The sequence below is a fragment of the Phocoena phocoena genome, chromosome 13 (assembly GCF_963924675.1).
Source record: "Phocoena phocoena chromosome 13, mPhoPho1.1, whole genome shotgun sequence".
NCBI lineage: Eukaryota > Metazoa > Chordata > Mammalia > Artiodactyla > Phocoenidae > Phocoena > Phocoena phocoena.
In genome coordinates, this window is record NC_089231.1 from 83,548,848 (window position 1) to 83,677,142 (window position 128,295).

Below are 128,295 nucleotides of genomic sequence, written 5' to 3' on the forward strand. Positions count from 1 at the left end.
ACTCCCATAAGGTTAACAGCTGATTTCTCAGCAGAAACTCTACAAGCCAGAAGGGAGTGGCATGATATACTTAAAGTGATGAAAGGGAAGAACCTACAACCAAGATTACTCTACCCAGCAAGGATCTCATTCAGATTCGATGGAGAACTCAAAAGCTTTACAGACAAGCAAAAGCTAAGAGCACCACCAAACCAGCCCTACAACAAATGCTAAAGGGACTTCTCTAAGTGGGAAACACAAGAGAAGGAAAAGACCTACAATAAGAAACCCAAAACAATTAAGAAAATGGTCATAGGAACATACATATCGATAATTACCTTAAACATGAATGGATTAAATGTTCCAACCAAAAGACAGAGGCTTGCTGAATGGATACAAAAACAAGACCCATATATATGTTGTCTACAAGAGACCCACTTCAGACCTAGGGACACATACAGACTGAAAGTGAGGGGATGGAAAAAGATATTCCATGCAAATGGAAATCAAAAGAAAGCTGGAGTAGCAATACTCATATCAGACAAAATAGACTTTAAAATAAAGAATGTTACAAGAGACAAGGAAGGACACTATATAATGATCAAGGGATCAATCCAAGAAGAAGATATAACAATTATAAATATATATGCACACAACACAGGAGCACCTCAATACATAAGGCATTGCTAACAGCTATAAAAGAGGAAATTGACAGTAACACAATAATAGTGGGGGACTTTAACACCTCACTTACACCAATGGACAGATCATCCAAAATGAAAATAAATAAGGAAACAGAAGCTTTAAATGACACAATAGACCAAATAGATTTAATTGATATTTATAGGACATTCTATCCAAAAACAGCAGATTACACTTTCTTCTCAAGTGCGCACGGAACACTCTCCAGGATGGATCACACCTTGGGTCACAAATCAAGCCTCAGTAAATTTAAGAAAATTGAAATCATATCAAGCATCTTTTCTGACCACAATGCTATGAGATTAGAAATCAATTACAGGGAAAAAAACGTAAAAAACACAAACACATGGAGGCTAAACAATACGTTACTAAATAACCAAGAGATCAATGAAGAAATCAAAAAGGAAATCAAAAACTACCTAGAGACAAATGACAATGAAAACACGACCATCCGAAACCTATGGGATGCAGCAAAAGCAGCTCTAAGAGGCAAGTTTATAGCTATACAAGTCTACCTCAAGAAACAAGAAAAATCTCAAATAAACAATCTGACCTTACACCTAAAGGAACTAGAGAAAGAAGAACAAACAAAACCCAAAGTTAGCAGAAGGAAAGAAATCATAAAGATCAGAGCTGAAATAAATGAAATAGAAACAAAGAAAACAATAACAAAGATCAATAAAACTAAAAGCTGATTCTTTGAGAAGATAAATAAAATTGATAAACCATTAGCCAGACTCGTCAAGAAAACGAGGGAGAGTACTCAAATCAATAAAATTAGAAATGAAAAAGGAGAAGTTACAACAGACACTGCAGAAATACAAAGCATCCTAAGAGACTACTACAAGCAACTCTATGCCAATAAAATGGACAAATTCTTAGAAAGAGACAACCTTCCAAGACTGAACCAGGAAGAAACAGAAAATATGAACAGACCAATCACAAGTAATGAAATTGAAACTGTGATTAAATGTCTTCCAACAAACAAAAGTCCAGGACCAGATGGCTTCACAGGTGAATTCTATCAGACATTTAGAGAAGAGCTAACACCCATCCTTCTCAAACTCTTCCAAAAAATTGCAGAGGAAGGAACACTCCCAAACTCATTCTATGAGGCCACCATCACCCTGGTACCAAAACCAGACAAAGATACTACAAAAAAAGAAAATTACAGACCAATATCACTGATGAATATAGATGCAAAAATCCTCCACAGAATCCTAGCAAACAGAACCCAACAACACATTAAAAGGATCATACACCATGATCAAGTGGGATTTATCCCAGGGATGCAAGGATTCTTCAATATACGCAAATCAATCCATGTGATATACCATATTAACAAATTGAAGGAGAAAAACCATATGATTATCTCAATAGATGCAGAAAAAGCTTTTGACAAAATTCAACATCCATTTATGATAAAAACTCTCCAGAAAGTGGGCATAGAGGGAACCTACCTCAACATAATAAAGGCCAGATACGACAAACCCACAGCAAACATCATTCTCAGTGTTGAAAAACTGAAAGCATTTCCTCTAAGATCAGGAACAAGACAAGGATGTCCACTCTCACCACTATTATTCAACATAGTTTTGGAAGTCCTAGCCACGGCAGTCAGAGAAGAAAAAGAAATAAAAGGAATACAAATTGGAAAAGAAGAAGTAAAAGTGTCACTGTTTGCAGATGACATGATACTATACATAGAGAATTCTAAAAACGCCACCAGAAAACTACTAGAGCTAATCAATGAATTTGGTAAAGCTGCAGGATACAAAATTAATGCACATTAATCTCTTGCATTCCTATACACTAATGATGAAAAATCTGAAAGAGAAATTAAGGAAACATTCCCATTTACCATTTCAACAAAAAGAATAAAGTACCTAGGAATAAACCTACCTAGGGAGACAAAAGACCTGTATGCAGAAAACGATAAGACACTGATGAAAGAAATTAAAGATGATACCAACAAATGGAGAGATATACCATGTTCTTGGATTGGAAGAATCAATACTGTGAAAATGACTATACTACTCAAAGCAACCTACAGATTCAATGCAATCCCTATCAAATTACCAATGGCATTTTTTACGGAACTAGAACAAAAAGTCTTAAAATTTGTATGGAGACACAAAGGACCCTGAATAGCCAAAGCAGTCTTGAGGGAAAAAAACGGAGCTGGAGGAATCAGGCTCCCTGACTTCGGACTATACTAAAAAGCTACAATAATTAAGACAATATGATACTGGCACAAAAACAGAAACATAGATCAATGGAATAAGACAGAAAGCCCAGAGATAAACCCACACACTTATGGTCAACTAATCTATGACAAAGGAGGCAAGGATATACAATGGAGAAAAGACAGTCTCTTGCATAAGTGGTGCTGGGAAAACTGGACAGCTACGTGTAAAAGAATGAAATTAGAATACTCCCTAACACCATACACAAAAATAAACTCAAAATGGATTCGAGACCTAAATGTAAGACCGGACACTATAAAACTCTTAGAGGAAAACATAGGAAGAACACTCTTTAACATAAAAAACAGCAAGATCTTTTTTGATCCACCTCCTAGAGTAATGGAAATAAAAACAAAAATAAACAAATGGGACCTAATGAAACTTAAAAGCTTTTGCACAGCAAAGGAAACCATAGAGACAAAAAGACAACCCTCAGAATGGGAGAAAATATTTGCAAACAAATCAATGGACAAAGGATTAGGACAAAGGATTAATCTGCAAAATATATAAACAGCTCATGCAGCTCAATATTAAAAAAACAAACAACCCAATCCAAAAATGGGCAGAAGACCTAAATAGACATTTCTCCAAAGAAGACATACAGGTGGCCAAGAAGCACATGAAAAGCTGCTCAACATCACTAACTATTAGAGAAATGCAAATCAAAACTACAATGAGGTATCACCTCACACCAGTTAGAATGGGCATCATCAGAAAATCTACAAACAGCAAATGCTGGAGAGGGTGTGGAGAAAAGGGAACCCTCTTGCACTGTTGGTGAGAATGTAAATTGATACAGCCACTGTGGAGAACAGTATGGAGGTTCCTTAAAAAACTAAAAATAGAATTACCATATGATCCAGCAATCCCACTACTGGGCATATACCCAGAGAAAACCATAATTCAAAAAGACACGTGCACCCCAGTGTTCATTGCAGCACTATTTACAATAGCCAGGTCATGGAAGCAACCTAAATGCCCATTGACAGATGAATGGATAAAGAAGTTGTGGTACATATATACAATGGAATAATACTCAGCCATAAAAAGGAACGAAACTGGGTCGTTTGTTGAGACGTGGATGGATCTAGAGACTGTCATACAGGGTGAAGTAAATCAGAAAGAGAGAAACAAATATCGTATATTAACGCAAGTATATGGAACCTAGAAAAATGGTACAGATGATCCAGTTTGCGGGGCAGAAGTTGAGACACAGATGTAGAGAAGAAACGTATGGACACCAAGGGGGGAAAGCCGCAGGGTGGTGGGGATGGTGGTGTGCTGAATTGGGAGATTGGGATTGACATGTATACACTGATGTGTATAAAATTGATGACTAATAAGAAAAAAAATGCATCTTTGCTAAATCCACCTATTCTAGTAGATTTTCTGTAGCTTCTTAGGATTTTCTACATACACAGTCATGTCATTTGTGAATAAAGAATTTCTTTTTCTAATTTTTATGCCTTATTTCTTTTTCTTTACCTTATTGCTCTGGCTAAGACTTCCAGATCGATACTGAATGGAAATAGTGAGAGTGAACATCCTCGCCTTGTTCCATGAAATACTCTCTCTGGTGGCATTTCTTGCTTAGCTCTTCTTCACATTGGAATTTTGTTAGACTCAGAGTTCTATGGGGCAGTTTCTGTGCGACAGATGATCTGAAACTAGGACATTAACCATTTTAGAATCAACATGCTCACTGCCACTAGCTTCAACAGGTCATTGCAAAGATTACCTTAAAGAATAATGGGCTCCCTGAATCGTGATTTTTAAAAGTATTTGTGCCATGTGTGCCGTATAAGCTTTTCAGAGTAGAAACCATGATGGACTTTGTGGTGTTTTCTAGGAAGATTTTTTTCTTGACAAAATCTTTGAAGCATTAGTGAAGGAGTTTATTTACATTGGGGCAGAACATATTTTTAAGTATTGGTGATGGTTTTAAAATTTTTTAACAGCTTTGTTAAAGGATAACGTGCATACCATAAAGTTCTCCCATGTAAAAGTGTACAATTCAGTGGTTTTAGTATATTTACAAAGTTGTGCAACCATCACCATAGTCTGACTGTAGAACATTTTCATCAGAACCTTGTACCCACAGGCAGTTTCTCCCCACTCCGCCTCCCCCAGCCTTGGGCTGACACTCAGCCACTTCCCGTCTTTATGGATTTGTTGGGCAGAGATTTTTCATCAGAGTTTTTTGAATAGAATTCAGGGGATCCATAAACTTTGACGGGGGTAAAAATTACACTAAGGTTATTTTTATTAACCTCTAATTAAAATGTAGCACTTCCTTCAATTATGAATATAGGAAACAAGCCATCATAGTACATACTACCTGTGGCTCTGTCATTAGTAGAGATCACAGAGAGTTTCCTACCATATTACTGTTATTACGGATATCTTGACATATCATTTACACTTAGTACTACCTCAGCATTACAGACCATTAGGCCTGCTGCTAGATCTTATTATTTAATGCACTAATAAAAAGGATATGTAGTATTATATCACAGTCCTGTTTAGTGTTTTGATAACCACAGTTATATCTGCCGTAATGCGACATACGGGTTCCTAAATATCACCACACAATGCAAACCTGCAGAATAAAAACCACACAGTTTATGGGGAAAATGGGGTTTTGAGCATAACACTCAAAAGCTTTATCAGTGACCCATTTTTTAAAAGGACAGGAATGTAATTTAAATGGTAGTACAGTTTTTTTTTTTTTTTTTTTTTTGCCGTACGTGGGCCTCTCTCCGTTGTGGCCTCTCCCGTTGCGGAGCACAGGCTCCGGACGCGCAGGCTCAGCGGCCATGACTCACGGGCCCAGCCGCTCCGCGGCACGCGGGATCCTCCCGGACCGGGGCACGAACCCGCGTCCCCTGCATCGGCAGGCGGACCCTCAACCACTGCGCCACCAGGGAAGCCCTGGTAGTACAGTTTTATACATGTTAAGTAGTTAAGAAATACACAAATATTACCATAAATGTGGCACTTCACCTTGAAAAAGACCCGAGGTCTGCAGGTAGAACTGGGCGTCGGAGAGGAGGTTGCAGCTTGTGACTTACTGGAAAGTGGTAGAAGGAGGGTTAGTGGATGGAAAGTCGTAGCAGCAGATGTGGATGGATGTGGCTCGTGACACGCCGCGGGTGGTGGTGGAGGGGCGTGGGGGGTGTATTCCTACACGGTCCGGCCCAGTTCACCTAGTGTTTCTCGTGGACGAAGTCGCACATTAACAAACACAAACTTCACATCACGCTCAAGTTGTTCCCTAATATATCCGATGCGTTGGAACAAATGTGTGTTTTCAAAACAAGTGTCATAGCAGAACCAACTGTATTTCAGAATAACCTCTCCTTTAGGGTTGTATGTTAAATTCCTACCTAAGATGTAATCGGGAGCTCCCTCACTTTTGTCCTCGTAGCACAGCTGGGAGTGTGTTTGTGTAAGCATCTCCATCAGAGTGCGTGTCACAGTACATGACAGCTGATTACATCCATGGGTCTCTGCTCCTCCGTGCGTGCGTTAAGGAGCCCCTCTCACTCATCCTGGCTTCCCCAGTGTAGCACATGCCATACCTGCTACAGAGGGTGCTCCTTGAATGGAACTGATAGGAAGAGTTCAGGAGAAAGGCAGAACAGTGACCCTCAGGTATAGACTGAAAAAATGCTAAAGCTATTTGAGGTTGGTGAAAAGTTGGTTTAAGAGAATATTTGAGCTAGAAAGATCCTAAAGAGAGATCCAATCCCAACCATTCATTTTACAGGGGAGGGCAGGTGAGTAAATCTCTTGCTTGACGTCCCACATGATTCTAATCAGATAATCATTTAGTTGGAAAAAAATACTGTCTTCAGATGCCATATATTTTCCCATGGATTGTTAACTGATTCTAAAAGATGCTGGGAAACCAGAATTTTAACTAACAGAAGTCTACTTGGCAATGCACTTTGCAAACACCTCCCCTCTGGTCCTTTGAACAGAGTATAACTGGTTACAGAAAAAGTAAATACTGTTGTAAAAAATTCTTAATTTTTGCAGTAAGGAAGCAGGGTAAGTTCTGAGCAGCCTGTCTGCTTCACCAGGGTTTTGCCATCTGTCGCTAAAGACAAGGGTCTTAATTCAAAGCCTTTCTCTGAAATAGGCACTCACACATTGCTGTGGGAGCACAAAGCGATTCAGTCCTTCTGGCAAGGAATCTGTCAGTGTTTTCTAAAAACTGCAGAAGAGCTGACCCTTTGCAGTGGCAGTGTCACTTTGGGACTCTCTCGTTCAGGTACAGCCACATGTGTATAAAATAGTATATGTACAAGTTTTTCATGGCAGCATTGCTTTATAACAGCAAGAGTTAGGAAACGATCCAAGTGTCTGGCAAGAAGGAACTGAGTGAATAGCCGTGGCACATGGAATATTACCATGAGACAGAATAGGAAGGTCTTGGATGCAGAAATATTTCCAGGATATACTATTAAGTGAAAAGAAGCAGGACGCTGAAAGATTCATGTGGTATTCTACATATGGGATGGGAATAAGAATATATATATATATATTTTTTTAAAATATATATATATATATTTAAGAATATATATATTTTTGAAACCATGCTCAGGTATTAACTATTTAAAAACCCCCAATAAGTTAAAAATAGAGAAAAAAGGAAAGAGTAAAACAGCACAGCTGCCACATCTCATTCACCCATGGCAGGCTTCCTGTGGTGTTGGGGTCAGGGGGACAGAGCCTGAAACCGAATTTGGACTTTTGACCAGAACATGGGACATCCTCATCACTAGTTTGCAACTGTCGGGATGACCTGTCAGGGTTCTTAACCTTTTCTTTTTTCTTTTTTTATAAATTTATTTATTTTTGGCCATGTTGGGTCTTCATTGCTGTGCACGGGCTTTCTCTAGTTGCGGCGAGCAGGGGCTGCTCTTCGTTGTGGTGCACGGGCTTCTCATTGCAGTGGCTTCTCTTGTTGCGGAGCTTGGGCTCTAGGCGTGCGGGCTTCAGTAGTTGTGGCACATGGGCTCAGTAGTTGTGGCTTGTGGGCCGTAGGGCACAGGCTCAGTAGTTGTGGCACACGGGCTTAGTTGCTCCACGGCATGTGGGATCTTCCCGGACCAGGGCTCGAACCCATGTCCCCTACATTGACAGGCGGATTCTCAACCACTGAGCCACCAGGAAGTCCCTAGAATGATGTTTTTAAATAAATAAAATAAAATACATCAGGGTGTAAAATACCTAGGAAGCCTCTTCCAGTAGAGAGGAAGCAGCATGATTAAGAGCACAGAGGTCTGGAAGCACCGAGAATAATCCCAACATGGTTCAAACGTAGGCCCCGTGGGAGGAGGCAGAGGCTGAGCAAGGCCAGGTTCTCCACTGGAGTCTACCAGTGTCTTTCCAAGCTTCCTTCTCCTCTTCTTTCCTTCTTTTTCTTTTTTAATATTTCCCCCAGACCTAACAATGCTACACCCTCAGTAGGCACTGTAATGAATTAAAGTGTCGCTACGACTTGTTGATTCTTCTTGATGACCACTGTCTTCACTAAAGGCTCACCACAGAGTCTATATAAAGGCTGACAAAGAGCCAGTTATATTTGGGCATCAGCCAATTGCCATGGTTTAGCCATACACGTATGGTAAAGCAAACAGAACATTCCAGCTACGGTTTAGAGACAGGGACCCCACACATGAGCGGGAAATCAATACATCTTTTGGGTGGTTGACAGTGGTTTTATGGAATTACTTCATTGTATTTCATTAATTCCCTAAGGTCTTTTAAAGGCATTTCCGCTATATTTGTGTATTGTCCTCTTAAGTATTTTCTAGTTGTTCTATCCTGGGTATTAATTTGGAAGTTGTTTTGTAGAATGTGGAAGTCTCAGAAGAGTCAGCTGAAAAAAATACCCTTCTCAGTAATTGAAGAAAACAAATTCATGTATTCATGGTGATCATGGGTAAGTCACCTTTCCTTATCTCACCTTATATCTATATTTAATAAGTAACTTGGGAGCACTGATAATGTGGAGTCACAGCAGTGCGTTTGTGTGACCTGTAATCCTTTCTCTTTTGTTTGACCTATTTATACACACCTTCTAAATTTAATCAGAGTAAAATGTCAGTTACTTATAAGAGAAATGCAGATCAGAAAGTTCTTGTTCTCAGTACCCAGAACTTTAAACCAAAGAAGTGAATTCATATAGCTTTCAAAATCGGAATGTAAACTCACATGTCAGCATTTCATCTGAACGTCTGTCTGGAAAGAAATCTTTCTGTGGGGTTTCAAGTCTTATAAAAAGGCTTATTGACCCAGTAAGCACTTTCTGGATTTGTGTTTCCTTCTATCAAACCTTCATTTCATAGGCAAAGCTTCTTTAGAATCCGTTTTGGTCAGTTAAAAGGTAAAATCATTTCTGTTGTTTTCCACTTAAGCATAAGAGCATTTTTAAGACCCTGAAAGCAGTAAGTAAGTAGCCCTCTCCCTGTCTCCCTGTCTTCTTTCTCTTTGCTGAGAAGTTTTCATATTTATAATATTTTGCGTGACCTTATGTTGGTGAGAATCAAGACATACAGTTAACTTTTTAGAGACTGGGAGTTTACAGCACACCATCCAGTGCTCATTGATTTTTATTTAACTCCATTTCCTTCGCACAGAAGCCGATTTCTCATCCATGTGGAAGGCAGGAAGCAGACATCAATACCTAATACTTAACCTTGAAAACAAAAAGAGGATTGTAATCCTTCGTAAGCAACATTTAATACCAAAGGGGAGCAGAGACTGAAAGTTAATTTTTAAACATCTATATTTTGTTTGTCTTCAGGTTAACCATTTTCATGTGTAAGAAATATCTTTCATGTGTAAGAAATTAGACCTAATTGCATATTATATATAATATACAAACTTGGAATTATGCTAAGAGAGAAAAAGCCTTCTCTGTAAAGATGCACGCTACAGTTAAATACTCGAGAAGCTCTTTCAAAGTGTGAACATCAAATAGAGAATACATACATATAAAATGCTGTTTTAACTATCTGATTTTTTAAAAAACCTGCGCATACATTTAAATTATAACCAGTAGCTTATCAGAGTCAGCTCCAAATCTATGAGAAATATGTTCTCTTGTGGTTTTCAGCCCTGAACTTTGCTGTGTAAAGACATAAAATGATATGATATAAAATATTTTAAACCAGAAACTATCTCCTGGGTTACTGACAGTCGAGGTCCTTCTGTTCCAAAAGCTAAGCAGAGCCCCCTCTTGTCTGGGTCAGTTGTAGTCCTATCAACTTATACAGACAAAAGCTTGCTGGAAGATCAAGTTTTATATGCATTTTTTTTATCATTAAAGACTAAAACATTTCTGTTTTAACTTGTAATTTTTTAAAGAATATACTGATCAGCTCCAGTCAATAAAAAATATTTTTACTAATAAAAATAATTTTCTGGGATTTCTTTTTATGACACAGGGGTGAAATAAGGAAAGTTAGTCTCTTGAAACCAAACCTGGCAAGTTAATTTCCTCAGGAACGGGAATGTATTTTTTTTTAAGCATTGCAGATATCAAAGTTCTATTGTGCTGTATAAATGCCCCTTTGTTAAAAGGTTTCAGTGCTACTTCAGAGGTGATTTTCATGAGAGTGGAGGAGCCACCCCATTTAGCCTTTTTAATTAGGGTGCTGAAAAGAGAAATCGGGTGAGGTTTGGCTATGTTCTTTATAAATGCTTGCTTTCTGCCCAGGATAGGCTGGTTTGTACAGAGCAAGACTGAGAAAGGTAGTGTGTAGTCGATTCTGAACTATTGCCTCCAAGGTAGAAACCTGAAATGTCCCTGGAGAGGCTGACTTTCTGAGAAACAAAATATTAAATTTTCTCCTTCTCTTTATCATAGTTTTATGGCTGCATGTCAACTTGCCTAGTGAAAAGAGAGCACTGGTTAGGTGCTAAAAAGAACAATTTCAGGGAACTAAAGGATTTGAAAGAAGTGAAAAGTTATTTTGTAACTAAATGTATTTTAGCTCATAGGATTATAGTATCTACAACACCTATTCTTACCCTTCCACATTCTTGTGAATTACAGCACATGCAGTTCAAAAATGGAAACCTTAAATTATCAATTTATCTCTCTCAACCTAAGTTATTTAAATATGTGAGCAATTTCTGTTAAAGAGAGGCAGCCTCAGTATGTTGAAATAGTTGCAAGATGAAACTAGATTTTAGCCTTAATGTTTTGTCATCAACATTCTTTCATCTTAAGAGGAGGTGGGAATTCCCTGATGGTCCAGTGGTTAGGACTCTATACTTTCACTGCTGAGGGCACCGGTTCGATCCCTAGTCAGGGAACTAGGATCCCGCAGGCCCCAGGGCCAAAAATAGAAAAAAAAAAAAAAAAAAAAAAAGAGGAGGCAACTAAATTGTACTGTAATTTGCCTGGCAGAAATTATCTCAGCCATAAAAAGAGACTGATGTGAGTATATTTTTAGAGTTTGTGAACAGCTCTATTAAACAGAAATAGAAACACCCCCAAAGAAAGAAATCAAGATAATACATAAACACTTAACAACAGTTTTAACTAAAAAGTGCTAATAGGATGTAGGAGCTTGAGAGCCTTTAAGGGGTAAGGTTGGTTCATTTCAGGAACGTGGCTGAGTTTTGGAACCTTGTGTATACCATGGCTAATTGATCCTGCAGTTTTTCTTGGGGCCTTGACCTGAGACTTTCCTTCTCTGGTTAGATGCCTGTAGCTAGGTGACTGTTTCAAAGTCACGCACCTTTGTTTCTCTTGAGCCATGTGATGACAATTTTGTTGGGGTCCATTTCAGAAAGGTTCATGATTCTGCACCTTAAACAATCATCTTGGCAACCACTTCATACGTGATAGAGAATAGTGAATAAGATCAGATTAAGAAACCAGACACATTAATCAGAACGACAGCTGACACGGTAGGTTAAAAACTAGAATGGCCTTTGCGAGAACTTCATCAAACGAGGGCACATTAATCAGTCCTGTAAATGATGATTTCTGGGTTCTCAGCCAAATGCATGCTTAAGAGAGCTAACAAAAGAAGACAAAATAATTCGAGCGCACATCAAGTATTGCTTTGCTGGCCACTGGAGACAAAACAATGAGCGAAGCAGACTCAATCTTTGTTTACAGTCTAGTGGAAGAGACAGATCTTAATCAAATAATGACAAATAGGTCATGAAAAACTGGTAAGTGCTATGAAATAAAGCTTTGAGCTACTGTGTCAGCATATAACAGGGGCATAGGTCAAGGGTGGAGGGCTCAGGGAAGGCTTCCCTGAGGAAGTGACATCTGAACTAAGCTGAAATATGAGTAGATGCTAACTGGCAAACAGGAAGAGAAAGAGCATTCCAGACAATGGTAACAGCATGTGCAAAGGCCCTGAGGTGGAAAGGAGCGTGACACATTTTCGGACCTGATGGACTAGGATGGGGCAAGCTGGAAAGACGCTGGGACCAGGTCAGACACACGTGTCAATGAGGCAGGCAGTGTGGGGACTGTAGCACCATCATTTAGTAAGCCCAGTGATGTAAACTCTATTGTTTGTCTTGGATTTTCCTTGAAATCAGGTCTAATTTGTAACCTAAATGCTTTGCCTTTGTAATGGCCCAGGGGAAGCATTAAACAGCCCTGGAGATACATCACAACAAGGAGAATCTCAGCCAAACAGTGACAGAGTCAGTTCTAGAACCAGGTCTCCTGCCTGAAGGTGTTCCGAGAGGTGAACCTGACAAATTGAGAGTGGGGAAGCTTGTGTCCTTTTGTTCCCAGGAATGCTCTTTCATAAAACTAAGCCGTATGTTGAAGTGCCAAATTGTAGGGGGCTGTTCACTCACTTTTTCAACTCCTTCTTTTCACACACATTTTTTACTGGACATTGCTAATGCACCAGACACCCTGCTAGGCACTGAAGGTATAAAACTGAGTAAGACAGGGAATTCCCTGGTGGTCCAGTGGTTAGGACTCCGCAAGGGCCTGGGTTCAGTCCTTTGTTGGGGAACTAAAATCCCACAAGCTGTGCAGTGCGGGCAAAACAAACAAACAAAACTGAGTAAGACAGGGTGGTCCTTGCCCTCCAGCTGCTCAAAAACCTTTCTTACAAACAGATAAATTACATTCAATAGAGATGTTTTAGCAAGTACTCTGGGATCCCAACAGTATTGAGCCCAGCACCTGGCACAGTAATCAACTCTTTATTATTGAAAGAGTGGTAGTTGGTTGCTGATGAAGTCCCTGTGGCAGACATTCTAAACCCAGAGGGGTGTTGCCTGCTTTAAAAGAAGATGCTGTGTTAAGTGTGAAGATCACAGGAAAAGCGCTTTCGTTGGATGTGGAAAAATGAGTCCGAGAAACAGCTGGTCTGGAGCCTGCAAATCCCTTTACTGCAGGCCTTATTCCACCACAGCTATTGACTAGAGTGCTGAGAGTTAAAAATGAAATAATACAGGGCTTCCCTGGTGGCGCAGTGGTTGAGAGTCTGCCTGCCGATGCAGGGGACACGGGTTCGTGCCTGGGTCCGGGAAGATCCCACATGCCGTGGAGCGGCTGGGCCCGTGAGCCACGGCCGCTGAGCCTGCGCGTCCAGAGCCTGTGCTCCGCAGCGGGAGAGGCCACAACAGTGAGAGGCCCGCGTATCGCAAAAAAAAAAAAAAAATGAAATAATACAAGTAAAGGGTTTTGTCCAGTGCCTAGCAAGTAATAAACATTCAGTAAATATTAGCTATTGTTATTCTGGTAAAGAAGCTTTTCGGTGATTGGAATTAGATAAAGCGTGGTTATTTTCTATCTTTAGGGGAGTGAGAGGAAAGCCTTGTTAAATACATCTTTCAAGTTCCCAGTGTCAGCTCTGGGACAGGCAGTAAGGAACCAGTGAGGTTACAGAAAGGGTCAGGGAGACTATGTTCAGGGTTATGTAGGCATCACCTTCCCTCTTCAAAGGGGGTGTACCTTCCCTAGTACCTGTATTGGGTGATTTCACACCTATATTCTGAGAGGAAAGCTGAGGATAGCAGAAACAAAATAACCATTTGAGAGATTAAAAAAAAAAGAAAAACTTCAGTTCTGTGACCGGTAATTTTAAAAGCAAACGAGTAATAACAGTGTTTTTAAAAATCTCACACCACCTCCTGTGGCAACTGTTCCATGCACTTTGATGGCCCAGCTCTGCGTTTGGTCCAGAGCTGTCTGCAGGCTGTCCCAGCCCTGCCTCTCCTGGTCCCCTTACCGTTTCTCAACTCTTGCAAGGTGTCCTCGTGCAGAGCCCGCAGTCTCTGAAAAGTCATCGCACAGTCCCGCGTTGATAACAGCTGCAGTTGCATTAGAGATGCACACAGAGTGGACAGCTCAATGGTATGCCTTTGACACATAAAGTAATACAGGACTTTTATAAAGGAAAGAAAAAAATGTCCAGTTGTGATTCCATTGGTCAGATTTCATCGAGGCCAAGTTTTCTCCAATTAACCAGATCCTGGCCTGGTGTGGACAGGACTTGGTGAGTCCGGGCGGAGGGTGTGTGCGAGGACGGAGGAGGGACTGGTGTTTCCGCTCGCACACGAGAGGCGTCGAGGGCCTGGGGGCCCCGGACCGTGCCCCTACCCTGGCCAGGGGCGCGGCCGGGCGGGGCGGGGCGCATGGGCGGGGCGGCGGCGGCGGCGGCTCCTCCCCCGGCGGGCGGCGCCGTACGGCGGGCGGCCTCGCGGTGCCTAGGTGCGGGCGGCCGGCCTGGATCGCTCAGTCGCGTGGAGCCGGGCCCAGGAACGCAGGCGGCGGCAGGATGAACAGCATCAAGAACGTGCCGGCGCGGGTGCTGAGCCGAAGGCCTGGCCACAGCCTGGAGGCCGAGCGCGAGCAGTTCGACAAGACCCAGGCGAGCGGCGGGGCGGCGGGCGGGCGGCGCCGTCCCCCCTTCCCCTCACACGCGTCCCTCGGGGCCCGGCCTGCGCCCGCCTCCAGAGCGCCGGGAGCTCGGGCCGCTCCCCGGACCCCTTGCTCCCCGGCCACCTGGGGGCCCCCGGCCGCATCTCGGCCGCGGCCACCCAGCTCCCCGGCCTTCGCCGCCCGAGCCGACCCGCGCGCAGGTGAACCGGAAGCGCGAGCCGGCGCCCGGGCCCGAGGTGGCGGGGCACCGGGGTGGCAGGGGACTGGGATGAAGCCGGGGATTGAGATGCGACCGGGGGACCAGGTGTCCAGGGACTGAGAGGCGGCCGGGGACCGAGGTGGCTAGGAGCCGAGGGTTGGGAGGGGCCAGGTGGAGGGAGCCGAGACGCGGCTGGGGGCCAGGTGGGGTCAAGGTGCGTCCCGGGCCCGGGTGCGCCCGGCCGGGGCGGCCCGACTGGATTTCTCCGCCCAGGCCGCGCCGCCTCTCCCGGGTTCCGTCTACTTTTCCCACGGCTTAAAAGAATGCCCCCTCCTCGGAGATGCAATGCATTTCCTTAAAGGAAACTCCCTGCTTCCTTTTCTCCTGAGCTGTTTTTCAGGGCCGCACAATATCTTATTATCTGCTGGGCGAAAAGTTTCACGTCTGTAGCCAGACTTGTTTGCCCGAGCGCTGGCCCACGTATAAACAGGTTCACACCCCCTTATTAAATGACGGCGCCTGACAGACAGAAACTTCCTAGGGCTCCCTTCCTGCACTTCCCACGCGCCCGCATCTCTTCCAGAGGGTGGCCTATCCTGGGAGGGTTATTTTAAAAATGAAACAATGACGGGGGTGTGTATTTGTCCATGTGTTCCTGCTGAGACCACACTGATGAGGGCGTTGCTGTTTCTGGTTTTCTGTTCCTTTTTATTTGACAAACACTGAGGTATTCTTATGCCTGGGGGAGGGGGGGAGCATACTGGGTTTTTTGCCAAAGTAAGTCAACCAGGACTGAAACAGCAGAAAATTTTTACTTTAGAAATAAACCATGGACTTCCCTGGCGGTCCAGTGGTTAAGACCCCACGCCCCCAGTGCAGGGGGCACGGGTTCAATCCCTGGTCTGGGAACTAAGATCCCGCACGACGCGGCCAAAAAAACCCCCAGAAAACAAAACCCAAAAGCCAGAAGGAACCCACTCACTCCTGTCTAAAGTAGGATGATGACATTTGTGTCTGCCGTTAGCAAGGTCCTTCCCACCTCTCCCTGCCAGGAGCGGTGACTTGTGTGGTGTCTTTCAAATCAAGTTGGCACATGCAGCCTACAATAACTTTTGTTTTGAAGTAAGAAAAAAATGCAGGGGAAACATCTAACCTTTGTGCTTGAGATTAACAAGGAAAATGACAAAACCTTGGCTCCATAAAAGACTAGTGCTGAACCAGCTGAGCCGCAAATTACTAATTTAGCCTTTGTGGTCATCGTCATCATCTGGCCCCTGGTGTATTTTCAGCCCGGATAGCCCGTCATAAAAACACATGTGGCATTTAATTTAAAATCATTAATACATAATTAATTGTGCCAGAAACTTGCGGAAGGAAGGGGAGAAAATGTTAATTGGCAGGGAGAATCTGGATGTTGTCAGAAGATTTATTCATTCACTGATTTTTTTGTTTTTTTCTGTGGTTTTGAGGAGCTATAAAGAGGTCAGATTGCTACCTAGAGGAGATGGAATTTAAAGGGCCAAGTTCATTGATCTTACTCTTAAATTGTTATAAATCAAGGGCAAGCTTTCTGAAGGTCAAAGAGAAAGCATCTCTGATACAGGACAACTTATTCTGGTGGTTGGTTTGGTAAACAAGAGGGTGTTTTGTTTTTGCTGGTTGGGTTTTTCTCATGAATAATTCTTTCTAGTAGGTGAATCTCATAGGATTTACCCATTCCAGGGCTATTTTCTGGAAACATGGAATTCAGGTTCAGTGTCTAGATTTGATTATCTTCAGAGTGACTTATTGAGGGATGTAGGAATCAGGTTTTGTGCATGGTTAATATTTAATTAGATCGCTCCCAGAAATATCTAGTGAGCTGCCAGCCAGACCTCGTTGGTGGAAAGGACGAGGAGAGCTGAGGTTGCCGCTTACAGGTCTCCTTCTGGACAGAAAATAGTATATCCGACCCACTGACACACCTTCCCTTTGATCTGCACTGCCTGTGGCTTCACGTTGACCACAGCGTCCTGTGTAGCAGAGGCGCACTTTGGTTTCCTTAGAACTTAAGTCCCCTACCATCCCGCCAGCCTCGCTTTTCCTCCTGGGTTTCTGGGTCAAGAGGAGGAAAAATGCTTCCATATTTGCTTTCTTGACTGGCCACACCCTGTTTTGCAAAAAGGTTCCTTCCCCGCCGCAGTTGGGAGTGTGAAGGAAGGGGGCAGTCATGCGTCCTTCGCGTGGCAGGTACTTGTGTTTGCTGTATGATGTGGGCATGTGAGTGCGTGTGTGTAGTCCCAGGGGCACTGTCCAGAAAGCTGGTCTATTCTTCCCCAAGACTTTAGTCCCTTTGGTGATAAAACCCCTTTTCAAAATGGAAGTGACAAAATTGTATTGGCTTTTTGTTGTTGTAGTATCCTGAATGCAGAACAGTGTGGCATACAGTATACCTGTATGTTCTGAACCTGAAAATTGATTGTCTCGTTAAAAAGATGGTGTGGTATCATGGAGAGCGGTAACCAACACCCGAGTGCTAGCCTGTGCTTAACTCCTGTTTCCTGGTCTATAAAAATAGAGACAACTCCATCTACTTCCTAGGGCTGTTTTAAGGGATAGAAATGGTGGGGTGGGCTAAAGAGGGACCCCTCAAAGATGTCCACGTCCTAATTCCTGGAACCTGTAAATATGTTACAGCCCTGGGTAAGAAAATGCTCATCAGCTGACCTTCAAAATAGGGGGCGTAGCCTGGGTTATCCAGGTGGGCCCAGTGTAATCACGGGGCCTTTAAATGTGGAAGAGGGAGGCCAGGGAGGAGGTCAGGGTGGTGTGAGGTGAGGACAACGCCACCGGACATCGCTGGCTTTGAAGCTGGAGGAACGTGGGCGTCCTCTAGAAGCTGGAAGAGGCAAAGCAGTGGACTCTTCCACGGAGCCTCTAGGAAGAAACGCAGCCCTGCTGGCACCTTGATTTTAGCCCCGGAAGACCCGTTTTGGACTTCTGACCTCCAGAACTGTAAGATGATAAACTTGTGTCGTTTTAAACCACTGAGCCAACAGTGGCCATTTGTTGCAGCAGCAGTGGGCCATGAATACCTACAGGATGCAAAACACGTAGTACAGTGCTCTGCAAACGGTCAGCTAGCCATCTTTCTCCCTTCCCCACCCCCAAAAAGCTTTATGAGAGAACTGTTTCATACCTTCCATGAGGGAGGAGATCCGTCTTTGAGGTATAGCATGGGTGAGGACTCAGCAGATTGGAGTCCTGGAAATGCTAAACTCCAACCTTGCTTCTTCCTTGTCTAAGTGCACCTTTGCCATCTGGGCCTCGGTTTCCCCTGCAGGAAATGGAAACAGAGCCCAAAAGCTTCCTGTAAGGTTAGGATGAGAGAGGGGCCACGCTGCTCAGTACACCAGGCCCGGCGGGGAAGAAGGGCATTAGATACAGGCATTCGGGGGTAAAGCTCCGCAGGTGTTAGGGGTTTTCTGGTGGGGTGGGAGCTGTGGAGGGGGGAGCAGCAGGTGGAAAACTGTTCGTAGGTCCAATTTTCCAGGTCAGTGGCGTGTCCCTTCTGCAGCCTCTGTGGAACTGCAATCTTGTAAAAATTAACATTTATTGACACTCAGGGCTTCTCAGGCCAGCTCACGTTAGAAAAACGCTGTCCAGTAGAAACAGAATAGGAGCCACGTGTATCGTCTTTAGGTTACTTAACCACACTAAGACGCAAACAGAAACAGGTGAAATTCACTTTAATCATATATTTTATTTAGCCCAGTGTATCCAAAATATAGCCGCTCCAACACGTAATCACTATAAAAATTATGAATTATACATTCTTTTCCTCCTACCAAGTCTTCAAACTCTGTTTTGTGTTTGTTATAGCACATCTCAATTTGGGCTCCCATTTCAGGCCTTCATTAGCCACACGTGGCCAGCAGCTACTGGATTGGACGTCAGGGTGTTAGAATCACCTGGGGCGCTTTTAAACTCTTCTGTGTCTAAATGCTGGAGATTTGGAGTGATTTGGCTTGGATTGGAGTCCTGGGCGCATAGGTCTATTTTCTTTTTCTTTTTTTTTTTTTTTTTTGGCGGTACGCGGGCCTCTCACAGTTGTGGCCTTTCCCGTTGCGGAGCACAGGCTCCAGATGCACAGGCTCAGCGGCCATGGCTCACGGGCCCAGCTGCTCCATGGCATGTAGGGATCTTCCCAGACTGGGGCGTGAACCCATGTCCCCTGCATCGGCAGGCGGACGCTCAACCACTGCGCCACCAGGGAAGCCCGGTCTGTTTTCTTAAAGTTCCCTAGCCAGGAATTCTTTAGAATCTCATTACTGAAGGCAAGCCACAGGACACAGGTGTTTGGGAACTTGAGTTTCTGGTTTGAAGGCTGTTCCCAAATTGGCAATAGTCTTTTGGACTCCCATCCTTTGCACATTGTTTCCTCTGCCCTGACTTCCCTTCCCACAAATGCCAACACCCCCTCTGCCAGGCAGGCAGACTTATGCACACTGCCTTTTTTAAACAAAATTTTATTGAAGTATATTTGATTTACAATGTTGTGTTTAATCTCTGTCGTACAGCACAGTGACTCCGTTATATGTGTATATTCTTTTCTATTGTGGTTCATCACAGGATAGTGACTATAGTTCCCTGTGCTCTACGGTAGGACCCTGTTGTTTATCCATCCCATATGTAATGGTTTACATCTGCTGACCCCAAACTCCGTCCTTCCCTCCCTCACCCCCTCCCCCTTGGCAACCACAAGTCTGTTCTCTAGTCTGTAAGTCTGTTTTTGTTTTGTATTTGGGTTCATTTGTGTCGTATTTTAGATTCCACATGTAAGTGAAGTCGTATGGTATTTATCTTTCTCTTTCTGACTCGCTTCACTTAGTATGATAATCTCTAGGTTCATCCATTTTGCTACAAATGGCATTATTTCATTCTTTTTAATGGCTGAATAATATTCCATTGTGTGTGTGGATATATATATATATGTATATATATACATACCACATTTTTATCCATCCATCTGTCGATGGACATTTAGGCTGTTTCCGTGTCTTGGCTATTGTGAATAGTTACACACGCTCCCTTAATGTCTTCATGTGGCATTACCACACTGTTAGCTACCAACCCCTTTCTGGGCCTCATTTAAATGTTTATTTTAAAAAAGTTCCCCTACCCCCAAGCTTGGGAGGAAATCTAAACCACATGGTGAAAGCCAGAACCACCCCCCGAGCTCTGCCCACGTCGGTCAGCTCCCTGAGGGCAGGGGCAAGGGGCCTGGCACCCACTGCAGGCTGGTGGAATGGCCAGAGAACAGAGGTGAGCGAGGCTTTCTGAAAAGGAGGAGGGAAAGAACCAGGCTCACGCCTCCCAGGATGCTGCCTGCAGAGCCTCGAGTGAGCTGCCCCAGCGGCACTTGCCTTCCTCCCCGGCCCCCGGAGGTGGGCCAGCTGCGGCGGGCGGTGAGCCGTGCCCTTCCTTCCAGCTGCGCTGCTGTCGCGTGCCCCTCGGGCACCCTCCACCTGCTGCCGCCGCATCAGCCAGCTTGGTGATGCTCGGGGCAGCTGCTGACTTCCTGGTTCCTGGGGTTTCCTGCCGCAGGCCCCCTGGGCTCCCCGGGTATCCGGTGACCTGTTGGTTCAGGCTGGGGTGGGGTTGTGGCTGCTCGTCCTTCCCCTCCCCCTCCCCATCTCTGTACGTTTGTCCCACGACGCGTTCACGAGGGACCACTTACTGTGTACATGTGGGCTTGCTTCTGGTGCTCTGGGATGTGCTACGGGAAGATGAAGCTCATTCTCATCCCCTCCAAGGGTTTTCATCTTGACGAAGGAGGTGGGAGATGAACAGGTGTGCTGTGGCAGAGCTGTTAAGAGCGAGACTCTGTGCCTCAGTCTCCTCGTCTGAAACATGGATAGTAGTGCCCGAGTCATGGAGGATTTGCAGGATGACACAGCTCCTGGGGCGGAGTGAATGCTGCACTGAACGGCTGTTGGCTGTTACGTTGTGTATGGGAAGGTGGGCTGGACTGAAGGAATGGAAATGATGCCCCCTTGGTTCTGTCCCTGAGCCTCTAGTTGAGCGTCTGTGAATGGGGAGCTGGGGCTGTTGGGGAGGGCAGTAGATCCGCCACGGGGGTTGGGCGGACTTGGGAAGGTGGGGAGCAGCCCGTTCCTGGAAGAGCGATCCTGCGGTGCCCCGTTCTCCAGGACGGCAGGGCCTGCTTCCAGGTGACACCGTCCTCTGGAAGATACTCCAGTGGGGAGCCCCAGGGAGGAGCCCCGGGGAGGTGCCCCAGGGAGGAGCCCCAGGGAGGTTGGGGGAAGCCGGCCCTCCTGACCTTGCCCCCAGGCCAGCGTCCCATTTGTGAATAAAACCTGCCTGGGCACTGAGTCCAGCAGCGCGAAGTGGAAACTCTGGAGTCGAGTCTAGGCCTGCTTGGCGGGGGGACAGGGAAACGCAGCCGGCTAACCTGAGCTGGGGCCTCAAGAGCCTTTGCCAGCCGGCCGCGCTGTCAGTGATACCCTTCCCCCCAGCCCGCTCCCCCCAGCTCCACCTGACTCCAGGGTGGACTCAAATATCACCTTGTTTGCGAAGCCGTCAACCGCTTTCCTCCTGCCCGAGCCTTACTAGGCTGCCCTAGTTCTCACGATATTATTCCCACTATTCCCATCTCCCCAAACCCTGCAGCTGAACCGGCAGGAGTGGACGGCCGTGAGGTCGGGCGTGTGTTTAGATCCAGGGTCACGGAGAAGGGATTGCATTGCCTCCCCCTCCAAGCCCCTAAGCACTACCCTCTGAACCCCAAGATCCTCAGGCACGGACAATGTTGGCTCCTTGTGTGCTAGCACCCAGGACTGCCCGGCTCGGGGGACCCGCTCGGCGTGCGTGCGCTGAATAAATGGGTGCCACGGGGGCCCGTGGGTCTCCCTTTTTTGATGCTGCCACTCAGTGAGGCCTAAAAAGCCATGGCTCCCACTGCAGGGAAAGACTGAGTTCTTGGAGAAAAGTTTAGTAGAGGTGGAGTTGTTTTTCCTCTTGCTGAAATAAACACAACCTTCAAGTGCATTAGGTTCTCCCGCCAGGGAGTGGCTCAGCCCCCTGGCTTGTGGGACAGACAGGTCTATGGAGTGGTGTCACCAGGGCCCAGGCAAGGAGCTGCCCAGGCTGGCTCCCTGTCCCTCCTGGAGGCGGGACTCGGGCCACGTCCTCCTCTCCTATCTCTTCCTCCTCATGTGTCACCTGCAGAGCCCGGGGGAGAGGTGGCAGTGTCCCCCAGTGAGCCGCATGCTGGTGGATGGGAGGATCCTGCCGAGGGCTCCTGCAGAGGAGCCGTGGCCGCAGCGCCGGCCCTCCCTGCAGTTTCATAAATGGTCGAATGATTGAGAGGCCCGGACAGAGCAGGCACTGGGGGACGTGAATAAAGGGAAGAGACGGTTGAATCGCAGGGTGGTGTTGCCGCACTGACTTCCCTCTGCTGAAATGACTGAGCTGCAGACCTCTGGCCCAGAGCCCCCCACCGCTTTGCCTGAGACCGCATTCAGCCGCCTCCTCGGCTACAGAAATCCTGTGTTTGGTTTCATCAATGGCCTTTGAGGTGGCAAAGCATTTGAATGAGATCTTTCTGTCCTTCAAACAACTCTTTGGGAACACTAAAGCAGGATAACCCACCTCTCTGCCAGTCCCTGTGACCCGGCTCTTTGAAGGATGTTTTTCTGTCCCTGCCAAATGCCACCGTGAAGCGCGTCATGATAACAGAATGAGGAGGATTGAGTCTGATTCATTTCAGGGTTGATTTTAAAAATAGAAAATGTTTTATAGTTGCCTTTACTATATAACTCTAGTGGATAAATTATTAGCTAGAGAAAGAGACACACACACTGCCTTGAATTTAACCAGTACTTATATTTGAAAGAGCTTTCGTTCATTCAAGTGTTCACTCTTTCATTCATCCAGTAAAGATTTATTGACCTCCAGGCACGGGTTTCGGGACTGGAGGTACAGCAGGTAGCAAGACCAACAGGATTTGTTGTACCAAGTACGTCTGTTCAGGGGTCAGAGGTAGAAACAGAATACATGGTAAACAAGATAGTTTCAGGGGGGTTCCCTGGTGGCGCAGTGGTTGAGAGTCCGCCTGCCGATGCAGGGGACGCGGGTTCGTGCCCCGGTCCAGGAAGATCCCACATGCCGCGGAGCGGCTGGGCCCGTGAGCCGTGGCCGTTGAGCCTGCGCGTCCGGAGCCTGTGCTCCGCAATGGGAGAGGCCACAGCAGTGAGAGGCCAGCGTACCGCAAAAAAAAAAAAAAAAAGATAGTTTCAGGGAATAAATGTCCTGGGTGAAAGTAACCAGGAAGAAGCTATCTGTGTGGAGGGAGGGCTGCTTTAGCTAGGATGGTTGGGGGAGACCCCCCCAGGAGGGGCGTTTTAACTCAGAGCAGGGTGACCCCAGAAGCACAGCCGGGCTTGGGGGTGGGACCGGGCTTGTCCTGTTTGAGGAACAGAAGGAAGACGGTGTGGCTAGAACAAAGCTAGATGTTCCAGACATACTTTGTGTATGTTTGCATTCTCAAAGAGTTCAAGGGTTTTTTGCTCCTGCTTCCCAGACGGGGAAGGGGAAGCTTCTAAAGTGAAGGCGCCCCTGTGGGTCGGAGTGGACGGGACCGGGGCCTGTGCGCTGGGGTGCCATGGCTGGCAATGGTGGAACTGGGTGAGCAGACCTGTATTTGGCCCCGTTCACATGGGCTCCTGGGGAAGGGGTCTCCCCGAGTCCACATTCCTCTGCTGTGCAGAGCTCCCCACGGCCTGGAGGACGTCGGATCTCGCAGAGAACGTCCAGGGCTGCAGCCTCTGCGGTCACTTGGTTCTGACCCCCTGCAGGGGCTGTGGGTTTCTAGGATGGTGTGGCCAGCGTTGGGGCGCACCGGGCTGTGGCCTCATGCACCGCTCTCCTGCTCTATCCTCAGTGACCGTCCTCTCCCCGTGGCTCTTCCTGGGCCCCCTTTGTCTGGCATGCAGCCCCACAGGCGACGGGGCAGGGAAGGGCTTGCTGTGTGCAATTGCTGACCAGAGCGTCCCAGCTTGGTTGCCCGGCTTCGCTGACGGTGTCCACACCCCAAGGCTTCTGTCTCAAGTCCACAGCAGGTGCCAAGGCTCTTGGGAATATCACCTGCTGGGGCGCCTGCCCCGGCCCCGCTGCCTCAGCCGGGTCGCGCCTCTCCTGAACCAGCAGCTAGATGCTTTCTCGTGTGTCCCTGGGAGTCTCCTGTCCAGGAACAAGTGCCATTGGTGGCTCTGTCTGGCCTGGTCTGGGGATTGCCTCCTCAGGCTTGACTCCCAGGGCCTCTGCTGGCACCAGATGGGGTTTTTATGTGACGAACAAGAACGAGATTGTTCCTGGAAGCAGGGGCAGGTGTGTCCTGAGGCTCTGGCTCCCATGGACCCAGTGGGGCCCTTGTAAGAGGCCTTCCCAGACGTCCCCGCCCTGGCTGCAGGACAGAAGCCGCCCTGGGAGGGAGCCGAGCTGAAGGCCCAGAGGGGGCCCCAGGGTCCAAAGGCCTCGCCTACGGGAATGGGGGAGCCGTGGGGGAGCCCCCTGAGCTGCTCGGTGCCACACAGTTGCTGTTCTTACCTGCGGTTTGAACGAATCCTGGATCCAGAACCTGCATTTTGACTTGGAGTTGGGCCAGGTCCTCCCTGAGTGACACCAGGCCCTCGGGAGCTGGGTCCCTGCAGGGGGACAAAGGGGGGCACCAGAGGACGTGCGTGCTGGCGCACGACTCCCTTAGCCCGGCCCCTCCCCCAGTGAGAGAGGCGGCGGGGACCCGGTGGTGGCTGAGGGGACAGTCTACAGAGCCAGCAGCCTGCTCGACCCGGCTTAACGGGGGAGGGTTGTCTCTGTGGGGACAGTGCCTAGAATAGTGCCTGTGTTCGTCATTGTGACCTTGAGCTTTGATTCCCTCATCCACATGCTTCAAGGGTTACTTAGGAGATTAAACGAGATGATAATGTGAGGTGCTCGGCCCGGTGCCTGGCACATGGCTGAACTCGATAGAAATCATTTTATTATTCATTTACTGAGGCCAGTTTGTTGGCCTCTGGCATGAGATATGCCTCCTGCCAGCTTCCTGGTGCCAGCAATTCTGGCTGTGTCTCCAGAGGCTGCTAGAGCCTTTCCACCCCTCGGCCTTGTCCCCCGCCGCCCTCCGGAGGGTCAGGCCCCTCGCTGGGAGGTGGCTCCCTGGGCCTGGGCTCGGATTTTTCCAGCACTGAAGGAGCAGCGGTAGTCTGAATGGCCGTGACACTGTTTAGTCACCCACCCTCAGGGCTCTGAGAAGCGCTTCTGCCCGCCCTCCAGCTCCCTCCCCCAGAGCCCCCCTGGGCATATCTGGGGGTGTCAGACCCACCGTTACCGCTCTTGTCCTGCTTGGCTGCTCCCTGCCCCCGATCCATGGCCACTCAGAGGTCGAGTGGGAAGTCAGATAAACAGATCCCCAAGACGGTCGCCACCTGCCCCCCCGCCCCCCCCAGGACCCTCTCTCTCCGGCTCTGGCTCGTCCATCTCGGCACCCAGGCCCCCTAATCAATCCATTCCACTCGAAGCTTCTGTCTCCCAGAAGGCTCTCTCCATGGCAATTGATCCTGCCTGTCGTGAGGGGTTATACATGCTGTTGTCAGAACTGCCCCTGTACCAGGGCGGAAGGAAGCCTTCTGCAGGCTGGCAAGCTAGAGAGAGCCCACACGATGGTCCCCGGTGCCCCTCTGACCGCCCCTCCTCCTTCAGGCTTCCTACAGTCGCTCGTTGGGCTGGTGTGAGGATGCCATGCTTGTGTAGATGGAACCAGATGTTGCGGTCAGAGCTGCACCTGGACTGTAAACCCAGGAGCTAAGCCACGTCAGAGTCGCCCAGCACAGATTCCAGGGCTGAGGAGAGGAGCCCCAGTGCTCTCCCCGCCTCTGCAGCCCGCTCAGGACGGGCAGGGGAGGGACGGGCATCCCTGGGGCCTGCCGCCCCCTCCTGGGACGGGGCTTGGCTGCCCCGCCTGGCGGAAAAGCAGGCTTGTGCAGTGTCTACAGACCCGCCTCTGTGTGAGCACTGTGCCTCCTTGTGAGGCCTCCCGGTCCACACATCTGCCGCCTGCACACAGCAGGGCCGTGTTCCCGCCGGGAGGGACCCTGTTCCTACAGCCGGCGCGGGGAGCGGGCGGCACCGCTTGGGCGGAGGGGGCCAGACAGACTCCCGTGTGCCTGAGTCACCACTTCTCTCTGGGGCCCGGGAGCCTCCCTCACTGCCTCTGAAGACCTTCCATGTGCCAGGCACCGTTTAGGGGCTGGGGCCACAGCAGCCCCAGAGAGGCGGAACCACTCCCCTCCTCCCCTCCCCCCTTCCCCTCCCCCCCATGGCGTAGACGTGGGCTGGGAGTGGGAGGAGGACAAGAGACAAATAAGGAAGACACTGTTGGGTGCTGACCACACGGAGAAGCATAAATCGGCAGATTTAAGTAGAGTGGCGGCAGGGAGGGGACAGGCGAGCAGATTCCCCAGAGGGGAGGGGCAGGCACTCTTTCCGGGGGTCCAGGGCCCAGCCGTGAGGGCGCTCCGTATACATTTGGACCGACGGTGAAGTAAAAACCTGTGCCCAGCAGCCTCTGGGGAAGGCTGCGCGGTGGGAATGCTTACCCTGGGCCGCCGGCCCCACCAGCCCATCTCTTCAGGGCGTCTCTGCTTCTGCTCTCCAGCTGCAGGCCCTGGGGGGGAGGGGGGTCAGCACGCCCCTCGTGGGCATCTGCGGAGGACAGAGCACTTGCTGGGACTGCAGGTGTCATCTTTGCATCCCCGGCCTCCTGGGTAGCTTGCTCTGCCTGTGTGACTTTGGCTCTGCTCTGTTCTTGCCTGGGATCTTCTGAACAGGTGGCAGTCATCAGAGCCAGCTCAAGTGTCAGGGCAGCTGGGGGATGGGGTTACACACCCTCCCCGAGACAGGCACTCCCGGCTTATGGGCTTGTGTCTCTTCCCAGCTCTGTACCTGTACTGGAGGGAGGTGCCTGGGAGCTGGATAGCAGACGTTCAGGACACAGCCAGACCTGCCTTTGCCCTTATCAGCTGTACGGACGAGATACCCCAACTCCCTGAGCCTCAGTTTCCTCATCAGGAAAGTGGGGCCACGCCCACTCGCTAGGGTTGCTGCTGGGAGCGTGTTGCCTGTGCCTGGCGCAGGGGAGCAAGTGCCCGGGAATTGCTGGTTGTCGATTGTTGTCCTCATCGCTGCTGCTGTGGGCAGAGTTCTGCCTGGCAGGGCGTGATGTTCACGGGGCCGGGAACGGTACACTCGGGGTCCGGCCTCTCTCACGGTGATGCCTGTGGAGGGAAGGCAGGCGCTGGGGCCTCGGGGAGGCCGAGTTGGCAAACACAGAACAGATGGTGAGGGAGCCCTCGTGTCTGGCTCGCTGAGGCTTGGAGTGTAAGAGGTGCCAGAGCCTGTCTGCGTTCCTCTCAGGACCCCGGTACTGCGAGGCCAGAGCCACTCCCCCAGCCCAGCCTTGATGCTGGGAGAGTCGTCCGTGTCCCAGGGGCCTGGTGTGCTGCGTGCTGCAGACCCGCTCTCCCCGAGCCCCGGGGAATGGCCACAATGGGCGCTGTGTGTGAAAGGAGGTCAGCCAGCCTTGCTGGGGTGGGTGCGAGGGGCTAGCCCAGCCCCCAGCAGCTCCTAGGTCCGTGAGTCTGAGCAGAAAGCGCGGCCATGGCTCTCAGGGGGTTGCTTTTCTTACAGAGGGAATCTCACTGCTTTGCAAAGCAGGACCACAGTAGGGTCACAGCAGACTGTAGATGAGAGAAGTCGCCTCCTTGCCCAGCAGGGGCAGTTAATATTGTTCCCAAGCCAGAGGTGGAGAGCACAGTGGCCTCTGGTTTAAAAAGAAAGAAAGCTCTTGCTGCCCCTCGGGGCTGCCTCTCCGCCCTGTCCCGCTCCCGCCACTGCTGGGCCTGCTGTGGACAAGTCCACGCAGGGCCGGGCTGCAGGGTGAGCGCACAGCTTGCCCTGCTCAGCGAGCCCCCTGGATGGCCTGGGGCAGTGTGGGCCCTGGTGGAGGACCTGTGGGAGACGTGGGAGAATCGGCTGACCTAGAGAGGAGTCTGCACTGGTCAGGGACCTCATCCTGTCCCTCCCACCAATGGCACCGGCAGCTCTTCTCATTCGGTCCACAAGCACAGATGCCCCCAGCTCAGGGCTGGGTGGGTGGACAGAGGCTTACAAGACCTGCCGCCAGGTACAGAATTAAAACATATCCATAAGTAAACCCAGGGCCGGCGGCGGTTCCTGGGTGAGTGGGATGGGGGTGACAGTAAGTGCCCTGAGCCTGTGTGCGGGAGCAGTCACATCCAGGAAGACTTCTCGGAAGAGGTGGTATTGAACTAAGGGGGACGAGACAAGACTCCAGCAGCTGGAGGTGGGAGGGGACCTGCATCGAGGATGAGTTTGCCGCTTGCTCAGGGCCTGAGTGGTAGCAGCATGTGTGCTAAGCGGGTCCCCCTTCCTGCCACCCCTGGCAGGGCTGCGGCCGCTGTTTGTGTCGGTGGGGGTGGGAGCTGAGTCAGGATTCGTCCAGGATGCATGTGGACAGGCGATGGGACCTGGTTTATCCTGGTTTTCCACAAAGTAGCTGTGAGGCCTCATGTCTCCAGGCCGTGCCCCGTGGTAAAGTAGGGGTGACGTGCATGTTTTGGTGGAGTGCAAGAGGGCTCAGGCCACAGCAGCCTCTCCCAGAGGAGAGACCCGATGGAGGATGTCCTGCGGGGACTGGCGGCTCCCCTGGGGCCCAGGGGCTACGCCTTCTGGGGAAAAGGAATCACACGCAGCTTTCAGATCAGAGTTGCTCTCCTGCAGCACAAGCCGGCTTTCGTCCTTACCTCCCAGGCCTCTGGAAGCTCTGTGTGGTGGTGGCATCGGGTCGCTTTCGTCCTTACCTCCCAGGCCTCTGGAAGCTCTGTGTGGTGGTGGCATCGGGTCGCTTTCGTCCTTACCTCCCAGGCCTCTGGAAGCTCTGTGTGGTGGTGGCATCGGGTCGCTTTCGTCCTTACCTCCCAGGCCTCTGGAAGCTCTGTGTGGTGGTGGCATCGGGTCGCTTTCGTCCTTACCTCCCAGGCCTCTGGAAGCTCTGTGTGGTGGTGGCATCGGGTCGCTTTCGTCCTTACCTCCCAGGCCTCTGGAAGCTCTGTGTGGTGGCGGCATCGGGTCGCTTTCGTCCTTACCTCCCAGGCCTCTGGAAGCTCTGTGTGGTGGCGGCATCGGGTCGCTTTCGTCCTTACCTCCCAGGCCTCTGGAAGCTCTGTGTGGTGGCGGCATCGGGTCGCTTTCGTCCTTACCTCCCAGGCCTCTGGAAGCTCTGTGTGGTGGCGGCATCGGGTCGCTTTCGTCCTTACCTCCCAGGCCTCTGGAAGCTCTGTGTGGTGGTGGCATCGGGTCGCTTTCGTCCTTACCTCCCAGGCCTCTGGAAGCTCTGTGTGGTGGTGGCCTTGAGTGGTCTGGTTTGCTTAGGTTAGAGAATTTCTATTTTTCCCTTATCTCTACTCTCGCCTTTAACCGCCTGGAAGGATCGGTCCTGTCTGTGTGTCGCCCCTTCCCCCTTTGGGTGGTCTCTCCAGGAAGCCTGCCGGGTGGGTTTCTGACCTCTGCCTCCTCTGTTCCCTCCCAGGCCATCAGCATCAGCAAAGCCATCAACACCCAGGAGGCCCCCGTGAAGGAGAAGCATGCCCGGCGTATCCTCCCTGCTGCCAGCGGCCTCCGTCCCTCTGGGCCCCAGGGGAGGCGGGGAGGGTGAAGAGGATGTGGGGGAAGTGAATTAGGGGAGCAGTGGGCGCACCAGATGGCCTGATGAGGGGTGTCCCCCTGTGGCCTTGGGCCAGCCTCGCTCAGCTCCTTCCAGACTCTGAGTCCCATCTCAGGAAGGCCACCTATTGTCTTAGGCCACTGGGCCCAGCTAAATTCGTGGGCCATGACCTTGCCCTTTCTCTTGCTTGGCTGAGAGCCGTAGCTCTTGGTGAGCTGTGGCCGAGGCGGAGGCAGGGGTGTGGGGCGGGGAGGGCAGCCTTCCACCCGCCTCTCTGCGCCCAGTTCAGCTGTACCTGCTGAGCACCCGACCTCCCCCACGCTTGAGTCCCTGCTGCCTGCACTTGGCCTTGACCCTGGTAGGCATCATCCTGGGCACTCACCACGAGAAGGGGGCCTTCACCTTCTGGTCCTATGCCATCGGGCTGCCGCTTCCCAGCAGCTCCATCCTCAGCTGGAAGTTCTGCCACGTCCTCCACAAGGTCCTTCGAGATGGGCACCCCAACGTGAGTAGCCGCTGTTCCAGGGGCCCGGGCCCTCCGTCTGCCGCCTCTTGAACACCCCAGGGAGGCCCAGAGCTGCATCCTTTGAAATGAGGGCTGTCCCGGCGTCTGTGTCCCTCAGCTCCGGGCTGGCCCACCCTGCCTGCTGCCTGCACCCTGTACATGGGAGCAAGTGTCGGGACCGCCCCCCCCCCCGCCGACGAAGGCTCTGGCTCCTTCATCCTCCCTCCTCGTCTCCCCCTCTGGGCAGGTGCTGCATGACTGCCAGCGGTACCGGAGCAACATCCGGGAGATCGGAGACTTGTGGGTAGGTGCGGGGAGCAGGCATGGTGGCCTTAGCGCCTCGCCAGCAACACCACCCGGAAAGTCCACCGCCATCCTGCTTGGCACACAGGCCCGAGGGGGGAACAGAGCACCTGCAGTGGTGCCCCCCACCTCCTCCTCCCAGCACAGTTAGAGCCGTGTTCAGTGGGGCCATGGCGGCGGGCGATGAGCATCAGTAGATGAAATTGAGCCTTGCTTTTAAGGCCTGGCGCAGAAGTCCCAAACACATCCCTAACGGGCCCTCCGGCTCCAGAAATCAGCAGCCCTTCAGTCCCTGTGAGTTCACTACCCCACCCTGAGTCTGGGTAAGTGGTGCAGACTCTGAGCCCCCAAGACCGGCAGCTTTTGAATCTTGGAAGTCTGCATTTTCAGCAGGCTCTCCAGAAGTGTCTCGTCCACAGTGAAGTCTCAGAGCCCCAGGAGCTTGTATTCTAGATCCACTCCATGACCCTCAGGAATTAGGGGCGTCCCCTGAGTGGAGAGAGGGCTTCTGGCCTTATCTGCCCTCTGGGAGCACTGCTGGGGCCCCAGCAGCTGGGGCGGGGGCCAGGTGGCCTCTGGGAACTGACCGGCTTGCAGAGGGGACACCCCTTGAAGTAAGGAAGGTGGCGTCCCTGGTGCCATCTGCAGATGTGGGCCCAGCAGGCGTGGCCGCAGGGGACGTGGTGTCTGGAGGCGGCTGCAGGGAGGATGTGTTCACGCGCCCGTCGGAACGTACCTCCCCAGCCCCCACCAGCATTTCAATAGAGCGTCCCACCTCAGAATTGGCCTCTTGCCCTGGACGAGGAGCTCTCTTGTCCCGAGAGTCTCTCTGGCAAGAGTGAGAAGAAGGGAGCGATAGGCAGAGAGGGGGCTGGCAGAGGCCCTTGGGAAAGGTTGGCCACCTCTGGTGAGTTGAGCAATGGTTGTTGAATGAATAAGTGACAGTGTGGGAGGCTGAAGGATTGACACCCTGCTCATCATCTTGCATCTTCCAGCCTCGCCTTGTTTGCCATGCGGGGTTCCTGGGCAAGCTCATGGGCAGTGTGTCCTTACCCAGGGCCCTTTCTCCACAGGGCCATTTGCATGACCGATATGGGCAGCTGGTGAATATTTACACCAAACTCTTGCTGACCAAGATATCCTTCCACCTCAAGGTAGTTTCCTCGGGGGAATCGTGGGGCTGGTGGGACCCTGGGCTCTTCCCTCCAAGATGTCTCAGAGGGTGGGATCTGTCCTGTCCCCACCTGACCCAAGGGGGAGCTTGGGACAGACGGCAGGGAAGTCAGAAGGCCCGGAGGCGTTTCCCAGCGCGGGAGGTGGTCTTAGCCCTGCCCTCAGCTCCAGGTGGACGTCCCATCCTCTATGTCTTGGTCTCTGTAGTCACTGCCCGGGGCAGATGGTGGCTCCACAGGCTAGGGGGCTTTTCCAGCCCCTTTCCCTCCCTTAAAAGCTAGAAGTGGTGCTGGGCCAGAGCTGAGAGGGGTTGCGGTTGAGTGGGGGTGTCTTCTCCGCAGCACCCCGAGTTCCCTGCGGGCCTGGAGGTGACAGACGAGGTGTTGGAGAAGGCCGCTGGGACCGACGTCAACAACGTGTGAGTCCCCCGGTTTCCCGTCTGTTCCTGCGGCGTTCCTCACCCAGGTTCCCACCGGGGGCCGTGCTCTCTCTGGGGCTGGAGGTCGTCACGTGCCCAGGAGCTGTGGCTAAAGCTAAAGGGATGGGGCTTACTTGGAGCTGGGCATTTTGGCTGAAGGACTGCCGTCTGTGCATCCGTGCAAGGGCGTGTGCGTGGACTGTGCTCCCCCTCCCGCCTGGGGGTTCTCGCAGGGCCATGCCCCGCACCCCTCCCTCTCATCTCTCCCTCCTCCTTCCCCCGTAGCTTCCAGCTCACTGTGGAGATGTTCGATTACATGGACTGTGCGTTGAAGCTCTCTGAATCAGGTGAGCCAGCCGAGGGGCTGACCCGGGGCCTGCTGCCTCTGGGGGCCAGCCATTCTTGAACACACCTGCCCCCTGGGACCACACTCCCACCAGGAGCAGGTCATAGGGCCTCCAGGTGCCCCCAGAGCATGGGACGGAGAGGCCTTTACCGCCCCTGCAGGACACCAGGCAGGCGGTACGTCCAGGGAACAGTCCCGGCCGAAGGATACCCACTCTGGCACCAAGGTGCGGGGTGGGGGGTTGCCGGGGGGGTGCCAGGAGCCACCTCTTCAGGTTCCCGATCCACCTCCTAGCTGAGCCTGCCCCGAGGCAGTTGGTTTCGACCTTCTTGCCCGTTCTCTGCTGTCAAAGGCCTCTGAGTCAGGTCAGATTTCCCAGCCCAGGAACGCGGTAGCTGTTGAACAGGAAATCTCAGGGGGCTCACCCTCTTGGGGTTGCGGAGGTGATTGTTTTCAGTGGCAGCTTCAGAACAACTTGTGGGTGACTCGATGCTCTCTCGCTCTCCACGGGAGAGTGAGAGGCAAATGCCTTTTTAATGGAAAACCAGGAATGAGGAAGAGGTGCCTGGGCATCCTCCTGGCGCCGGGGGCTGGACCCTGAGGCTGGGTGAGTCTGGGGGCAGCTGTGCTGCAGAGATGGGCCTCTCTCCAGTCGCCACGATGGGAGGCGCAGAAAGCCCACAGCCAGTGCCCACACCCCCTGTGCCAGCGTCTCCCTGAGAGTGTGAGGGGAGTGGGCGTTCCCCGCCCCAGGTTTGTAACAGCCGCAAGTGGGAAATGTCCTGAATGCCCTTCAGCTGAGAAATGGCTGCATTGTGTTTTAAAATGCAAAATAGTATTCTGTATTTTAATTGTTTACAAGGAAAATGTACTTGACGTGACATGTAATTAAGTTTTAAGCGGGTGAGGGACAGCACTTGGCGCCTTCCTCCGCATCCCTTCCCTCCCAGGCGTCCTTGTGTCACTGCGGAGGTTTGCAGATCGCCCCACCCCAGGCAAGGTGAGAGTAGGCCCGGGTTGGGGGCCACCCATCTGGAACCGTGTCCCACGTGGGCCGCCCTGGGTGTCACGTGCTCATCTCTCTCCTTACTCCAGAGAGCAAGCCCGTTGGGGGTGGCAGTATGTCTGTCTCTTTCCCTCCTACTTGGTCCGTCGGATGAAAGGCTGATTCTCGAGGTCAGGGGAGATTGACCCCGAATGCAAGTGAGGTTTTGGGGTCCACTGGGGTTTGCAGAACCGTGTCCTGAGCCCGCTGCTGTGAGACTGACCAAGCCCGGGCCTGTGTCCACATCTGCAGAACGAGGCCTTGGGGCTGCACAGCCTTAGGCCTCCATCCTTCCCTAGGATTCAGAGTGAGCTGGAAGCCCATGGGTACAGGGCTGTTGAAGTCACCCTGTCTCTCCAGCTCTGCATCCTGGGCCCACTGCCTGGAAGCTCTCCAGAGACGCTGGCCGAGCTGAGCTGCATTTCATTTGCCCCCCCACCTTGCTGTCACCCCAGTTTGTGGGAGCGCTGGGCCTTGGTCCTTGGCAGCTTCAGTGCACAGGGTCCTTCCTTGCCTCGAGGAACATGTTGGTGTCCGAGGGCCTGGGGTAGGGTCCCACCGCCCGGCTGGGACTGGTAAAGCCAGTTACCCAGGCCATTGCCCCGTCTTCAAACCCAGCTGTCTAGGTTGCTGTGACAGTGCCGTGAGATGACGGTCAGGGCCAGCGCTCAGCCGCCGTCCTCACTATGGTCGTCACTATACCTGTAAGCAGAGTGGGGTCTGCCCCTGCGCCTCCCGCTCCCCCCTTTTTTATTTTTATTTTTTTACAGTTTTCCGGCAGCTCAACACGGCCATTGCCGTGTCCCAGATGTCCTCGGGCCAGTGCCGCCTGGCCCCCCTCATCCAGGTCATCCAGGACTGCAGCCCCCTCTACCACTACACGGTCAAGCTCATGTTCAAGCTGCACTCCTGTGAGTCCCGCTGCCCCCAGCCCTGCCGGCCTCGGCCCCGAGGGTCCGCCGAAGCCCCAGAGGGCTGTGCTGATAGACTGTATCAGGGATGGGAATCAAGCAGTCTTTAAGATATTAATTATTAATTAAACATAACAGGAATAAACTCATTACCCACTAACATAAATAACATACTTGTTATAAAAAAAAATCACTATTTTCCAAAACAAAGATTTAGTGGGAAGAGCCACGTAGTTTTACATGTTTGCAGTTCTCTTAACCGCCTGGCCTCGGAGGTGGTAGCGGGGTGCTCACTGGGCTGGCGGGGAGGACTGGGGGAGGCACGTGGTGGCTCCTTAGTGCTCAGAAAGGGTCTGGGCTGCTGGCTGGGGTCTGTGAGCTGCTCCAGTGTCAACCTTGGGCAAACTCGAGGGAGGGCGACCTGACGGACCAGCAGACAGGTGCGGTGCGCTGTGGTCAGGGTTCTGCCCGTCCCACTCACCGGTTCCTTCCCTCACTCAGTCAAGAGCTGAACTCCTCATAGGGGGTTCTTTGGGCCCTCCTGATGGTGGGTGGGACGCAGCCAGGTGGCAGGTAATCTGTCTAATCTGTGATGGTTTCTAGAATGTGGAGGAGCAGGGAGGGGGAAGGGAGGGAGCGGATCTGAAGTCTCCGGCACAGAGCAGTGAGCAAGGAGGGAGTCCCCTTACACCTCCCTGCCCCCAGGCCTCCCGGCAGACACCCTGCAAGGCCACCGGGACCGGTTCCATGAGCAGTTTCACAGGTACCAGCCCTGGGCGGGGTGGAGGGTGGCGGCGTGTGCTGGGGCTACCGGGCTGGGGCCTGGCTCCTCTGACCTCATGCCTCCCTCCCCGTCCCCGCAGCCTCAGAAACTTCTTCCGCAGAGCCTCTGACATGCTCTACTTCAAGCGGCTCATCCAGATCCCCCGGCTGCCCGAGGTACCTGCGCCCTCCAGAGGCCGCCGCCAGCCTGGGCACCATGTGGGGCCTCGTGTGGGCTGTGGGAACGGCAGAGGGAGGGCCTTCTGCTGGGGGGAGCGCTGGGTCGCTTTCACCTGCTGCCCCCTCAGGGACCCCCCAACTTCCTGCGGGCCTCGGCGCTGGCCGAGCACATCAAGCCGGTGGTGGTGATTCCTGAGGAGGCCCCTGAGGACGAGGAGCCCGAGAACCTCATCGAGATCGGCTCGGGGCCCCCTGCCGCGGAACCAGCGGTGAGCCGCCCCCTCCTCGCTGGGGGCACTGGGGGTGGCTGGGCCTCCCTCCTGGCCTGGGGGAGTGGGGGCGGGGGTCACCGTGCTTTGCCGTGGCAGGTGGTGGCTGACCTCTTTGAGCAGACATTTGGACCCCCGAATGGCTCCATGAAGGACGACAGGTGAGGGCCGGGGGAGCCCACCATCGTGGGAAACAGCCTTCTGGGAACTGTGATCCCGAAAGATCTTGGCTGGGGACACAGACCTGAGATGTTCAAATCCCGAGGGGGTGCTGATGAGAGGACCAGTGGCCGTGCCCGGGTCCCCTGATCGTCCCGGTTGAGTGAACTGGAACGCCGGGACCATGCAGGCTGGGGAAGACCACGTGGGCTGGGGAAGACCCCGCCTGACCTCTGTCCCCAGGGACCTCCAGATAGAGACCTTGAAGAGGGAGGTGGAGACGCTCCGCACGGAGCTGGACAAGATCCAGCTGGAGGTGAGGGGCATGGGCAGCAGCGCAGGGGCGGGCGGCTGCCCCACGTGGGGGACCTACACCCCACCCTTCTGCCGCCCAGGCGCAGCGGTACATGGCGCAGCTGAAGGGCCAGGTGAACGCTCTGGAGGCCGAGCTGGAGGAGCAGCGCAAGCAGAAGCAGAAGGCCCTGGTGGACAACGAGCAGCTGCGCCACGAGGTGGCCCGGCTGCGCGCCGCCCAGCTGGAGGGCGAGCGCCACCAGGGGCTGCGAGAGGAGGCGGAAAGTGCGTGGGTGGGGCGGGGTGAGGCGGGGGGTACGCCGCCGGGCTGGGGGTCACGGATGTAGCCTCCGCCTCCCCCGCAGAGAAGGCCAGCGCCACCGAGGTGCGCTACAACAAGCTGAAGGAAAAGCACAGCGAGCTCATCGCCACACACGCCGAGCTGCTCCGGAAGGTAGGCCCGGGGGGCGCGGACGGGGGCCGGTGGGAGGAGGGGGCCCTGAGGCAAGCCCAGCCGAGCCTGTCCCTGGTCCCCGCCGGTGCAGAACGCAGACACGGCCAAGCAGCTGACGGTGACACAGCAGAGCCAGGAGGAGGTGGCGCGGGTGAAGGAGCAGCTGGCCTTCCAGGTGGAGCAGGTGAAACGGGAGTCAGAGATGAAGGTACGTCCCACGATCACAGGCCCTGCCCCGTAGACTCCCGTGACCCCCAGCTCCATTGCCCCCGTGATGTTCTGTCCCCTCCCGTCGTAGCTGGAGGAGCAGAGTGACCAGCTAGAGAAGCTCAAGAGGGAGCTGGAGGCCAAGGCGGGAGAGCTGGTGCGGGTGCAGGCGGCCCTGAGCCACGCGGAGCAGGTGTGGGCCCTCCCAGGCTGGGCTGCCACAGAGCGGGGCGTGGTCCAGAGCGCCTTGCCCTGGTCTTGGGGTGTGGCTCTGACCCAGCCCCAGGGGGTACACAGGGCACAGGACCCGCTCCTGGGCCCTCAGCCAGTCTTCAGTCTCCTGGGGCCCCAGGGAGGGTCTGTAGATTTGGGTGGGGATGGGGGCAGGCGGGGCCTCTGGAAGCCCTGCCCACCGGCCCGATGTTCCCAGAGTGGGTTGGAGCTGAGCTCGAGGCTGGATGCGCTGAGTGCGGAGAAGGAGACACTGAGCAGCGTTGTGGGGCAGCGGCAGGCTGAGCTGGTGGCGGCCCAGAGCCTGGTGCGGGAGAAGGAGGCGGCGCTGGACCAGGAGCAGCAGCGCAGCTCCAGAGAGAGGGATGAGCTGCAGGGGCGGCTGGCAGACAAGGTGCGGGCCACCCTGCCCCCCCGCCGCGCACTTACCCTGCTAACAGCTGAATGGGGCAGAATTCCCTTTTATCGTGAGCTGCGTGCCCCGCTCCTGAGGGAGCAGCCCAGGCACGGGGTGCAGCAGGGCCTCTCGCTAAAGGCCCCTCCCCAGCAAGGGTCTCCGCTGGGGCCCGGCTGGCTCGCCGCCGCCTCACCTTCTCCCACCAGGAGTCTCAGGAGCAGGGGCTGCAGCGCAGGCTGCTGGATGAGCAGTTTGCCACGCTGCGGGGCACCGCTGCCGAGGCCGAGCGCATCCTGCAGGACGCTGTGGGCAAGCTAGACGACCCCCTGCACCTGCGCTGCACCAGCTCTCCAGGTAGGGCCACGGCGGCAGGCGCTCGGGCGTTACCCTTCCCTACTTCTCACCCACCCACCCACCCACCCACCCTGACGGAGGTGGGCAGGAGGGGGCCGGGGCCTCAGGCCAGGCTCTGCCCCTCACCGGTTCTCCCTGTGCTGGCAGACTACCTGGTGAGCAGGGCCCAGGCTGCCCTGGATGCCGTGAGCGCCCTGGAGAAGGGCCACGCCCAGTACCTGATCTCCAGGGCAGGTGAGTGCAGCTGGGGCCGGCCTGGGCAGGGCAGAGGCCGCCAGCGGTGGCGACCCGGGCCCACGGGCCATTGCCGCCTCCTGCTTTCGGGGCAGTTTCCCACCACAGGCGCCTCTCCAGGAAGCCCCAGCCCGGGTCCAGAGATCAGCCTTTCAGGCCAGGGGTCACAGAGACCTGGGGGTGGTTCCTGCGATGCCGCTTTCCAGCTGTGTGGCCTTGGCCTGGCCCCCTCCCACTGAGAGCTGGGGTACTGGAGCCCGTGTGGGCTTGCCAGGCAGGAGAGGCACCACCGGGGCCTGTTGCAGAGCAGCAGCGTTAAGGGTTGTCATTCTTCCCGCACAGACGCCTCTGCCCTTGTGGCAGCCCTGACCCGGTTCTCCCACCTGGCCGCGGACACCATCGTCCACGGCAGTGCCACCTCCCACCTGGCGCCCACTGACCCTGCTGACCGTAAGTGCGCCCTGGGCTTGTCACACGAGCTCCTTACTGTGGACCCGGGAAAGGGGGTCCTGGCGTCAGACCCGGCTAGGGTCTCCCGGGGTTCTCGGCGCCGGCTCCCCTCAGCCCTCTCCCCCCAGGCCTGATCGACACCTGCAGGGAGTGTGGAGTGCAGGCTCTGGAGCTCGTGAGGCAGCTGCAGGATCAGCAGGCTCTGCTGCAGGCCCGGCCCAGCCTGGTGCAGACCCCCCTGCAGGGCATCCTTCAGCTGGGCCAGGTGAGGTTTGCAGCCGGGATGCCCAGTGTGGGGCAGGGTCTGGAGGGGGGCGGTGGTGCTGGGCTGGGGTCCCTAGCTTCTCTGCATCTCCTTCCAGTTTGGGCTGAATAGGTGCTCACATGTAGAACCTGTAGCTGTGGGACACGGGGTGGGTGGGTACAGAGCACTACCCTCTAGGGCCCCACGGCCCCAGTCTTGCTCCTAGGCTCTGTGGGGTGGTGGGAGGTGGAATCCACCTCCTCTGACTCCTGGATTCCCTCATCCCCCAGGAGCTGAAGCCCAAGATCCTGGACGTGCGTCAGGAGGAACTCGGGGCTGTGGTGGACAAGGAGATGGCGGCCACGTCTGCGGCCATCGAAGATGCGGTGCGGAGGATCGAGGTGAGGACCAGGGTGCAGGAGCCCGGGGGGCGCTGGGCTGAGTGCGGGCTGCACCCCCCTCTGCACTCAGCCTCCGTGCGACGGCCAGACGGCCTCTGCAGGTCAGAGGTGGGAGGGTGGGCGGGGGCCCTGGTGTTCGGGCCCTGGGCCTCACCTCCCTGGCTCTGTGGCTGATCCCGGGGCTGGTCCAGTGCGGGTGTCCCCTTTCCTCGCACACTGCCCTCCTCCCCACCCACTCAAAGCTCTGCCATCGGGTGTAGGACGTGATGAACCAGGCCCGCCATGCCAGCTCTGGGGTGAAGCTAGAGGTAAATGAGAGGTGAGACCTACTTCTGCCCACCAGTCGCCCCAGGGCGGGTTCCCCAGTTTTTCCAGATGGGGGGGAGGGGCTCCTGCTCTCCAGAAAGAAGGCCTGGGAACCGCAGAGCACGCCCGACCCTGCGGGCCCACCTGCCAAGCACCCGGACGCCCCCGTGGCTTCTGGGGCCACACTGCAGCTCCTTTTCTCTCTTTTCCTCACCCTTCTGCTCCTCAGGATCCTCAACTCCTGCACAGACCTGATGAAGGTGAGGGGCTGGCTGGGACCCAGGGCGGGCCCTGTGCCTGGCCGGGCCCCCAAGAATGACACACGTCTTGGTCTTGGCAGGCCATCCGGCTCCTGGTGACAACGTCCACGAGCCTGCAGAAGGAGATCGTGGAGAGCGGCAGGGTGAGCTGGGCCGCTGGTCTCATGGGGCCAGGTGGGACCCCCTCCCTAGCGGGCAGGCCGCACAGCTAGGCCATGGAGGGACAGGTTCCTGACTCCAGAGCCCTCTCCGTCGCGGATCACCCGGCCTGTGGCTTGAGCCCACCTCGGGACTACTCTTGGGCATGAGACGCCTGAGTGTGCAGAGTGCTGACGGGCCCTCCCAGTGCATGCAGCGTACTGGGAATCCCAGACCAATCCTCCACGGCCCAGGGATGCGCCCTAGTGGCCAGGGTGAGGGGAGGGGGGCCCACCGGCGGGGATCTGTTGCCACCCGGGATGTCCTTGACTGGTCCGCCCCGCCCTCCTGTCGCCACTAGGGGGCAGCCACGCAGCAGGAATTTTACGCCAAGAATTCTAGGTGGACGGAAGGCCTCATCTCCGCCTCCAAGGCCGTGGGCTGGGGAGCCACGCAGCTGGTGTATGTCGCCTCAGGTCGGGGGGCAGCAGGGTGTGTGGTGCTCAGGATCTGGGGAGGGGTGTTGAGGTGGCCTGCCGTCCAGGGGGTCGGAGACCCAGGCCCTGCCCGGCTCTGCCCCCAGGGAGTCAGCAGACAGGGTGGTGCTTCACACGGGCAAGTACGAGGAGCTCATCGTCTGCTCCCACGAGATCGCGGCCAGCACAGCCCAGCTGGTGGCGGCCTCCAAGGTGAGCCTCCCCTCGGGCTCCTGGGCTCCTGACCACGGCGGCGGCACCACGTGTGGTGGGGAGACCGTGGGTGTGAGGGTGGTGCAGCCAGCAGGCCGTCCTGCCCCCCCCCCCCCAGGTGAAGGCCGACAAGCACAGCCCACACCTGAGTCGCCTGCAGGAATGCTCACGCGCCGTCAATGAGATGGCCGCCAGCGTGGTGGCCTCCACCAGGTCGGGCCAGGAGCAGATAGAGGACAGAGGTGAGTGCTGGGGCCCCGGTGCAGCGGCCGGGCTGGGGGCGGGTGCCCAGACGCTTACCCACTCCCCTCTGGCCGCAGACACCATGGACTTCTCCGGCCTCTCCCTCATCAAGCTGAAGAAGCAGGAGATGGAGACCCAGGTGGGCGCCCTCGGCTGTCCCTCTCCAGTCCCCCCTCCTACCCCCGTCCCTCGCCCACGGCTGAGCTCCGGGAAGGCGGGAGGGCCCCTGGGGCGAGGCCGTGGGCCTGCTGAGCGGCTGCACACCGGGCTGCAGGTGCGGGTCCTGGAGCTGGAGAAGACGCTGGAGGTGGAGCGCGTGCGGCTGGGCGAGCTGCGGAAGCAGCACTACATGCTGGCTGGGGCCGTGGGGACGCCCGGTGTGGATGAGCCCGGCCGGCCCAGCGCTGCCCCCCGCGGCGGGACCTCCAAGAAGCCGCCCCTGGCCCAGAAGCCCAGTGTGGCCCCCAGGCAGGACCAGCAGGTATGGGGAGTCAGTGCGGGTGGGGGGGTGGTGACAGCAGAGGGGCCCCAGGAGTGCTGTCCCAGCCTCTGCTCACTGGCCTGTGGGGCAGCGGGCCTTGGGGACAGTCAGAAGCCACTGACCAGTTGGGGCAGACACGCGGCCCCAGCAACGCAGGGAGCACAGCAGGTGCCAAGGCCTCGTGCCAGGGAAGGGGCAAGGGCCAAGGAGCGGCGGGGTGCCTGGGGCCCGGCACAAGGTATGTCAGGCACTCCTGGCCGTGGCCACCGAGCCCCTCACCTTTGACTTCCTGCAGCTTGACAAAAAGGATGGCAGCTACGCGGCTCCACTCGTCAACTACTAGCCACCACCCCCCCGCCCGAGGGGTCCAGCGGGGAGGCTGACGGCCAGGCCTGGGCCTCGTGGCTGAGGAGCCTCTGAGAAGGCCCAGCCCTCGCTGAGCGCCCAAGGGCTCAAGGCTGACCGGGGTTGACCGGAGCAGTTCTTCCCGGACGAGAGCCTAGTTACCTGTAACAGGAACTTCTCAGAGCAGCCAGGACCCAGCAGGCCTGAGCCACAGCTCTTCAGGAAACACACGGAGCATTTCTAATATTCTGAGTTAGATCTTTTGTGAGTTTGTGTGCAACACACCAGAAAGCAGGGCCATTGGAGGGGGTGTGCGGTCTGAGGTTAGAGGTGACTAGAACACAGTCTGTGCTGGCTGTTGGGGACACGGGGAAGACATCACCTGTTCGTGGCCTTCTTGGGACCTGGTGTGGCCTCAGGCAAAGCAGGATGCTCTTAGATGGGCTGGGGGTAGCACCCCTTTCTCCTTGGGCCTCGCTCTAGGGCGTCAGTGACGGTGAGCGCTGAGGACGAGACCCTTGCCTGGGAAGGGGGGCAGGCCGGGTGCTGCCATCCTCCTGGAGTCTGTTCCTGCTGGAACCTGCGGTGACCCTCCTGCTTTTCTTTCCCCTGGTCTGGCTGCCCCTCCCCATGCCCAGCCACCTCATTCCTCCCTTTGCCTCCCCACCCCTGGGAGGTTTCCAGCCCTCCCGCAGGCCCCTCCAGCTCCGTCAGAAAAAGCCCAGAAACTAGGAGCCGCCTGCGCCCTCTTCGGATCAGATCAAAGGCACCTGGTGCTCCTGGGGCAGGGGGCTGCCCTCCGGGAGGGCTGGACGCGCTCTCCTCGAGCCCCCCGCCTCCTCCCGGGAAGAGGGAGGCCTGGCTGGAAGGAAGAAAGGCGGCAGCTCGGTTCGCTTTGCGTGTCGTGTTTCCTCGTGTTGAAGTGTCAGATCGGCAATAAACCGCACTTCGACTGTTGTCACCCCACAGTGAGGGGCTGCGCCTGCTGCTTCATTTCTCCAGGGCCAGTACGCTGGGGAGGGGAGGGACCCCCTTAGTTTCTGCAGGAAACAGTGGAACATGGGAGCCACAGAAAACCTTGCCGCTTCCAGTTCTGCCAAGAAGTGTCCGGCTCGTTTCCCTGGGAGGTTTGTGACTCTGGGACGCTTCTTTGGGGAGTCTAAGGGCTTTTCTCTGAGAGGCCTCTGTTCCCGGCCAGAGGCCCCCTCGGGTCTTGATCCCCCTCCCCCAGCGCTGTTGGAAGCTCCGCCTCTTTCAGGAAGGGAGGGGTGAGGCCAATTCCTCAGTTACAAATCTTACCTGAAGGATTTCACCTGAATTTCACGTCTGAGCTTGGTGGTGACCCTGACCCCGGGCTGGACTTGACTGCAGTGGCCAAACCAGCCTTTACACTGGAGAACTTACCAGGCGTCTAGGTTCCTGAGAGCGCAGCTGGCTGTGCCCACACCCACGTTCCCTGGAAGCACCCCATGGCCGGCTGCCCTCAGCAACCGCACCCCTCCCCCAAGGTCACCAGCATTTGTGGATCCAAAGGATGGCGCAGGTCAGGGGAGGAAAAGGGCACCTCGTGTGGCTCCTGCCGTGTGGCAAGCACGCCACTCCCCCGCCTCGGTTTCCCGGAGGATGAAGTGGGGCTGTGAGGGGGCGGGTGTGGTCAGGTGAGAAAGGGCTTTGAAAACCAGCCTCCGTGAACTGGAAGGGCAGTGAGAGGGAGCAGTGTCTGGTCCTTATTTGCAAGGAAAACAGCTTCGGCAGACTAAAGCAGATGGTTCTCTCACCAAATCCAAACCAGTGCAGGCTGGTGTGAGCTGACTGCACCTCGGTCCTCAGTGCGCGGCACCTACCAGTCCGGCTGAGGTCAGGCACTGGTCCTCCCTGGATGTCCCGCGAGCAAAGCAGCCCCGACGAGGGAGGAGAGAATCACACGTGGCTCTGTCCAGCCCAGCGCCCCCGGGGGGGTGGACTGCAGATTTGGCTGTAAGCTTCCCAGCAGCCACTGGGAAAAGACAAAACTGTCAGTCACATTCTCATGAACAAAAGCAAGACGATTTCTCAGGAAACGCTTCCCTCTTACAGGAAAGCCATAGCCGTGTCTCCTAGACACCCTCCCGGCACTGTGACACGAAGGCAATGGCATCTGTTTAGAGCACACAGCGATAGGGAAGCCTTCACGGGGCTGCTTCGTGCTCGTGTTCCACAAAGGCCCCAGCGGGCAGTGAGGTCCCTCCTCCCAGCCGCCAGCAGCGCGTGACTCGGCCACGGGTCCCCTTTAAACACCTGTGGGCGAGTCTCAGAGCAGAACGCCAGCCACAGAATTGTATCATTTACTTGAAATCAGCAGAGAATGTTCTAAGTAGAGTTTCCATCAGCTGTGCAGCTGGCCTGTGGACAGAAGCTGGGGGGGGGGGCGGAACTGAGCCCAGGGGGCACCCTGAGTCCCCTGCTGAGGCCCTGGCAGGGCGGCTAAGACCCCAAAGACACCCCGACACAGGAGGAACGCGCTTCCTTCTGCCTCTTTTGGTGCACATTTGAGATTCTCGGATCAAGAACCACCACCTCAGTGGCCTTTAGTTTTTGTAACTTCAGAGCCACACCAGTCAGCCTCGCTGTTGGAACGCTGACTGCTGATACTCTAGAACCAAACACGTCATGAGGGTCCCCAGGCAAATAAAGGACAGGGCCGTTATTAACAATTCTCTATTTATTAAAAGGGGTCTTAACAGCTTTACAAGCACAGTTCAGATGTGGCCCTGGAGACGGCAAGGCCAGCCTGGAGGCCCCTCCCCCACACCAACACCGAGCTCACACGTTTGGCTGTGCCCCTTGCAGGCGGCAGAGGTACGGGCTGGGTGGCACCACTCTCGAGATACACAGACATTAACAGGCCCACCTGATTGGCAGGGCAGTAAATTGTCCTATACAGCTGTTCTCTTTAAAAACAATTACAATACAGCAGGAGTTCAAGTCCAGGAGTAGAAATGTACAGTAACTGAGGACAAAGGTTGGTGGCCTCGCCCAGGGCCTGCCGGGACAGACCCCATTTGAGCTCTGCCTGGATTCTGTCACCTGGGCAGCAGCCAGTTGGGGAGTCACAGGCCAGAGTCAGGAGTTCCACAACTGAGCACACGGGCCTTTTTTTGGTCAACAGGTGGGCGGCAACGCTACCCCCAGCCCCGCCTGGGGCCCTGGGAATCCGGCACACGTGGCACGTGCGGATGAGAACCCAGGGGGCAGGCACAGCCCGGGGTGTTGCCAGAGCATCGGAGATTGTTGGTACCTCCCTAACACTGAGGGGCAGGCTTTCTCCAGACTGAGCTGAGATGCTGCTGGCATCCCTCTGTCACACCCCTGCCCCAAGGCCCAGCCAGAGGCAGAGAATATCGGCTAAGGGCATTCTGGTTCAAGGTGGGTGGGCTTTTCTTCCACCTGCAACACAACAAGGAACGCAGAGCCGCCGGGGCAGCAGCGGCCGGCCGGTGACGCGGCCCCAGCGCCTGGCCGGCCACTCCTGGCACCAGGTAAGCTAAGGCACAGCACGGGCCCCGCGGGGGCAGCCGTGCACTGCTTGCGAGAAAGGAAGCTGCGTTCACTTCATCTGCACCCTCAGCCTGCTCAGAACGGTACGTGCATCTTTCATAAGTTTCCCTGAATGGTCTTATGAGTGTCAAAAAAGTTTTCCTTCCCAATATAAAACAGGAAAATCACACACATAGTAAAAATACGGGAGGAGTACTTCATAGAGAGCCTCGGGCTGGCTCGAGGCGGAGGCAGAGGAGGGGCTGGGGCCGCCATCTGCTGTGCCAAGTCCAGCTCCTGGCCACCTCCTCACCCGCCGCAGCTCGCCCGGCCCCTGGACGTGGCAGGGGGCCAAGTGCAAACTCCGAGGGTGGCTTTGAAGCATCCAGGCTCGGGGGAGGGAGGGACTCTGAGGACTGCCCGCCCCACACGGGTTCAGGAAGCACCTTCTGGGCTGGCCCACCCGACCGGCCCCCACCAGAGGCCGCGGTGGGCAGTGGGCTGGGACCCACAGAACTGTCTTGAAAATAAAGCAGAAATGATGAACCATGCTTATTAAATAAAGCTGCAATGGGAGGACCACAATCCTACGTGGGAACGGAGGCGGGGGGGGGGGAGCGGGGGAGACGACGACTTTCCCCAAACTCACGAATTCAACACCAGACTGAGGAATCATACGGAGAACACAAACCAGCGCGACCACAGGATGCCCGGCTGAGGCCCAGCGCACAACCGCCCAGGTGTCCACAACCAGGGTTCTACGTGTGCTTACCACTGACCTACGGCTCTACAACCAGATGGACGCCCTGGCCCGAGCACCAGAGCCCCTGGCAGAGCAGCCGGTGCTCACGGCCTCCATCTGCGTGCGCGGACCCGGCCAGCAGGCGCCGGCGACGGAGTCTCACGGGGAGGACGAGGGGCGCTCACTGGAGGATGAAGCCCGGCTGGTGCGGAGGCAGCCGGGGCGCGGGTCTCTGGGGCAGCGCCGGCGGGTACGGTGGCAACACAAACTGCTGCAGGGAGAAGCCCTGCTGTGCGGGGAGGCCCCCGCGCGGGGGCAGCGGTGGGCACTGCGCCACTGGGTGCGGGGGGCCCTGTCCTGAGCTCAGGGCGGCGGCGAACGGCGTGGCTAAGCGTCCCGCAGGCACCAGGGGCGGTGGGGGAGGGATGCGCCGAGGCACTGCGGAGGGGGGCCCGCTGGCCTCCGGGGAGGGGTAGGGCAGGGGGGCAGTGGGCGCTGGCTCGGGCACCCTGGGGGGCAGTGGGGCCGGCGGCAGGCCCTGCGGAAGTCTCTGCCCCTTCAGCACCATCTCCTGGAGCTTCTCAATTTTAACCCTTCGCATGTGGGCCAGTTTCCGCTTGCTCTGATAGACATCGATGAAGAGGTCCAGGGGAAGCTCTCCGTCGAGAAACTTCTCTGCCATGTTCTGGAGGAGCAGGAGAAAGCCGGTTCACGGGGCAGGTCAGCCATGAGGACACCCATCCCTTCCCTGTCCCCGGCCGCTCCTGGTGCCCCACCTGGGCCAAGCGAGCGGGAAGAGAGGTGCTGGTCCCACCTGCCGGACAGACGGCGGGCCTGGGGAGAGCCCGCCTTAAGGTGAGGGGCCCGAGCTGCTAAGCCCCTGGCCGAGACCAGCGTTTCCCTCCCTCCACTGGCTGCGCCCTGCCAGCCCCACACGGTCAGCAGGACAGAAACTCGCTCGCGCCAACGAGGGCCACCCCGCCCGATGGTTCCTCAGAGCACTCGGCCTAGTCCGGTGAGGCTACAACCACACAACTTTGGACTCTGACTCGTTTCCTTACGGCTCAGCGAGGCTTAAGCCTCGGGTGCTCAGCTGGTCGTGCCCACAGGCTCTGCCCGGCCAGCTGACGCAGACAGGACGGGCTCCGATTCACAGTGTAGCGTGCACCCCTCACCTGAGGACCAGACCGCCCCCGCTGCCTCCCTGGCCCCCAGGCTGGCGCTCTCCCCAACCCACGGGCTGGGCTGCCCACTTTGCGCAGCCGGCACGCCTGGCCCTGGGGGAACTGGGCCCAGGCCCAGGTAACTGCCCTGGGGCGTCCCGCTGGGCTGGCTGGATTTACCTCGGTGTCCTCCTCGATCTTGGCCCCTTCCGCCTGCAGAAGTGCTAACAGGGTCTCCAAGGAAGCGCTGCTGGACTGTTTATCTGGAAGAAGCAGGAGGCACGAGAGCGTGAGGGGCACTGGCACACCCTCAGAAACCACCATGACCCCCAGCCCCTCAGGACAACACGCCCCCCCAGTCTCCTCCCCACTTCCCTTTCGAAGAAAGAGTGTACTTTCGCTGGACAGGTGACAGGAGAGTCACACCTACTGAGCTGACTTTCCAGGAAGCTGAGAGGAAAGGCCGTAACGGCAGCTGGCGTCACCCTCCCACCTCACAATACAGGGGCGATGACTGAACGTGTGACCCAACCTTGCAACCTAACCCTGCAATTCACCCTATAATTTATTTCCTTTGGAGTTCTGAGTGATAATTTACATAAATACATAAAGTATACACATCGTAAGTGCACCACCTGAATTTTTACACATACAAACCCCACCACCATGACCCAGACTGGGATACGGAATGTTTGCAAAGGCTCCCCAGGCCACTCCCAGAGGTGCTGACCTCCACTACCCAAGAGTCCTGCCTGCTTCTGAACGGCACACAAGTGGAATCACACAGTATGTGCTCTGTGCTGGCCTCTTGCGCTCAATACCACGTCTCTGAGACCATCCGTGTTGCTGAACGCATCAGCAGTCCATTTCTTTCCGTGCTTTGTGGCACTGAAAGTTGTGTAAGTGTCACAACCGACCCATCATTCTGTACAAGGACACTTAGACTGTTTCCAAATTTGGCTCTCACAAGGCAAGCTATAACGAACATTCTTGTGTGCTTTTGTGTGTGTGTGTGTGTGTGTGTGTGTGTGTGTGTGTGGTACGCGGGCCTCTCACTGCTGTGGCCTCTCCCATTGCGGAGCACAGGCTCCGGACATGCAGGCTTAGCGGCCGTGGCTCACGGGCCTAGCTGCTCCGCGGCATGTGGGATCTTCCCGGACCGGGGCACGAACCCGTGTCCCCTGCATCAGCAGGCGGACTCTCAACCACTGCGCCACCAGGGAAGCCCATTGTGTGCATCTTTTGATAGACATGAGTGAACGTTCGCTTCTGTTGGGGAGACACCCAGCAGTGGAACTGCTGAATCATAGAGCATGCCTACTTTTCACTGTAGCAGGTGCTAACAAGCAGCTTCTCCAATTCTCACTCCTCCCAGCAATGGAAGAACCGCGCATCCCCACCAGCACTGGTGTTGCCAGCCTTTTCACCTTTACTCGTTCTGGTCGGGTGTGTTACAGCGCATTTTTACTGCAGTTATACAGATATAGGAATCATGGTATCGGACGTCACTGCACACTTCACTGAAGGGGGTGATTTTTTTAACCTTCTCTCTCCTTTTTTTTTGGGGGGGGCTATGCCCCTCAGCTTGTGAGATCTTAGTTCTCTGATCAGGGATTGAACCCAGGGCCACGGCAGTGAAAGCACTGAGTCCTAACCACTGGACCACCAGGGAACTCCCCTTTTAACCTTCTCTTAATCTCAGTTTCCTTGGAAGCTACCCCCAATGCACTCAGGCTTCAACAATAGTCAATGCCTGCGTCACTTCATAATGGCTGCAAAGTAAAGTGTGACATTAAAATAAAGTATTCCAGTGATGAATATTTTTCAACATTAACTGTGAGGGCGTAACTTCAAGGATAAAACATTAGTTGTATATCATAATTCAGAAAATTGCCTTTTTTCTATAGTGTTTGGAAAAGGTAGTCTTGTTTAAAAAGTAGTCAAGGGCTTCCCTGGTGGCACAGTGGTTGAGAGTCTGCCTGCCGATGCGGGGGACACGGGTTCGTGCCCCGGTCTGGGAAGATCCCACGTGCCACGGAGCGGCTGGGCCCGTGAGCCATGGCCACCGAGCCTGCGCGTCCGGAGCCTGTGCTCCACAACGGGAGAGGCCACAACAGTGAGAGGCCCGCGTACCGAAAAAAAAAAAAAAAAGTAGTCAAGTCTCTTCTTCTAAATTACTGACACAATCCTATATATAAACTATTTTTTCACAGCAGTAATGACTGTCTTAATCTGAAATTGTTCCATAATAACATTTCTTTCCTGGTTAGTGCAACAGCTTGAAAATGCAACCTTCCCTCAGCTCTTTATTCTTGAAAGATCACCCTAAAAGAGTTACCTAATTTGGTCTTTTTTATCTGATAGGCTTCAAAGAGCACCTGGAGTTCCTGGTATTTTTGGGTCAAACGTGCTTTCAGAGAGTCCAGCTGGGGCTGGTAGAGAAGGTTTCCTTCTGCCAGGCTCCGGTTGCTGGCCAGCGTCATTTCTTTGTTAAGTTGAACGTTCTGCGTCTGCAAAGACCATACAGGGTGATGAGAACCAGCGTGTGAGCCCCGAGCCCCACCCCCGGGGCCACCGCAGCAGCTTCCGTTTGGCTGGGCAGCTGCCCCCATCCCAACGCCAGCCCCGATTTCTAGTTTGGACGCTGCTCCCGTTCTTAAAGAGCGAGACCACTTCCTCTCCTTCAGGCCTGCAGGACGGGCTTTGTCCCAGGACCTGCTGAAGCTTTTACCCCAGGAGCTGTGCTGTGACCGGAATTCCTTACCACTGCCATTGCGCTCTTAGGAGCGAACGGCTCTAAAGATTTAGAGCTAGAGTTTTCCAAAACGAGTTGCTGCTGTTCCAGAGAAGCGAAAGAATCACTTTTTATCAGAGGAGGGCCAGTTGGCATGGTGTCAATTCAGGCTTAGTCGTCAGGCTTTGAGATCAAACGTGAAAGCCCGAGACCCTGGGAAGGAATCCACTCAGGGGCCCTGTTCTACTCTGTCCCTACGCCCAACACCAGCTCTTCACGTCTGAGCAGAGGCTTGAGCCTCCCCAGCTCCTGACCGCTGGTCCATCAGCACCGCTGATCCAAAGCTGGGGGCGGGGATTTATCTGCCCGACAGGGGTCCTGTGCTTCCGGGGCGGGGGGGGGGGGGGGGGGGGGGCGGGCACAGGTCACGTGTGGGTGGAGAAGCCCGCCTAGACCTCAGGGGTGAGAGGGGTTAATGCGAGGTCTGAGAAAAGGTGAGGAAGTCCTAATGAAACGTAACCAGAAGTACATTGAATAAAAAAGCAAAAATACCAACGTGTCTTACTTCTAGTTCAGCCCCCTTTCCACTTGCTGCTGAGGGCTCCTCCACGGCCTGCAGCCACCTCGCTTTCCGGACTTGAAGTCTTATTTGCCCCCGTTTCTCTCCAAAGCTCTCCGTCAGCCCCACACCAGCCATCCTGCCCTCCCCTTGATATTTTCTACACCCCACCCCACCCAGGCTATTTTCTCTGCTACTTCCTTCCTCTTGCTCGTCTGACTGTAGGTTCCTGGCCTCGCTGCCTCCGCTTCAACCCCTCCCCCTCCAGCCATACCCTTTGGCGCTAGTGCACAATTCCCAGCACGCGTGCACGCACACACACACACACGCACGCACGCGAGAACAAAGAAAGAGCCTTGGATGCAGGTCTCTAGCAGGAGGCCCTGACCACCGAGTGGGGGGCTCCTCTCCTCAGCAGACACATAATCTGCGTCTCTCGCACGGCCCACAGGGTAGGGCCCTCAAGATTAGGCTCAGGGTAAAGCAAAATTTAAGTTAAGATAGAAAATTAAGCCTCTAGCTCAATACTATAAAACTAGCACGGTGGAAATACCCTCCCCTCTCTCACTGCTGCTTTCAGCCAGCAAGGACTGTGAGGGCTGGAAGGACCTGGTTTAACTGGGTTCCTGGTCCTGCAGACTGTGGAGGGGTCCTGGGGGGCTCCCAGCACCGCCCCAAGCCCTACCCACAGCAGCTCGGCCTCCAGGTACATTGCATCCAGAGGTCCTGCAGAAGAGCCTTTCCTTCGATTAAGCCATTTAAGGGAACATACAAGCCAACCATTGCACAGCCACCCTGGAAAACAGCTCGGCAATTTCTTTCAAAACAAAAGAGGTAACTACCTTACCATCCAGAAATTGTACGCCTGGGCACTTACTCCAGAGAAATGAAAGTGTGTGTTCACACAAGCCTGCACATGCGTGATCAGAACGGCCGTCTCTGTCATCAAAAGCTTGAAGCCACCCAGGTGTCCTTCAGCAGGTGGACGGCTAAGCGCAGTACTACACCCACACCGTGAGCAGGAAGAGTGGGCTACTGAGACACGTGCAACTTGGACGGAGATCCAGGGGACAGGCTAAGCGAAAGAAACAAACCTGCCCAGAGGGTCACAGGCTCCAAGATTCTGTGTATACAACATTCTTGAAAGGACAAAACTACAGAAATGGAGATGGATTCGTGGTTAGGGGTAGGGAAGTGACTGTAAGAGGCGACAGAAAGGCTCCTCATGGCCACGGTGCCCTGCTCTGACCATATCTGTGTCAAAATTCTGGCTTGGGAGTGGACTAGAATTTTGCAAGATGTTGTCAGTGGGGGAACCCGGGTGAAGGCTATGCAGGATCTCTGTGTTATTTCTTACAGCCGCATGTGAATCTACAATTATCTCAAAATTTAAACTTTAATTATAAATAAATAAAACAGACTATTGATGAGATCTTTTGCTCCGACTGGTCTCATCTGATGGACGGGAAGGGGCAGGTATTCAAGGCCACCCTCAGGACCCACTGCCCCGCGCATGCCATCATTCTGACTCAATCAGTTCTGTGTTCAATAAACACTTACTGAGCAACTGTTATTTGTCAGGCCCTGAGTGAGGCCCAGAGAATTGAGAGGAACAGGCACCCTCCTATTCTCAAACTGAGAATCAGCGAAAATGGAGCCGAACTCGTCAGGCCCTGACCTCTGAGCCCTGGGGTGACCTGGTCCTCACTCGCCCCGTCCCAGCAGTTCTGAGAACCAGCCAAGCTCTCCCTGAGCAGGCCCCTGGCTCCGCCTCACTGCCCGGCCCCAGCTGAGCACCCTGTCCGCAGAGGCCTCCCTGGCCGTCCTCGCTAAGCCAGCAGCCGCCCTCTGTCACAGCACCTGTTTCCTTCCTGCCACCAATGGCAACCAGTGAGCACTACGTCTGTGCGTCCACTCACTGTTACCCCCTCTGGGTATCCTGTCATCTGTGGTGTGCCAAACAGCCAGCACACAGCAGCCACTCAGCAAGGATCTGCTGAATCAATCAGAGAGACCCTCTCATCCCCTAAAAAGCCAGTCACTTGAGGATACATCTGGCAAACTAGGTAGGTAACAAAACGCAGAGTCAAAAAGAAAAAAACCATGAGCTGTGCTTGCCAAGTAACAAATGCCCCGAATCTTTTATGCAACAGACGGGCTCCCGTAATAGAGGAACCCTTGGGGACTGTGATGGAGGGTCTCACTCGTCCTGGATCTAAGGGCCATCCGATCAGGAGTTTCCCCAAGTCTTCAGCGCAGGCAGACCACAAGCACAGGGGTCCCGAGGGGCCACTGGAAAGGCATCGCGTGAGGGAAGTACACCATCCTAGCACCGCCAAGTGCCAGCCTACCGCGGGGGTTCTCAGCATCAGCTGAACTACCTGAAGGCAAGGGGGCCCAGCCCAGCCCCAGATGAGCCCCATTCTCTAGGAGGGGACCCAGGCCTAGAGAGTGTCTTCAAAGCCCCCAGGTGATCCTTGCCTCACCGTTCCACCCTAAAACATATCTACGAATAAAGCTTATTCTCTTGGGGTCCAAGTCAGGTCAGAATCACTTCTCCTCCAACATGTCATGCACCGAATGCAGAGGCAAAATAAAATTCCAACCAATGCAGACGACCGTCACGCTGGCTGTACTCTTTCTATCCCCGGGTGCTCAGATGTTTTTACAAGACTATCAGGAAATTCTCAGTGGCCACCCAGGGCACACCCGCACCCTGTCCAGGTGGACAGTGGAGACAGTGGTGGCAGGAGCAGTGGCCAGGGCGTAGGCTGAAGTGGGGAAAAGCCTCTGATAAAGCTCTTCCCGCACAAGCATCGGGGCCCAAACACGCCTGTGATGCTGCATTAGAGAAAGACCTTCCTCCCCAACGTTCCTTTTCATCATCCCAGTTGAGGAAAACTGGGAGGAAGCAGCCAGACTTGTTCTATCGTTTGCAAAGGACTCGGGGGACCCTGCACACCACACTCAGCAAGGCCTAAGTGGCAGCCACCCTGGATGACGTGCAGTCTGACTCCCCAGCCCCTGTCCTACTGCTCCGAGGACCCGTGCGAGAGGAGGCCTCTTGCGGAGCCATACGCCCTGAAATTGAAAACTGGGTCCCAGCCTCTTGATGGTTTCTCATGATTCTTTTTCTTAACCACAGAGAAATCTTTTCAGGAAATAAACTCTCTGTGGTAATGAAACATTTTTATAAATGTACTCAGTTTCACTTCAGTTTCCTTTTCTGTTCAAAATCAAAGAAAACTGAGATGTGTGATAGCATTTACAGTAAGATCCATTTATACAGTGATTTCTGCCCATCTGTCCATCCGTGAGCAGGGCTGTCTGAACGGATGGTCAGCCAAAGCTAACAGCAACCTCTCAGTGGTGTGACTTTTTTTTTTTACTTTCCTCTTTCTACTTGTGTATAGTGTTTGAATCATTTATAATAAGCATGTATAAATTTATAGAAAGTAATTATGTTTTAATTAAAAAAAAAAACCTGTTAGGTATTAGTAGAACCAGAAGGGCAGAGGCTCTAGGGACATAAGCTGCCTTTGTTTACAACAAACAAAAAACCAAGGTCTTTTACATATACTTGTCCAGGCAGAGTGGGAGGCTTATATCACTATATGAGGTTTTCACAGAATGTACATTCTACCTCAAATGCACAGGTCATTATTTATTTGGGTTGGGGGAGTGTGGAAGAAAATAAAGTTGGTGAGGAGGAAAACAGACATAAACTCCCCTCTGCATGACACACGCAGTAGTTACAATTGAGAGGCACTCGGGGCCAGGACGGGGGCCTGCCTGCGCCCCACTGTCCAGAGCTGGGTCAAGGTTTGGGTCTGCAGTGGATGTTTTCCAAACCAGATGCTTCCACAATGTGAAGTTCTGATTTAAGCTGGCCTGTCTGCCCCTTCAACTATAATTATAACTGTGCCTTCCTATAAACACTACAATGGGCAAATCTGCCTATGTTTCCAAGCTAAATCTTTTATGGAAAAATACTCAGAGTAGTCCCTTACTCCCCCTTTACACTATAATATAATCCGTATCATAACAAAGTAAATGACATTATTGAATTATGTTAGCAAATTTCAACAAAATAGATGGAAATTCTTGATCGTACTAAAGTTCTTTAAATGCTCAAAACCCAGTAAGGACACGGGAACTAAGATAAAAACACAGGTTTGGGGGATGTCCCTGGCGGTCCAGTGGTTAAGACTCTGCGCTTCCATTGCAGGGGGCACAGGTTCGATCCCAGCTCAGGGAACTAGATCCCCGCATGCCACGAGGTGCAGCCCCAAAACAAAACAAACCAAAAAACACAGGTTTGCCCTCTCACCTACTGCGATGCTAACAGGCCTAGTATTTGTACAAAGTAAAGGATCCCATTTTATTTAACAAGTAAACATTCAGTCTGGTAGATAAAACACTCCTCACCAACAACTTTGCTCGAGCCCCTGCGTATAAAGCCCCTCCTCAAAGCCCTGCCCTGGCTGTGGCTCGGGACCTTTTTCGACTCCGAGAGCCGCAGGAAAAGCTACACACGCTCTCACTCCCTGATCGCCGGGTGCTCTCTGAGGCACAATTCACCGCTCCATCCATCCCTGTTTAAGTGTTCGGCTCGGAGCTGAAATGCACCAGCCCCGAGGGTCTACGCCCACCATCTCCTTGTAAAGAACACCTTTACTACACGCCCCTCGACTCCCCCAAGCTGAGCGCCCCCTGTTGCGCCAGAGACCCAAATGATGTAACTGAACTGGCTTTCCTTCAGCGCACAGCGACAGCTGGGCTCTCTTCTGTGGCCTCACAGAGCACACCCCTGGCTTTACTCCGAATTGTAGTTCACGGTGCTTGTCCGTTCATCAGTTTATTCATTCATCCAAAAAAGGATCTTCTGAGGCACTGTTACGCGCTGACCCTGGGCAGGGCTGGCGATGGACACGGGTGAACGAGGCAGGCCGGACCCTGCCCTCGCGGAGTGCCCCTCGACTGAAGACAAATTAAACAAAGTCACACCAACAGCTATCACTGAATCACAATGGCGTTTTAACTCTCCTGCGAGTGACGGATGCTTGTAGTGGGATGAATGGTGGCTCCCCAAAAGAAATGTCCACATTCTAATCCCTGGAACCTGGGAATGTGACCTTATCTGGGGAAAGACTCTTTGCAGATGTAATTAAGTTAAAGAAGGCAAAGGCCATCCTAGATTACCTGGGTCGTCCTAAATCCAATGGCAAGTGGGTTTATACAAGACACACAGAGGAGAACACATAGAGGAGAAAGTCATGTGAAGACAGAGGCAGGGAATGGAGTGATACGGTCACAGGCCAAGGAGGCCAGCAACACCAGAAGCTGGAAGAGGCAAGGAACGGATTCTCTCCTAGAGTCTCTGGAGGGAGCATGGACACCCCTGATTTAGGACTTCTGGTCTCCCGGATTGTGAGAGAATAAATTTGTCTTGTTTTAAGCCACCAAGTTGTGTAATGTGTTATGGCATCCAGAGGACTTAATCCAGGCCTGGAATCTTCCACCTCTCCTTGAGATCCACTCTCCATCCTGCTCTGTGCCCCAGGGGCCAACTGGCTGAACCACATCCACCACTTAGGCCCCTTGCCTTCTGGTTCTAGCTGGATTCAGCGATGGGGACTGAGGGTGGGACGAGGAGGGGGTTCTCTGGGTCCCCTTCCTCTGGGGTCGCTGTAGGTGACCAAGTCCCCCACCCCAATCAAAAGCAGCCACCTCTCTCGTTCTCCACACCCAGCTCCATCCCTCAGGCCTGAGGCTGAGAAGTGCACACCTGTGGCCCGTTCTGCACCAGCCCTGGGGGAGTCTGAGTGCCCTGTCTCGCCAAAGGCCTGACTGACAGAACTGGAATGGCTTTCCCCAGGAAATACAACGACGTCTGAGCCCACGCTCACCCTTCTGATGAGAACATCAGGCCCCTTAAGAGGAAAACTGAGCCCTGTTCACTCCCCGATCCCCAGAACCCAGCACAGTACCCAGGCCAACACATGCCTGCTGCTAAGTATGTGTCCACCTCAGTCTGGAGGACGCTTATTGCTGGGCCTCAGGCCACCACCTGCCAGCTGTTAAAACCTTGCTAAGCTGTTCTGAAGATTAGCTTCTTTGAATGTTTATAATAAATGTTTAAACAGTAACATCACAGATGAGTGCTCGTTATTACAACCAACCAGGTGAAACTATCCGCACCCCTGCTTTACCACAGGAGTGATCACAGTTTGGAAAAAAAGCATAAGGGGAAAAAATGAAGATTATGACAGCGATTGCTCTAAAGCGAAACTACCCATTACTGCGTAGACATCAGACGCGCAACACCCATGTGGAGACTCATTAGAGGCGGGTAGAATGTGGGAGTAATGTTTATGATTGTGATGGCCTGGAAGCCACAATACTTTACACATCTTTTTTTTTTGTTTAAGTCACTCATGAACTCCAGCACCTAGACTACGTACGGCTCCTAACAGCCACCGCAACGTGCTCCAACACAGCGGCTTGCGCATTTCATTCATTCATTCAAGAAATACTTAAGAAGCACCATGACGTGCCAGGCTCTGGGGGAACAACAACCAGAACACAGCCTGTCCTGAGCATAAGTCTCCGCGTCACAACCGCCAGGAGATGGGCGGTGTTCAGCTCACAGGGCCTAACTCCAGAGGGCACCATTCACCCTGTACTGCAGCCTGCAGCCCTGACTGCATTTGCTATTCAAAGAAAAGGCTCAGGGGAGGACATATGTATATGTACGGCTGAGTCCCTCTGCTGTACACCTGAAATTATCAACATTGTTAATCAGCTATACCCGATACAAAATAAAAAGTTTAAAAAGAAAGGTTCAGGGGGGAAAAAAAATCAAACAGATGCGAACTTAAAGATTTAAGTAAGACAACTTACTGGTGGTGACGTGACAGCTTCACTCTCGCCAGCACCTGACACAGTTCAACAGTATCTGTGAACATTTCTGGAGTTCTCACCGCGTGCTTGGCACTGTGCCACGCATTATAGCTCCTTAATCCTCTCAGCGAGGGTGAGACAGATTTGTCCCCATTTTACTCAGGAAAAAGGAAATGCAATCTTTGGGAGGTTTAAGAGATCACCGAAGTCACAAGTGCCAGGAAGTAACTCCAGAGGTATGACATTAAGAGTTAGGGTATTCTGTCTCCAGCTGTGTTTTCTACAGGATTACACCACGAATTACGCCACAGAACCTACCCGACTACACAAAACCCAGTCTACCACCACTTCTCTATTTTCAAGTTCCAGTAATCACCTAAATTTCATTTCTATTTATGCCTCTCATGTACCCTTTTATTAGGATATTTCAAACACAAAGCAAAAGCAGAGGTAAGTATAATGAATCCCCGTGCGCCCTTCTCCCAGGTTCAGCAATTAGCAACATTTGCCAGTCTTGTTTCTTCTGTACTCCCCACTTCTGGGGGGGAAGTATTTTAAAGCAAATCTCCGCATAATATCATTTCACCGGTAAAAACTTTAATATGTATCTTTAATGGGCAAGAACTTCATGACTCTAACTACAATGCTGTAACTACACTTACTAAAAGTTCTTTAATTTCATCTTTTGTATGTATTGGCTTGAATTCCTCTGAGCATTCTGCCTCATCTGTTTGAGTATAGGAAATAATTTACATAGGAAAAGCAGGATGAATGTTTGATTTCGCCACCCTTCCACTTTTAAAGCCAACTTTTAGAAGATTTAGTGCTCAAGCAACCTCCAAAAACGACCAATAAGCTTTTTCTGGAGGTGTCATTATTAAGTAACAAATTTTTAATCAGCTGTAGTCATTAATCTTCCTAATGCTCAAATTGTCCGTGGCCAGTGGGAGACACTTTGAGCTGGCTCTTAGGCTGACACACCCCAGAGGTTTGACAGCTGCCCTGCTCTCTGGTAAAACAAGATGTCCCAGACCAATCTGTACATTTGCTGCCCCTAACTCAGGTGGGTCCTTCTCAAAGAAACACTGGTTCCTTTTGGTGGGAAATTCATTTTGATTTTGATACTTTCCTCTCCAAATAAAATTAAATAGAAAGTTATATATAATACAAAGATACAGAATGAAAGAAATCTTAGCCTTTTACTTTCCACTAGAAAAGTTCAGGTTGCATTCAGACTTTAAACATAGCAGGCTTATGGATTAGGTGATAAAAAGGTTGGCACGCATTCAGCCAGGTTAACCTCGTTTCCTTTTGTTGTGCTACACCTGATCTAGTTCACCAATTAATTTTACAATAGATTTCACTAAAGTCACATGCAATTTGAGTTTGGGCTTTAATACTAAAGGTTAGGTTATCAGAAAACCCAAATTCATCTTCCATTCAGTGAAAAGACCTTCCCAGTGATGCACTCATTTCACCAGTCTTCCATTTGAAGGCGGGCTTTCAGGTGAAGCCTGTAATCCAAGCCTATAATATCCCAGAGGTGACCTGTAAACACAACCCAACGTGGCTTGATTCAATCCAAATGTTCCCTGAGTTTCTATGAGAAAACTTAACAGTTGCTGAGTTGGACTGTTTAACATGCTAAAAAAATTAAGGATATGAAAATACAAAAAATCCAGTGAAAGAACTGTAGAACATTATGAAGCTGTTCTAAAATACGACCATCTCGTGGGCTGTGTGAAACCATCTCCAAGGCTACAGCCTATTCGGGAAAGTAAATGTGCCAGCTGCTTACCAAACGTTCCACTGAAACAACCACTCAACAGAACATATTAGATTAATAAAGACTGCTACTTCTGATGGCAGATATCAAAATCCTTCTTGTTGAGAGAAACCTGCTGTCCTCAGAAAGTAGCAGACACTCGACCAATCCCTTCCATATGGAGCTGACTCCATCTTAAAAATTAGTATGTTACTCACTGTAAGTGCAACTGACCACAGGAAATGCAAAAAGCTAGGCTTGAAAATAAACGGACTCGCCCCAGGGAAGAAGTGGTCTCAGCTACACAGGATTTGATTGTTTTCTACTTCTGGCTGGCACAACATACCAGGGTGTTCCCTTGTATTTTTTTTTTTTTCCTAGAAGACGTATTTCCTAATATTCAGTGGGGGGGGGGGGGGGGGGGGCGGATAGGACAGGACGACTACGACGACAAGATCTGTCCCACTTCCTGGACTTGTGTGGATAATAAATGTTACCTTCCTACTATCACTGGCCTTGTAACTCCTGGGGACTCTGCGTGGAAGAAGGGATGAGGAGCAGAAGGCAGGATGGGGCCCAAACTGAACACGATGTCACCTGCCTCTGTCCCTCATCTCCTAAAAGCAAGGGGCTTGTCACACCTGGCCCCAGCCTAGTCCTACAGAATCAGAATCTCACAGCAGTTGAGCCAGGACACAGAGAAGCCCTCACTTCATATAATCAGAACCAGTCAGCTGCTGGTTAACTGAGCAGTTTGGTTAAAGCAGTAACTCACTAAACACATAGAATTTTAAAGACCTATCCATTTTTTTCATTTAAAGCAAAGGTCCTTTCTTAGAGAAAGGGTCCACTAGCTCGATTTCCAGAAGTTCTTTGCCTAGACCACACCCTCTCATGTGGGGAACCTGAAGACACTGGACAAGCAAGATGAGAGCAGAATCCTTCTGGAATACTAGAAAGCTTTTTTTCCTAGTGAATCACCTTATAATAACTCTTTCCAAAGCACTCAACTTACAGTTTTCACTCTCTCTTTTCACGCACGGTTCCTCGGTTGCCATAGTACTTAATGAAATCATGTAATTACTGTAACAAAATCAGAATGAGGGACTTCCCTGGTGGTGCAGTGGTTAAGAATCTGCCTGCCAATGCAGGGGACATGGGTTCGAGCCCTGGTCTGGGAAGCTCCCACATGCCGCGGAGCACCTTAGCTTGTACGCCACAACTCCTGAGCCTGTGCTCTAGAGCCCGTCAGCCACAACTACTGAGCCCGTGCGCCACAACTACTGAAGCTCACACGCCTAGAGCCTGTGCTCCACAAGAGAAGCCATCGCAATGAGAAGCCTGCACACCACGAAGAAGAGTAGCCCCCACCCACTGTAACTAGAGAAAGCTTGCACGCAGCAACGAAGACCCAACGCAGCCATAAATAAATTAAATAAATTTCAAAAATTAAAAAAATATATATCAGAATGAACAGGTCTGAGAGAAAACACACGTGACTCTTGGTAATCACGCAACTGTGGCGTGGGAGCAGAAATGCCTGAGCATCTAATCGTGATTGGCGGGGGTGGGGGTGGGGAGAGAAGCATCAATCCTTATATTTGATGAAGGGCATGGAGAATGCCAATTACTGGAACACTTTAGTTAAGTAGAGGGAGGTCAATTAATAGCTTCCACCGTAATTTAAAAATCCAGATCCCTCCCCCCCTCCCCAAAAGAAAGCAGCCTACAGAAGACAGAATTTCTAAACTTTGCTTTTCTTATTAGTAGTTTCTTGCCAAGACAACCAACCAAAGCGTTCACTTGTTTAGTGAGAGCTTTGGGGTTTTCTCCTCTTCACCACAAACTACAAGAAAAGCATGTATGAGAGTTTTCTGGGAGAGTCTTTACACAGGTGCAGATAAGAAAATGCCTATCCAGGTAGATCCCAGATGTATATCAAGACAACATCTTTTGACAATTTTGCTTTTACATTTAAAATACATCATGACATGAACTCTCCAACACCTGACAAGAATTCAGTTTGATAAAAGTTTACTCTCACATGACTGAAATTATTCATCTTCTATTCAGTATGAGAAAATGCTATTCCAATAACGAGGTTTTTTTTTTAGTCTGTGGGTAGAGAAAGGGATTAGTCAAAGGAGAATGAGTTACTCTAAATTACTCTACTTAAATTTCACAACAAAAAAACTGCAATTATAAGTGATGTAGGGAATAAGATGTTCTAACTAAAATAATTGCCTAGATACTTAAGACTGACTCATTTTCAAAAAAATTAAGTGTTGATATTTTAACAGATTTATGCTCAAAGATGTTAACCGCAATATAATTTATGAAAGCCAAAAAACCCAGTACCTAAATATCCATTAATAAAGGACTAGGGCTTCCCTGGTGGCACAGTGGTTGAGAGTCCGCCTGCCGATGCAGGGGACACAGGTTTGTGCACCGGTCCGGGAGGATCCCACATGCCGCAGAGCGGCTGGGCCTGTGAGCCATGGCCGCTGAGCCTGCGTGTCCGGAGCCTGTGCTCCGCAACGGGAGAGGCCACAACAGTAAGAGGCCCATGTACCGCAAAAAAAAAAAAAAAAAAGAAAAAAAAAAAAAAAGAAAAATAAAGGACTAGTCACATAAATTGTGTCATACCCACATGATAAAATACCATAAGCCACTAAAAATGTCATGTAAGGATCTTCTGACAAAAAATAAGAAAATGCCCAGAGCATAAATTTAGATTAAAAACAAGTCAAAAACTCTACATGCAGAATGATCCTAGTGGTAGAAAACACGTAAAGAAAATGTATAAAATGTTCAACAGTGTTTATCTGAGCAGTGGTATTACATGTGATTATATTTTTCTTCTTTATAGTTGTATTTTTAAATTTTTCTATAATAAACATGTTAAAAATGTCATTTTTTAAAGGTTTGATCAATTAGGATCAGAAATCTTAAATCTTTTTTTTAAGAAATCTTAAATATACTTCCTTGCTTTATTTTTTTTTAATTAATTAATGTATTTATTTTTGGCTGCACTGAGTCTTCATTGCTGCGCACGGGCTTTCTCTAGTTGCGGTGCCTGGGCTTCTAATTGCTGTGGCTTCTCTTGTTGCGGAGCATAGGCTCTAGGTGCGCAGGCATGTGGGATCTTCCCAGACCAGGGCTCAAACCCGCGTCCCCTGCATTGGCAGGCGGATTCTTAACCACTGCATCACCAGGGAAGTCTCCTTCCTTGCCTTCTTAAACAGAGCACATGAAAGCACAAAGGACAGCCTCTGATGAGACAGAATCATCAATATCAAGTAACTACAGTGGGTCTATGATAAACCAATATCCCTGGACCATGGAAGCAGATGGATACATTTATGTCCTTAAATAAGCATTTGCCCAAGTGTGCCCCAGGGAACCTGGCCGCCCCAGACTGAGTTCTGCCATGGAGTAAGTGTGGGAAATACTACAACACACACTAGCTGTAAGAACCAAACCAAACAAAGCAAAGCAAAACAAAACCCCTCTTATTTCAGCAGATTCCCCAGATTTCTTGCCGAGAGAGCCCTCTTTCTGTAATTGCCATTAAGAATCCCAGAATTAGGGAAGCACTACCCTAAACCAGCCTCAGCCACTTCATTCACAGCCGCCACAGCGTCATTTACTGGCGTTTATCATGGTCACGCACTGTGTTCCACAGTTTACGAACATTATCTTATTTAATCCTCCAAAGTCTCATAAGGACGGTATTTTAATTCTCCCCTTTTAAAGATGAGGAAACCAATATTTAGAAAGGTTAATCCGTGTCCGAAGTCTTCTAACAACCCAAATCCTATGCTTAACAGCTGATCTTACATTTTGGGTGCAGCTTCATTTATTTCTGGATGGTGTAATTGGCTCTATTAGTTTTTCCCTACACCCTTTAAAAAATCTGCCACTGACAGATTAGCCATGTTGTTATCTGAATTGTGTGCAAAGCGAGACTCAGCAGGCTGTGCAATGAGTCTGGTGTAAGCCTCCAAGTCAAAGGGTCTGGCTGCCTGAAAATCTTTTTTCTCAATCCTCTTTCAGCTTCTAACTGATCTCCCCGCTTTCTGGTCTTACCCCTCAAATCCATCCTCTCCTGGCTGCCTGAATCATCTACATAAATCGCCAAGTATGACTACACCACTCCCTGGTTTAAAATCCCCCAGTGGCTCCCTCTGACTGGAGAGTGAAGCCCAAGCTTTCTCAGGAAACATGGGGCTGTCTGGTTTCTGCCCGCCTCTCCGGACTCGTTCCCCCCACGCCCTGCCCTGGCCCCTCCAGCAAGGCCTGCAGTAGTCCTGTGCACACCATCTCTGCTTCTTTCCTCTGTGCCTCCGTTCATGCAATCCAGCCCCATGCCTGGAAGCCCTTCTCCCTCATTACCTGGTAAACTCACCCTTCCAATCATAGCTCATGAGTCATCTCCTCCAGGAAACATTCCCAAGGATCTCCCTGAGCCCTGCAAAGGTTCACCACGGCTCCCTCCCACTAGGGCGTGTCCTCACCCATACATTGAAACTGGCTTTTGCATACCTGCGAGATCCTAAAAGATGAAAACTCTGTGGCTGAGCGGTTTCACAACCCGTGCCCCACACCCCACGCCCCACAGCAAGGTGTTCCATAAAGGTTGAGTAAATGAATCAACTTACCCTACCTCAGCTGTGCTCACATTAATGAAAGCCGCTGTCTGATGGCAAACACCAATTAGCACTTACTGTCCCTCTGCCAACCTCAGCCCTGGGCTATGGGTGTGAATATAACCTCAAGGTGCCATTAGCGAACCTTGGAGATAATGTTTCTTTCAAATCAAGTCTTTTATTAACTATGACACTGCTTGTAATATAACAACTATTCAAACATCTGCTCTTCACATGCGCTCTTTGGTACAATGAACAACGTTGCTCACGGTTCCATGAGAAATGCGTTGAAAAGCTTTCCCCAGACATACTGGCAAGGTAACCTACTGACAACAAAACTACATCTGCTGCTCTATTTTCACTCTTCCCTATGAAGTAACTCTACAAAGAACTTTCCTCTGTCTTTGTACCACTGGGTAAGATGGTTTTCCTGAATAATGATGGGATGTGAAAACCCCACACAGCTGAGGAAGGAAATAAACCAGCTAGAACTCTTGCCCCAGCATGTTCTGAGCCTCAGCGATCACATCTGTGAGCCGCGGCTGACGCACAGGTCGTTAGAGACACCCCTGCACTGCTACCTGGCATGATCCCCACAGCAACATTCCGCTACAAATACTGTGATAAAAGCCAAACCTACAATGAGGCTGGCTTAGCTCAAGAGCACCTCAATTCTGCACACGACAATGAGGCTCAACCAGTGCAGCCTGTTTCTGGGTTCCTCCTGACTAATCTGTACGGTACAGGCACTGCAACAGGATGTCAACTTGTCTGTAAAGTCGAGTCATCGGACCCGTGTCCTTCCATGGCACCTCTTTCCTTCTCCCAACCCAATTACTCCTAATGGCCTTTCAAACTTCTATATTCTCCTTGACTTCAACAAGTGCTTGGACGAAGTCAGCCCCCGAATTTGTATCTCTAAGCAAACCATCCCCCTGAGCTCCAGAACTGCACTCAGCTGCCTGCCGGACGATGTCACATAACTGCCCTGCTTGTCCCCCACACCCAGGCTACCACGGTCTCAAGGATCCCCTCTTCCCTCCTCCAGCCTCGCTCTGGCCCACCCTCTCACTTCCACTCAAAGCCCAGCTACCTCCACTCACTCAGTAGCACTAACTGGGCACATCCTGTGCGCCAGGCATGTGCTAGGTGCCAAAGACACAAAGATAAACGTGATAAAATGGAACCCCCAGGCCAGTCGGGGACACAGGGAAGCAAGGGACTTACAAAATGTGTCTCAAATTCCACCGAGGAGGCATACCAAGAGGCCAAGGGACCGTGTGTCTGGGACTGAGGTGGGGAGAACATTTGGAAGGCAAAGCTGATGGGGTCCCTGGGTGGGCAGGGGAGGGGGATAGACAGCTCCACAAGGGCACCATGGTGTGAAGGGGTCCAACCAGCTGGTCTGCATCTCCCCTCCCAGAACTCCAGCTCAAACTCAAATCCTAACCTCTTCTCACCTGCCCTTCTGTTTCCACCTCTGACATGGTCTTCCTGAACCTCCCCAGGCCAATCCAGCCCCTGCTGCCAAAATATTCTTCCTAAAGTGCTCTTCTGATCGCATTGCTGCTCTGCTCCAAAGAGTCACAGAAACTCAGTGCTGCCAAAGGAACCGCCATTGAGTTCTCACCTGGCTCTCCGCCTCGCCAGCCTTATTTCCTATCACTTCCCTTCACACTAGCAAATCTGATCTGGTAACTCAACGAGTCATAAAACCTGTCCCGTGCTTTCCTGCTCAGTACCGTGCTCAGGCTGTCACTCCTTCGTGGGTCCCCACTTTGGTCAAAATACTACTCAGAGAAATAAATACCTAATTCAAGACAGTGGCTCCCTGGTGGGTGGGGAATCACGTTCCGGATGGAGCACAGAGGGCTCTTCCCTGGCTTGGTCGTGTTTTCTTCCAAAGCCGCTTGCAGGTACACAGATGTTTCTTGTATCATTCTACACCCTCGTATAGGAATTACTGTATTCGATCATTTATTTTCTTAAATCTTACTTGCCTATCAAAGTCCATCTCTTGCAGTAGGAACCTAACCTAACCAGGAAGCCTCTCATCTGACCTTCAATGTCATTTACAATTCACATGTGACCTTTTTCTTATTCTCTCTCTCTCTCTAAAAAAACAAAAACAAGAAAACTGTGGTGAAATATACAAAACATGAAACTGACCCCTTTAGCCATTTTTAAGTGCATGTTTCCTGCAGTGTTACATACACTCACATTGCTGTACCATCATCGCCACCATCTTTTTCATCTCCCCAAACTGAAGCTCCCTACCTCTTATTCTCTCTTGTATTGATGTCTGTGTACTTGGTTTCTTTCCTAAATTATAATATAGGGATTATACGCTATTCATGCTTCTATCCCTTATAATGCCTCGCACACAGTAGGTGCTCCACAGCATTTAAAGGAAATGGAGTCTCTTGAAATGGCAGAAAGGACACTATGCATTCTATTTTTGGCAATACTACTGAATAATAACAACTTAATGAGCGTTCACTCTGTGCCAATACCATGATAAACATCTGTTTTGGGTTTTTTTAAGATTTATTTATTTATTTGTTTCACTGGTTGGTTGCACTGGGTCTTAGTTGCGGCACGTGCGCTCCTTAGTTGCGGCATGCATGTGGGATCTAGTTCTCTGACCAGGGATAGAACCCAGGCCCCCAGCATTGGGAGCAGGGGGAGTCTTATCCACTGCGCCACCAGGGAAGTTCCTATGATAAGCATGTTAAAGGCTTATCTCACTTAGTCCACCCAACAGCCCTCAACCCTATGGAGTAGCTTACTGCTATTATCCCCTTTATTTTCAATGAGGAAGCTGCAATTGGAAAGACTGAATACTTGCCAAAGGTCACATTGTTGGTATCAAAAGCCAGTTCTGTACTATACCACCCCCACTGCACTTCTGATCAATACAAAAGAAGGAGACAACAACTACATGAAATAAGGGATCGGATTTCACCTAAGACTGTCTAACAATTCTGAAAATCTCTTTAAAGAAAGGGAGCTAGCCTCTACTGACTTCACCTGCTATTCTACTTCGCCTCACACGAACCTTAGAAGGCAGGCATGGTTACCATCCTCACTTTACAGGGGAAGCAGAGTTTAAAATAAGTCACAAAATTCTCAGGTTCTTTAAAAAGTCAGATAATACTGGATTTCAGAAAATATTCTGGGGCATAGTAATTTTTTGTACAAGCGTTAAAGTCATGGGTCCATGGAAGAGAAGTTCTAAACATAAAAGTTGAAGCCTTTATATATACAATAATGATTGTACAACAGGAACAGAGACAAACTCCAGTAGCAGACACTCAAAAGGGTTTTAAATCTTAGCTTCTAAAAACCAGTCCCACCAGTGTTCAGAGCTTGAGGAAGCAGTCCCTGGTCGGTACATTTCAATGAGCCATTGTGATTCACCAAGTAGCTTCGCAGCCCCACACAAATCACACCAGAACACGCCTTAGGGAAACAGCTTCTTCCAGACCAGACTCTTTACTTTCCACAAAACAATCTATTTTTCAGACCCTCAGAGTTTTTGCCTGTGGGCAGTTTCACTTGCCCCAGGAACAAACATCCAGAATTTGAATCCTTAGTGAATCATTAGTTAACACCAACCAATCAGCATTTCCTCAGAAAGCACACGGGGAGCAATGACCCAGGAGGTCCCGTTTAGCTGCCTAATCCCCTAAGCGACAGTTCCTTTTAAGGGAGTGCCCTGCAAGTCCAATGGGGTTAATGTGGACCGAGAAAGGCACATTCCACTGCCATGTAAAAATAACTTTAAATAAAAATAAAAACGTGTACATAACAAACATCAGCCCAGAGCACAAGGGAAGAACCTACAACCATAGGGATGTACTACATTTAGAGAGCTGCATACAGACAGGAGGAACAGGAAAAGAGAAACCCACGGGCAGGGAAAATGAGAATGTCTGCAGCTCCGGCATGATTTGAATTTAGTCTCGAGCTGGACTAAAGCTCGGATACCACAATTAAAACAAGGTAAGCGAAGCATAGTGCACAGCTGTACTTCAGCCTAACAGTGAATGCCTTCAAAACCCAGCCACACTTCCCAGCCGCCACAAAACAGCCCCTCAGGCTTGAAGAAGCCTTACTCTACAATTTAAAACACTTCCTTCGGCCAAAAAAAAAAAAAAAAGCCTTTGGTTCAGGGTTAAGAGATTCTTCGCTGTGCAAGCGCTGTTCCATTTACTGTCTCATTCTAGTCCTACTGAGATACATAATCCTTTTGACCACAGAAAGGTAAATGTTTCTTAGGCTAATACCAAATAAAAATTTACTTTATAGATTCTTGGGATAAGACCCTATTAACTGGTCAGGATGATCTGTACGCAGGATTGCCAGTAATCGCTCTAAAAAGAGAACTACAAATTACTAATTGCAATTACTTCTTTATTAAACACTAACTGCATGCCGTGTCAAGGACTTAACGTGCACTCTTTCACATAATCCCCACATCAACGCTAAGAATATTTTCATATATCCTTCCCCAGCAGAGGCTCACAGAGGTGAGGTGACCTGCCTGCAGTCACACAGCTGGGCAGTGGCCAGGTCTGGCCTGGAGTGTAATGATTCCAGAGCCCGAATGTTCTTTAACACCAGATCATAAATGTGCCATTTGGTCAAGAGTGGACAGTTCACAAAGTATTTTCTTCTACGGTGTCTCACAGCCATCCCCAAATAAACCAACACACAAGATTAGTAGCTGAGTGAAACTACCATGGTCAGAATTTTGGTTGTTGACATCACACCAGTTCCTTCAGAAACGCACCACACACGATCAGGGTAACAGGACTTGCAAAGGGGGACCGTGGCTAGGTGAGCTGCCTGGCTAAGGTATTTCGGTCTTCACGTTCAGTTTCCTTGTTCTAAAAGCAGTACACCCTAAAGAACAAGCTTCTGCTGAGTAACTGAACTTAACCGTGTGGTCTAATGAAGAGGACCTGGTCCTCAGTGTTTCTATAGGATACTCTGGTATGAAGGTCACCTTTAACCCCCCCCCAAAAAAAATCCTGCTAGATTAATTTGCCTTTCCCTTTAAATAGTAACCTCCAGTTTCTCATGTAGCGGAAACAGGTGAAGCCGGAGTCAGCCGAATGACCTGACTCCACAATCTTCCCTCCACTAAAAAGCAGTTTACTTCTATTAATGTTCTACTAATATAACTACAGTACTCTGTTCTGAAACTGGATAGTCACATATAATAAAATAACTTGTAGGCAGTGTTACCCAGTAGAGAAACATACCTATCATTTTATTATTAAACTAGAAAGATGCCTGCTGACAATCGACAAAAAGGTCTCCTGGCAACTGAAAAGCAGAGAAACTAAGCAAAGATTTTCTTTCTTTGGAGACATGAAACTCTCATTCAGTCAAGAAAGATGGATTTTGTCACTTATTCTTCTCTAAAAAGGAAAGCGCCACATGGAGACCATAAATAGGGTAAATTGCATCTCAGAGCAAGTTGTATGTGCCAAGTTGTTACAAAGCCCGGGAATACAAGGGGTGGATTAATGGAAAGACTGATACCATCTTACTACAGTGGCCTCTCTGTAGCTCAGGACAATGATCTGTTGAGGGTTTTCCAGTGATTTTCAATGTGCAACCTCCATACAAGCCCCCTTTTAAAGGGGCTGGCTCAGTGCTGAACAATCACTCCCTCTTCGGAAAGAAAGCCAAAAGCCCCCCCACAGGCTTCTGGGTGAGAAGCTCAGCCCTGTAGGCGTGGGAAGGCTCAGACTTCAGAGACAAAGGAGTAGGAATGGTAGATGGGCTGGGGAGAGCTGGATCGGCCTGGGTCCACCTGCCTGGAGAGGACCCAGACTCACAGGACTGGACTTTCAGGGAAAGAGTTCAAAAGGGCTGGGAGAAAAGGAGAAAAGAAAGCGCACATTGCAGACGCAAGAGTGAAGTCAGTTACCCCTGAGGACAAACCACGCCGCAAGGGATGCAGTGAGATATCCAGAAACAGCGGTGGCATGCCTTCCAGAGACTGGGCAGCCCTTCCACTATCAAAGAGGTGGGGCTTGGCCGTCAGCCCCCGACCTCCAGTTTATCTCCTCCCCCAAAACAGCTCTGATTGAATCCTCCTTGGCCCCAGCAAGGAAAGACACTGTGGGGCAAAGCTACCCTACTAGAATTACCACATTCCCTTCTTCCACAAACGGGGCAACTCTTACCAGAAAGGGCATCCTGCTGCCACCCTCAGACCCCTCCCACAAAACCCTGGAGAAGAGCCCCCTGGGATAACGCTGTTAAGGCCACTTCCAAATGAAGTCAGACCCTGGAGGGTCCCTCGGACACTCAGGATCCCTCAGATTCATGGACACCTCAAATCTTAACTGGGTAAGTCCGTGGCCTTGTGTCTCCCAACCCTGGAGACCTCTGCCCAACCCCAAAACCCCATCTCAGAACTACCTCTCAGACTTAGGTACAGACCCTCGGCCCCCAAATTCATATTGGAACCCCCAATCCTTTCCTAAGATTCTATCTAGCTAGTCCACTCAGCACCTCAAAACCTATTCTCAGACGCCAATAACTGCCTCAGTCCCCCTGTACCTCTCAAGCCCCCGCCCCCCGCCCAGGCCCTCTCAGTCCAGTTTCAGGCACCCGTAACCCTCAACTACCGTCCCCTCTACCCTCTCCAACCCAGTCTCGATCCCCCAATTCCCTCCTCGCCCCACCGGACTCAGCCACAGTCATCCACGTCTCCAAATGCCCATTCTAGGCTCTCTAATCCCTGCTCCACTCCCCGCCTCAGGACCCCATCAGCCCCCGCAAGCCCCGTCCCAGGACGCTTTTCCCAGCTCCGCCCCAGCCTCGGTCCCCTCACCCCCGACCCCGTCTCAAGAGCACCCCCCATTTCTCCTCCCAGTGCCCTCAACCCAACTTGAGGCACCGCGACCGCCTCCGCCTTGGGCCACCTCCAGCCCGCCGCCAGCCCCCGGCTCCGCGCGTCCCCCTCGAGGCCCCGCCGCCGCCGCCGCCTCGAGCCCCCGCTCGGCTCACCTCCTCCATCTTCTGCACCATCTCTGTCAGCTGCCCCTCGTCCTCCAGCAGCTCGTTGAGCTGCACCAGCGACAACCCGGCGAACCGGGCTTCGCTGCCGGCACCCGCCATCCCCGCGTTTCGGCTGCCGCCGCCGCCGCCGCCGCCGCCGCCGCCGCCGCCGCCGCCGCTCTGGCCGCCAGGCTCCGCGGACCGGAAGCACCGCCCCGAAGGCCCGCCCCCAGCGGGGGGGCACGTGACGCCAGCCCTTGGGCCGTGACGTCACCGCCGCGCGGGCGGGCGGACGTGACGTAGCAGCCTGGGCACCTGGCGGGAGGCGTGTTAGGGGCGGGGGTTGTCTGAGGAAAGGTACGGGGCTTCTAAGGGAAGGGAAAGGAACCTGGGGACGGGCTTGTGACCCAGTGAGCAGCGGTAATGATGTCACTGCGGCACAGGAGTGCGCGCCATGATGTCATAAGAGCCTTTCCCTCAAGGAAAAGAAATGCCTAGATTCATTTGACAAATATTTGTTGCGACCTACTGTGTGGACTAGGAATTGGGTATACAGTTCTGAATAAAATAAAAAGGACCCCTGCCTACATGGAGCTAACAGACGGGGAAGCAAACAAAAAAGTAAAATGGTTACAAATTAGGAGTGTACAAAGAAGGAAATGAATGCTGAAATAAGAGAATAATAGGAATACCTTTAGAGAGAGTAGTAGAAGATGGCCCTCTCAGAGAAGATATCTGAGGAGACCTGAAGGATGAGAAGGGCAGAACAAGCCACCATTCCTGTATGAAACCCAAGGCAGCAAGACCAGCATGTGCAAAGGCCCTGAGTCAGGACTAGCTTGGTACATTCAAGGAAGGGCAGAAAACCAGTATGGCTGAAGCATGGTGAGCAAGGACCCACGTGAGTGTCCCCTTCGCATCAACTCAGAGGAAGGTGCCTAGACATCCAGGTGGGCCAAGCTGTGCTCTTTCAGAAACAACATGATTTTGGGTGCCATTGCTCAATCTCCCCATCTATCTAGAAGCCTCTCAAGATCCAGGAGTTCTGGGAACTGTTAACCTGCTTTGGAATCTGCCACAGTTCTAGTTGGAAGAAAGCAAAATCTGAGGTTAACTATGACAGCTTCCTAATTTTACACATAAGGAAACTGAGGCCCTGGCAGGAGGAAGTTTTTGTTTTTTTCCAGAATCGAGTAAGTGGCAGCTCTCCTGGCTCCCAGACTGGCATCCGCCTCGCTGGCATCTTACGACACTGACCTTGACACATAACTCAGCACTGAGCACAGTCCAGGCATTCAGTAAACGCTTGTTGGCTGACTAATGAGCTTTGTGTATGAAGATATTTCTGCTCCGCCACCCATAGAGCATAAGGTCTGAGTTTCCTGCTCATACATTAGACGGGGCTGCACTGACCTGTTCTTTCTGTCCTAGCCCCTGTGACTGAGGGCACACATTTGTAGAAAATGAGCAAAATTAGAGGAAGCATTTCATACTGTCCGTAAACAAAAGTTTTTTATCGAGTTCAAAAAAGGGCACACGGGACTTCCCTGGCAGTCCAGTGGTTAAGGCTCTGCACTTCCAATGCAGGGGGCACGGGTTCTACCCCTGGTCGGGGAACTAAGATCCCGCATGCTGTGTCGCATAGGCCAAAAAAAAAGAAGAAATGGCACTCAGTTGTTTTCTTCCTTTGAGCTCCTGACACATGGTCCAAAACGGTGGCTTTGAGGAAGAAAGACCACAATAAAGAGGAAGGGAATGTAGAAACTCAAGTTTGTGGCCAGGGTAGTCACTCAGTTTTGTTTCGTTTTTTCTTTTCGCTTCAGGAAAAGTATAAACCTGCCAAACTGTGAATAGCAGCTATATTTCCAGGAAATTCTCACCCATGAGGCTTAAGACGTTGTCCAGAAATTTCTCAAATTCCCCACAGAAGGTAAGAATAAGGTTGGAGGGCAGAGCACTCCAGAATGTAGAGGGATGAAGTAACTCATCCAAGGACACACACCAAGAATAAGCCCGGCTCTGGATGGCACACCTGTATACAAGGGCCCCTAGAACGCTCAGTCCAGACCAGGTTCACAGCTCAGCCTTGCCCGGTCCTTTTACAAACCTTCTCAAACCTGCTTTCTGCCACCGACCTATTCGAGTCACACACCACTTCCTTTGTCAAATAGAGCAAACCACAGAAAAATCTTGTTTTCTCCTGCTCTAAAAAATTTCTCGTGGCACTTAAAAGTGGTTGAGAGAAGAAACATAAGAAAACATTGCATTGCTGTCAAACCCGTTGATTTAAATGCATGGTGAGCTTGTACATCACCCTCCCACCCTTTTTTTCTTTTGTTAACTGATGTTGGGATTTCTCTGCAAACCTATGTCTGCCTGTAGTATTTGTCGGTTAACTAAGATTTTGCACTGGCAAATCAAGGGCAATGTGTGTATGTGCCAAGGCTTCTGTCTCAAGGGAGCATTGTTACCACCTAGAAATGAGTCTCCTGTTGTACAACATGGGGAAATTGTTTGGAAAGCATACTCCAAAAAAAATACATAGACTTCACACAGTTGAAACTTAAGATCTTCTAGCCTTGAGATTAGAATTTTCTCTCTCTGATGGAAGTTAGTAGAATTATTCATAAATGTTTTCCAGTTTGAGGAGCTGGGAGAAAATATGCTGACCTGATGACAATGTATCCATAGTATATGCTATGCAGCTCTGTGTGGGCAGGAGAGGAATGATTTCCTGAGGACGCAGGTGGCACAGCTGTGCCCCTCTTAGGACACACAGCCTGATGGCACCACCATTGTCACTGTCATCTACTGACACCTAAATGCCCAACATGACCTAAGCACTACTCATCAAGAAGAAAAAAAATCATTTTAGACAGAGTCCCTGCTTTGGAGAGTGAGGGAAGATATAAAAATATAGAGCAGTACCTTTTTTAAAATTTTATTTTATTATTTTTATTTTTGGCTGCATTGGGTCTTCAATGCTGTGCACGGGCTTTCTCTAGTTGCAGGGAGCGAGGGCTTCTCCTTGGTGGCTTTTCTTTTTGCGGAGCACGGGCTCTAGGCATGCGGGCTTCAGTAGTTGTGGCACGAGGGCTCAGTAGTTGTGGCGCACGGGCTTAGTTGCTATGTGGCATGTGGGATCCTCCCAGATCAGGACTGGAACCCCTGTCCCCTGCCTTAGCAGGCAGATTCTTAACCACTGTCCTACCAGGGAAGCCCTAGAGCAGTACCTTTTAAATGATATTTAAAGTTGATGTTATTTTGGTGTGTTGTAAAGGTGGAGGATACAGGAAGTTTGGTTATTTTAATTTGAAGTTTGCCTTCTTTCTGTTTTTGGATTTTTCTCTTATTTTTTGCTCCCATATGGGGTTTATTTAATCAACTATTTCAGTCACAAGAAAAAAAGAAGGAGGAGAGAGAAAAATATAACAAACACTCATGTGACTCACCTGATTAAAGACTAAACATCACAGGCAAAATTGAAGCCCCTAGTATCCTTTCTCCCTTTCCAGAGGGTAGCTACTATCTTACTATTTTACCTTACATCTATATAGCCATAACCTTAATTTTACAATATACACATAATATATGTGTATATATTTACACAATGCACATATACACACACATTTGTAGAAAATGAGCAAAATTAGAGGAAGCATTTCATACTATCTGTATATAAAAGTTTTTATCGAGTTCAAAAAAGGGCACGCGGGACTTCCTTGGTGATCCAGGGGTTAAGACTCTGTGCTTTTTTGGATCAACAGTGAGTTTGCTTTGGGGTTGTTGTTTTTTTTCAGCCACACCTCATGGCTTGCGGCATCTTCGTTCCCCAATGAGGGATTGAACCCGAGCCCACGGCAGTGAAAGCACTGAGTCCTAACCACTGGGCCAGGGAATTCCCAACAATGAGTTTCTGAAATGTATCCCTGCCGATTCATATAGCTTGAAACATTCTTTTTTCACAACTGTATAGTGTGCCACTGTATACATGTAGGACAATTTTTGAACTCCTTTCTTCTGTTGTTGAGGGTCATAGGGTATTCACATCTTCAGGTTTACCGGATGTTGCCAAATTGCTTTCCAAAATGGTTGTGCCAGTAGTGTTTGTTTTATTGTGACCAAATATACATAAAATTTGCCATTTTAAATATTCTAAGTGTACAGTTCGGTGGCATTAAATATATTCACATTGCTGTGCGGCCATCACCACCATCCACATCCAGAACGGAAACTCTGTACCCATTCAGCAGTAATCCCTGTTTCCGCCTTCCTCCAGCCTCTTGTAACCATCATTCTCTTTTCTGTCTCTCTGAGTTTGACGACTCTAGGGACATCACATAAGTGGAATCACACAATACTTGTCCTTTGGTGACTAACTTATTTCACATAATGTCTTCAAGGTTCATCCATGACACATGTTGTAGCATGTGTCAGCATTTCATTCCTTTTAAAGGATGAATAATATTCCCAGGTATGTATAGACCACATTTGTTCATCTGTTCATCTGTCAATGAACATTTGGGCTGTTTCCACCTTTTCTGTGTGTGAATAATGCCGCTATGAACATTGGTATACAATTATCTGTTCAAGTCCCTGATTTCAGTCCTTTTGTGTATATACCCAGAAGAAGAATTACGGGATTATATGGTATTTAACTTTTTGAGGAACCACCATAATGTTTTACATAATGATTGCACCATCTTACATTCCCACCAGCCATGCACAAGGGTTCCAGTTTCTCCTCATCCACAACAAAATTGTTTTCTGGAGTTTTAAAAAAATATATAACAGGGCTTCCCTGGTGGCGCAGTGGTTGAGAGTCCGCCTGCCGATACAGGGGACACGGGTTTGTGCCCCGGTCCGGGAGGATCCCACATGCCACGGAGCAACTAAGTCCGTGTGCCACGACTACTGAGCCTGTGCTCTAGAGCCTGTGAGCCACAACTACTGAGCCCACGTGCCACAACTGCTGAACCCACGCGCCTCGAGCCCGTGCTCCGCAACGAGAAGCCGCTGCAGTGAGAAGCCTGCGCACCGCAACGAAGAGTAGCCCCCGCTCGCCACAACTAGAGAAAGCCCGCGCGTAGCAAAGACCTGACTCAGCACAAAATTAATTTAAAAAAACAAGTGTTTGTTGTTAAGCTGCTACGTTTGGGTGTAATTTGTTCTGCAGCAAGAGATAACGAATGCGGCACATACAGAGGGGCCATAAGAGAGAAGGATGAAAAAGGGACCATTATTATGATAACTTAAATGACCAACACTAAGAGAATGGATAAGTCTGGGTGGTAAATCTGACCAATGGTATATTTAACAGCCATTCAAATAAGAAGCAGAAAGACTATGAAGCAACACAGAAAAACCAATAGGAGTTAATATTAAGCTACGAAGACAACATATAATCACATACTGTGATTATAACCATGAACAAGTCATGTTTGTATATAAACAAAGACTAGAAAATCTTTTTTTAAAATTGTTGGTGGACAGGACAGTAGATTAAAATATTTTCTTATATGAGAGTTGGGTTTTTTTTTTGCATTTGATAAAGTTTAGTACCTTTTTTTACAAGGATAATACTAATAAAAAAGATGACATTCAACACACATTTATAACAATAATACATTGTTATAAATCAGTATAAAATTGTTATTATATTGTTATATATTATAATATATTGTTATAAATCAGTATAATAAATTTCATAGGAATCCAGGAATGGAAGAGACTTCCTTGACTCTGGAAAGGCTGCTTATCCCAAACCTACAGCAACACCCTGCTGAAGGGAGAAGTGTGAGCCTCCTCGTTTTATTTTTTAAGAAGCTGGCATGCACACCCGGGTCTGCCTGGCCCCAAATCTCACACCGTTTCCTGCATGTCTGACAAAGGCCGAAACATGGGCAGGCTCTAGGAATTTTCTTTGGAGCAAGGTCCTTTTAGTTGATGAGAGTTATGTTAAACAAAAAACTACTAGCAAGTTGTCACCTTAACTGAAATAAAAGGGAGTGGGCTTCCCTGGTGGCGCAGTGGTTAAGAATCCTCCTGCCAATGCAGGGGACACGGGTTTGAGCCCTGGTCCGGGAGGATCCCACATGCCGCGGAGCAACTAAGCCCGTGCGCCACAACTACTGAGCCTGCACTCTAGAGCCCGTGAGCCACAACTACTGAAGCCCACGCGCCTAGAGCCCGTGCTCTGCAACAAGAGAAGCCACCACAACGAGAAGCCCGCGCACTGCAACAAAGAGTAGCCCCCACTCACCACAACTAGAGAAAAGCCCGTGTACAGCAACGAAGACCCAACACGGCCAAAAATAAAATAAATTTATTTTAAAAATAAATAAAAGGGAGAAAACTGTTGTAGGTTCATTTTAGCAGCTACCGACGACCTCAAAGTTTTATTGAACAACGGTACAAAGACCAAAATAATCACCAAAAACCTAACAAATTCCTCAAACCCCAGACTTATTATGCTGAGCAAACCCACAAGAAGTAAAAGTGTGTTGGCTCATAAACCAGTTTTCAGTCTGATTTCCTTTAAACTCTCTACTTTAGCGTTGCTGAAATATTACTCTTCTCACTAATTATTTAAGAGGTTTTTTTTTTTTAACGTTGTCTTTGCTTTTTGTACCTCTCACCAAAAACTGTTCTGCACCATTATTTCAAATTAAAACAGGAAGTAATAAAGCTATTTACTTTTTTTTTTCTTAATAAGTTCATCCATTTAATTTATTTTTGGCTGCATTGGGTCTCCGTTGCTATGGGCAGGCTCTCTCTAGTTGCGGCGAGTGGTGACCACTCCTGTTGCGGTGCGTGGGCCTCTCATTGCAGCGGCTTCTCTTGTTGCGGAGCGCGGGCTCTGGAGTGCAGGCTCAGCAGTTGTGGCGCACGCACGGGCCCAGCTGCTCCGTGGCATGTGGGATCCTCCCTGACCAAGGATCGAACCGGAATCCCCTGCATTGGCAGGCGGATTCCTAATCACTGTGCCACCGGAGAAGCCCCGGGGAAGCCCCAGGGAAGCCCCAGGGAAGCCCCAAAGCTATTTACTCTTCTGTTCAACCTTCCCTTTCTGATCAATCTATTTCACAGGGAGGATCGCCTGTAAGATTACTTAACTTTTGCTTCCCTCAAGAACAATTTCACAGATTGTCCCTGGAGAGGACTCTAAATGTTTTCAAATTCCAGAACTTTGTTTTCCTCACCAAAATGGCCTTCAGAGGGACTCCCCTGGTGGCACAGTGCTTAAGAATCCACCAGGGGACATGGGTTCGAGCCCTGGTCCAGGAAGATCCCACATGCCACACAGCAACTTAGCCCATGCACCACAACTACTGAGCCCGCGAGCCACAACTACTGAAGCCCATGTGCCTAGAGCCTGTGCTCTGCAACAAGAGAAGCCACCGCAATGAGAAACCTGCGCACTGCAACGAAGAGTAGCCCCCGCTCACTGCAACTAGAGAAAGCCCGCGTGCAGCAACAAAGACCCAATGCAGCCAAAAATAAGTAAATGAATAAATAAATAAAAACGCAATCTTTAAAAAAAAAATGGCCTTCAGAAAGTGGTCGATGTTTTGCCCCGTTTTTTCCTTGACACTGAAGATAAACCAGAGGCAATGAACAGTCTGTTCTGTGCATGTGTATACTGCAATAAGCTTGACAACTTCAAAAACATTAAGTTCATGAAATTAATTCAGCTCTAAATTTCACTTCCAGCCCTGACAAGGTTTGAAAAACCTAACATATGAGCAGTGGTTATGACATTTAAGTTGATTTACATGTAGGTAAACTTAGACATGATTTCCAGGCGATGTGCTTGCAAATTCTCTAGGAAGAAACTGAAACTTTCTCAAGGTGGTATTTTCAAAAGAACCTTTTCAGGTTTGGGTTTGGGTTGTTTTTTTTTTTAAGTTATAAAAGTAATTTGCGGGGCTTCCCTGGTGGCGCAGTGGTTGAGAGTCCGCCTGCCGATGCAGGGGACACGGGTTCGTGCCCCGGTCCGCGAAGATCCCACATGCCGTGGAGCGGCTGGGCCCGTGAGCCATGGCCGCTGAGCCTGCGCGTCCGGAGCCTGTGCTCCGCAACGAGAGAGGCCGCAGCAGTGACAGGCCCGCGGACCGCAAAAAAAAAAAAAAAAAAAAAAGTAGTTTTGCATCTTTCATTTCTTAACTGGGTGATGGGTTTATTATATTATTCTCTCTTTTGGCAAATTCGAAGTACTTCATAACAATATACACAAATTAACATTCAGATACTTAAAAATACTATTTTTCTACTGTGAAAACTTTCTAAATAGTAAAGATGTAAACTGTAATGTTAAAAAGAAATCCCATGGGGCTTCCCCAGTGGCGCAGTAGTTGAGAATCCGCCTGCCGATGCAGGGAACACAGGTTCAAGCCCTGGTCCGGGAAGATCCCACATGCCATGGAGCAACTAAGCCCGTGCACTACAACTACTGAGCCTACGCTCTAGAGCCCGTGAGCCACAACTACTGAGCCCATGTGCTGCATCTACTGAAGCCCACGCACCTAGAGCCTGGCTCCGCAACAAGAGAAGCCACCACATTGAGAAGCTGGCGCACCGCAATGAAGAGGAGACCCTGCTCGCCGCAACTAGAGAAAGCCCGCACACAGCAGTGAAGGCCCAATGCAGACAAAAATAATAAATAAATAAAAATAAAATAAATTAAGAAAAAAAGAAATCCCGTCAATCTCACATCCCAGAGGTAACCACGATGAGCAGTTCTGTGTTTTGCTTTCTAGAATTTCTCTAAATCTAGATAAACACACACACATGTAACATTTCATTGAGCACAAACAAGAGCTTACTACATATTCTGCAACTGGAAGTTTAGTACTTTTAGCTACACCACATTCTTTTTAATGGCTATATAGTATTCCAGAGGGCCTGTTGTGGGACTCTAGGTTTCTAGTTGTCCACACAGTATGATGCAATGAACTCTCTCATATACACATCTTAGCATACTTCTGTGAGTGTATATGGAGGAGAATTTCCTCTAAATTGAAATGGAACCACTTTTTAATTTTTTAATAGATTTTTAAAGAACGGTTTTAGATTTACAGAAAAAATGAGACGATAGTTCAAAAAGTTCCCATATTTTCCCTCATCCAGTTTTCCCTGTTATTAACAACTTATATTAGTATGGTACATTTGCCACAATTAATGAACCAATATTGATACCTTGTTTGTAACTAAAGTCATTATTTAGATGTCCTTTGTTTTTATCTAATGTCCTTTTTCTGTCCCAGGATCCCATCCAGGAAACCATGCTAGATTTAATCATCATATCTCCTTAGGCCCCTCTTGACTGTGGCAATTTCTCAGACTTTCTTTGGTTTTGATGACCTTGATGGATTTGAGGAGTACAGATATTTTAGGTTATCTTCTGTTAGAATTTGTCTAGTGTTTTCCTTATGATTAGACTGGGGTTCTAGGTTTTGGGGAAGAAAGCCACTCTCATCACATCACATCAAGAGTATAGATGACCAAAAAAAAAAAAAAAAAAAAAAGAGTATAGATGACCAGACATGATTTATCACTGTTGATGCTAACCTTGATCACCTGTGTAGCCAGTGGTTGTCAAGTGGCTCCCCTGTGGAGTTACTCTATTTGCCTCCTTTCCACACTGTCCTCTTTGGAAGAAAGTCACCAGCCACAGCCCACACCTAAGATGTTATGCTCCCCTTTTTAATTTTTAAAGTCATAAAATGGTATAAAAATCAAATTTAAACAGTTGACAAGGAAGCAAAACAAAAAACCATTGTTAACAGCCTTGTGTTTCCTTCCTGGAATTTTTTCAAGGCATATTCAAGCAACTATTTTCATGTCCACCCTCCCATCCACTCCCCCCTCCCTTTTTTTAAAAAGGGGGCTCATATTCGACTTACATGGAATCTGTCATTTTGAAATCACATCGCTAAAGAAGATACATCAACGTGACTCTTTAATAACATTATCTGATCCGCGGATCCTTCCAGAAGCACTTGAAGCTCCCTCAGCTGACACTGCCTCCGTTTCCATTCCCTCTATCAGCACTGAAAATGGTTTGAGTGGCTCTTTTTTTCTTTTAATTCCACGCATTTTTAAAAAAGATTCTTCTCCGGCAGAAGGTGTTAACTCAGGCACTAAATCCGGAACATTCTAATCCTGTGAAGTTTTGCACGTCTCATTTTTGGCAGAAAATGTGTGAGGATGAGAGCTTATTCCTTACCCCATACAGCTCCCAAGGCGGCTGTGCTCAAGTTAATCGCCTTACATCCTCCCACACTTCAGATGCCTCCCACTTCCCGACCTAGCTTTGGTATTTCCAGAAGCCCACCTGGGTTCCCTCTCTTCTTTCAAGAGGGGCTGCCTTAGCTGATGCACCCCAAGTCTGCCCTCTCCTCCCAAGTCTCTCTCCTTTTACATATATAATTTTCGGAATGTTGAACTGCACGAGTCACGTGTGAGTCCTTCTGTATTCGTTTCCTTTGGCCACTTTAACGAACCACCACCAACTTTAACACAAATTCATTCTCTTACCGTTCTGGACGTCAGGAGTCTGAAGTCAGGAAGTCCTAAGGTGAAGGTGTTGGCAGAACTGCCCCCTTCTGCAGGCTGGGAGGGGAGAATTCGTCTCCTTGCCTTCCTTGCAGCTTCTAGAAGCCGCCCGCTTTCCTTGGCTGGGGGGGGCACCTTCCTTTTCAAAGCGGATCACTCAGAGCCCTGATCCTACTGTCACATCTCCTCCCTGACTCTGACCCTCCTGCCTCCCTCTCATAAGGACCCTGTGATGACATTGGCCTCACCTGGATGACCCAGGAGGCTCCCCATCTCAAGGGCCTGAACCAAACACACCTGCCAAGCCCCTTTGGCCTCATAAGGCAACATGACAGGTGCTGAGCATTAGGAGGTGGGTTTACTTGGGGAATTATTATTCAGCACGCCACACCATCCTCCTTTAAACATAAATAAATCAGAACCTAAAGGCTCCTTTGACCACCTAACTCTCTGGACCACCCAGGAGAGACCACTATTAATTCTCCTTGGGGTGTCTTTCTCGAGACCATTTTTATTCTTTAACGTATGTCCATACACTCACATAGCGTATTTATTTAGTATTGTTGTTGGTGGATTTTTTAAATTAAAAAAACCCAGGTGGCATCATATTATTCAACATGCTTGTTTCTGTTTTAAGACCCAGCTCTATTAATATATATAGAACTAGTTCAGCTGCCACCATTTCAAACTATCTGCATATGGTTGTAAAATATACGTAAAGCTTACCATCTTAAATCTGCATAAAGTTTACCACTTTTAAATCTGCAGTTCAGTGGCATTAAGTACATTCACTTTGTTGTGCAACCATCACCCCCATGCAACTCTAGACGATTTTCATCATCACAAACTGAAACTCTGTCCCCCTTTAAACAACTTCCCGTTTCCCCATCCCTCCACCCTGGCGACCTCCTTTCTACTTTCTATCTCTGAATTTGCCTCTTCCAGATACTTCATAGAAGAGGCATGCACACAGTATTGGTGCTCTTATGTCTGACTTTGTTTCACTTTGCAGGATTTTTTTTCAAGCTTCCTTCACGTCCTAGCACATTATCAGCACTTCATCTGGCATTCCACGCCTTCAGTTTGCTCTCAATCAACCTGCACCTGTTTGCATTCTCTTTTGCAAGCCGTCTGCAACCTTTTCCACCTGGGTTTGATCTGTCCCTGCCAATGAACTGTAAACTAGGATCAGAAAAACCAGATGACCGTCCCCTCCAGAGTCTGCTGGCACAATGTCCACAACAGGGACTTGGGCGATGATGTACTGTTTGAATGAGAACCGCCCGGTCTGGGTAACCGAGGCACCTGGGTTCTGGCAATTGCAAGGAGGAACAAATGACTTCGCTTCTTAGACCTCACTTTTCCCATCTGGAAAATGGGGCTAATTCCTGTCTCAGCTCCTTCGCTGCAAAATAGGGCATCATCTCTATAGAAAAGCCTGCATGGGGCAGTTGTTGCCTCCTTGACAAGTCAGCGCCCCCGGCAGTCTGGTCTGGGTGGCCCGCGGTTCCCCGAATGCCCAGCAGGGGCTCGACTGAGGGAATAAAAACTACACAAACCCTTTCTAACCCTCTTTCGTCTTTCCCTCTCAGCGGGAGGGGCACTTGGATGGTTTTCCTGGGCTTGAGATATTTGTCTTTGTTCCAGGAGAGAAAGACGGCTGAGCAGCTTGAGCTATTCCTCTTCCCTGAGGGGACAGTTTTGGAGAATCTCTGGGGTTGCAAGCTGGACCTGTCACAGCTCAGTAGCTGGGCAGCATTCCTCCCCCAGCCTGTCTATTTTAAACCACACAGATAACCAGGGAGGCAAGGCAAGACGACAAAGGCTGAACAGTGGGTGAAGGACATCTGGCACCAGGAGCTGGCAGCAGGCTGACGGGCTTTCAGTGATGTGGCCCAGCTCCCGCTGCATGTGTGCGAACCTGGGAGAGGAGCGTGGGGGGGGCCCGGGAGGTGCAGGGGGAGCCCCCCATCCCTCCCTCCCTTCCCCTCCCAGCCACGCAGCTCATATGTGAGGGGAGGGAGGGGGCAGGGCACACTTATCAAGGAACCTTTCGTTCACTTGTTCACTCATTCAACAAATATTTGGCCTCTTCAAGTCTGTTGACATCTTTTTATCAGTTCTGGATAATTTCCAGCCATTCTCTCCTAAAATGGTTTCCTACCTGCCTGGGGCAGTTGTTGCCTCCTTGACAAGTCAGCGCCCAGACAGAGGTCACTGCCTCTCTGTCTGAAACTCCAAACAAATGTATAACAAGACCCCCGGAATCCTCACATTCTCATTTTTCTCTCTTTGGTATTTTCTATATTTTTGTCTCTCTCTGTTGCAGTTCTGGATCATTTCTTCTGATATCTCACTAATCTTTCTGCTGTGTCCAATCTTCTGTCCAACACAACTGAGTTTATTATTATTATATATATTTTTGATCAGTTCTGTTTAGCTCTCCATCAAATCTGCTATGTTGCTTTTTAGAGCTTTTCTATTCCTTGTAAACACTGTCAAGCTTGCTGCTGACAATGTGTTTTAGAGTCTGGATAATTTCACTCTCTGAGGTCTCTGTGGGTCTGTTTCTGCTGCCTCTTGTTTCTGCTGGTTCTTGCTACACTGCTCTGTTCCCTTGTGAGCTAGGTTTTCTTCAACTGCATGTTGGTCATTGCCCTCGGAAAATTATTTGTGGGGATTCTCTGCGGCCTAGAGTGAATGAGCTGTCCTCTGAAGAAGATCTGCGCTGCTTCTGCTGGGCTCCTAAGGCACCAGCAGCTGGAGCCACTGCAGATCAAGCTCCCTGGGCACTGATGTGCATCCATGGGCAGGTGGGCCTGTAGCAGCGACTTCTTAGGAATTATTTTCTCTCTCTGCTCCTTTTTCTTTTTCCGGCTTGCTCATCATCAAGACAGACCATTCCCTGGGGTTGGGGTCGGTCATGTCCCCCAGTGCTGTCCAGGTCAATGGTGAGCAGTCAGCTGTCAGGGAGGAAAAAAGCCCTGATTTGTAGCACCTGCTGCTCTCTGTGGTCTAAATACTCTCAGCGTGGTTGGTTCCAAGTTGCCAGCATGAAGTCACGAGAGTGGCATTTGGAAGACACAGTGAGCCCCCGACCCTCACAAGTCTAAACGGTCAGCTCCAGCTCGTCACGCTTTGTTCTTAGCTGCTCTCCGCAAGGCCACTGCACTGCAGGCTCTGTGCGCGGGACGCCAAATGCCCTTGGGATGAAAAAGGCTTTGGTGAACTTTTGTGGGTTCAGGGTTTCCCCCAGAGGAAGTGAATTTGAGCTGAGACAGTGCTGAATGAGAAGGGGGCGGCCAGGAGAGGACGGGTGAGGGGAAGTGGTGCAGGCAGAGGTAAGAGCCTTGCATGGGCCCAGAGGTGGAGACAAAATTTGCATGCTTGAGGGAAAGCCAGAGGCCAGTGTGGCTGGCGTGGTGAGCTGGGGGAGGGGGCAGGGCCAGGCCACCCAGACCAGGGTGACCAGCTTTATTCCAAGGGCAGTAGAGGTCACTGCAGGGTTTGAACCAGGGGAGTGAGAGGATCTGATTTAGAGGGGTTTTTTTTCTTGTTTTTTCTTTGGTCACACCACGCGGCTTGTGGGATCTTAGCTCCCCGACCAGGGATCGAACCCGTGTCCCCTGCAGTGGAAGCGTGGAGTCTTAACCACTGACCTCCATGACTCCTTAGGAATGGGCTGTGCATAGAGGCTTCCTTCCAGAAAGAACAGTGTGGAAGGGGGGTAAAGAGTAACTTCACAGTGGAGACGCCTGAATGAACATGAGCCCCTCAGCAGGTGACCAAGGTCAACATCGCAGTGATGTCACGTTGATAGTACGTACCTTTGACATGAGGTGACGACAGTGGCACTTGGTCTCTGTGGTTCCCCCCAACCACAGTCTGATCGTGAGAAAAACAGCAGACAAATCCCAAGGAACATTCTACAAAATACCTGCCCAGTTCTCAAAACTGTCAAGATCATGAAAAACAAGGAAAGTCAGAAACTGTCACAGCCAAGAGGAGTCTAAAGAGATATGACGGCTACGTGTAACGTGGTCTCCTGGAGGGAGTCCTGGAGCAGAAACAGGATATTAGGGGGAAATGGAGGAAATCGAAATAAAGCATAAACTTTAGTTAATGCTGTATCAATATTAGTTCATTCACTGCAACATGCCATACTAATGTCAGATGTTAGTAATAGGGGAAACTGGCTATCTGTACTACATTCCCAACTTCTGTACTATGGTTCCAATTTTTCTGTAAATCTAAAACTGTTCTGGGAATTCCCTGGCGGTCCAGTGGTTAGGACTCTGCTTTCACTGCTGTGGGCCCGGGTTCAATCCCTGGTCAGGAAACTAAGATCCTGCAAGACGTGTGATGCAGCCAAAAAAAAAAAAAAAACTTGTGAAAAATAAAGTCTAGTTAAAAAAAAAAGGAAGATCTTACTGGCTATTGCATGGAGAATGGATCATAAGGGCAGGGCAAGATGGGAGCTGAGAGATTATTTTTTATGTTTTTTTTAATTAATTTATTTTATTTTATTTTTGGCTGCATTGGGTCTTCATTGCTGTGCACAGGCTTTCTCTAGTTGTGGCAAGCAGGGGCTACTCTTCATTGCGGTGCGTGGGCTTCTCATTGCAATGGCATCTCTTGCTGCAGAGCACAGGCTCTAGGCACGTGGGCTTCAGTAGTTGAGGTTTGGCTCTAGAGCGCAGGCTCAGTAGTTGTGGCACGTGGGCTCAGTAGTTGTGGCACATGGGCTCTAGAGCGCAGGCTCAGTAGTTGTGGTGCACGGGTCTAGTTGCTCCACGGCATGTGGGATCTTCCCGGACCAGGGCTCGAACCCGTGTCCCCTGCATTGGCAGGCGGATTCTTAACCACTGTACCACCAGGGAAGCCTGGGAGCTGAGAGATTATTTTTTTTTTTTTTAACATCTTTATTGGGGTATAATTGCTTTACAATGGTGTGTTAGTTTCTGATTTATAACAAAGTGAATCAGCTATACATATACATGTGCTCCCATGTGTCTTCCCTCTTGCGTCTCCCTCCCTCCCACTCTCCCCCTCCCACCCCTCCAGGCTGTCCCAAAGCCCCGAGCTAATATCCCTGTGCCTTGCGGCTTCTTCCCCCTAGCTATCTACCTTACTACGTTTGTTAGTGTGTATATGTCCATGACTCTCTCTCGTCCTGTCAAAACTCACCCTTCCCCCTCCCCATATCCTCAAGTCTGTTCTCCAGTAGGTCTGCGCCTCTATTCCTGTCTTATCCCTAGGTTCTTCATGACATTTTTTTCCCTTAAATTCCATATATATGTGTTAGCATACGGTATTTGTCTTTTTCTTTCTGACTTACTTCACTCTGTATGACAGACTCTAGGTCTATCCATCTCATTACAAATAACTCAATTTCATTTCTTTTTAAGGCTGAGTAATATTCCATTGTGTATATGTGCCACATCTTCTTTATCCATTTGTCCGATGATGGGCGCTTAGGTTCTTTCCATCTCCGGGCTATTGTAAATAGAGAGCTGAGAGATTATTATCACAGCCCTGCAGGTAAGATGTGGCTTGGGTCTCTGTCGGGCAAAGCAGATGGAGAAATAGAATCCAACTGGGCAGGTCGAACTGAGAGCCTGACAGGTAGGGATAAAGAAAGGGAGGAGTTGGGCTTCCCTGGTGGCTCAGTGGTTGAGAGTCCGCCTGCCGATGCAGGGGACACGGGTTCGTGCCCCGGTCTGGGAAGATCTCACATGCCGCGAAGTGGCTAGGCCCGTGAGCCATGGCCGCTGGGCCTGCGCGTCCGGAGCCTGTGCTCCGCAATGGGAGAGGCCACAACAGTGAGAGGCCCGCGTACCGCAAAAAAAGAAAAAAGAAAGGGAGGAGTCAGTTATGATGCACAGATATTTGGACTCGAGTGACTGGCAGACGGTGTTGTTAACTAAGGTGGAGTATATGTGGAAAAAACAAAAACAAAAACAGGTTTGGGAGGAAAATCTCCAGAGGCTGCATTTCCACCATGATGAGTCTGAGGTGGCTCTGGGACATCAGAAAGGAAGTATCGAGTAGGCCGGGAGGTGTACAAATTCCTCTGGTGGTTAGGGTTACAGCACCTACTGTGAGCAAGGAGCACACCTACTATGTGGGGACCCAGGTATGAGAAGGCACAGGTCCTGCCTTTAAGAAGTTTCTAGTATGTTCGAAGAACAAGCAACCTGCCAGGGAAGCTTGACAAGTCAAATAAATGAGGATGAGTAGTATGAAGAAATCCTGGAAGATTGCCTGGAGGCAGCAGGGGTCACAAAGGATGCCCCTGAAGCAGCCGTATTCTGGTTCTGGAAAAGCCTGATCTTGACCAGAGCCAGTCCACATCAGTCCAGACTTCCAGCCAGGCTCCCATTTGGAAATAGCCTACTCTTTCCCTAGGCTAATATCCAGAGAAGCCGGATAATTGAGGGTCAGAGGTGAGGGAGCTCACACCTGGCAGGTGACCAGGCCTCAGGGCTCATGTAACTGCCCTGAGTCAGTCCTTGAAGTCATAGAGTCTCTAATTGCCTCTGGGCTTGTGCTGGATTGATGGATCCTGGCCAGGAAAGGTGAAGGGCCTCTACTGCTGTCTCCCCCAGGGCCCTTGCTGACCCGGCAGAGCAGAAAACTCCTTGAAGTGTTTCTTGAAGGCCCACAACCCCTTCAGTTATGAATACCAGCAGGACACGCTGAACAAGGCCTACAGGAAGGCCCAATGATGAAACAATTGCTGCACCCCCTGTCCAAGGCTACAGAGTTGGGTGAGCCGAGGCCTGGCTGCCTCGGGAAGTTGGGGGGCACCTGCCGCCTCCCTTGGCCCTGTCCACACGGAGCCAGAGGGTCAGTCATGTCACGCCCCCATCAAAACCCTCCCGTGCTCTCCACCCTTTGCAGAGTCAGTCACACGCCTCCCGAGAAGCCACACGATCCGTCCCTGTCCTCCTTCTCCTTCACCTTCTCCACGTTCTATCCCACTGCCCATTTCCTGCTTGGCCAACGTCCAGGCTTCTGCCTGCTCCGTGGTCTTGATACCTGCTACTCCTTTGCCTGGGTCAGTCTTTTCCACCCGCTATTTTTTTTGTCTTTTAAAGAGGTGAAATTCATATAACATGCAATTAACCTTTTTTGGGGGGGGCAGGGCGCGGGTCCACACTAAGGCATGCGGGATCTTAGTTTCCCAGCCAGGGATTGAACTTGTGCCCTCTGCCGTGGAAGCAAGGAGTCCTAACCACTGGACCACCACGGAATTCCCCACAATTAACCATTATAAAGCATGCAAATTCACTGGTATTACTGTATTCACAATGTAATCATCACCCGGTCTCGGTCTCGGGAGTTTCAAAACTTTCTCATCATCCCATAAAATCCCCTCTCACCCAGTGAAGCAGTCACTGCCCATTCTTCCCGCTCCTGTGCTCTGGTAACCTCTAACCTGCTTTCTGTCTAGCGATTTGCTTATTCTGAGTATATCTTATAAAAGTGATCATACTTTTATACTTCTGTGACTGTCTCCTTTCATTAGGGTAACGTTTTCAACGTTCATCCACATTGTGGCCTGTGTCAGTGCTTCATTCCTTTTTATGGCTGAATAATAGTCCACTGGCTACATACACCACAGGTGGTTCATTCTTCTGTTAGTAGATGGACACTTGGGTTGTTTCCACATTTGGGCAATTGTAAATAGAGCTGTTATAAACATTCATGGACAAGTTTCTGTGTGGACACCCATTTTCATTTCTTTGGGGTCTGTACCCAGGAGTGGGATTGCTGGGTCACATGGTAACCCCATGGTCAACTTTTTGAGGAACCACCAGACTCATTCTTGGCCCCAGACATCCGGGGCTGGCTCTTCCTCCTCACTCAGCCCTCAGCTCAGACGTGACCTCCTCAGATCACCCCAGCTCAAATAGCGCCCCTCTCCCAAATCACTCTTGTCTTTTCACCATTTGGGGTTCATGATCCATTAGAATGTAGGCGATCCCGTACCTCTTATTTTCAGCGGTGACCCGCAGCCCCACACAGTGCCCGGCACTCAATAAATAATAATCAGTTGTTGCTCCACAAGGCATTTGACCAACAGTCTTGTAAGGTGGACAAGACAGAGAATGTAGGTCAGGTAAATGTAAAGTTAGGGAAATCCTCTGCTACATAATGAATACTGATCCATGGAGGTTTGGCACTCTATTGAGGCGATAGACCTCATGGCTCTATTCTTTGATCTGTGTATAATCAGTCACGGTGTAAAGATTTAAAAGGCATGTTTTCTAAAACAAAAATAATAATAATAATCAGTCATTGCCGAATGACTGATCTCAGGTTGTTAAAGGTGAGGAGCTGCAACAAGGTGAGGCATGTCATTGTCATTTTAAGTCTGTTGGAACCACCCAGGGTGACTCAGCTCTTTTAGTGGACTACTTCCTCCTGCCCCGAGGGAAAACCTAAAAGCAGTGGAAGGAAGCCACTGCTGATGTTCTGTTTCTCCATCCCTCCTTGTTGGTGACTCCACACAGACATGTCTTCAGCAAGCCGCAGCTCCTTGGACCGGAAAAAGTAACCCTCAGCGACTAATTGCAAAGGGAAAAAAAAGACAAAGGTGGAAAAGAATACGGGTGGGAAATTGGTCATATCTATAAGCTTATAGTCAGCCTGGTGAAATGGTTAAGGGCTCCAGCTGGGGGTTCAGGCTGCCAGGGTTCAAATCCCAGCTTTGTAAATTTCTGCAGGGTATTTAATCTCACTTTTCTTTTTTTGAAAAATAGGGTTAATAGTAGTAGCTGCCTCATAGACTTGTTGTAAGGATTAAAAGAGTTAATATTATATAAAGTGCTTAGAAAGCGCCTGTTGTGTTGAAAATGCTTTATACCAGATTAGTCATCATCACTATCATCCATCTCAGTACTGATATCTGCGGCTGGGCATTCAGATGAAAGGAGATAATAAACAGGCTTTTAAAAAGTTAAAGGGGGGCTTCCCTGGTGGCGCAGTGGTTGAGAGTCCGCCTGCCGATGCAGGGGACGCGGGTTCGTGCCTCGGTCCGGGAAGATCCCACATGCCATGGAGCGGCTGGGCCCGTGAGCCATGGCCGCTGAGCCTGCGCGTCTGGAGCCTGTGCTCCACAAACGGGAGAGGCCACAACAGTGAGAGGCCCGCATACCGCAAAAAAAAAAAAAAAAAAAAAAAGTTAAAGGGGGGGACTTCCCTGCTGGCACAGTGGCTAAGACTCCGCGCTCCCAATGCAGGGGGCCTGGGTTCGATCCCTGGTCAGGGAACTAGATCCCACATGCCACAACTAAGAGTTTGCACGCCGCAACTAAGGAGCCTGCCTGCCACAACTAAGACCCGGTGCAACCAAATAAATATTAAAAAAATAAAAGAAACCTATTCTTATCCTCTTAAAAACAAAAAGTTAAAGGGGACTTCCCTGGCAGTCCAGTGGTTAGGACTCAGCGCTTCCAGGGCAGGGGGGCATGGGTTCAGTCTCTGGTCGGGGAACTAAGATCCTGTATGCCGCACAGCGTGACAAAAAAAAAAAAAAAAAAAAAAGTTAAAGGAAATTTATGAGCATACTTAATGCCTCTGGGCAGTAAAATTTTAAATAGTTAAAATGACCAATTTTATGTTATTGTACCACAATTTAAAAAAGTAAATGTAAACAACCTCTTTCTGAGCCACCTGCCAAAAAAAAAAAAAAGGTAAGGAATTTCTCCGTATTATTATTTGAAATTATAATAGTTCTCCTACCTGGGGCCAGAAATAACAACCTCAGCAGAAATGGCTGTTTGGGTGCTGCATTCCAGAGTCCCTGCTCTGTGGAATTTTCTAGAATTTCAGGCCCTGGAGGAGGGCAGGATTACAGAGTGGATGGAGCTGCCGTCAGTAGACGCTCAGGTCTGGGAGAACTTCTCGGCTGGACGCACCGGCTGGCTGTCGGGGTTTTCAACTTCTGTTTTCAGTAAATATAAGTCAGAACAGCTGCTTTCCATCTTGTCCCAGGAAGTCTTCCGGGGCCCCTTTGGCGCTTGTCACTGGAGGGTCGGGTTAGTTTGTTCTGAGTGTTCCATCCCCCCACCCCCGGGGAAAACGTACACGCAATCATAAAACAAACACACGTGTGCCCACCGCTCAGAACAGACCATCATTAACCTTTTCTTCTATGTGCTTTGAATCTGCTTTTATGTTTAACAAAAGAGTAAAGCATTGCATGTTTGTGTCCCTCTGTCTCTAATCACCAGAGACAAACTCCAGCATGAATGGAGCCTGTAGTCTCCCAGTCTACTAATAAACTTTGCACACATATTTATAGATCCAAGAAATAGATTCATACTGTTTTGTGTGTATTAATTAGCAAAAACAACTCAATCATAATATCTATTGATATCTTTCTGCAGCGTGCTTTTTTTTTTGCTTGTTTTTATGTTTTTGAGATCTTTCCAAGTTAACATGTATGGATTCAATTTATGCCTTTTCCTCCCACATAATATTCCACCATATGTCCTGTACCATAATTTTTACAACCAAATTAAAGACGTATCAGTTGTTTCCAGTGTTCGCAAATGCGAACCAGGTGGCTACAAACGTCCTTGGGCTAATTGCTCCAGAACAGTGTTTTTCAAATTGCCTGAGGCATGACTGGGTCATGAAATCAAATTTTTCTTAAATAATAGAGGATAGAATAATTTGTAATGAATACTATTCCTTGGTGAAGCTTGTGTTTTGTGTGCACGTGTACTTGGTAGGGAGGTAAAAGTGCTTTTCTTACTAAGGATTGCAGTGAAAGCAAAGTTTAAAAAACATTCCTCTCCCAGTGATTCTACCCAAGAGAAATGCAATGTATAGCCACACAAAAACCTGCACACAGATGTTCACAGAAGCTCTATTCACAACGGCCGAAAGGTGGAAACAACCCAAATGTCCATCAACAGATGAATGGAAAAACAAAATGGGATCTAGCCATAAAATAGAATATTATTCCACCATAATAAAGAATAAAGTACTGACACATGTTCCAACATAGATGAAGCTTGAAAACATGATGCTAAATGAAAGAGGCCAGACACAAAAGGCCACATACTGTCTGATTCCATTAATAGGAAGCGTCCAGAAGGGACAAATCCACAGACATGGAGGCAGATTGGTGGTTGCCAAGGGCTGGGGGTTGGAATGCAGAGTGACGGCTCAATAGGTATGGATTTCCTTTCGGGGTGATGAAAATGGTCTGGGATCAGATAGTGATGATAGTTTCACAACATTGCAAATTTACTAAAAGCCACTGAATCCTATGCTTTAAAATGGTTTAAATGATGAATTTTACTTCAATGTTTTTAAAAAAGGAAAGCCACTCCCGCAAGGCATACTAAGAGCAGAACTGTGGGACGTAGAGTTTGCTCTTCTCAACTTTTTTACTAGACGTGGCAAATTGCTCTCCAAAGCAGTTGCCGCAATTTGCACTCTTACCACAGTGAATGAGCGCTTCTGTCTCTTCACATCCACACCAACACCTCATGCCCAAGAGAAGAGTAAGAGAGAGAATAACTCAGAGTTGAGTTGTGGGTATAAACCACAGGTCACAATCTAGAGGCCCAAGGACTTGTTTTGTTTGGCGTGTTTGTATTTTTTCAAGTCTGCATTAGATACCTACAGTTAAAGTGGGCAGATCACAAAATGTGGTTTGCCCGCTTCCTTTGCAACATTGGAAGGCCTGGCCCCATTTCATACACATTTCCTTGTGGTGACAGCGGCAGAGGTGAGCACCACGTACCCTCTTTGAAAGAGGAATGAGGTATTCATTTCACCACAGTCCCCGCCGCTCCCCAAAGTCTTACAGCTGGTCCCATCTACTGCTTATGTTTCCCCTCTGGCCCATGTACTCCTTTGAATGCACGCAGCCTGGTGTAAAGCTTTGAGCTCCATCTGGGGGCTCACCCTCACAGCTTGTGCAGGTCACAAGCTGCAAAACTGTACCAGGACAGCCCTGATGAAGAGAAGGAGGAGAGATGATTTCCAAGCCCATCACCTGTGGATGTTTCCTGAGCTAGGCGAGGTCTCAGCCAGACATGGGGAGAAAAGCAAACTTGGGAGCTTGAGGGGAAGGTGGAGTCAGAGCTCTGGGATAGCCACCATGCAGGGGATAGGGGAACAGGCCGTGGAGGGGCCATCACTTCAGCACCCACTTGAGGATTCTTGGCCTCGGCATCCTCTCCAGCTCTGCATCCAATGAGCAACCTCTCAAGTTCCTGCGTTTCTGTCCTTGGAGCTGTCGGCTCTGACCGTGACCCCAAATCAGATTAACAGCCTCCTCCCAACACACACAGGCTCTGGGTCAGAGTCTGCGGAGACCAGCCGCCCGGAAGAACCCATCTGCTGCCTAACACACTCAATTCTGCTTCAGGGGCCAGCTTGGAAGAGGGAGGGAGCAGTGGGCGGGGAGGGGGTCACCTGCAGCAGGTGGCTCTGGTGGTGAGAAATGCCCAGGAAATGCCCAGGGTGAAGATCTGTGGTGGCGGGTGCTGGTTATAGAATTCTCCGTGTTTTTTTTTAATATTAAAAAAAAAAAAAAGCCCCTTCCCCCAGATGCCGAAGATGCAGCTGTGGAGAGAAGTTTCCCTAGACCCCGCCTCCAGCACAACTACCTAGGACCACCTCCATAATTTGCAGGGCCTGGAGCAAAGTGAAAATGCAGGACCCCTTGTTCAAAAATTAAGAATTTCCAGACGGCGGCCACAGAGCTTTAAACCAAGTGCGGGACCCTACTGTGCCCTACTGTGCCCGGAGCCCCCGCGGGACTGTCTGGGTCGCACCGCCGTGAAGCCAGCACTGCCTCTAAACCTCTCACCGCCCCCAGATCCTCATGCCAGGATTAAGCCTGCTCGGGATCCCCGCGGCCCCCATGCTGTCTCCGCTGTGTCTCATTCTTGCTTGTTTCCTTGCCTGTTTTCCACCCCCCAGAATATGCTTTTCCCAAGGGCCCAACTGCCACGCTTTCCCCCCCGATTGCCTAGCACAGCGCCTGGGACAGAGGAAGGCAGCTATACTTGCTAAATTAATTGTAACAGAGAAAAAGTCCACTTCAACAATGATGGCTCTCCATTTTATACCCACTAGGATGGCTATAATCAAAAATAAATAAATAAAAACAGAAAATAACAAGTGTGGGTGAGGATGTGGAGAAATAAGAACCCTGATATTTTGCTGGTGGGAACGTAAGATGGTGCAGTTGCTGTGGAAGACAGTTTGATAGTTCCTCCAAGTGTTAAATGCAGAGTGATCATATGACCCAGCAATTCTGCTCCCAGGTATAAACCCCAGAGAATCGAAAACATGTCCACACAAAAGCATGAATATTCATAGCAGCATTATCCGCAATAGCCAAAATGTGTCAACAACCCAAGTGTCCATCAATGGATGAATGAACAAACAGAATGGGGTCCATCCACACAACGGAATAGTGCCCAGACATAAAAAGGAATGAAGCCCTGACACAGGCTACAAGGTGGATGAACCTGGAAAACATGACGCTGAGTGAAAGAAGCCAGACTCAAAAGGCCACATAGTCTATGATTCCATTTATATGAAATGTCCAGAACAGGCAAATTTATAGAGACAGAAAGTAGACTGGTGGTTGCCAGGGGCTGGGGGAGGGGGGAGTGGAGGGCGACTGTTAATGGGGACAGAGTGTTGGGAGGGGGTGATAAAATGTCCTGGAACGAGATAATGGTGACAGTTGTACCACACTGTGAATGTACTAAATGTCGTTAGTGGTAAATGTTATGTATATTTTATCACAGTAAAAACAATTTTAAAAAAACCTGTCTTTAAATGCAATGTGGTACCCTGAATTGGATCTTGGAACAGAAAAAGGACATAGTGGGAAAACTGGTGAAATCCAAAAAAAGCTTGGCATTTCATTGCCAGTGCTGTGCCAGTGTAGGTTTCTTAGTCGTGACAAACGTATCACGAACACGTGAGATGTTAACGTAAGAGAAGCTGGGTGAGGGTATATAGCAACGCCTTCTACCATCATCGCAGCTTTTCTGTAAATCTAAAATGATTCCAAAATGAAACATGTATTTTCAAAAAATCAAATATGCCTTCTAAAAAGGGTCTTGCTTGGTCTCCAGAAGGTTCTTTTGTCTGCCTAGGGCCCACTTTGCAATTTAGGGAGCTGGAGCTGACTCTTTGATATGGGAGAGGGAGAAGAATCTGGAGCTCCCAGCTGGGAGGGGAGGGATGAGGCGAAGAGAGGGGTAGGTGGGAGGGGTGAGGGAGGCACCTGGGCTGGAACGGGGTTGGGCTGGGGGTCCCCCATGGCAAGTGGAACCGCTTTGCTGGGGGAGCTCCAAGGACTTTGGAGAAGAGGAATGTCCAACACAGAGGCTGCAAACGGATGTTCCACAGGTTGAAGACTAGAGATGTATTATATTTACCCTTACTTTTGTAAAAATAATTGAGCCAATCTACAAAAAGCAGTCAATCTCACATTAAAATTGGAAATTTCCAACTTCTCTGGAAACATCTGAAGATCTGCTAACTCAAGGCCACCTTCCTGCATGACCCCAAAGGGCCGGAGCCGAGTCCCAGGCAACCCCTTGAAGCGGGCGTGAGCTCTCCCATTTGCCACGGTCCCCACCAGCCCCTGTTGTCACCAGCTACTGACACCGAGCCTCGGTTACCATTTATCCTCAAGTTTGCACCATATTCTACTTCTAACGGAACAGATTTTCTCTGCACCATGTCAAAAGTGGAAAAGAGAAACCAAGATATTGTCTGACTTTTCTTACACATGGTTGGCTTCACTTGCCTAGGATATCTACCTGGTGCCTAGAGGCACTTTTTTTTTTTTACATCTTTATTGGAGTATAATTGCTTTACAATGGTGTGTTAGTTTCTGCTTTATAACAAAGTGAATCAGTTATACATATACATATGTTCCCATATCTCTCCCCTCTGCGTCTCCCTCCCTCCCTCCCACCCTCCCTATCCCACCCCTCTAGGTGATCACCCTAGAGGCACTTATGTTCGAGAACTCAAGTCTAATGTTTGACCTGCGGCCTTTGCTGTAATGTCAACATACCCTCCCCAACCCATGCCCTTAAATCTTCACTCTCACGGGTGTTCTGTGGTTGGGGTCAAACACACACACTAATTCTTGGGTGTGAATCCTGGTTCTACCCCTTACTAGCTGGGTGGTCTTGGCCAAGTCACTTAACTGCTCTGTGCCTCAGTTTCTCCAGCTGTAAAGTGGGCGTGACATTGTACCTACCTTTCAGGGGTTTTATGAGGATTAGGTGACGTAGCCCATGCAAAGCATGTAGACCTGTGCCTGGAACAGAACAAAAGAGGCAGAGAAAATTTCAGGGGGTGACAAGTGCTGTGATTAACAGATCAGGGTGACTAGGGGAAACCCCACATTCAGTACTTGTTGCGGAGGAGGGGACATGTGAGCTGAAAGAGGAATGAGAAGGAACCAGCTGGGAACCGAGGGGAAGGAACAGTGTGTCAGGCAGAAGGAACAGTCAGTGTAAAGTTTCAGAGGCAAGAATGAGCTTGGCCTGCTCAAGGACCAGAAGGAAGAAGGGCAGTGTGGCTGGAGCAGAGCAACTGAGGGTCAAATTTAAGGCTGAAAGGCAGGCAGAGGCCTTGCAGCCACTGGACGCCGGGGGAGGGTTCTCAGCAGCCAGAGGCCAGAATCTGACTGACGAAGGGGCGAGTGAACCTGCCAGCAGCAGGCCGGTCCAGCCCGGAGCCTCTACTTCCAGTTCCACGATCCCCATCACAACCAGCCTGACCCAAGCCTGGCTGTCCTTGCCCTCCGAGCATCGAATCCCCCCACCCCCCAAAACAAACTGGAAGTCTTGAGGTGGCCCTGGGCCAGGTCAGTGGCCCCCGGGTAGTGGTAGAGCAAGGGATGCAAAGCCACTCGGATGAAAGGCTGCAGGGTCCCCCCGCAAGAGAGATCCACGTCAAATCCCTGGAACCTGTGAGTGTGACCTTACTTGGAAAGAGGGTCTTTGCAGATATGATTCAGAATCTCAAGATGAGATCATTCTGGATTAGCCACATGGGCTCAAAATCTGATGACAAATGTCCTTATAAGAGAAAGGTGGGGGGAGATTTAAGACGCACAGGGAAGAAGCCCATGTGAAGACGGAGGCAGAGACAGGAGGGATGCAGCCACAAGCAAGGAATACCTGGAGCCACCAGAAGCTGGAAGAGGCCAGGAAGGAATCTCCCCTAGAGCCTTCGGAGGGAGCGCGGCCCTGCCGACACCTCGATGTCAGACTTCCGGCCTCCGGAACTGGGAGAGAATACGTTTCTGTTGTTTTAAGGCACCCAGTTTGTGACCATTTGTTCTAGCCGCCGCAGGAAACCAATACTCCTCCTCCAAGCCCCCGCCCCAGGCAGGAGGTTCAATCTCTCCTTCCATCCTTGCAGCACATCCCCCTTTCCAGGTGAAAACACTGAGGCCCAGAGAGGTAACGATAAATGGGGAAGCCCCTTACAGCTGTCTCAACTTTCCTCCTGCCTGAATTGAACTCACCTGTGTATCTTGTTGGTTTTTTTTTTTTTTCACAGCATTTTAAAATTTGTATTTATTTTTATTATGGAATGGTAAGCACAGAGAGTCCAGATAACAGTGCCCCGCAACTTTTTCGTTCCCTACTCTTGGGGGCTTAGCTATGGGGTCTTGGCGGCGTGGCATAGGGATAATTAACCTCTCTGAGCTTCGGATTCCTTAACTTTAAAATGGGGGAGAGGGACTTCCCTGGTGGTCCAGTGGTTAGGACTCCGTGCTTCCACTGCAGGGGGTACTGGTTCGATGCCTGGTCGGGGAACAGAGGTCCTGCATGCCACACGACACGGCCTAAATAAATAAATAAATAAAAATTTTCAAATGGGGAGAGAACTGGTTGTCGTGAGGATTAAATGAGAATGGAGGATAAGCGCCTGGTGTCTCTCCGATTCCACCTGAAACCTCAGCCTGGGCCCGAGCAGGTTCTTGCTGTGGGACCCAGTTCTCAGTTTCATGATGGCTTCTTCAGGTGGGGAGCCAGAGGGTCCTGGATAAATAAGATGCTCCAGGCAGGCCCAAGCCCCTGAGGGCAAGCAGGGGACCCAGCTGGCAACAGTCTGGGTCTCAGGCCTTGGTTTAATTGGCAGGAAAACGGGTACACGGCAGACATGGAGCTGGTATATGCAGTGTGACTGTACCAGTAGTTAAAATATTGAAATACTTCTCTACCAGTTGGTAAAAGCCACTGCCCAGCCCCCCTCCCAGGACCCCAGACTTCCACACAATCCAGCAAGTAAGAAGCACCACCAGGAGGTCTCCCTGTGTCCCGTCCTAAGCCTCTCTTCTGATTGAGCTGTTCTGCTGCGTAAAATTTCTTGGCGCCATGGGCTGGTGGGCGTGGGGCGCCCCGTCCCTGATGGAAAAAAACAGGCGGCGTTTGCTGGGTCTCGGCTTTCCCGGGAGGTACAGAAGCCCCAGGGATTTAGAGGAGACAGGTCTCTGTTATCCCGCACAAGCCCCATGGAGGCAGACAGACAGACATGGATGTCTGCGCTGGGGTCCTGGGGACATGAAGGGGCTCCTGGACACTGGGTGGAGGCCCTAGACCACCCAAAGTCTCCCCACAACTACACCAGGCAGGGCCGGGGGAGAGTTAGTGGATGGAGAAACCTAACCAGGTGATGAGGCAGACGGCCCAGGAAGAGGTCAGAAGTCAGGGGTCAGAGGTAGTATACTTTATTGACCGGGTTCTCCCAACATCTTGCAACCCCGCTACAAAGCCAGACCTGGGCTTTGCCAGTGTCCCGTCCACTGGACAGGGAAGAGAACGCGACTCCCAAACATCCAAAGGGCCTCAGAAGAGCAGAGCGGCAGGGTGGATGTGGGAAGGGGCCGCCAGCCAGGGGAGGGGCAGGGGGAGGGGCTAGCACTGGGCGCTGGGCCAGGGACACCCCGAGGCTCCGCCAGGCCTGGCCAGCCCCTCACTCTCCCACTTAAGGTCCGTAGTGGTTCACAGTGAGACTGGCTTAGATTTGGGAGGGCGGAAGGGGTGAGGGCAGGCAGGTGCCTTCCACTCCCCACTCACCCTTGGCCTGACTCACAGAGCTGGGAAGAGGGAGAGACAGGAAGTCCCCTCCCCGTGTTCCCTCCCCCGCACCCCGGGACAGGGAAGCCCCTTCTCTCCAGGGGCAGAGGATAGAGGCCTAGTTCTCCCTGACATCCCCCAGGCTCCTAGGAAGGGTCACTCACTCCCGGCTCAGAAGTCTCTAGAACTTGCCCATCATTGCTCCCAATTAGAAAAATGTTTTTGAAATCTAGGAGATTGGGGCCCATCAGAACCAAGCAGTAAAAAACCTGGTTAAGATCTTGGTTTAAAAAGGTAGCTCTACCTTCACTTAGAAACCTTGGGAGACCAGCTGGAGAGACCAGTGGTGTCTCCACTGCCCAGACTGGAGGGGGTTGTTCATGGCAGCAGGGGGCTGGTGGTGGCCCGGGGAACAGGGTGGGAACCGGGGGTGAGACGCAGGAAGCGGGGACACGTGGGACAGGGCAGCTGGCCCTCCAGTGCCGTGGACCTGGGCTCGGAGGGCAGCGGGGGCGGCCGGGGGGCCCCCGTGGGCACATCTGCCAGGTGGGCACTGGAGCCTCTGCCCCACCAGGAGAGGCAGGGCCCACGGTCAGGCCTTGTGACCGCCATTGCCCGGCGGCTCCCTGAGGCCGGCTGTGCAGTCCGAGGTGGGCTCGAGCCCCAGCATCTGCCGCTGCACCAGCCTGGCGTAGAGGCCACCCTGGGCCAGCAGCTGCTGGTGTGTGCCCTGCTGCACCACGCGGCCCTTGTCCAGCACCACGATGAGGTGCGCCCGCTCCACCGTGCTCAGCCGGTGCGCGATGATGAGCACCGTGTGCTTCTGCAGGTTGCCGTGGATGGCCTGCTGGATCTGTGGAAACAGGAGGGCGCTGGCTCACACTGGCGTCTCCGCCGCCACCCACTGCCCCGCCCGGTCCCGGCTGGGATCCCAGATCCACCGCGTCCCATGGATGCTCAGCCTCTCTGAGGCTTCCTTACTTGTAAAGCAAGGGCTGGCACAGGACCTGCTTCCTGGCTTTTGTCCACGGGGGACGGAGCTCAGAGCCTGACACAGGGCAGCGCCCGGCGGATGACAGGGGGGCCCCTAACACGGTCGTCTTCTCGTCTTCCTGCTCCTTCCCCTAACCTTGGCCTTGGTTAACGGTCTCACCGTCAGCCCCGAAGCACACGCTGACAAAACCAGGCATCACCTGGTTCCTCATCCTTCCCTTATCACGTGTGACCCCATCCAAACTCTGCACTAAGACGGCCACACTCCAGGGGGCTTCTGCAGCTCAAGGCCTTGTTGCTAGGATGACCCCAGCCCCTAAATGCCCAGTGCTGCCAGGAGAATTGACTTCTAGACGTCACCTGATGGTGGGCCCCAGAGCTCCCTTTCTTAGAGCATTTACCAAAAAGGGCTTATAATTGTAAAACCTTCCCCTGTCCCCTGGAGATATATATGCAGATCTCCTAAAACTCAGGAATGTTTTTCTCTGGGACCTGAATGCCATCTCCTTGTAATCATGGGAAGGATAGGGCCCCTGTCTTCCAGTCTCAGTAGAGGACAACCACTGCTGGCCAGCAGTCATGGGGACGGATCACACTTGCACTGCCCAGCCCTTTGTGAGTTTCTCCTGGTCCCCCACTCTTGCGCCCTCCCTACACCCTCAATCTCTCTGTGAAAGGCTCCGTCACCACTGTCACCCCTGCACAGGAATGGGGCTCAGCTCTTCCCTACTGACAGCAGCTACTAATAAAATCTGTTTTCCCAGCTTTAACTAATGTCCAGCAGTGTTTCTCTTTGACAGTAGTGACCCTTCCCTCAATCTCTCGATCACATGACTGTTTCTTCTTTTGTTTTTTATTTTTGGCCGCACTGTGTGGCATCTGGGATCTTAGTTCCCCAACCAGGGATCGGACCCACGTCCCCAGCCCTGGAAGCGCGGAGTCTTAACTGCTGGGCCGCCAGGGAAGTCCCCACATGACTGTTCCATTTTCTACCTAGCACAGGCCCCAGGGTGAACTCATGATTATCCCCTTGTTATCTGTCTCCCCCTCTGGACTGGAAACACCTTGGGGGCAGGGGCCAATGTAACCCCTGGTGCCTAGAACAGCGCCTGGTGCCCGGGAGGCGCACATTAAATACCTGTGTAGTAAATGAACTGATCCATGGAGGGACTGAGGTAGCTGGTCCTCTTCAAATACACTATGGGGCCCTTCTTTCTTTACCAATGAAATGAGACTCAGGGGGTAAGAGACACGCGCAAGCCATGAGCTGCAGAGCGGAGCTCCTATCCACGTCCCACACCTCCTGACCCCTAACCCAATTCCATATAATTTCAACGCCTCGAGCCAGAGGCTGGGCCAGGGTGACCAGGCCCTGGGCCTCCTCTGCCCCCGCTCGCTCCCTGCCCTCAGCTCCGGGACAGCCCAGTCCAGGAAGCTGCTGGCCTGGGAGGGCCCCTGCAGCCATCTGCGGGGGGAGGGAGGGCTCTGGCCGCCTGGAGCTGCTACTGCCCCAGCATCACCCGTTACCCAGCGACTCACCAGGAACTCGCTCTCTGCATCCAGGGCGCTGGTGGCTTCGTCCAGGATGAGCACGGGTGGGTTCCGCACCAGAGCCCGGGCCATGGCCACCCGCTGCTTCTGGCCGCCCGACAGCTGGGCACCCTTCTCCCCCGTCTCTGCATGGCAGAGACACAGGGGCAAGTGAGCGGGAGGTGAGGTCGGTGGCCCTGGGGAGCAGCGAGCAACCCCCGCCTCCGCCTTTCCCTGCTGCCACAGGAGCTCTGCTCCCCAGGAAAAGGTGGGGTTACAAGGGCCACAGGCTGGAAACCTCATGAAAAGATGCTCTTCCTCCCTGTTCGTAAGAGGCATGCAAGTTACAACTATGTGCAATTGGTACCAAGATACCAACTTTTACCTATTAATCTGGCAAAAATCCACACGTTTGATAGCACACTGTGCTGGTGTGGCCGAGGGGAAAGGGCACTCCCTCCTCTCCCTGAGGTACCGCTGTGTCTATCCGGCTGTGCCGTACAAGTCTACAGAGCACAATTACAGAGGCACAACCCTTGGATCAGCAAACCCATCTCTGTGAATATTTCCTACAGATTCACCTTCTCACGCACGGTGACTCACAGCACTGTTATTGCCAAAAACAAAAAACAAAAAAAACCCAAAGAAACAAACCACCAAATGTCCATCAACAGGAAACAAGACATCAGTTATTTTTGAGTAAATTATTATAAAGCCACACAACAGAATACTATGCAGTAGTTCAAAAAAGAGCAGCTTTCTAGGTATCTATACGGACAGGTCACTTAAAAAAGCCGGGGGGCAGAATAGAATGTGCTGGATTTTTCTCTGTAAAAGGGTGGGAGGGAATAAAAATACATATTCATACTTGCATAAAGAAACTCCAAAACGACATGTAAGAAAATAATGAAAGATGTTTTGGTGGGGGCAGGGGGGACCTGGCAGTGAAGACCGGGATGAAATAAAACTTCGCGTTGGATATCGTTATGTCTATTTTTTTAGTTTTGAATTGTATGAATAGTCCCATTGCGAGAGTTAAAATTTTTAAATATGTTAAATAAAATCTATAAGGTAATATATTGTTCAACTTATTAAATTAGAATATTTACTAATATAAAATTAAGTCACTATAATTAATGAATATAATACATATATTATTTTTAAATAATAATATTTCAGGGACTTCCCTGGTGGTGCAGTGGTTAAGAATCCACCTGCCAATGCAGGGGACATGGGTTCGAGCCCTGGTCTGGGAAGATGCCACGTGCCGCGGAGCAACTAAGCCTGTGCGCCACAACTACTGAGCCTGCGCTCTAAAGCCCATGCTCTGCAACAAGAGAAGCCACTGCAATGAGAAGCCCCCGCTCGCCACACTAGAGAAAGCCTGTGCGCAGCAACGAAAACCCAATGTGGCCAAAAAATATAAATAAATTAATTTTAAAAAATAAAAGAAAAAAGTGTCTTTTTAAAAAAAATGACGTTTTGGAACTAAACAGAGGTGGTAGTTGTAAAGCATTGTGAATGTACTAAATGCTGCTGAATTGTTCACTTAAAATACAGTGGTTAAGTTTATGTTATGTGAGTTTCAGCTGGCAGAGGGCAGTGCATAACTCAGGGTTGCATCCCTGAGGGTGGACCTCCAGGCACGGTGGAGGTGATGCTCTGGGCTCTGTACCTGTATTGTAGCCATCCTGGAGTTCCATGATGAAGCCATGGGCATTTGCCTTCTGTGCGGCCTCCACCACCACCTCGAAGGGCACGGTGGGCAGGCCATAGGAGATGTTGTCTGTGATGGAGCGCGCGAACAGCACTGGCTCCTGGCTCACCAGGGAGATCTGCGGAGGAGGATGGATGGGCTGTGAGAGGCCTGGAACACGTCTATCCAGCTGTCACCAGGAGCCTCACGAGCCCTGGGCCCGAGTGACGCCGGGAGACTCGGGTCTGAAATCTGATCAGGGCCCGCGATCAGGGCCCGCGGCCAGCAGCTGCATTCAGCTGCCTCTTTTATTTCCGAACAGTAGGGTCCACTTTCTGCACAAGCTCTCAGCCTCCCCGACCAACAAACCGGGGCCCCGCTAAGCTTGCCGCTCTGGGCCCAGTCAAGCTCCCTGACCTCCAAGACGGAGCTTACTGGCTGCCCCTGACCTGGAAAGAAAGAGAGAAAGAGCGTGGAGTGTAACTCTGTGAGTCAGCCTGTCCCTGGCAGGAGGCAAGGGGGCACAGCAGACCCAGGCCACAAGGACCTCCCTGGCTGGTGCCCCCTCCCTGTAAGAGAACAACTGAAAGGAGCTACTGTCTCATGGTCTCACTTTTAGGAATTTGTATGTAGTTGGAGGATATCATTGCAACACTGTAAATAGCAAAAAAGGAAAAAGAAATACAAAACTAAACAATCTAATTCTCCATAAACAGAGCATGGGTTAAACGACTACGGTGCACCCATAGAATCAAGCCGTAGTATATGTCTCATATTTCTATTTTTGTTTAAAAAAAGCATATGTGCCTTTATATATAGGTACGTTTATATAAAGGTAGGAAACACGTTGGAAAGGATATTGACTAAACTGCCAATGCCGGTTCCCGACACGGAGTGGAATTCAAAAGGTGAGATGGAGTCACTCAGGTCTTTGTTATGAAATTCTCTGAATATATGGGAATATGGTTAGGTTGTTGAGTTTTACTGCTCTGGGTTTATAAAAATTAAAAATTTATAGAGAAGGTATTCACAAAAGAGGAAATCCAAATAACCAATAAACATATGAAAAGGGACTTAATATCTTTAGTCACCAGCAAATGCAAAAGACCTCTACACCGAACTACCTCTAAATACCAACTGGTACAGATTCAGGACTGGCAATATTAACAGTCTGAGAAGATTAAGTGTCTGAGTATGTTAACTATTGCAAAGCCTGAACAGCTCTTTCTAGGAGCCACTTCCAGAACTCTGGTGGGCGGCAGCCTGGTGGGGGTAAACCTGGGACCACTTCTCCACCATCTGTCCCTGGTTATATACACATAAGTGGGCAGATTTCACAACCTGTGGCCTCCACCAGCATCTACAACTCTCAGGCTCTCATATATCTTAATGTATGTAGACAACGTAAATCGTGTCTGCTTAATAGTCGGTGTTTCTTGTATAGTGTGCAGCCTGAACAACCGTCCAGGGCATCCCTGCTCTTATTGCCAGCAGAGGATCAGGTGTTGAGTCTACTTTTCTGAGAGTATTACTCAAAACTGTAAGGTCATGAATAGCCTCCTTTAAATACTGGAGATAACTTCAATGCAGAACCATCTGAACTCTCACCCACTGCTAGTGGGAATGTAATGTGTAAAAAAATAATAATAATAAAAAAGTAAACCACCTTAATGGCAGTAACTACTAAAGGTGAGGCTCTGGGAGAACCTACCCACCCATGGACACTGTGATATGGACTAAACTGTCCATATCGGTATTGCTGGTAATAGTAAAAAAACAGGAAACAACTGGAATATCCATCAAGAACAGAATGTATAAACGGACTGTCCCATGTTTACACAGTGGATTATCTTCCAGAAATGAAAATGAGTGAACTACAAACACAGCCTCAACCTGGAAACCTCACAAATAACACTGAGTGGAAGGAACAAGACACAAAGAATACACACGTTACGGTTCCAGCCAGACAGAGTTTAAAACTAGCAAAACACAGCTGCGCTGTTCGGGGAGGCATAGAGATGGGAACAAAAGAAAAGCACGGAAATGACGATCGTGAGCGTCAGGCAAGACGTTGCTTCTTGTGGGGAGAGCGCTGGAATGTTCCAATTCTTGAAATGGTGATAATTCTTTGAAATGTACGTGTGTCTTGAGCCCTCTTCCCCACACCTGTGTGCGTGCTCGCGGGAGAGAAGGTCGGACAAGGAAAGGGCGGAGGAGGGCAGCAAAGGCCCATGCACGTACCACTCGGTGCAAGTACTTGTGGTCATAGGCGCTGATAGGCTTCCCATCCAGCAGCACGCGACCCCCTTCCAGGGGGTAGAAGTTCTCCAGGATGTTGACGCAGGAGCTCTTGCCACTGCCCGACGGCCCCACGAGCGCTGTCACCTTTCCTGGGGACAGGCTGAAGGAGACATTCTGCAAGGAACACGCAGACACAGTGTGGGGCCCCTGGCTCATATGCTCTGGCCTCAGATGCAGGCGGGCACCCTTCCCAGCCTGCCCCACCGCTGGCCCCCAGAATGCTCTCCTTTCTAGGATTTGGCAGCACTTTTATACTTGTCTCGTTTGCCTGGAATGTTCTTTCTGCAGAGAGCCATCAGCTGGCTCCTGCTCCTTGTTTAGGTCTCATATCAAATGTCACCTCCTCCGAGAAGCCCTCCTTGACTGCTAATACCATCTCTGCAGACTATCCCTGACTTATTGCCTTCCTAGCACTTCTCCAAGAACCCTTTTGTTAATATGATCTGTCTTCAGTGTTCCTGGCCTTTCATGTTCCTGGCTGCACTGCCATGGCCTGGCCTGTAGGAGGTGCGCGAGAGATGGGATGAGGGAAAGGATGACTTCGGGGGGGGGGGGGGCGCTTGGGTCTTCTCTCACCTGCAAGACTTGGGTGTGGGGCCGAGTGCGGTAGGTGAAGGTCACGTTTTCGAAGTCCACCCGGCCCTCCAGGTGGTCAGGGGCCAAGTTCCCATCATGCACCATGGTTGGCTGCCGGTCAATGAACTCGAACACCTTCTCCGCGGCGCCCACTCCTTGCATCAGGCCGCTGTAGACGGAGCCCACGGACTGCGGGGGGAGTAGACACACATTCCTGACCCATCGACGCCCCGATCCTGGGACACCCCAGCCCCTGCCACAGTGCTAGAGAGCTGACGGGGGTGAGGAGAGAGCAAGCACACAGCAGCAGTTCTGGGGGCGGGGTGCCCACGGGAGGCTGCTGGAGCCCCACCTGCTAGTACAGCAGATCAAGACGACAATGAAGAAATGAGGACAGCAATAAAAAGTACTGGTGCCTTGTGTGTTATAGCTAAACCTCACCACCGTCCAGCAGAGTAGGTGTTACCACCCTCCAGAGGAGGAAACGGAAGCACAGAGAAGTTAAATGAACTAGGCAGAATGTGGCAGAACAGGAATCAGACCTTCCTCTTTCAGCTGTCACAGAATTTTCAAATTTCAATTTTAAAAATGGCCCTTGGGCTTCCCTGGTGGCGCAGTGGTTGAGAGTCCGCCTGCCGATGCAGGGGACACGGGTTCGTGCCCCTGTCCGGGAGGATCCCACATGCCGTGGAGCGGCTGGGCCCGTGAGCCATGGCCGCTGAGCCTGCGCGTCCGGAGCCTGTGCTCCGCAACGGGAGAGGCCACAACAGTGAGAGGCCCGCGTATCGCAAAAAAAAAAAAAAAAATGGCCCTTAATTTATACTATACATCTCCTTGGGTAAAAATATACACAAGTATAAGTGTGAATAATGACTCATTTTACTGAGTACTTATATATGTTAAGAGGTAGGTTCTATCATTATCTCCTTTCTGGTGATACGGAAACTGAGGCACAGAGAGCTCAAGTAACTTCCCCCAGGTCACACAGCCAGGAAGTGGCAGAGCCAGGATTCGAACCCAGGCACATCTGGCTCCCAAGTTCAGGCCCTTATGAGCTGTGACTGCGGGTCCTGGTTGATGAAATAGGGGTGATATTGGTACCATTGTCATGGTTCCGCGAAGCCAGTGCTCAGCACATAGTAAACCCCCAACACACCACAGCTATGGCTATTCTCATAATATCTGGATATAAGTATTCCTATTGAGATACAAGTGCTTATACAAGTGTATAAGTTGTCCTTCTTGCTTCATCCCAGAGGTGGCCCCGGTTATCCGAGTACCGTGTCTTTCGAGTCCTTTCTCTGTGCTTTTACAAACACATGCACATATGTAATTAAATCATTTTGAGATGGAAAAAAAACCCACAAATGGGATCAGACCATCCTTACGACTCGGGGATTAGCTTTCTCACTAACAGCATGTCTTAGGGGTCTTTCCATGCCAGTGCACACAGCTCTACCTCATTTTTGTGGCTGCTGCCTAGTTTTCATAGCACAGATGGACTGTTTCTAGAATACAGATGTACTGTGTTCACCCAATCGCTGGTTGACAGGCATTTAACTTTTCACCGTTATAAACAATGCCGCACCGAACATCCTGGGACACATGTCTTTGCCCACTAGTGTGGATATTTCTGAAGCACGGATTCCGAGACGCTGATTCAAATGACACTGCATGGATGACTGTAGCTAACGCAAAGTGCCATCTGCAGCAGATGCTAACCCACCCCTCCCCTGCCGCATCTTTGAGCTTTACCATTGCAGGACACAGAGGCTCAATCTTAATGCCGGAGGGCTTTGTGGGGGGAGGGAGGCAGACCAGAGGAGCACTCCGAGCGTCCTCCAGCAGTGACTGATGGCAGCTTCGGCACAAGCACCACGCCAGCTCCCTAGTCTCGGGACCTGCTGGTGGGGGCAGCCAAATTAAGACATAAAACCCACTCTGTTCTCTCTCCATGGAGCTACTCTTTAAAGTGGGTTAAAATAAAGTCAGACCATCTGCCTCTGAACTCGGTTCCCTTACAAACGTGGTGGGCAAGTCGTTTAACCACTCTGAGCCTCAGCTGCTTTTTCTGGGAAATGGGGACTGGAGTAGCACTGACCGTGCACAGTGTGCTCAGGAGAACCTTCTGAAATAACTGCTGTCGTTGCCACTTTGCTCCATAAATGGAGTTGCTGTCACTTGTACGTGTTACTCTCTTTATTAGTATTATTGGTATTGTCACGTTCTTTAGAAAGAAATACCACCTCCCGTGAACCCTGGAGCACCCCCATTTAGATCCCTCTCCCTTCCCTCTCCCTTCTCCCCAGGGCCCCCCTCCCCCCGCCGGCCCCTCACCTCCATACAATCTCCCAGGACAAACTCGTAGATAATGAAGGAGATGAGATTGCCGCTGGTCATCTGCCCTGAGATGACGAGGTGGCCCCCGTAGTAGAGGATACTGACCTGGACCACCAGCAGAGTGAGCTGGAGGGAAGAGGGAAAGGGGGATCTGAGTCATGGGGGCCTTGGCTCAGACCTTCCCCACAGCCCCTCTGTCCCCTGCCCTGCAGGGGAGGTGAGAGCAGCTGTGGGCGCCTCACTCACAGCCACAGACTGAAACTCCAGCCCACAGCAGGGATGGCCTCCCACAAGCTGGGGCCCTTCTGTCATTCATGCCCTCCCCGCCCCCGCCATGGAGTTTTTCCCTGCAAAGGCCCTCAGCTGGAACAGGCCATGAGCCTGGCTGGGAACAAGGCTTTCTTTGTAAGGCCCTGGCACACATACACAGCCCCCAAGCGCCTCAGCGAGGCCAAACTGGAGTTTTAGTCTTCTCCTTATTGGGAAGAGCATGGTTCAGAGAGGCTGAGTCCACTGGCTAAGGTCACACAGCAAGCCAGGCAAAGCAGACGAGGTCTGTGTTTCCATGAAGGAGGGGCTGTGTCCAGGGTGTGCTTGCCTCCAGTCCCCTCTGGTGTCTGGGGGAGTGGTCTGCGAGAGGAGTGGGACCTGCATACCCATGACAACCCACTGGGTCCCTATTTGCCCCTCCCCACCCCAAGCCAGCGATGCTGGGTCAGAACTAGATCAATGGCTGGGCCACAGTGCCTTTGCACACTCGGCAAGAGGCGCCCCTGCCGGTGGGCAGGTGAGCTGGATTTCAGGCCCTTCTTCTCCCTGGCTGGGCACTTTTGAGGGGTGGCCCACCCTGGGGGGACCCAGAAGGTCCTTATTCCCTGCTTTCCCTGTAGACCACCCTCTCTTTCCTCCCCCTAAATTCCAAACCCTCCTCATTCCTACCCCAGCTGTTCCCCAACAGCCCACCCCCAGATGTGGCCAGCACACATTGACAGGACCCAAGTTCTTCTTCTCCAGGAGGGGCTATAACTCACCCCCAGGGAGTGAGCTGGACACTCTAATGGGGGCATGTGTGTGGTTGTGACATAGGACCTGCAGGGAAGCCGGCCAAGGATGGCTCCCAGCTGGCCTCGGGGTGACTCCCCACCTTGGCAGGGATGCTTCCCTAGCTGGGAAAAGAAAGCTCCTACCCTGCCACCCCACGCCCAGGTGAGAGGGAGAGAGGAAGTGCCCTGCTTGAGGACATGCACTGAGAGGCTGAATTCCTTTCCAGAAAGATTCTCTGAGGACAAGCAGAAAGTTGGGACGAAGTCAAGTGTCACATCAGCATGCCTGGACCTGGGCTAATGTCCTGATCTAGGGGTCCCCCATCTTTGTGTGAGACCTGCCCGGGCCGGGGCACGTACCCCGCTGCCCCAGACGTAGTACATGTAGGCCGCAGCCTCCTTCCTGTTCAGCTTGTAGACCTGCTGCAGCTTCCGTGAGTACACCTCCGCCTCCTCCTCCTCGTTGGCAAAGCTCCGGACTGTCTTCATGGCGCTGATGGTCTCCTCAGCCGTGCTGCTGGCTCTGGCCAGGGCATTCTGGACCTCTTTGGAGAGCCTCTATGGGTGGGAGGCGCGACAAGAAGAGACCCCAAAACACACAGTCTCACCCTCTGCCTGAGCCTCTCTGGTGTTTTCTATCTTTAGCTGGTGCCAGCTCTGTGCAGGGAGTTCCAGGGACAAGGGGATAAGACCCAGCTTCCCTCCTCCCCCATTCCCTTCTAGCTTGATTTGCTGAACTCAGACTCCAGCTGGGCTCTTAGGGTGAGCTCCTGAGGCTCTAGCTCCTGAGGCATGGCAGGGCTGATCATGAAGTCATCTCCAGTATTCAGAGGAGGTTATGCGTGACCATACAGTTTTGGGTAATCCTCTCAGAAAAAGAAGTCTCAATACCTGATTCTGTGCTGGCATAAGAGCAGGGATGCCCTGGATGGTTGTTCAGGTTGTACACTACACAAGAAACACTAACTATTAAGGAGGCACCATTTACATCCAGCAACATATATTAAATTATGTGAGAGCCTGAGGGTTGGCACAGAGATTCCAGAACTCTTAGCCAAGTTCTAGATGGTGGTGGAGGCCACGAGCTACGAAATCTGCCCTCATCGTGTGCTTATAACTGGAGACGGATGGCTGAGAAGTGTGTGACCACCAGGCTGCTGTCCACAGAGTTCCAGAAGGCGCCCGGGGCCACGCTATTCAGGCTTTCAGTAACCACACCCAGAATCTCACACCAGCCGGGAGGGCTGCCCAGGAGGCTGAGACAGGCTCCTCCACAGGCATGTCCCATGACCTGCGAGTCATGCCCAGGCCATCGGAAGCATGCAGCACACTCAGGCATCCTGGGAGAAGCCAGCCTGTGCCTTGCGTCATGTCTGGCTGCGGGCGATGTGTGTGGCTTGTGGCGATGACTGTATCCTACACATTCGGGTACAGGTACGAGACCTAAACAGGGCTTCCTTGAGGTCCTGCCCGGTTGAACTTAAAGGTGGGGCCTGAGGTGTGTGCAGAGGCGGGGCTGGTGCAGGGAGCTCCAGGGTTTCCTGCCCCCTCTCAGGGGCGGGCAGGAAGGCAGGAAGGGTGGTGTGGAAGGGAAACAGCTCCAACTCCAACTCATATATTTACTTTTTCTACTCAGGGAGGAAAACAGTGAGGCCGGTGACCCAGAACTGCTGGGGAGAGGGCCCTCCTGGGTGGTGGGCTCTGCCACAGGTGACACATTGGATTGTGGGGAACGGATCCATCTGGGAGCTGGCCTCAGGTCACGGGCGCCAAGGGTTCCGACCAAACTGGGGACCCTGAGCTGATCACGTGTCCCAGCCCCTGCTCACAAGTGTCCCTGCCCCCGCAGGCCTGGAGCACTGAGGAGGGGCCGCCTACACTGTCTGAACCCAGCCTGGCTCCGTTAGGGCTCAGCGGCACCCACCATTGCAGGAAGCAGGAGGAAGGTGAGGCAGGGGCCTAGCTTACAGGCTGACCTTCTGACAGAGGCAGTGCCAAGAGGCGGCCTGAGGGGACTTCTGCCTGCCCATCACTGCATCGTGGGCGAGGGCCTCGCTCCCGGGGGCCTGAGCCCTCCCCCCCGACATAAACGTATAGAAAGAGAGCAAACTTTGCACTCAGAGTGAAAACCAAACTTGCTGCAAAGGCCGACACCATCTGGCCCCCGTCACCTCCCTGCTCTCCCCTCACTCCTGGCTCTGGCCTCACCGGCCTCTCTGAGGCTCTGCAAACACGCCAGGCACATTCCCACCTCAGGGCCTTTGCTCTGGCTGTACCCTCTGCTTGGAATGTGTTTCCCCGAGCCGTCCACCTCTTTACTCAAATGCCACCTTCTCAGAAAGATCTATTTAAAACTGGCAACCAGCCCCAATGCTCCCAATCCCTCTCTTCATTTTTCTCCTTAGCAGTTATGATCTTTTACTGTGTTATATATTTTCATTATTAGTGCCGTTGTTATTTATTGTCTGTTTCTCTTATTAGAATATAAGCCTCCTGAAGGCAGGGGCCCTGTCTGTTTCGTTGATATAAACCAGTGCCTGGGACACGGTAGGTGCTCAATAAATATTTATTGAATGAGTGAAATGAACCAGTGAATGAACGCAAATGCAGCCTTACGATGAGTCCTTCACTAGCCCCTGGTGGCCCCCTGAACCTGCCTAAGGGGTCCCTCAGGAGCTGCCAGGGCTCAGACCGCAGCGGGACCCAGGCAGGGCCTACCTTGTAGTACTTGCCGTAGATGTCAGACACCATCATGATGATGGGGAAGCCCATGAAGGTGACCAAGGAGAGCTGCCAGGAGAGGCTGAACATGAAGACCACCACGCCCGTGACCTTGACCGCGTTCCGCAGGAAGATGTTGATATTCTGGGAGACCAGGTCGCTGACCATGGTGGTGTCCGAGGTGAGGCGGGAGATGAGGTCCCCTGGAACACAGGCAGCTCAGGTCCCGCTGTGGCAATGGGGTCACTGTGGGCAGCGGCAGGGGACCCTCGGGGAGCTCAGACCTTCCCCACCTTCTGGGTGGGGTGGGGAGGGAAGGAGAGTGGACGCCCCTTGAGGGCTGTTCTGAGCCCAGACCTTGTCACCAGCATCTTGCTTCAGCGTCACACCTCCCAGAGCACAGAGGAGGCAGCTGAGGCTCGGGAGAGGGAAGAGGCTTGCTCAGCGCCACACAGCGTGGCCGTGACTGAGCCAGAGCTGAGCCCACGTCTCCTCCCTGTCACTGGCAGAGGGGCCACTCCCCTCTTCCCTCACAGAAATAACAATCTGGGCTGTGGAGGAGAGAGGAACAGAAAGCCCTTTACTGACTGCTGGATACTGGGCTAAGAGTTCCACAGCAATCCCACAGGGCAGCTACCGTTATTGTTCCCATCTTACAGAGGAGAAAACAGAGGCTCAGACAGGTGAGGTTAGTGACAGAGTTTGCACCCAGGCTGGTCTGCCTCAGAGATCTGGGGCAGATGCTGTAATGTCTTCCCTGCTTTGCCCTGGGCCAGATGCTGTAATGTCTTCCCTGCTCTGCCCTGCATGTCTGCCCTGCTCACTCCCATAGGAGCTGGGCCTCTCAGGCCACAGGCCTGGGTAGACCCTGCCCTTGTGCTTCCCACAAGCCAGTGGGAGGCGAGGCCTGGTTGCTGCAGGGACAGCAGGTGGCCTAGCGAGGGTCCTATAGTGGCCGCAGTTCACACCAAAACCTCAGCCGCAGGCCAGCTCCCCAGGGCTCAGGCAGGGCCGGAGGCCCAAGCCAGCCTCCCGGGGTGTCCCCATCCTGAACTGGATGGCAGGAAAAGCCATCAGGACTGAGACCATGGACGTGCCCACTTAAATCCTCAATGCAAGGCAAGCCCACCTGGCCGGGCCCAGCCCCAGGTCACCCGAGGCCCCAGGAGGACCAACCTGTGCGATTCTCGTCAAAGAAGCTCGTCTCCTGAGATACCAGCGAGCGGAAGAGACGGTTCCGAAGGCGAATGTTCAGTCTGGCAAATATGAGGGTAAAAATGCCGCCCCGAACACCTGCGGCAAATGAGCTAATTGCAGATAAGAGATGTTACATATAGCACGACGTCCTTTCGACAACCAACCGCCACCCCCCGCCACCCCCCCGCTGGCAGGCGTGGGCCCCTCGCAGGGCAGAGACCGGGTGGCACCCCGCCCTCGAGCCCACTCTCCGGAGCTGGCACCTCCACGGGGTTTCCCTGTTCCCAACAGGAGCTCCCAAGGTGAGGGCACAGAGGGGACTGCGTTTACTGTGGGTGAAGGGCCCAGCTCCACCAGCCAGACCCCTCTCCCTTCCAGAGGAGCACAGACAAGGCTGGTCCTTGTTTCCCACTTGGAAAACCGCGGGGGGTGGGAGGGTGCTGGTGAAAGGGGAACCCCGAGGACTGAAGCCATCTGTAGGGACAAAAGGGCGTTGCTCTAGGGTGTGGCTCAACCAAAGGGACAGAACTAAGCCAGTTGGGTTGTTAGTTACCACGGGGACCAGCTGAGGCACAGGCTCCCCGGGGGCATTTCCTGGGCCTCCCTGGCCCCTTCTCCTCTGGGGAGCTGGCCCTGCCCTCCTTCCCCGCAGCAGGCCTGGGCGGGTGGGGGAGGGCAGGGGCCGCTACCTGCCGATGGCCAGCGCACACATGACGGTGACGGCCGTGCTGAACTGCTCCATGCTCTTCTGAATGACGATGCCATCGATGGCCCGGCCCGTGTAGTAGGGGAGGAAGGTCTCTCCTGCGGAGACAGGGCGGGCTCAGGGGGCATCGGCACCCAGGGGAGCCTCTGTCCTTCCTCCTGAGCCTCTGGAAGCCCCCATACCACCCACAGTGCTGACTCCACCGTGGGGTTTTCTCTCTCGGCAAACTCCTGCTTCTCAACGGGGCAGGGGGTAGGGAAGGGGTCCCACACTGCTTAATGCTCTCTCTTTTCAGAGAACAGGAACATGGGAAATGTGAGTTACTTAATCTATACAGACTGGGTCGTGCTATCGTGAATAATGGCGACCAGGCATCGAGCACACAGAGACAAGGGGCTCCCGTGTGACAGTTCACCCCCTCTGCACGTGGACCCTGAAGTCGGCTCTGTTATCACCCATTTTACAGATGAGGAAAGTGGAGCTGAAAAGATGAGCTGACGATTGCTCATCCACACAGCTGGTGGCTGACAGACGCCAAAGTTCACTTCCTTCTTCTCTTTGGCCGAGGGTTCAGAGTCCAAATTCTAGACCCTCAGAGTATGTTGATATTCTGGTTCTGAGCAATGCTGTAAATTGCCACCCCGCCCCTCTTGATGGGGCACTTTACAGTTTGTCAGATAATTTCTTACCCATATTTCCTGCTATATCTTCACAACAATCCTGGGTGGACGTGGGGAGGGGGCCATTGGGCAGGGATGTCACCCCATTTCACATGGGAGTGGGAGACTCAGAGAGGCTGAGTAGTTCGCCCAAGGTCCCACAGCAATTAAGAGGAAGGGCCAGGACTCAAACCCAAATGAGCTTCCTATCTGGGGGCTCGTTCCTTGTGCCTTCCCTCCCAATAACCCAGAGTAAGTGCCCGCTCCCATCTTATGGAAATGATGGACACGGAAAAGAAGGTGGTCAGACCAGGCTGTGTCCCGTTTTCACTGCAGCTCTTTCAGCAGCCATAGCCTGGCTCAGGGCTGGGCACACAGGAGTCACTCAATAAAGGTCAGTGAATGAACCCTGGGCAGGTAGGGCAGGCCCTTCCCTGGTCAGCTCTGCAGGACTGGCTCAACCAGGACAGTGAGACCTTCTGTAGCGCTCTGGCGCCCTCTGCCGGTCTCAGCACAGGGACCACAGGGCGGCAGCCGAGAGGGCCTCTGTCTCCCCTGTGTCCTTGGCCAGATGGGGTCTCCAGGCACCCCTGTGAAGTTCTACCTCAGCTGAATCTCTGCCTCAGTTTACCTACAGGGAAGTAAAGGGCATCAGCGAGCTCTAGCAGCATTATGATTCCAGCAAGCACCAGTGATGATATTAACCACCATGGATGTTTATGGAGCCCTTGCTGGGTAGGTGCTGTGCTAAGCACGTATGCAAACTCTTTTGTCCAATCTGCCCAAGAACCAGGTGAAACTCTCTAGTCCATCAACAAATCCTGTGGCTCCACCTTCAAAATATTTCCAGAATTTTCTGCCTCTACTGCCCCACCCAGGTTGGTCAACCTCCTTTGGACTATCTCAGCAAACCCCTGGCTCCCCCTGCTGCCACCTTTATCCCCATCAGCCTGTTCTCCACTCAGCCGACAGCAGGAGCCTGTGAAACCCAAGGCAGATCATCTCATCCAGCATCAAAGTCAAAGGCCTTACAGTGGCTGACGGCACCCTGCACGACTGGGCCCTGCTACTGAGCTGCCTCACCTTCTTCTCTCCCCCCACTCCCTCTGCTCCAGCTGCGCTGGCCTCTCTGCTTTTCCTTTAACAATCAGGCACCTTTCTGCCTCAGGACATTTGCACAGGCTGTTCCCTTTGCCTGGAGCACTGTTACCCCAGATAGCTGCTCCCTCATCTCTTTCAAGTCTCAAATGCTTCCCAATAACCCCATAGGTGGTCTATTATCATTCTTCCCATTTTACAGATGAGGAAACTGAGGCTCAGTCATTTGCCCAAGGTTACTGTAGTTAGGTTGCCATGAAATCCATATCTCAACGGGAGATACTCACAGTGGGTGGTTTTTCTTTTAGATTATAAGGTTTCAGAAAAAGCTGAACCTACTGGATGCCTGCTGATGGAAGAATAATCGTTAATGATTGCAGTACCTAACTTTTATGAAGAAGTACCTAGTTTTGTCAGACACCGTGCTTCACCTCATTTAATTTTCACAATAACCTGAAGAAGCCCTCGTTGCAGTATGAGAAGCTGAAGCTTGGCCACGTTAAGTAAACTTGATTAAAATTACTGATGAAGTCGGGGGTCCTAATTTCAAGTCGAAGCCCATAACCTTGACATAATCCTGCAGGCTGGTGCAATCTGCTCGGCTGTATTTTAGGACATCTGTATTCCCTAAGCGCACACCAGCTGACAACAGCACCCTGGGAGGCAGGGGAAACGAGGCCGCGGGGGGCAACATCTGCCCACACAGGCAGGACGGTCATTCATTCATTCACTCAGTAAGTCTGATTCTGTGCCAGGTATCAGGGGCCCTGGATGAGTCAGACCTGGCCCCTGCCCGCGAGGGGCTCAAAGCCTGGAAGGGGAGAAAGGAGAGTGGACATGTGATTTTCATGTCACTGATGCTGTAATTAAGGGCCACGGTCGGCAGAATCTGAGTAGGCATCTCAGGAGCAGACATTTGGGCCTTGAAGCATGAGTAGGAGAAACTGTCTGGTTAAATGAAAAGGGGTCATCCCAACACTCACGGCCACTAAAGTTTACTGGGAGCTTTCTATGTGCCACGAGCTGTCCGAGGCGTCTTGCTCAGATTAACTCACTGAACCTCACAACTCCGCAACTGCTGACGCCCATTTTACAGATGAGGAGATGAGACTTAGAGAGGTTAAGTAACTTGCCTAAAATCACACAGCGGTTAAGGGGCCGGGACTGAGAGGATGGAGGATGGATGGTACAAGGAAATGGGCTCTGGGGTTCGCCTGTCCTCTTTGAGATCACTCTGGCTTTGTGGCTACTCCCAGACTCTGTCCCTGGGAGTTAAACATGTAACGACTCATAGCAGCTAACATTCCTGTACTCATCATGCCGTACCAAGCTCTGTACCTGTCCTTCTCCTTTCTGTCTTTTTTTTTTTTTTTGCGGTACGCGGGCCTCTCACTGCTGTGGCCTCTCCCGTTGCGGAGCACAGGCTCCGGACGTGCAGGCTCAGTGGCCATGGCTCACGGGCCCAGCCGCTCCGTGGCATGTGGGATCTTCCCGGACCGGGGCACAAACCCATGTCCCCTGCATCAGAAGGCGGACTCTCAACCACTGCACCACCAGGGAAGCTCCTCCTCTCTGTCTTTTTATTCAAACTTTACAATACCTTGGGATAAGGATGCTCCCAATCCCCATTTCACAGAAGGAGGAAATGAGTCTCTGAAAGGTTTGAGCACTTGCCCACGCACCCCCAGAACCCGTGGAGTTTCCACCCCGTGATGTCCCTTCCCACCCACGTTGCTGGAGTGTTGCTTTAAAACTGTTTGGACCAGATCCACAGTAACAGATACAATTTACGTCACCAACCAGGACACACACACAGGTGCACACAGGTAAAATAAAAGTCTCACGAAACAATACTTAATCTTACCATAGACTACACACCCTGATGGTTCTATTCTATTCTGCTTCATTACAAAAAATGCTTTGAAACTATAAATGCCATTTCTAGGAACTTATCCTACCGATATATGCACATTTATATGAAACATGTATGAACAAGAGAAAAAGACTCAAAACAACCCAAGAGTCCAACAACGGGAGACCGACTAAATAATCTATGGTACAGCCACACGGTGCAGTATTACACAGCCAAATAAAAGAATGAGATACGATTGGAAAAATGCCGGGATATATTGTTAAGTGAGAAAAGCAAGACACAGAATGGAGTGTAAGAGGTGGGGAGAGTGATGAGTACTTATTTGCTCGCAGCCGCATAAGGAAACGCTGGAAGCATATACAAGAAAGGAATAAAAGTGGTTTCCTGCCCACTTGGAAGCTTCCGGAACCTTTTTCTGTAGTTAGCCCTGGGCACCGGGGTCAGGGTAGTCAGGAGTAGAATTAGGAGTGAAACTCTCAGTGTTTACCTTTGCGTATCAATTTGATATCTGAACCACGTAAGTAAGATGTTAAAATGTGAGAGGAAAGAAGAGAGCCCTCACTTACCCAGTGCTGCCATGATGAGGAAGAAGGAGGCGGCCACGAGGAAGGCGATGTCGGGCTTGGTGTAGGACAGCAGCTTCTGCAGCGTGGCCCCGGAGGCCTGCTCAGGCGCGGGCCGGTCCTCCCCAGGGGGACCCTCGGCCTCGGCCCCTGCCCCCCGCTCGAGGGCCTTGGCGTCCGGCTGCACTGTGGACAGCAGCCACCAGAGCAGGAAGGACGCAGCAAGTGAGATGTAGGTCCACACAAAGAGGGCCCAGAACCACGGGTCCCGGACCGGCTTGCGTACCTCGGAGAAGAGCAGCAGCTTCACCATGGTGTAGATGCCCGCGAAGAGGCACACAAGGGCGATGACCGTCCATGAGGCCCGCAGCCGCCGGGGCCCCAGGGCGCTGTTCTTGGCCACGCCGATGGTGGCCCCCAGCAGCAGGCAGCTGCGGTACAGGCAGGCCGCCCAGAGGTCCAGCACCGAGTCAAAGATGTTGAAGTGCCGGATGTCCTCCAGGAGGCTGCGGTCCAGGTGGCTGAGGACATAGATGGCCGTGGTCATGCCGACATCCAAGCTCATGAAGGCCAGGGTCACCACCACTGCCTTCCACAGCTGCATCCTGCTGGCGGGTGGTGGGCAGGCACCGAGGGGCAGGCTCTAGCTCATGGGGGCAAGGCCATTGTCTGTGGGGTGAGGCCAGACCTGTAGGAACAACAGGGCAAGGGGTTCAGGTGTGCTACTTGCTGGCTGTGTGACCTTGGGCAAGTCACCTGACGTCTCTGCGCCTCAGATTCCTCATCTGTAAAATGGCAGTGACAAGAATACTGATTTCACAGAGGTATTGTGACGGCTCCACTCATTCAAGGAATATTTATTGAGCACCCTCTGTGGGCCAGACTCTGTTCTTTGCACTGGCGATTTAACAGTGAACAAAAATAACAAAGATCCCTGCTCTTGTGGGAGAGACAGATAATAAACAAAATAACTAAATGATACAGTATGTTAAGAGATAGGGCTGGGGTGTGAGGAATGAGGGGCCATGAGGGGCGGTGAGGGCAATTTTAAATAGTGGGCCAGGGCTTCCCTGGTGGCGCAGTGGTTAAGAATCTGCCTGCCAATGCAGGGGACATGAGTTTGAGCCCTGGTCCGGGAAGATCCCACATGCCGCGGAGTAACTAAGCCCATGTGCCACAACTACTGAGCCTGTGCTCTAGAGCCTGCGAGCCACAACTACTGAGCCCGCGTGCCTAGAGCCCGTGCTCTGCAACAAGAGAAGCCACCGCAATGAGAAGCCCGCGCACTGCAACGAAGAGTAGCCCCCGCTCACTGCAACTGGAGACAGCCTGCGCGCAGCAACGAAGACCCAACACAGACAAAAACAAACAAATAAACAAACAAATAAATAAACAAATAGGGGGCCAGGGAAGACCTCGCTGTGAAGGTAAACCCTGAGGAAGACTGAAAGAGGTGAGGGAGTCTGCCACGTGGAGATCTGGGGGAAAAGCATTTTGGACAGGTGGAACAGACAACGCCAGAGCCTGAGGTAGGAACGTGTGGCTTGAGGGAGGCAAGGAGGCCCCATGAGGTCAGAGAGGTGAGGGTGCAGGGATGTGCAGGGCTCTGCAGATGAAACTGAAATCAGCAAAGGATATAATGAAGACTCATTGCCTTATGACTACTACCGCTACTGCTACTACAATCATTAATTTCTCTGAACCTGTTTCTTCTTTTGTAAAATGTTAGCAGGAGGTTTAATATGTGAACATCAGGTCTGGGCACAGTGCCGAGGCCGTAATAATTGCTACTGATTGTTACCACATATAGTGCATGTTTAATAAACGTTTGTCCACTTCCCTCCTCCCCACATCAGGCCTTCAGTCTCCCGAAATAAACCTGAACCCTCTTAGACCAAGAAGGGGTGTCTGCAGGCCTGTGAGCAACCCACAGACTTTTGTATCTGCCTGGAAGTTTCCAGAATCTTTTCCTCCAGCCCAGGTTGCCCCTCGCCCTCAGCCTAGCTGGTTTTCTGGAGTGCGATGTCTGCTTTGCCTAAGGTATGTCCCACGCTGGGTCCTTGAGGCCTGGACCAGGGCCTGGGAGACGCCAGGAGCTGCAGAGACGCGGAGGGAGGTGGGCCTGGAGGCCTGAGTTTGGGAGTGGGGCTTGTCCAGGGCAGGACTGGGACCAGACTGGGTGCGCCCCTGAGTGCCACCTCATGACTTGGGTTCGTCCCTTTCTCCCCTGGGGTCTTTGTTGTCCCATCTGCAAAATGGGCCAAGCTCTGGAGTCCCCAGCGGAGGGGAGAGGTGCAGAGCAACAGGAGGGGTGACTGTGAGTAGTGACTGGGAATGGGGGCCAGACTGAGAGACCCTCTCCCCCCACAGCTCCAGTGCTCAGACCAATGTCAGAAACCCCACACAACCCCATGAGGCTGCTGCTTCCACATTCCCATTTACAGCTGGAGAAACTGAGGCACACAGAGGCAAAAGCACATGGCCCATATCACTCAGCCAACAAAGGCCCAAGCCAGGACTCGAGCCAGTGTGTGAAGGGTCCCAGCACCTGGCTCGCAATCTCGGTACCACATGCCTGACACACAGCAGGTGCCCAATTACTACAAGCAAACAGTTACGCAGCACGGCCCTTCCTAGCAGCCCCGCCCTTTATGTGGGTCACGTGCTTTGTATGTGTCTGCTTATTTAATCTTCACAGCAACTTCACGAGATTTACACTATTATCATCCCCATTTAGCTGATGGAGAAACTGGGGCCCAGAGAAGCTAATAACTTGCCAAAGATCACACAGCTGGTGAGCAGCAGGGCCGAGATTTGAACGCAGAGCTGTCTGGTTCCAAAAGCTGGGCTCTGAACTGCTAAGCTAAAGTGCTTGTCAATATAGCAAGTCCTTACTCACAGCAGCCAAGACATGGGAGCAACCTAAATGTCCATCGACAGATGAATGGGTAAAGAAGATGTGGTACATATACACAATGGAATACTACTCAGCCATAAAAAAGAATGAAATAATGCCCTTTGCAGCAACGTGGATGGACCTAGAGATGATCATACTAAGTGAAGTGAGTCAGAAAGAGAAAGACAAATACCATATGATATCACTTCTATGTGGAATCTAAAATATGACACAAATATTTATGAAACAGAAACAGACTCACAGACATAGAAAACAGACTTGTGGTTACCAAAGGGTGGGGAAGGGATAAATTAGGAGTTTGGGACTAGCAGATACAAACTACTGTATATAAAACAGATAAACAACAAGGTCCTACTGTATAGCACAGGGCACTATATCCAATATCCTGTAATAAACCATAATGGAAAAGAATATGAAAAAGAATACGTATATATATGGATAACTGAATCACTTTGCTGTACACCAGAAACTAACACATTCTAAATCAACTATACTTCAATTAAATATATATATATATATATATATATATATACACACACACATACGTACATATAGCAAGTGCTAACAGGGAGTATTCACTGAAGGAGAATAGTCTATACCAGAGGGGGCTCAGCTAAGAAGCAGAACTGATGACACACCGTGACAACAATGACAAGGACAGCAGCAATAGTAACAAGAGCTGACACTTATTGATGTTATCGTGCACCTGGCACTGTTCTGAGTGATTTACATGCATTCATCCTCACAAGAATCCTATGAGGTATGTTCTATTATCATCCCCATTTTCTGGTGAGAAAATTGAGGCACAGAGAGGTTAAGTAACCTGCCCCAGGTCACACAGCTAGGAAGTGGCACACCTGGGATGTGAACCAAGGCCTTCGAGTTCCAAAATCTGTGCTTTCAACTCCAAAGGCATAATTCTTCAAAACAGCATCTCAGGGGTAGGCAAGACCTTTAATGATGCTCAGGAGGGTCTGAGATGCAGAGGGGACCCAGGGGCGTGACGGTCCCCAAGCCTGGGCCCTGCTGTCACCACAGCACTTCTAGGAAGACTCAAGCATGTTCTAGAGAAGACAGTTGCTTTGTCAGCAGCTGCCTCTCCAAGGGAAGCCAGGGCTGACTGGGATCAAGGGCAGGGGAGGGAGTGAAGGTGGGGACAGGGGAACAGACACCCCCTGCCCAGGCCCTTGTTCCACCCCCAGCCCTGGCTGGGCTGCCAGCGCAGGCTTCTATCTGCTGCAATGCAGAGGCCTCGAGGAGCCAGCAAGTGGGTGAGTGTGAGTCGGAGCCCAGGGAGGGATGCTCTTGGCCGGGTGCCTCACCAGGCCTCCTGGCCAAGCTACTGCCGGCTGCCTGGGCCCCATCAGCCACCTTGGCTGCAACTCACCTCTTGGTGGTACAAGGAGTCCCTTAGCTGCCGGGAAGGAGCTGAGATTTAGAAGTGGGACAGGAGGCAGATCTGCCAGAGAGCAGCCCAGGGGCTTGGCCAGCTCTCCCCATCCCGACTCCCAGTCACCGGGTCAGTCCCTTCCCGACACCCTCCGCTTCGGGTAATGTCATTTGACAACCACCCACATGGGAGCCCCAGCTGTTTATCTTCACTGGAATAAAAGAAAATTTTGCACTCCAGCATCACAGACTATTTGAACCACGTTTTACAGATGGGGAAACTAAGGCCCAGAGAGGGAGGGAGGGAGGCTTGTCTAAGGTCACCCCGTGAGCTGGGGACAGAACAGCAAGAGCACCGGGGTCCCCAGCTCCTAAGTGCTGAGTCCTTCTACTCCAGGCTCTGATGGAGCAGAATCCAACTTGGGTCAGGTTACAGCCTGACCCAGTGGGGACAGACTACTCTGTTATTTTTAAAGTTACTGAGCAGGAGAGTGAAGGGGACGAGACCACCAGCCAAGACTGGGAGGAGGGGAGGATGGGGGCCAGTGGGCTGGTTGGAGCCATGTCCCAGCACACCATCTACCTGACCTGGAGGACGCAACTGAGCTTGGCCAAGTGGAGCAGGAGGGCAAATCGTGGGCACATGGGTGACGTGTGTGCCCCAAGGGACAAGGACAAGGTGGTGGCCAGAGGTCAGAGCAGGCACTGCCCAGGGCCTGCTGTGCCCAGGAAGACAGGGTCAACTCGCCTTGACCCCAAGAGCTAAGGAATGGCACAGATTAGCAAGTGACCACATCCCCACTGCAGGTCCTGTCAAAGGCTTTTCTTCCCAGTAGAAGAAATGGTGGTTGGGGCATCTCCAGCTGTCAGGTGCACAAAAGGAAAGTCTGGAACGGCCAGGAGATAACAAATAGCAATTATTATCATAACCACAGCAGTTATAGTTTATGGGGTGTTACTAAGTGCCTGGCAATGTGCTAAGTGCCTGTCACCTCCCGTCCCAGTTAATCCTCACCACTACTCTGGGACGTTCTCTCGGTTATCATTCCCATTTTACAGATAGGGAAACAGAGGCTTGGGGAAGTCAAATGACCTGAAGAGAATAGGCAAAGGCAGAGCTGAAACCCCACACTTCACTCTCTGGGCCCAGGCTATTCAGGGCTCCCAAGAAAGGGTCCTGAAGGGCCTGGGGGGCCCACGCAGCTCAGCTCTCCCCCCACTTTGGGGGTGAACTTTTCACCCCAAAGCAGTCATCACCCGGCTGACTGGGGCTGGTTCTGTGGGACAGTGTCATTGTGGGGTCTCTGGATGCAGGGCCAGGACTCAGCTGAGTCCACGTTATTCCATCCTGACTCCCACCCTTGCTGAGCCCGCACATCCCACACTGGCACCTGGGGAAGTTGTTTCAGATAACTCACCGCTCTAGGTGAGGCAAACTGGGGAGTCACTGTGGCCTTCCTGCCGTCCTCCTCTTGTCACCTGTCACCTGCCCACCTGAAGCAGGGGAATTGAGGGCAGCCTAACTCCAGGGCAGGGGGAGTCCTGTCAGACCAGCTTAAAGCTGTCTGAATTAACGTCATGTCTGGGGAGGGGGCACCCTGTTTTAACAAAGAACTAGAAATAAGGGAGAGGCCCTTGGGAAGCCTCAGGCCTAACTGCCGGGGTGGATGCAGAGAAGGGTCAGCCCATTGGCCAGCTGGGGGGACTGAGGGGAAGGGGTTTGCCAAGGTCGGCAGGTCCAGGCCTGCTCCCAGGTTTCTGACATAGCCAGCCTCTCAGGATCTGTGGGCAGGCAACGCTGTAGGGTGTGGGGAGCCCTCAGAAGAGGCGCCAGTCCGATCCTGGGGGGAGAACAGCCATCCCAGGATCCACGCCAAAAGGCACCCTCACCATTTTCCAAGAGGTGGCGGCACATGAATGGTTAAAAAAAAAAAAGCAACATTCTCCCTGCGGCGTGGGAAGGATGCTGCAGGGATGGGGGGCTGGGACCTGCGGCTGCGGGTGCTAGGGTACCAGGAGGGGGAGCCAGGAAGTCTCCCACCTTCAACTGAGATGTCTACTCCATCCCCGGGGCAGGGAGAGCCAAATGTCCCTCCAGCCTGTGCCCGGTCTGGCACTTCGACTTGAGAAAGACCCGGGTTGGGGGTCCCGGACCCCGCACTCTTACCTGTCACCTTACCTGGCACCAGGTGAGCCGTGGGGAGGGGGCGCAGCGGGCTGGGGTCCTCAGGGGCGCGGGCTCCGCGCGGTTCATTGGAGGCAGCGCCCGGCGCCCCGCTCGCTCCACCCCTCCCGCCTCTCCCTCCTCCCGCTGCTCCTCCGGGCCTCCCGCCCCCGGCTGCTGCGCAGCAGCAAGGTCGGAGCAGAGGGAGGCGGGCACACAGGCCAGCTGACGGGCAGGGCGGGGCCTCCTGGTGGACGGGGCCTTCGTGGGGGCGTGACCACAGCTAGCCACCGCCCACCTGCGACGAGCCCCGCCCTCATCCGCAGGACCAGGCCCTTCCGCTCGGTGCTCCACCCCTGGAGACCTCAGGCCCATTCTGAGCAGAAGGAAGTGGCCACAGCTGCTGGGGGCGCCTGCTCTTTAACCGTTAGTCCTTTTCCTCTGGAGGGCCTACCAGCCAGCCTCGGAGGATGGAGGTTAGGATCCTCATTCCTTCCTTCATTCAACCAATATTTGTTGAAAGGCACCTGCTATGTGCCGTGCACCATTCTAAGCGTTTGCGATGCTACAGGGAACAAAACGACATCCTTGCCCTTCTGGAGCTGACATTCTAGTGAGGGAGTCAGGCGATACACGTAATGAATAAGTAAATTATACCTATTGGAAGGGAATACATTTCACGGAGAAAAACAGAGCCAGGGCGCTGGGGCTTGGGAGAGGGAGACAGCTGTATACACTCAGCGATCGCTGGGTGCTGGGGGCTGGGGGCTGGGTGTGAAAAAAGACGGAAAACTCCCATCCTTCGCGGGGTGGGGGAGATAGAAAACCAACAAGTAAATAACATAATTTCATGTGGTGCCAAGTATGATTTATTTCCTGTAAAGGAAATAAAACTGGGTGAGGCAATGGAAAGTGCCATGGGGTTTCTTTAGCTGGGAAGGGCTCCCTGAGAGAGGTGAAAGGTGAGAAGGAGGGAGCCATGGAGAGGTTTGGGGGGAGAGCATTCTACGTGAAAGGAACTGCCAGTGGAAAGGCTCTGAGGTGGGAACTCACCTGGCATTTGAGGAGCAGAAAAGGGATCAGTGTGGACTGAACCAAGAGCTGAGGAGAGTAGGTGAAGCCCAGAGGGGCGGCAGGTGAGGCAAGATATACCCCCATCTCTCCAGCCTCCGGTCAGAGGCTAAAAATGCTCTCTGAATGTAAAACAGTCTCTGCTTCTCACATGGGACAGCCTCCTTCAAGGGGAATTTGGCAAAGTGCAGGATCGTAAATGTACTTTTTTTTTCCTGACCCAGTAGGAACTTCTTCTATAGATAGACTTGTGGGGGGAGTGAAGATACCAGTTTGCAGGTAGTCACTGGAGTAGCAAAAGTCTGGAAATAACCTAAATACCCTTCCATAGGGAACTGGCCAAATAATTACAGAGCATCGCTCAAAAAAATACCCTGTAGCGTGGGGGGAAAAAATCTATGTATCTATCCATACACAAATGTTACCTAAAGGTATGAAATGACCTCCAAAATCTATTGAGTAAAAACAAGGGGGAGAATCAAGCTGAAGTGTGATACTGTTTGTGCAAAACCAAAAGCAAATATTAATTGTATGTGAAGAAAAGCTCTTGGATGGATCATCCAAAAGCTAGAATGACTCAGGTCTGGGGCCAAATCCAGGCTCTGTCTTTTTTTTTTTTTTTTTTTTTTTGCGGTACGCGGGCCTCTCACTGTTGTGGCCTCTCCCGTTGCGGAGCACAGGCTCCAGACGCGCAGGCTCAGTGGCCGTGGCTTACGGGCCTAGCCGCTCCGCGGCATGTGGGATCTTCCTGGACCGGGGCACGAACCCGTATCCCCTGCATCGGCAGGCGGACTCTTAACCACTGCGCCACCAGGGAAGCCCCAGGCTCTGTCATTTTTGCTGTGTGAAAATAGCCAAAACAATATTGACGGAGCAAAACAAATTTGGTGTACTGACACTACCCGACTTCAAGACGTACTATATAAAGCTGCAGTAATCAGGACAGTGTGGTGTTGACAAAAGAACAAATAGATCAATGGGACAGAATAGAGAGCCCAGAAATAGAACCATATAAATATAGGCAACTGATCTCCGACAAAGGAGTAAAGGCAATACAGTGGAGAAAAGACAAATGGTGCTTTGCAACAAATGGTGCTGAAACGACTGGACATACACGTGCAAAAAATACATATATATATTGACACAGACCTTACACCTTTCACAAAAGTTAACTCAAGATGGATCATAGACCTAAATGTAAAACACAAAACTATAAAACTCCTACACGATAACCTAGGAGACAATCTAGATTTTCTTGGGCATGGAGATGATTTTTTAGATGTAATACTAAAGGCATGATCCATGAAAGAAAGAATTGATAAGCTAGACTTCATTAAAGTTAAAAACTTCCACTCTGTGAAAGATATTGTCAAGGGAATGAGAAGATAAGCCACAGACTGGGAGAAAATATATCTGATAAATGACTGTTATCCAAAATATACAAAGAACTCTTAAAGCCCAACAATAAGAAAGCAAATAACCTGATTTAAAAAGAGGGAAAAGACCTGGACACCTCACCAAATGAAATATACAGATGAAAAATAAACGTGAAAAGATGCTCAACGTAATTTGTCATTAGAAAATTGCAAATTAAAACAACAATAAGGTACTATTACATACCTAATAGAATGGCCAAAATCCAAAACACTGACAACGCCAAATGCTGACGAAGATGTGGGGAAACAGGAACTCTCTTTCACTGCTGGTGGGAACGCAAAACAGCACAGTTACTTTGGAAGACAGTTTGGCGGCTTCTTATGAAACTAAACATACTTCTACCATATGATCCAGCAATCATGCTCCTTTGTATTTACCCAAACGAGTTGAAAACTTATGGCCACACAAAAACCTGCACATAGATGTCTATAGCAGCCTCATTCATAATTGCCAAAACTTGGAAGCAACCAAGATGTCCTTCAGTAGGTGAATGGATAAAATGGTAATTCAGACAATGGAATATTACTCAGTGCTAAGACTAAATGAATTACCAAGCCATAAAAAAGACATGGAAGAAACATAAATGCATATTACTGAGGGAGAGAAGCCAATCGGAAAAGGCTACACACTGTATGATTCCAACTGTATCATATTCTGGAAAAGATAAAACTATGCAGATGGTAAA

At 51.2% G+C, this 128,295-nt stretch overlaps 3 protein-coding genes across 5 annotated transcripts; 1 reads left to right on the top strand and 2 right to left on the bottom strand.

The window, feature by feature from the left end:
• Positions 1-14,716: 14,716 nt before the first annotated feature.
• HIP1R (huntingtin interacting protein 1 related) lies at positions 14,717-41,619 on the top strand. The gene is made up of 32 exons (XM_065889276.1): positions 14,717-14,809; positions 29,688-29,751; positions 30,185-30,327; positions 30,575-30,631; positions 31,704-31,784; positions 32,145-32,221; positions 32,507-32,568; positions 34,383-34,523; positions 35,229-35,286; positions 35,387-35,462; positions 35,594-35,734; positions 35,834-35,895; positions 36,137-36,209; positions 36,289-36,472; positions 36,553-36,641; positions 36,733-36,849; positions 36,940-37,041; positions 37,279-37,473; positions 37,683-37,830; positions 37,978-38,064; positions 38,407-38,514; positions 38,643-38,779; positions 39,049-39,159; positions 39,420-39,478; positions 39,695-39,725; positions 39,806-39,868; positions 40,225-40,325; positions 40,447-40,552; positions 40,671-40,794; positions 40,873-40,934; positions 41,070-41,276; positions 41,572-41,619. The coding sequence occupies exons 1-32, from the start codon at positions 14,717-14,719 to the stop codon at positions 41,617-41,619; spliced, it is 3,207 nt and encodes a 1,068-aa protein (XP_065745348.1).
• Positions 41,620-46,060: 4,441 nt separating this feature from the next.
• Positions 46,061-70,795, bottom strand: VPS37B (VPS37B subunit of ESCRT-I). The gene is made up of 4 exons (XM_065890466.1): positions 70,685-70,795; positions 49,381-49,552; positions 47,223-47,305; positions 46,061-46,564 (listed from the first exon to the last, which is right to left on the bottom strand). The coding sequence occupies exons 1-4, from the start codon at positions 70,793-70,795 to the stop codon at positions 46,061-46,063; spliced, it is 870 nt and encodes a 289-aa protein (XP_065746538.1).
• Positions 70,796-99,928: 29,133 nt separating this feature from the next.
• Positions 99,929-119,236, bottom strand: ABCB9 (ATP binding cassette subfamily B member 9). 3 transcript variants are annotated; one of them, XM_065889653.1, is made up of 11 exons: positions 118,636-119,236; positions 114,423-114,537; positions 113,713-113,843; positions 112,534-112,739; positions 110,176-110,373; positions 108,770-108,898; positions 106,433-106,621; positions 105,797-105,970; positions 103,535-103,694; positions 101,869-102,005; positions 99,929-100,189 (listed from the first exon to the last, which is right to left on the bottom strand). In XM_065889653.1, the coding sequence occupies exons 1-11, from the start codon at positions 119,234-119,236 to the stop codon at positions 99,929-99,931; spliced, it is 2,301 nt and encodes a 766-aa protein (XP_065745725.1). The 3 variants fall into 3 exon arrangements, with proteins under 3 accessions (XP_065745725.1, XP_065745726.1, XP_065745727.1); XM_065889654.1 differs by lacking the exon at positions 108,770-108,898; XM_065889655.1 differs by lacking the exon at positions 106,433-106,621.
• Positions 119,237-128,295: the final 9,059 nt, after the last annotated feature.

Coding starts and splice junctions, on each gene's coding strand:
- HIP1R (XM_065889276.1), top strand. CDS start 14,717: ATGAACAGCATCAAGAACGTGCCGGCGCGGGTGCTGAGCCGAAGGCCT. Junction 34,524..35,228: donor CATGTTCAAGCTGCACTCCT/GTGAGTCCCGCT, acceptor CCCTGCCCCCAG/GCCTCCCGGCAGACACCCTG. Junction 40,553..40,670: donor AGCTGGTGGCGGCCTCCAAG/GTGAGCCTCCCC, acceptor CCCCCCCCCCAG/GTGAAGGCCGACAAGCACAG.
- VPS37B (XM_065890466.1), bottom strand. CDS start 70,795: ATGGCGGGTGCCGGCAGCGAAGCCCGGTTCGCCGGGTTGTCGCTGGTG. Junction 49,553..70,684: donor TGGTGCAGAAGATGGAGGAG/GTGAGCCGAGCG, acceptor TGGTCTTTGCAG/ACGCAGAACGTTCAACTTAA. Junction 47,306..49,380: donor GATAAAAAAGACCAAATTAG/GTAACTCTTTTA, acceptor TGCTTCTTCCAG/ATAAACAGTCCAGCAGCGCT.
- ABCB9 (XM_065889653.1), bottom strand. CDS start 119,236: ATGCAGCTGTGGAAGGCAGTGGTGGTGACCCTGGCCTTCATGAGCTTG. Junction 112,740..113,712: donor CTTTGACGAGAATCGCACAG/GTTGGTCCTCCT, acceptor CCTGTGTTCCAG/GGGACCTCATCTCCCGCCTC. Junction 103,695..105,796: donor ACAAGTACTTGCACCGAGTG/GTACGTGCATGG, acceptor CCTCCTCCGCAG/ATCTCCCTGGTGAGCCAGGA.